The sequence below is a fragment of the Lutra lutra genome, chromosome 3, assembly GCF_902655055.1.
Source record: "Lutra lutra chromosome 3, mLutLut1.2, whole genome shotgun sequence".
Taxonomy (NCBI): Eukaryota; Metazoa; Chordata; class Mammalia; order Carnivora; family Mustelidae; genus Lutra; species Lutra lutra.
In genome coordinates this window covers 19,800,681-19,944,859 of record NC_062280.1, presented here as the reverse complement: position 1 = coordinate 19,944,859, position 144,179 = coordinate 19,800,681, and the positions used below count along the sequence as shown (strand labels likewise).

Here is a 144,179-nt window from a genome sequence, read left to right as displayed (position 1 = left end):
AAGTAAAAACATAGTGCTAAGTTTGGTATTTTAGCAAATTGTTTTCTAAATGGAAAGATCAGGTATTATCCAGATAGAATATTTTCAGACATGAAGATTTCACATAGAAAGTTTGAAAACTGACCTACGTATTGTAATATAGAATACCTTGCAAGATTATTCAGGCCAATGGCTAGCTTATTACAGGGCTGAATTTGAAAATGTTCAATGGCTCCCAGCCCTGTGCAGCTTCCACTTAAATGAGGTTAATTCCCTCATTTTCTTGAATAAGGAATTAGCAATTATAGAAAATCAATTATCATTGTGAACATTATATATTAATAACCTATGGATAATGAACTTTGAATCTTGCCTAGTCACACTGTGGACACCAACTTCATTATGTAAAGGAGGGTTGTAGTGAGGATTAACACACATAAAGCACGGAGCAGCTAGCACAAAGTTGTTTCTCAAGAAGTGGTGTTATTTATTGCTTACAAAAGAATTATTTTATTCAGATATATATAGGATCCAACTGTCATCATACGAACAGAGATGGAAAAGAAGGCAGTATTTTCTACATACATACAGGGGAATTTTCTGTCTCTGCAACAACCCCTTGAAATCTTGGGTTTTTATGTCCAGCATAGAGCTCTAAACCCAGGGACAATCCAGTGATTCAAACAAGACGATAAAAATATTGTTGTTGTTGTTTTTTCCATGTAGACAAGCTGTCTGATTTAGGGACCTTCTTCACTTGACACTCATTTGTTATACCTCTTGTATCTAAATATATTTCACGTTTTGTTCCCCCATTCATGTTCAAGCCCTTATTTCCCATGAGATTTCATCATTTTCTTAGATGAAAGGACACCATGAAAAGAAGAAGGAAGAGACCAGTTCTCATTGTATTCTCATCATTCTGAAATGATTTAACTCCCTTTACTTTTACTCAGGGATGATGATTCCAAATTTTTATAGATTCTTAATATCACTGCATATGAATGTGTACAAGTATTCAAGTATTCTGCTTTAATATTTTTAGATTTTAACATTATCTTTCAACAAGTCATTAATTAGCATTATGACATTATCTGATAAGGACACAACATTTTCCAATATAGTGTCATTGCAACATGCTCCTTCTGCTTCAAATTTCTAAATCTATGAAGAAATTTTAAAACTAATCATGGTTACTGTGAAAATATTTTTACTAAATGTGACAGCTTTTAAAAAAATTAAATATATTTCTGTGTTAATTGTTATCTTTGTTTTTTAATTTTTAATTTTTAATAAAATCATTACATATTTTCCATGTTTATCTAATGACACTGCAGGAGTAGTGGGGGACCCTATGTTTGCCTCTTCCCTCCAAAACAGCCAGATAGGGGCACCTGGGTGGCTCAGTGGGTTAAAGCCTCTGCCTTCGGCTCGGGTCATGATCCCAGGGTCCTGGGATCAAGCCCCACATTGGGTTCTCTGCTGAGCAGGGTGCTTATTTCCTCCTCTCTCTCTCTCTCTCTCTCTTCCTGCCTCTCTGCCTACTTGTGATCTGTGTCAAATAAATAAATATTTTTTTAAAAAGCCAGATAAATATTAAATCATTCTGAACCCCCAAGAAATTGATCTGAAGACTGATAAAACAAACTGCACAACTAGAGGGAGAAAACAGCCACTTTGTGGAAGGTAGGAGCTGTAGCGAGTTGATTTGGGGGAGAAAAGAATTGTCCATTCTGGCGGGGGGGGGGGGGAGCCTGATCATGGAGAGAGGAACAAAAGAGAAAGAGTGGGAGAGAAAGAGTGAAAGCTGCATGCAGAGGCTTGTACAAGAAAAACTCTTTCCCAAAACCACTGACTGGGAAAAGGAGAGGGTCTGACCACAAGTTTTTATAACCAGTGGGGCTCAAATTCTGAAGTTTTAGAAGTTATAACTAGCTATCAGGAAGATTCAAATCAAAACCACATTGAGATACCACCATCTTATACCAGATAGAATGGCCAAAATTAACAAGACAGTAAACAACAAGTGTTGGAGAAAATGTGGAGAAAGGGGACCCTCTTACACTGTTGGTGGGAATGCAAGTTGGTGCAGCCACTTTGGAAAACAGCATGGAGATTCCTTAAGAAATTAAAAATAGAGCTACCCTATGACCCTGCAATTGCACTTCTGGGGATTTACCCCATAGATACAGATGTAGTGAAAAGAAGGGCCATATGTACCCCTATGTTCATAGCAGCAATGGCCACAGTCACCAAACTGTGGAAAGAGCCAAGATGCCCTTCAACAGATGAATATGATAAAGAAGATGTGGTCCATGTATACTATGGAGTATTATGCCTCCATCAGAAAGGATGAATACCCAACTTTTGTATCAACATGGATGGGACTGGAAGATATTTTGATGAGTGAAATAAGTCAAGCAGAGAAAGTCAACTATCATATGGTTTCATTTATTTGTGGAACATAAGGAATAGCATGGAGGACATTAGGAGAAGGAAGGGAAAAATGAAAGGGGGGAAATTGGAAGGGGAGACAAACCGTGAGAGACTGTGGACTCTGAGGAACTAATGAAGGGTTTTGGAGGGGAGGGGGATGGTAGGTTGGGTGAGTCTAGTGGTGGGTATTGTGGAGGGCACATATTGCATGGAGCACTGGGTGTGGTGCATAAACAATGAATTCTGGAACATTGAAAAGAAATTTTAAAAATAAAAATTTTTTAAAAAAAAGAAGAAGAAGTCTGCACTATCACCAGGGTCATGCCTGGCAGACTTAGCAGTGCTTCTGTGAGGAAGGAGGGCAGAGGCCTGGGAGCAGGCAGTATGGTCAGAATATCCCCTGGGTCAGATAGAGAGAAACAGTTTCCCCCATGGAATACAAACATGGCCTCTACAGGGAAAAAAGACCTGGTGGGCAGCAACATATTCATTAGCATAAGAACAGAGACACCTGCTGAGGGCAGCAAACCTTGGTGCCAGCTTTTTGCTGTACTTCATCATAAACTCCAAACTGCTGTGTAGTTGTGGGAGGACTTTTCTGGGACAAACCAGCACCAGCTACAGTGCAGCAAGACCCTCCTCCAGAGGATTAGTACATGTTCATGCTGTGCTGGGTCCCTAAAATTTAGAGTTTTGAAACCTAGCCATAAGCCTGAGCTAAAACACAAGAGAATTGTGCTGTGTGGTAGGCAGACCACTTGGGCACAGACAGGATGAAGATGAGGATGTGACAGAAGCCAGGGACACAAGAGAGGAAATTGCTCCTCTAAGAGGGCTTTCTGAATAGTGGCAGTCCTGAACTCCCCATTCCCAGGGAAGACAGCAGCGTAAAACCATTTTTCCCCTATTCATCAGTGCTGACCAACTTCGGTGAGCAGCTCAGCACCCACTGTGGAAGCTGCAGCTGCTTACAACAAGCCCTGCCCTCCTACAGCCTGCAGGGGCATCTTTACTGAGGCAAGTCAGCCTGAAAACCAGCACAGCAGGCCACTCCTCTAGAGCACCAACACAAATCCCCCAACACACACCAAGTCTACTGATCATAGAGTGCTGGAAAGCTTCAGTTCTAGGGAAAAGAAGATCTAGCTTTTCTTAACAAACAGACCAAAACAAATCTAGTTAAAACTTGCCACATTATAAACAAGGTCCAAACACTCCCCACTGCAGATAAGAAGAAATTCTGCAGAGGACAGACCTGTTGGAACGAGCTGTGAAAATACAATAGCAGAGTGCATACTCTGAAACACTTCTTGAAGCACCAGGCCCAAGACATATAGGAACTCTCTTAATATAGCCACTACTCTCGGGATCAGGAATATAATAGACTTTCCTAACACACACACACACACACACACACATAATAGTGACCTAGACAAAATGATAAGATGGAGGAATTCATCCCAAAAGAAAGAACAGGAGAAATCATGGCCAGAGATTTAATCAAAACAGATATAAATAAGATGACTGAACCAGAATTTAAAACAACAATCATAAAGATCCTAGCTGGGCTTGAGAAGAGCTTTGAAGACACTAGAAAGTCCCTTTCTGCTGGGATAAAAGAACTAAAAACTACTCAGGCTGAAATAAAAAATGCTATAACTGAGATGCAAAACCAACTCAATGCAATGACACTGAGGATGGATGAAGCAGAGGAATGAATCAGTGATACGTAAGATAAAATTGTGGAGGAAGAAAGGTATTAGATCACAAATGTAAATGTAGAAAACTCAGTGACTCCTTATTGCATAATAACATTCATATCATAGGAGTCCCAGAAGAAGGAAAGGGAAAAAGATGCAGAAGGTTTATATGAGCAAGTGATACCTGAAAACTTCCCTAATCTGGGGAAAGAAACAGATATCAAAATCCAAGAAACACAAGAACTCCCATTAAGTTCAACAAAAGGCAGCAACACCAAGACATATCATAGTGAAATTCAAAGAATACACAGACAAGGAAAGAATTCTGAAATCAGCAAAGGAAAAAAGGTCCTTAATCTATAAAGGAAGACAAATCAGTTTTACAGTAGATCTGTCCACAGAAACTTGGCAGGCCAAAAGAAAGTGGCATGATATATGCAACATGCTAAATAGGAAAGATATGCAGCCAAGAATACTTTATCCAGAAAGACTGTCATTCAGAATAAAAGTAGAGATAAATGTTTCCCAGACAAACAAAAACTAAAGGAGTTCATGACCACTAAACCAGCCCTACAATATATTAAAGGGACTCTTTCAGTGGAAAAGAAAGACCAAAATTAACAAAGACTAGAAAGGAACAGAGAACATCACCAGAAACACCATCTTTACTGCTAACACAATGGCACTAAATTCACATCTATCAATAAGCACCTTGAATGTAAATGGACTAAATGCTCCAATCGAAAGACATAGAGTATCAGAATGGATTTAAAAAAAAAAAAACAGATCCATCTATATGCTGCCTACAAGAGACTCATTTTAGACCCATAGACACCTCCAGATTGGAAGTGAGGGGATGGAGAAACATCTATCATGCTAATGGACATCAAAAGAAAGAGTAGCCAAACTTATATCAGACAAACTAGATATTAAGCCAAAGACTATAACAAGAGATGAAGAACACATTATCATAACTAAGGGGCCTATCCATCAAGAAGATCTAACAATTGTAAGTGACTCTGCCCCCAACTTGGAACCACCCAAAAATATAAATCAATTAATAACAAACATGAAAAAACTCATTGATAATAATACAGTAATGGGAGGGGACTTTAACACTCCACTTAGAGCAATGGACATTATCTAAGCAGAAAACAAACAGGAAAAAATGGTTTTGAATGACATCCTGGAACAGTTGGACTTAACAGATATATTCAGAACATTTTTTTAAAGATTTTATTTATTTATTCGTGAGAGACAGACAGAGAGAGAGAGAAGCAGGCTTCCCACTGAGCAGGGAGCCTGATGTGGGACTCAATCCTAGGACCGTGATCTGAGCTGAAGGCAGATGCCCAACCATCTGAGCTACCCAGGCACCCTAGAACATTTCATCCTAAAGAAGCAGAATACACGTTCTTTTTGAGTGCACATGGAATATTCTCCAGAATAGATCACCTACTGGGTCACAAATTAGCCCTCAGCTAGTATAAAAAATTGCGATTATACCATGCATATTTTCAGACCATAACACTATGAAACTTGAAGTCAATCATAAGGAAAACCACTTGGAAAGACCACAAATACATGGAGGTTAAAGAACATCCTACATAAGAATGAATGGGATAACCAGGAAATTAAAGAAAATTTTATTTAAAAATACATGGAAAGAAATGAAAATAAAAACATAATGGTCTAAAACCATTGGGATGGAGCAAAGGTGGTCTTAACAGGGAAGTATATTGCAATACCAGCTTACCTCAAGAATCAAGAGAAGTCTCAAATATACAACCTAACCTTACACCTAAAGGAGCTAGGAAATAAACAGCAAACAAAGCTTAATGCCAGCAAGAGGGAAACAATGATGATTGGAGCAGAAATAAACGATATACAAACAAACAAACAAACCCAGTAGAACAGAACAACAAAACTGAGTTGGTTCTTTGAAAGAAAATTAATAAAACTGATAACTCCTTAGCCAGACTTTTCCAAAAAGAAAACAGAAAGGACCTAAATAAACAAAATCACAAATGAAAGAGGGGAGATTACAACCAACAATACAAAAATACAATTGTAAGGGAATATTATGAAAAATTATACACCAACAAACTGGGCAATCTGGAGGAAAAGGATAAATTCCTAGAAACATACAAACTACCAAAACTGAAACACGAAGAAATAGAAAATTTGAACAGATCCATAACCAGCAAAGAAATTAAATCAGTAATCAAAAATCTCCCCCAAAAAACAAAAGTACAGGGCCAGATCGTTTCCTAAGCAAATTCTACCAAACATTTAAAGAAAAGTAAATACCTATTCTTAAACTGTGTGGAAAGTCTTTAGGGAACAAAAGCCACATGGAGCAAACCAGAGTAGATTACTTAGCCTGCCCCCTGGCAAGGGCAGAGTAATCCTGCCCAGGGCAAAGACACTTGAGAATCAAAGCAACACACCCCTTCCCCCAGAAGATCAGAAAGAACATTCAGCCAAGACCAGCTTTACCAATCAATGAGAACTGCAAAACTCCAGCCCTAGGTAATACAGCACATAGAATTCATGGCTCCCCACCACCCCCCCCCCCCCGCCGTGATTCTTCAGTCTTTCAATTTTAATTTTTTAAAATTTTTTCTCTTTCCTTTTTCAACCAGTTTATTTTATCAACTCTTTTAAATCTTTTTTATTTTCATTTTCACATTTATATTCTATCTCCTCATTGTATTTAATTTTATTTACACACACACATATATACATGTGTGTGTGTGTGTGTGTGTGTGTGTAAATAAACAAAAACTTACATATATATATATGTAAGTTTTTCTCTCTTTACAATTTTGGGATGTATTTTCTCCTAACAGACCAATGTATACCCAAAATCTACTGTATGGCATTGAATACCTGTCTAATCATATTCTCTTTTTCCTCTTTCTTCTCCCTTTTTCTGTTTTGTTTTTGTTGTTGTTGTTTCTTTGTTTTGTTAAAGTCTTTTTAATTTTCATCTTTACAGTTACATGCTTTCCTTTCAATGTATTTAATTTTATATTTGTATATATAAGTTTTTCTTTCTTTACAATTTTGAGGTGTAGTTTCTTCTCATCAACCAAAATACACACAAGATATAGTGTATTACTCTGTTCTGGTCACCTGTCTGTGTATACCCCTTCCTTTTTTATTGATTTCTCTTTTGGTTTTTTCTTATCTTTTAATTTTTACTTTTGCAGTTACATTCTATCCTTTCATTGTATTTAATTTTATTTTATTTTATTTTTGTACATATGTATGTTTTCTTTCTTTACAATATTGGGATCCAGTTTTCTAACAAACAGACCAAAGTACACACAGGATCTGGTGTACTGCTCTTTTCTGTTCACTTGTCTGATTACAGTCTCTTTCTTCTTTTCTTTTCTTTTCTTTCCTTTTCCTTTCTCTTCTTTTCTTTTCTTTAACTGCTTTTTCTTTTTCCTTTCCTCCCCATGCCCATATCAGGTCTCTTCTGATTTGTTTAGTGTATATTTCTCTGGGGTCATTTTTGCCATTTTAATATTTTGTACTCTCATTCATCTATTCTTCTTGGGATAGAATGACAAGATGGAAAAATTCAGCTCAAAAAAGAGAACAAGAAACATTACTGATTTCAGAGACCTAATCAGTATGGACATAGGTAAGATGGAACTAGAGTTCAGAATAAAGGTCATAAAGATACCAGCTAAGCTTGAAAAAAACATAGAAGACCCTAGAGAATCCCATTATGGAGAAATAAAGGGACCAAAATCTATCCAAGTCAAAATTTAAAAATCCTATTAATGAGATGCAATAAAAAATGGAGACCCTAACTGATAGGATAAGTGAGGCAGAAGAGAGAATTCGTGATAAAGAAGACAAAATGATGGAGAATAAAGAAGCTGAGAAAAAGAGAGTTAAACAACTACTGGATCACGAGGGAGAATGCAAGTGAAAAGTGATACCATAAAGCAAAACAATATTAGAATAATTGGGATCCCAGAAGGAGAAGAAAGAGAAAAGGGGGTAGAAGGTATACTGAAGCAAATTATAGTGGAGAACTTCCCTAACCTGGGGAGAAAACAGGCATCCAAGTCCAGGAGGCACAGAGAACCCACCTCAAAATCAATAAAAATAGGACAACACCCTGACATATAATAATGAAACTTGTAAATCTCAGAAACAAAGGGAAAATCCTGAAAGCAGCTGAGGACAAGAGGTCTATAACCTACAAGGGTAGAAACATTACATTGGCAGAAGACCTATCCACAGAGATCTGGCAGGCCAGAAATGACTGCCATGATATATTCAGGGTGCTAAATGAGAAAAATATGCAGCCAACAATGCTTTATCCAGCTAGGATGTCATTCAAAATAGAAGGAGAGATAAAAAGCTTCCAGGACAAACAGAAACTTAAAGAAATTGTGACCATCAAACCAGCCCTACAAGAAATATTAAAAGGGATCCTTTCAGCAAAGAGAAACCCCAAAAGTAAAATAGACCAGAAAGGAACAAAGACAGACAATATACAGAAACAGTCACTTTACAGGCAATACAATGGCACTAAATTTATATCTTTCAATAGTTACTCTGAATGTAGATGGGTGAACTGCCCCAATCAAAAGACACAGGGTATCAGATTAGATTTTTTAAAAAGGCAAGACCCACCAATATGCAGTCTGCAAGAGACTCATTTTAGACCCAAAGCCACCTCCAGTTTGAAAGTGAAGGGGTGGGAAAAAATTTATAATGCTAATGAACATCAAAAGAATCTGGGATGGCAATCCTTATATCAGACAAATTAGATTTCAAACCAAAGACTGCAATAAGATATAAGGAAGGACACTGTATCATGATTAAAAGGTCTATACAACAAGATGATCTAACAATTGTAAATATTTATGCCCTTAACATAGGAGCAGCCAATTATATAAGCCAACTAATAACAAAATTAAAGAAATCATTGATAATAATGGAATAATAGTAGGGGATTTTAACACCCCATTCACTGCAATAGACAGATCATCAAAGCAGAAGATCAGCAAGGAAAAAAGGGCTTTGAATGATGCACTGGACCAGATGGACTTCACAGGTGTATTCAGAACATTCCATCCTAAGGCAACAGAATATGCATTCTTCCTGAATGCACATGAAAGATTCTCCAGAATAGATCACATACTGGATCACAAGTCAGATCTCAACAAGTACCAAAAGACTGGGGTCATTCAATGCATTTTTTTAGACCATGATGCTTTGAAATTGGAACTCTGTCACAAGAGGAAATCTGTAAAGAATTCAAATACATGGAGGCTAAAGAGCATCTTACTAAAGAATGAATGGGTCAACCAGGAAATTAAAGAAGAATTTGAAAAATTCATGGAAACAAATGAAATGAAAACACAACTGTTCAAAACCTTTGTGATGCAGCAAAGTTGGTCCTAAGAGAAAGGATATAGGAATACAAGACTTTCTCAAGAAACAAAGTTTTATTTTTAAGATTTTATTTATTTTTTTGACAGATAGAGATCATAAGTAGGCAAAAAGGCAGGGAGAGAGAAAAAGGAGGGAAACAGGCTCCCCACTGAACAGAAGGCCTGATGTGGGGTTCAATCTAGGACCCCAAGATCATGATTTGATCTGAAGGCAGAGTCTTAACCCACTGAGCTACCCAGGTGTCCCCAAGAAAAAATGTCTTAAATACACAACCTAAACTTACACATAAAGGAGATAAAGAAAGAAAACAAAGTTCTTTCTTTAGCAAATAAAGCCTAAACCAAGCAAGAGAAGAGAAAGAATAATGATTAAAGCATATATCAATAAAATGGAAACCAAAAGAATAGTAGAAGAGATCAACAAAACTAGGAGCTTTGTTGTTTGAAAGAATTAATAAGATTGATAAACTTCTGACCAGACTTATCAAAAGAAAAGAGAGAGGACACAAATTAATAAAATCATGAATGAAAGAGGAGAGATCACAACTAACAATGAAGAAATACAATTACAAAAGCATATTATAAGCAACTATGTACCAACAAATTAAGCAATCTGGAAGAAACAGATGCTTTCCTAGAGACATATAAACTACCAAAACTGAAACAGGAAGAAATAGAAAACCCAAACAAGGAAGGAAATTGAAACAGTAATTTAAAAAACTCCCAAAAAACAAGAGTCCAGGGCCAGATGGGGAATCCCAGGGGAATTCTACCACACTTTAAGGAATGAATGCCTAGTCCTCTGAAGCTGTGTCAAAAAAATAGAAATGGAAGAAAAACTCCCAAACTCCTTCTATGAGGCCAGCATTACCTTGATCCTAAAACCAGACAAAGACCTTACCAAAAAGGAGAATTATAGACCAATATCCCTGATGAACATAGATGCTAAAATTCTCACCAAAATACTAGCCAATGGGATCCAATAATACATTAAAGGGTTATTCACCACAACCAAGTGGGCTTTCTTCCTGGGCTATGATGGGATTCAACATCAGAAAGCCAATCAATGTGATATACTATGTTACTAAGAGAAAGGATAATAACCATATGATCCTCTCAATAGATGCAGAAAAACCATTTGACAAAGTAGAGCATCCTTTCTTGATTAAAACTCTTCACAGTGTCAGGATAGAGGAAACATACCTCAATATCATCAAAGCCATCTATGAAAAACCCACAGCGAATATCATTCTCAATGGTGAAAAACTGAGTGCAATTCCCCTAAAGTTGGGAACATGGCAAGGATGTCCACTATCACCACTGCTATTTGACATAGTACTAGAAGCCCTAACCTCAGCAATCCTACAACGAAAAGAAATAAATGGCATCCAAATTGGTGAAGAAGTCAAACTCTGACTCTTTGCAGATGACTCTGTGTGGAAAATCCAAAATCCAAAAGACTCCGACCCACAATTGCTAGAATTCATACAGAAATTCAGCAAAGTAGCAGGATATAAAATCAATGCACAGAAATTAGTTGTATTTCTACATACCAACAATGAGAGAGAGGAAAGAGAAATTATGGAGCCCATCCTATTTACAATTACACCCAAAACCATAAGATCCTTAGGAATCAACATAACCAAAGAGTAAAAGGATCTGTGCTCAGAAAATGAATGACACACATATAACTCTCATGAAAGAAATTGAGGAAGACACAAATGGAAAAACATTCCATGCTTACAGATCAGAAGAACAAATACTGTTAAAATGTCTCTGCTACCTAGAGCAATCTACACATTCAATGAAGTCCCTATCAAAATACCATCAACACTTTCCACAGAGATGGAACAAATAATCCTAAAATTTGTATGGAACCAGAAAATACCCCAAATAGCCAAAGGAATGTTGAAAAAGAAAACCAAAACTGGCAGCATCACAATTCCAGACTTCAAGCTCTATTACAAAACTATAGTCATTAAGACAGTATGGTACTGACATAAAAACAGACATACACATCAACGGAACAGAACTGAAAACTTATAAATGGTCCCACAACTATATGGTCAACTAGTCTTCAATGAAGTGGAAAAAGAAAAGATAGTCTCTTCTCAAACAGTGTTGGAAGAACTGGGTAGCAGCATGCAGAAGAATGAAGCTGGACCACTTTAAAAACACTATACACAAAAATAAGATAAAAATAGTAGAAAGGACCCAAATGTAGGACCCAAATTTAAGACAAGAAACCATCAAAATCCTAGAGAAGAACACAGATATTAAATTCTTTCACCTCAGCCAAAGAAACTACTTACTAGACATGCTCCCTGATGCAAGGGAAACAAAAGCAAAAATAAACTATTAAGACTTCAAAAAAAATTTTTTAAACTTCTGTATAACAAAGGAAACAATCAACAAATCTAAAGGCAACCCACAGAGTGGGAGAAGATATTTGCAAATGGCATATCTGATAAAGGGTCAGTATCCAAAAATCTATAAACTTATCAAACTCAACACCCAAAAAACAAATAACCCAGTTAAGAAATGGGCAGAAGACATGAACAGACATTTCTCCAAAGAGAGAAGTCTCCTGCAGATGTCCAACAGACACATGAAAAGATGCTCAACAACACTGATCATCAGAAAATGCAAATCAAAACTATGATGAGGTATCCCCTCACACCTGTCAGAATGGCTAAAATAAACACACACACACACACACACACACACACACACACACACACGAAACAAGTGTTGGCAAGGATACAGAGAAAGGGGAACCTTCTACTATTGGGAATACAAACTGGTGCAGCCTTTCTGGAAAACAATATGGAGGCTTTCAAAAAATTAAAAATACAGCTACCTTATGACCCAGCAATTGCACTAGCAGGTATTTACCCAAAGGATACAAAAATACAGATTCAAGGAGGTACATGTACCTGGATGTTTACAGCAGCATTAACAACTATAGACAAACTATGTAAGCAGCCCAGATGTTCATTGACTGATGAAAGGATAAAGAAGGTGTAGTGTGTGTGTGTGTGTGTGTGTGTGTGTGTGTGTGTGTGTGTGTGTGTGTGTGTGTATAAAATGGAATATTACTCTGCCATAAAAGAGTAAATGAAATCTTGCCATTTGCAATGGCATGGATAGAACTAGAGTGTATTATGCTAATCAAAGGAAGTCAATCAGAGAAAAACAAATAGCATATGATTTCACTCGTATGTTGAATTTAAGAAACAAAACAGATGAACATACAGGAAATTAAAAGAAAGAGAGAGAGAGGGAAGCAAACCATAAGGGACTCTTAACTATAGGGAACAAACTGAGGGTTTGGGTGGGAGGGAGGTGAGTGAGAGAAGGACTAAGTGGAGAATGGGTATTAGGGAGGTCATTTGTGATAAGCACTGGGTGTTATATGTAGGTGATGAATCCCTAAATTCTATCTGAAACTAATATTAAAACATTAACTAACTAGAATTTAAATAAAAATTTGACATGATAAATAAATAAATAAGAAATAAGTGACACCGAGGGGATAAATTATATAAAATTTCACTATCTGTGCCCATAACTCTCCTACGAATTTCATTCAAAAGCATACAAATACAGACACACGCACATGCACACATGTGCACACACACGTGCATGCATGCACACACACACACACACACACACACAAAACCCAGATTAAAAATAAGAAAGAGGGAAATTGGTTTATGCCTATTTCCTTTCTATCTGAGTTTAGCTCTTCCTTGTTTAGAGTCATAGCTTTTTTCCATTACTGTAATGATTATGTGTGCTTTTTATATTTTTTTAAAGTTTTTTTTTTATTTATTTGACAGACAGATCACAAGTAGGCAGAGAGGCAGGCAGAGAGAGACAGGAGGAGGAGGCAGGCTCCCTGCTGAGCAGAGACCCCCCGATGCGGGACTCGATCCCAGGACCCTGCGATCATGACCTGAGCCGAAGGCAGAGGCTTTAACCACTGAGCCACCCAGGCACCCCTGTGTGCTTTTTATATTACTAATGAATAAGTACATAGACTTTGAATATGAAGCAACACTAGATTTAAAGAATAAAGTAATGTTCCCTGACATTTCCTCAAGCTTCTTAATCATCCAGGTTCCTGATATTGAAATCATCATTCACTTTTAGTACGTGAGGTACCTAGTGTAATACAAATTATACATCCTCTGGAGATGAAAATTTTCAATGTCCATCCTCAAATTTTAAATACACCAGTACAAAATTAAATTCTTCACTTTAATATAGCTCAGGACACCTTCCAACTCAGTATTAATCAATCACTGTGACAGTATATTTGAAGGAAAAAAAAAAAAAACTGTGTCTTATCTTGCCTATTACCCCAAAGTAAAAGTTATAGAGAGATTAGTAGACAAACCATGTTATATTTCCTTGAATTGCAATTCCATGCCTCACTATATCCATTCCTCTCAGACTACTTTTCCTTTAGATGTTTTAAAGAGATATTTTGTTAGTTACATCACTATTTTTGCTACTTTCTTTTCAGGGAAAATTGTGCTTTTAAAAAGGTTACCATGGTTACACAAGGGTCAGGAGCCAGCTTGTTGTTGTTTTTCTTCATTTGCTATAAACCAAAGAGCAATTGGAAGTTACAAAGTGTGGGCGCCTGGGTGGCTCAGTGGGTTAAGCCGCTGCCTTCGGCTCAGGTCATGATCCCAGGGTCCTGGGATCGAGTCCCGCATCGGGCTCTCTGCTCAGCAGGGAGCCTGCTTCCCTTCCTCTCTCTCTCTGCCTGCCTCTCTGCCTACTTGTGATCTCTGTCTGTCAAATAAATAAATAAAATCTTAAAAAAAAAAAAAGAAGTTACAAAGTGCATGGATCCTTACATCTTATAATTTTCAGGCAATGGCTGTTTCTCTACAAAATGCATGTAAGTGCTTGCTGCTTATCTAACTATTCCTGCGTTACTATGCCTACCTTAAGTCCTACTTCTTTCAGAAAGTGTCCTCCCTCTTTGGAATTTTTTTTTGTCCATTATCTCTCAAAATGTGAACCACTGATCAGTATTCATAAGAAGCACTTGGAATGATTGCTAAGGAGGCCAATTCCTAGATTTCTTGCTAGGCCTTATCAATCAAACTCTCTGCTGTGGAGCATAGTAATCTAAATATTGAATAAATCCAGAAAATGTGCACAGCAAGGTTTAAAAATGTTTTTATCATTTTATACTTTATGAGGTAAAATTCTACATATGAAATAAATCTCATAATGTATTGTTTTTTGCTTTACGCAGTCAAATATGTTTTTTAAGAAATCTTATATATACAATTTTAGGTTGGTCCACCATGTTGGTGTCTTTAACCACAGCCCATCAGCACCCTGCCTCCTTAAGCATGTCGACCCACACAGGCTTGCTTCCTGCCCTGTTTTCAGCCCCACACCGCAATTTTAACAAATATATACACCTGTATATACCTTGTCATGAGCTAAAACGTTTCCATGTCTCCAGAAAAATTCCCTCATATTTATTTCCTGTCAATCTCCCCTCCCCAGAGCCCTGCTTTGGTTCTGGATTTTTACAACATATTTTATGTGGTTTATCTTAATGCATATGCCACCTGAGTCTCTTACTGATGCATGACATAAAGGCCACTCTCACAGTTTCTAAGCATATGGTTCTAGCTTTTCCCCGGCTGGAGGAAAAACTGTTTCCACTCAAAATAAAAATTTAATTAAGGACTGAACCATTTTTAGCAGCTGTGATGGATTTGGATACAAATTGAGTAATACCATACTGCTCTTCAAAAATTCAACCACACCTGCTTCCTTAAACATTTCCAGATGAAAATAACATGGATTATTAATTAATACATGGTTGTAACTTACAGTTAAATTATGTCCTGTGAGAGCTCCAACACTCTCATCAAAAGGTGTTAATAATATATGCCTCAAAGACTAATATTACAATATTCTATGCCTAATCATACAGATGTTGATACAACCCCATATTCATTATAATTAACTCTTAGCATAGCAGAATTTACATTGTTTTCGAGTAGATGTAGAATATTAGCAAAAATAAGCTAGATAATGTTTCATAAAATAAGTCAATAAATTCAAAAGGATGGAAGTAATCCCACACATGAAATTAAATTAGAAATACATACAAATACATTTGAAAAGTCTTATAAATATTTGGAAATTAAATAGCAAGCTATTGATCAAACAAGGAACTACAAAAAAAAGGAACTACAAGAGAAATTAGAGAATATTTTTGTCCTTTTTTTTCATCATGAGAATTATATTCTTCAATCCCCATCACCCATTTCAGCCATCCTCCCGCCCACCTCCCCTCTGGTAACCATCATTTTATTCTCTATAGTTAAAAGTCTTTTTCTTGATATCTCTCTCTCTCTCTCTCTCTCTCAATATCTCTGTCTCTTTTTCCTTTGATTCTTTGTTTTGTTTCTTAATTTTCACATATGAGTGAGATCATATGGTATTTGTCTTTCTCTGACTTATTTTGCTTAGTTTTATTCTCTCTAGCTCTATCCATATTGTTGTGAATGACTAGATTTCATTCTCTTTTATGGCTGAGTAATACTCTATTATATATATATATATATATATATATATATATATATATATATACACACACACACACATACATAGATATATATATCTTCTTTATCCTTTCATCAGTCAATGGACATTTGGGCTGCTTACATAGTTTGTCTATGGTTGATAATGCTGCTATAAATATCTGGGTGCATGTGCCTCCTTCAATCTGTATTTTTGTATCCTTTGGGTAAATACCTGCTAGTACAATTTCTGAATCATAGAGTAGCTGCATTTTTAGATTTTTGAAAGCCTCCATACTGTTTTCCAGAGAGGCTGCACCAGTTTGCATTCCCACCAATAGTAGAAGAAGGTTCCCCTTTCTCTGTATCCTTGCCAACACTTGTTTCATGTGTGTGTGTGTGTGTGTGTGTGTGTGTGTGTGTGTGTGTGTGTGTTTATTTTAGCCATTCTGACAGGTGTGAAGAGATACCTCATCATAGTTTTGATTTGCATTTTCTGATGATCAGTGTTGTTGAGTATCTTTTCATGTGTCTGTTGGACATTTGCAGGAGACTTCTCTCTTTGGAGAAATGTCTGTTCATGTCTTCTGCCCTTTTCCTAACTGGGTTATTTGTTTTTTGGGTGTTGAGTTTGATAAGTTCTTTATAGAATTTTGGATACTGACCCTTTATCAGATATGCCATTTGCAAATATCTTCTCCCACTCTGTGGGATGCCTTTAGATTTGTTGATTGCTTCCTTTGTTGTGCAGAAGTTTTTATTTTGATGAAGTCTCAATAGTTTACTTTTGCTCTTGTTTCCCTTGTCTCAGGAGACACACCTAAAAAAATGTTGCTACAACCAATGTCAGAGAAATTACTATCTGTGCTCTCTTCAAGATTTTTATGGTTTCAGGTTTCACATTAAGGTCTTTAATCCATTTGGACCTTATTTTTGTGTAAGGTGTAAGAAGATGGTTTACTTCTGTTCTTTTGCATGTATCTGTCCAGTTTAGAAAATATTTTTAAAAGAGTAAACTCATTCTAAAAGGTCAGCAACACTTCAATAACAAACCAGACAAAGATGTGGGGAAAGAACACTGCAAAGCAATCTCTCTCATGAATGTAGATGCCAAAAACTTCAACAAAAATATTAGCAAATTGATCCAACAATATATACAAAGAATTATATAAGAAAACCAAGTAGAATTAATCTCAGATATTCACAGCTGTCTCAACGTTGGAAAATTGATTAATATAATCTGTCACACCTACGGGCTAAAGACAAGAAAAATCATGATCATATCAATAAATGCAGGTAAGGCATTTACAAAAATCCAACACTCATTTATGATAAAAAAAAAAACCTTCATTAAACTAGGACTAGAAGGGAGCTTCCTCCACCAGTAATAAAAAAACTCACAGCTAACATATTTAGTGGTCAGAAATTAGAAACTTTCCCACTAAGATGAGGAACAAGACAAGGATGCTCACCCTCACCACTCCATGTGAATCTCATATGGAAGGTCCTAGTTAATGCCGTAGAACAACTGATTGGGACAGAGAATATAAAACTGCCTTTGTTCACAGATATCTTGGCTATCTATTTGAAAATCTGAAAGAATTAGCAAAAAAAAAAACACTCCTTGAACTAATAAGCCTTTATAGCAAGGTTGTAGAATATAAAGTTAATATACAAAAGTCACTTTCCCATATCCAGCAACAAACAAGTGAAATTTGAAATTGAAAACACATTGTCATTTGCCTTAGCACCCCCAAAAATGACTTTTTGGCATAACTCTAACAAAATATGTATGCGGTCTATATAAGGAAAAGTATGAAACTATAAAAGAAATCAAACTAAATAAATGGAGAGATGTTCTATGTTCATGGATAGAAAGACTCAATAATGTCAAGATGTCAGTTCTTCCCAACTTTATCTTCAAATTCTTTACAATGCGAATCAAAATTCCAGCAAGTTATTTTTAGATATTGCCAAATTGATTCTAGAGTTTACATGAAGAAGCAAAAGACCCAGAATAGCCAATACAATATTGAAGGAGAAGAAAAAAGTTGGATGACTGATGTTACTACCTGACTTGAAGACTTACAATAAAGTGACAGTAATCATAAGATAGCATGATACTGATGAAAGAATAAATGAATAGACCAAAGGAACAGAATAGAGATCCCACAAATAGACTCACTTACTATAGTCAACTGATCTTTGACAAAGGAGAAAAGGCAATACTGTGGAACAGATAGTCTTTTCAAAAAGTGGTGCTGGAATAACTTGATATTCACATGCAAGAAATGAATCTAAACATAAGTCTTATACCCTATATAAAAATTAACTCAAAAAGAGTCACAGATTTAAATGTAAAATGCAAAACAATAAAACTTCTGAAAGACAACAAAGGCAAAAATTTACATGACCTTGGTTTTGACAATAAGTTTTTAGATACAACAGCAAAGGCAAAATCCATGAAAGAAATAATTGATAAGCTAGACTTGAATAAAATTAAAAATTTCTGTCTATAAAAGATACTGTCAAGAGAACCAGAAGACAAGCCATAGGCAGGGAGTAAATATTTGTAAAAGACATATTTGGCTCAGGTCATGGTCTCAGGGTCCTGGGATTGAGCCCTGCATCAGGCTCTCTGCATAGCAGAGAGCCTGCTTCCCTTCCTCTCTCTCTCTGCCTGCCTCTCTGCCTGCTTGTGATCTCTGTCTGTCAAATAAATAAATAAAATCTTTAAAAAAAAAAAAAGAGAGAGAGAAGAAATGTTATCCAAAACACACAATGAATTCTTAAAACTTAAGAAAGTAATCCAACATCAAAAATGATTCAAAAACTGTCAAGGTTTTTGTCTGTTAAGGACACTTCACCAAAGAAGACATCCAGATAGCATATAAGTATATCAAAAATGCTCCTTATCGTGTGTCATCAGAGACATGAAAATTGAAACAATGAGAAAAAATAAAATAAAACAACAATAAAATAACACTATACATATTTTAGAATGACCAAAATCCAAAACAGGGACAATACCAAATGCTAGTGAGTATCCTAGTAGGAAGGCAAAACAGTACAGCCACTTTGAAAAACAATTTGGTGATTTCTTACAAAACTAAACATCCTCTTGCCATACAATGCAACAATAGGGCTCCTTGGCATTTGCCCAAAGGAGTTGAACACTTAAATCTACACAAAACCTACACAGAGAAGTTTATAGCAGCTTTATCCATAATTGTCAAATATTGGAAGCAACCAAAATGTCCTTCAGTAGGTAAATGGATAAATAAACCACTGTATCCAGACAATGAAATATTATTCAGTGCTAAAAAGTAGTGAGCTAGCAAACCATGAAAAGACATGGAAGGCCTTAAATATATATTAATAAGTAAAAAGAAGTCAATATGAAAAGGCTACATACTATATGATTCCAATGATAGGACATTCTGGAAATGGCAAAATATGGAGAAAAAAGATCAGTGATTGCCAGAATCTGGGCAGTGGAGGATGGTATACATAAGCAGAGGATATTTAGGGTAGTGAAATTACTTTGTATCATACTGTGAGGGTGGAAACATTTCATTATACATACCCAAAGCCATAAAATATATAACACACAAAGAATGAACCCTACTATAAACTATAAATTTTAGGTGATGCTGTTATGTCAGTATAGGTTCATCAGTTGTAACAAATGTACCACTCTGGTGGGGATGTTGATAATGAGGGAAGCTATGCATGTGTAGGGGCAGGGGAGATATAGGATGTCTCTGTATCTTCCTCTCAATTTTACTGTGAACATAAAATTACTCTAGAAGTTAAACTTTTTTTAAAAAAGAATAAAAATAAAACACATTAAAATATATGTGGTGCTATTAAGCAGTGCCTAAAAAGAAACTATGACCTTAATTGCTTATTTAGAAAAGGAGAAAGTTCTAAAATGAGCAAGTTTCTATTTTATGAAGCTATAAAATTAAGAGAAAATTAATCCCAAAATAGAAAGAAGAAAATAAGAGCAGAATTCAATGAAATAAAAATGGTGAAAAATAGAGAAAATCAAGGAAATTAAAAAGTGTTTCTTTGAAAAGCTTGAAATTTTTTACAAACATCTAGCTGAACTAGGAAATAAAGGGAGAAATGCAAACAAGCAGTACAAGGAATGAATAGAGGGGGGCAAACTGCATAACTACAGACATTGAGTATAATTAAGGAAATATTATGAATAAAGTTATGCCAACAAATTTGACATCTTAGATAAAGTAATAAACACCTTAATAGACACAAATGGTCAAATTGAATCAAAGTAGAAAAGCCAGATCAAGGAGCAAAATGGCAGAGGAGTAGGAGACCTAGGTATCATCAGGTTCCAGGAGTTTGGCTAGATAGTTATTAAACCATTCTGAACACCTACAAACTCAGGAGATCAAAAAGAAGAAGAGCAGCAATTCTAGGAACAGAAAAGCGACCACTTTCTGGAAGGTAGGATGTGCAGAGAAGTGAATCTGAAGTGATATATAGGAAGAGAGACCACAGGGGGAGGTGCCAGCTCCTGGGAAGTGGTAAAACAGCAGAGTACAAAATCGGAACTTTAAGAAGTCTACCTCACTGAGGGACATTGCTTCAGAGTCCAAGCAGGGGGTGGAGCCCTTGTGGGAGCAGTGTGGTCTCAGGACCCATGGGGTCACAAAAAAACCAAGGGTGTCTGACTATAGCAAAGCTCACAGGTATCAGAGTGGGGAAGCCGGCTACAGAGACGAAACTGAGCAATGGGCTCTCAGCTCATGGTTATCTTAAACTGTGATCCAAGGCACAGTCAGACCACTGCTGTTTGGGCAGTGAGGGAGACTACCCCCTTCCTCCTCTGGGAGGAGTAGCACAAGAGCACACTTCAGGAATCTGCTGGATTTGAAGACTCCAAATGGGCCATGCACCAGAAATAGAAATGCTCAGTCACAGGCTGGGTGAGCCCAGAGTGTGGCAGGAGACCAGGGAGATGGGAGGGATTGACTGCTTTTCTCTGAGGCCACACTGAGGAGTGGACCCCAAACACTTGGCTCCCCCAGGCATGAGACTAGAAGGCTGCCATTTTCACTCTTGTCCTCCAAAGCTGTATGGAAAACGTTCAGGGAACAAACACTACCGAGAGCAAACCCAAGCAGATTACTAAGCCTGTCCCCTGGCAAGGGCAGAGCAATTCTTCCTAAGGCAAAGACATTTCCGACTCAGTGCAAAAGACCCCTCCCCCAGAAGATCAACAAGAACATCCAGCCAAGACCAAGTTCACTACGCAATGAGAATTGTGGAACTCCAGAGCTAGGGGAAAGCATCACATAGAATTCATGGCTTTTTTCCCATGATGCTTTAATCTTTCAAAGTTAAATTTTTTTATTTTATTTTTTTCTTATTCTATTTTTAAAAATTTTCCTCCTTCCTATTTAACGTTTTTAACTATTTTATCTTATCAATACCTTTTTAAAAACCTTTTACTTTTCACTGTTAGAGTCATATTCTATCCATTCATTCTATTTAACCTTAGTTGTTTTATACATATAGGTTTTTCTTTATTTAAAATTGTGGGATACAGTTTCTTCTAATAGATCAAAATATACCCTCAATCTAGCACATGGCTTAGCTCTAGTCTCCAGCCTGATCACATTCTTTCCTCTTTTTTTTTCTTTTTTTTTTAAATCAACTTCTTATTTTATCAATTCCTTTTTTAGAATCTTTTTAAATTTTCATCTTTGCAGTCATATTCCATCCCTTCATTGTGTTTACCCTTATTTTGTGTATATATTTGAGTTTTTCTTTCTTTAAAGTTTTGGGAGGTAGTATCTTCTAAGATACCAGAATAAACCCAAAATCAAGTGGGTGTCTCTGTTCTATTTACCAGTCTAATATAGTTTATTACTTTTTTATTTTTTTATTTTTCCCCCTTTCTTCTCCCCCCAGTTTCGGGTCTCTTCTGATTTGGATAGTGTATATTTTTCTGGGGTCTTTACCACCTTTTTAGTATTTTGTTCTCTCATTCATCTATTCTTATCTGGATAAAATGACAAGGCAAAAAAACTCACAGAAAAAAAAAAAAAAAAAAAAAACAAGAACAAGAGGCAATACTGACAGCTAGGGACCAAATCACTATGGACATTAGTAATATGTCAGAACTAGAGCTCAGAATAACAATAATCAAGGTGCTAGCTGGGCTCGAAAAAAGCACTGAAGATATTAGGGAATCACTAAAGGTGAAATAAAATCCCTTTCTGGAGAAATAAAAGAACAAAAATCTAACCAAGTTGAAATTTAAAAAAAGCTACTAATGAGGGTCAATAAAAAATAGAGGTTCTTACTGCTAGGATAAATGAGGCAGAAGAGAATTACTGATATAGAAAACTAAATGACAGAGAATAAAGAAGATGAGCAAAAGAGAAACAAACAACTACTGGACCACAAGGGGAGAATTCAAGAGATAAGTGATACCATAAGACAAAACAATATTAGAATAATTGAGACTCAGGAGAAGAAAGAGAGAGGGGGGCAGAAGGTATATTGGAATGAATTATATTAGAGAATTTCCCTAATATGGCAAAGGGAACAAGCATCAAAATCCAGGAGGCACAGAGAAACCCCCTCAAAATAAATAAAAATAGGCCCACACCCCATCATCTAATAGTAAAACTTACAAGTCTCAGTGACAAAGAGAAGATCCTGAAAGCAGCTCAGGACAAGAAGTCTGTAACTTACAATATTAGATTGGCAGCAGACTTATCCACAGAGACCTTGCAGGCCAGAAAAACTGGCATGATACATTCAGAGCACTAAACGAGAAAAATATGCAGCCAAGAATACTATATCCAGCTAGGCTGTCATTGAAAATAAGAGAGATAAAAAGCTTCCAGGACAAACAAAAGCTAAAAGAATTTGAAAACACCAAACCAGCCCTACAGGAAATATTGAAAGGGGTCCTCTAAGTGAAGAGAGAACCTAAAAGTAATAGACCAGAAAGGAACAGAGACGATATACAGTAACAGTCACCTTACAGGCAATACAATGGCACTAAATTTGCATCTTTCAATAGATACCCTGAATGTAAATGGGCTAAATGCCTCAATCAAAAGACACAAAGTATCAGAATGGATTAAAAAAAAAAAAAAACAGGACCATCAATATGCTGTCTATAAGAAACTTATTTTAGAACCAAAGACATCTCCAGATTTAAAGTGAGGGGGTGGAAAACAATTTACCATGCTCATGGACATCAAAAGAAAGCTGGGTGGCAATCCTTATTTCAGAAAATTAGATTTTAAGCCATAGACTATTCTAAGAGATGAGGAAGGACATTATACCATATTCAAAGGGTCTGCCCCACAAGAAGATCTAACAATTTTAAATATCTCTGCCCCTAACATGGGAGCAGCCAGCTATATAAACCAATTAATAACAAAATCAAAGAAACACATCAACAATAATACAATAATAGTAGGGGACTTTAACACTGCCCTCACTGAAATGGGCAGATCATGTAAGCAAAAGATCAACAAGGAAATAAAGGCTTTAAATGACACATTGGGCCAGATGGACATCACAGATATATTCAGAACATTCCATCCCAAAGCAACAAAATACACATTCTTCTCTAGGGCATATGGAACATTCTCCAGAACAGATCACATCCTGAGTCACAAATCAGGTCTCAATCAGTACCAATAGAATGAGATCATTCCCTGCATATTTTCAGACCACAATGCTCTGAAACTAGAACTCAATCACAAGAGGAAAGTTGGAAAAACTTAAATATATGGAGGCTAAAGAGCATCCTACTAAAGAATGAATGGGTCAACCAGGAAATTAAAGAAGAATTGAAAAAATTCATGGAAACAAATGATAATGAAAACACAACTGTTCAAAATCTTTGGGACACACCAAAGGCGGTCCTGAGAGGAAAGTATATAACAATACAAGCCTTTCTCAAGAAACAAGAAAGGTCTCAAGTACACAACCTAACCCTACACCTAAAGGAGCTGGAGAAAGAACAACAAAGAAAGCCTAAACCCAGCAGAAGAAGGGACATAATAAGGATCAGAGCAGAAATCAATGAAATAGAAACTGAAAGAACAGTAGAACAGAACAATGAAGCTAGGAGCTGGTTCTATGAAAGAATTAATAAGATTGATAAACCCCTGGCCAGACTATCAAAAAGAAAAGAGAAAGGACTCAAATTAATAAAAGCATGAATAAAAGAGGAGAGATTATAATCAACAGCAAAGTAATACAAACAATTATAAGAACATATTATGAGCAACTGTATGCAGCAAATTTGACAATCTGGAAGAAATGGATGCATTCCTAGAGACATATAAGCTACCAAAACTGATCCAGGAAGAAATAGAAAACCTGGACAGACCCATAACCAGTAAGGAGATTGAAGCAATCATCAAAAATCTCCCAATAAACAAGAGCCCAGGGCCAGACAGCTTCCCAGGGGAATTCTACCAAACATTTGAAGAAGAATTAATACCTATTCTCCTGAAACTGTTCCAAATAATAAAAATAGAAGGAAAACTTCCAAACTCATTTCATGAGGCCAACATTACCTTAGTCCCAAAACCAAAGACCCCACCACAAAGGAGAATTACAGACCAATATCCTTGATGAACACAGATACAAAATTTCTCACCAAAATACTAGCCAATAGGATCTAACAGTGCATTAAAAGGATTATTCACCACAACCAAGTGGGACTTATTCCTGGGATGCAAGGTTGGTTCAACATCTGCAAATCAATCAATGTGATACAATACATTAATAAAAGAAAGAACAAGAACCATATGATACTCTCAATAGATGCTGAAAAAACATTTGATAAAGTACAGCATCCTGTTTAAAACTGTTCAAAACTCTTCAGAGTGTAGGGACAGAGGGTACATACCTCAATATCATCAAAGCCATCTATGAAAAACCCTCAGTGAGTATCATTCTCAATAGGGAAAAACTGAGAGCTTTTCCCCTAAGGTCAGGAACACAGCAGGGATGTCCACTATCACCATTGCTATTCAACATAGTACTAGAAGTCCTAGCCTCAACAGTCAGGCAACAAAAAGAAATAAAATGCATCTGAATTGGCAAAGAAGAAGTCAAGGTCTCACTCTTTGCAGATGATATGATACTTTAAGTGGAAAACCCAAAAGACTCCACTCTAAAAATACTAGAGCTCATACAGGAATTCAGTAAAGTGTCAGGATATAAAATCAATACTCAGAAAACAGTTATATTTCTATATACCAGCAACAAGACAGAAGAAAGAGAAATTAAGGAATCAATTCCATTTACAATTGCACCCAAAACCATAAGATACCTAGGAATAAATCTAACCAAAGAGGCAAAGAATCTGTACTCAGAAAACTATAAAGTACTCATGAAAGAAATTGAGGAAGACACAAAGAAATGGAAAAACGTTCCATGCCCATGGATTGGAAGAACAAATATTGTGAAAATGTCCATGTTACCTAAAGCAATCTACACATTTAATGCAATCCCTATAAAAATACCATCTTTTTTTTTTTTGAAAGAAAAGGAACAAATAATCCTAAAATGTATATGGAAAAGAAAAGACCCCAAATAGCCAGAGGAATTTTGAAGAAGGAAACCAAGTTGGTGGCATCACAATTCCAGATGTCAAGCTCTATTACAAAGCTGTCATCATCAAGACAGTATGGTAGTGGCACAAAAACAGACACATAGATCAGTGGAACAGAATAGAGAGCCCAGAAATAGGCCCTCAACTCTATGGCCAACTAACCTTTGACAAAGCAGGAAATAATGTCCAGTGGAAAAAAGACAGTCTCTTCAACAAATGGTGTTGGGAAAATTGGACAGCCACTTGCAGAAGAATGAAACTGGACCATTTCCTTACACTGCACACAAAAATAGACTCAAAATGGATGAAAGATCTCAATGTGAAACAGGAATCCATCAAAATCCTTGAGGAGAACACAGGCAGAAACCTCTTTGAGCTCAGTCCCAGCAACTTCTTCCCAAAGGTCAGGGAAGCAAGAGCAAAAATGAACTATTGGGACTTCATCGAGATCAAAAGCTTTTGCACAGCAAAGGAAACAGTCAACAAAACCAAAAGGCAACTGACAGAATGGGAGAAGATATTTGCATATGACCTATCAGATAAAGGGCTAGTATCCAAAATCTATTAAAAATTTATCAAACTCAACACCCAAAGAACAAAAAATCCAATCAAGAAATGGGCAGAAGACATGAAGAGACATTTCTACAAAGAAGACATCAGGATGGCCAAGAGACACATGGAAAAAGTGCTCCATATCACTCAGCATCAGGGAAATACAGATCAAAACCACAGTTAGATACCACCAGTCAGAATGACTAAAATTAACAAGTCAGAAAACAACAGATGTTGGCGAGGATGCAGAGAAAGGGAAAACCTCCTACACTGTTGGTGCGAATGCAAACTGGTCGAGTCACTCTGGAAAACAGCATGGAGTTTCCTCAAAAATTTGAAAATAGAGCTACCCTACAACCCAGTAATCACACTACTGGGTATTTACCCTAAAGATACAAATGTAGTGATCCAAAGGGGCACATGCACCCAAATGTTTTTAACAGCAATGTCCACAATAGCCAAACTATGGAAAGAACCTAGATGTCCATCAACAGATGAGTGGATAAAGAAGATTTGATATATATATGTATGTGTATATATATACATATATATATTTATATATACAATGAATGTATTGTATACAATGAATATATGTATACATATACAATGAAATACTGTGCAACCTTAAAAAAAAAAAAGAAATTTTGCCCTTTGCAAAAACATGGATGAAACTAAAGGGTATTATGCTAAGCAAAATAAGTCAATCAGAGAAAGACAATTATCATATGATCTCTCTGATATGAGGAATTTGAGAGGCAGTTGACGGGTCATGGGGGGCAGGGAGGGAAAAAATGAAACAAGATGGGGTTGGGAGTGAGACAACCCATAAGAGCCTCTTAATCTGGGGAAACAAACTGAAGTTTGCTGGGGGGTTGAAGGGGAGGGATAAGGTGACTAGGTTATGGACGCTGGGGAGGGTATGTGTAATGGTGAGTACTGTGAATTGTGTAAGACTGATGATTCACAGATCTGTACCCCTGAAACAAATAATACATTATATGTTAATAAAAAAATAAAAAGTAAAAAATAAAAATAAGGTAGAAAAGCCAAATTTCCCTATACCAAATTATTATACCAAATAATTGAATTCATAATTTAAAACATTACCAGAAAGAGAAATCCACATGCAGAGACTTTATTAGTAAATTCTACCAGACATTTAAGGAAAAAATAATGCCAAGCCTACACAAATTATTTCGAAAAAATGGAGAAGGAAGAAAGACTTCTTAATTAATTTAGCAAAACCAATATTGACCTGATTCCAAAACTAGGCAAAAATAGTACAATAAAATAAAATAGAACAATGGTCCTCATGAATTTAGTTGCAAATATCCTTAAGAGCAAACTATAAAAATAATAATATATTATGACCAAAAACGTTTTTTCCCAGGAATGAAATACTGGTTTAACATTAGGTAATCTATTAACATAATTGATCACATTGAAAAATAACGTTATACATCTCATTTGAAATATAAGAAAATTTGACAAAATTTAATACTCTTTCATAATAAAAAGTCTCAGCAACCTAGAAGGAAACTTCCTCATCCTGACAAATGACATCTATGAAAAACCTATAGTTTACACCATGCTCAATGGTGAAAGAATGATCACTTTCCTTTTAAGATGAGGAACATTGCAAGGATGCCAACTCTCACCACACTTATTCAACATTGCTCTTGAAGTCCTCACTACTACAATTAAGGGAGTAAAGGAAATAAAAGGCAAACATATTAAAAAGAATGAAGTCCCAAAAGTTCATCTTCGCTTTTGTTTCCTTTGCCTTTGGAGACATATCTTGAAAGAAGTTGCTGTGGCTGATATCGAAGAGGTTACTGCCAATGTTCTCCTCTAGGATTCTGATGGATTCCTGTCTCACGTTGAGATCTTTTATCCATTTTGAGTTTGTCTTTGTGTACGGTGTAAGAGAATGGTCGAGTTTCATTCTTCTGCATATAGCTATCCAGTTTTCCCAGCACCATTTATTGAAGAGACTGTCTTTTTTCCACTGTATATTTTTTCCTGTTTTGTCAAAGATTAATTGACCATAGAGTTGAGGGTCCATATCTGGGCTCCTACACTGTTCCACTGGTCTATGTGTCTGTTTTTATGCCAGTACCATGCTGTCTTGGTTATCACGGCTTTGTAGTAAAGCTTGAAATCAGGTAATGTGATACCCCCAGTTTTATTTTTGTTTTTCAACATTTCCTTAGTGATTCAGGGTCTCTTCTGATTCCATACAAATTTTAGGATTATTTGCTCCAGCTCTTTGAAAAATACTGGTGGAATTTTGATCAGAATGGCATAAAAGTATAGATTGCTCTAGGCAAGATCAAAAGCTTCTGCACAGCAAAGGAAACAGTCAAAAAAACAAAGAGGCAACCCACGGAATGGGAGAAGATATTTGCAAATGACAGTACAGACAAAGGGTTGATATCCAGGATCTATGAGGAAATCCTGAAGCTCAACACACACAAAACAGACAATCATATCAAAAAATGGGCAGAAGATATGAACAGACACTTCTCCAATGAAGACATACAAATGGCTATCAGACACATGAAAAAATATTCATCATCACTAGCCATCAGGGAGATTCAAATTAAAACCACATTGAGATACCACCTTACACCAGTTAGAATGGCCAAAATTAGCAAGACAGTAAACAACAAGTGTTGGAGAGGATGTGGAGAAAGGGGAACCCTCTTACACTGTTGGTGGGAATGCAAGTTGGTGCAGCCACTTTGGAGAACAGTGTGGAGATTCCTCAAGAAATTAAAAATAGAGCTCCCCTATGACCCTGCCATTGCACTACTGGGTATTTACCCCAAAGATACAGATGTAGTGAAATGAAGGGCCATCTGTACCCCAATGTTTATAGCAGCAATGGCCACGGTCGCCACACTGTGGAAAGAACCAAGATGCCCTTCAATGGACGAATGGATAAGGAAGATGTGGTCCATATACACTATGGAGTATTATGCCTCCATCAGAAAGGATGAATGCCCAACTTTTGTAGCAACATGGATGGGACTGGAAGAGAATATGCTGAGTGAAATAAGTCAAGCAGAGAAAGTCGATTATCATATGGTTTCACTTATTTGTGGAGCATAACAAATAGCATGGAGGACAAGGGGAGATGGAGAGGAGGAGGAAGTTGAGGGAAATTGGAAGGGGAGGTGAACCATGAGAGACTATGGACTCTGAAAAACAATCTGAGGGTTTTGAAGGGGTGGGGGGTGGGAGGTTGGGGAATCCAGGTGGTGGGTATTGTAGAGGGCATGAATTGAATGGAGCACTGGGTGTGGCACAAAAATAATGAATACTGTTATGCTGAAAAAATAAAAAATTTTAAAAAAATATTAAAAAGAATGAAGTAAAACTATCACAATTCACAGCTCACATGATTGTGTAGAGACAATCCTTAAGATTCTATAAAACAACTAAACTCTTAAGCATATATAATAAGGTTGCAGGATACTAAGTTAATATTCAAACTGAGAATAAAACCCATTTCTACAAAAAGTCTACCAATAAACATTTGGAAATTTAAATTTTTTAATAGCCATTTACAAGTACATCAAAATTTTGAATGCTTAAGGATTAATTTAACAATGTATATGTAAGAAACATATATACAAAACTATAAAAGATTACTGAGTAAAATCAAAGGTGATATAAATTTTTTAAAAGGTGACGTAAATAAATGTAGGCATATAACACATTGGTGGGTCAGAAGACAACCCTGTTAAGGTGTCAGTGCTACTCCAATTCATGTATACATTTAATCTCAGTCAAAATTTCAGCAGGCTTTTTTACATTAGTTGAAAGCTGATCCTGAAATTTATATAACAGTGTAAAGGAATTAAAATAGCTGAAACAATTTTGGAAAAGAATAAAATTGGAGGATTAATATTCCCTGGTTTTCAGACTTATTATAAAGCTCAGAGTAGAACTTATTATTGGCAAAAGAGTAGACAGATTATAGATTGATTGAACAGAATACAGAGTACAGAAATAGACCCATGCCTGCATGGTCATTGATTTTATTTTATTAGAGTAAGCTCCATAACCAACATGGGGTTCAAACTCATGACTCTGAGATCATGAGTCTCAATGTCTACCGACTGAGCCAGCCAGGCATCCCTAGTCAATTGATTTTAGACAATGGTGACAAGGCAACTTCAATCAGGAATAGGATTTTGTTTTTCAGTAAATGGTGCTGTAGCAGCTGCATGTTTACACGGGGAAGAAAATAAACCCTGGATGTTTCCTCATCTCATACACAAATATGCGCTTAGAGTGGATCATAATTATCATACCCCCAACACTCCTAGAAGAAAGAATAGGGAGAAAATCCCTGTGACCTTGGAGTAGGCAAAAAAATCCTTAAGACCACAAACCCCATGAATCATTAAAAAAATATATTTGACACATTGCATTTCCCATTTCTCAAAATTGAAAATTTCTGCTCTTCAAAAGATATTATTTAGGAAATACAAAGGCAAGCACTGACAGAGAAAATATTCACAAAACCACAATCTTTTATCTAGAAATGAGTTGGATACAGACTATATTAAGTACTCTTACAACTTGACAATTCAAATAGCCTAATAAAAATGAGAAATAATACATGAATAGTTACTTCATAAAAGAAGATGTATGAATGGCCAATAAATATGAGAAAACATGGTCAGCATCACTCATCTTCATGAAAATGTTAATGAAAACTCCGGTGAGATAGCACTCTGTGTCCATTACAATGGCCCAAGTTAAAGTCTTTCATATATGCCTACTGTGAGTATAAAATAATACAACAAAATTTGGAACACAGTTCAACAATTTCTTATAAATTTAAACATATACTTCACATACAACTAGAATTCCATTCCTAGGTACTTACCTAAGAGAAATAATACATGATCACACAAAGACTTATTTACATATGTAAATATCAGTTTCATTGGTAATAGCTAAGAACTGGGATGTCTATCATGTCCATCAACAGATGAACTAATAAAAAAAAATGTATTACACATCCTTGTGATGGAATAGTACTCAGCAAGCTACTTCCACAACATGGATGAATGTCCAAAAACATTGGGCTGAATGAAAGAAATCAGCATGGTTTGTGATTACATTTATGTAAAACACCAGAAAGGCAAATCTAGTCTTTAGTAACTAAAAGATTAGGGTCGTTTGGTCCCATGAGGGACAGGGTATTGAGTGGGAATGGCCACAAATTAAACCAGGTAATGAAAACATTCCTGAGTGTGGTGGTAGCACACAGACATACGCTTTTGTCAAAACTCACTCTGCAGCTTACCTAAAACATACATTTCATTCTTGATTAACACAATAAAGTCCTTTTTAAGAAAATAGAGTCACTGGGAAACAATGTGAGAAATGTGAATTCACATTTTGAAAAAGTCTGCTTTTGTTTACAGTCAGATGCAGACAGATGCTTTTACATCAAATGTTACAGGGCACATGGCTGACTCAGTTGGTGAAACTTATGACTCTTGATCTTGGGATTTTGAGTTTGAGCCCCACATTGGATAGAAAGATTACTTAAAAATAAAATATTTTACAAAAATAAAAATAAAATGTTGTTACCATCACAAGAGTATCATATGGTGAGAGTAACAATTTGGTCAGAAGGGAAAATAGGTTGTAGCAGTTCATTAGTAGTTCAGGAAGGGGTCAAGATCACCACCTTCTTCCCTCACCCTGACAGCACAGTTTCCCCCACCACCAAGTCAAGACACAAGCAGAAACAGATGATCGTAGCCGCTCTGTCCACTTACCTGGATTACTGTTGATAGGTCTTCCTAGGAAATGGCATATCTGTGTTTAATCTTCATGTTTTCTATCTTAGGACACAGTTTTGATGCTTACACAAACTCAACATCTATCAAACTTTAGCTTGTGTTTCACAGTTTACATAGTTGAATTTATAGGCTCTATTTCATGCTCAATTGCCTTTTGGAAAGTTACATATTATTTCTTTTGAACATCACAATTTTTCATTATAATGTTCATGATGTGCCATTCATTTTCTCATGCTTTCTACTAGAATCAAGAATAAAGGAGGTAGCACTTAGATAACAGGCCTGTTCATTAAATATATCATTTACATGAATATAACATTCCCAGTTATATAGCTGTATGCATACTACTGCTTTATGACTTTTTTTTTTAAGAAACCTAAGGAAAGTTACATAATAAATAAGGGCAAGTAAGTTGAAGTTAATTAAATTCACATTCATTTTGTGAATGTGAAACTGACTGAGTGGCTCAGTCAGTTAAGTATCTGCCTTTGGCTCAGGTCATGATCACAAGGTCCTGGAACCAGGCCCCACATCAGTCTCCTTGCTCAGCAGGGAGTCTGCATCTCCCTCTACTTTTCCCTCACCTCCTACTCCCCCTGCTTGTACTCTCTTTCTCTTTCTCTCTCTGTTAAATAAATAAAATTTTTTAAAAATAAATAAATAAATTCCTATTCCTATTTCCACTTGGGCAATGGCTAGATTGGTGTGACAGACTTGTCTCGGCATTCTGAATGATGACATGCAATGAGATGCGGTATGTCAGAGACTTCAGACATTTCTAATGTTTGGAGCTGCCTCATGATTCTTCATCAGTTTGCCTTCAAATGTTATTTTCAAAATTACAAAATTATGCTTATTGAATGGCCCATGTCAATTAATCTTGCTTCAGTGTTTTATGTAAAGTAACAACTGATTAATATTTACCAGTGAAAGTAATCCTGTTTGCCTTTATCATTGCTTTTCTGATATTCTCTCTGATATTAATATATAAAGCATCTTCTAGTGGACTTCTGAAAAGGTAAAGCTACTTTTTCTGAGTCTCTTCAATTATATGGCAGATTTATGTGTGAATGCAAATTTCTCTAGTTATTTTTCATAATCTATCAGTGTGCCTTTAAGTTTCCTAAAAAAATTTCTAGAATATCTTATAAATTAATACCATTAGAATAGTTTTAGATTCTTTATAGAATTCCTGGATTTGTTGTTACAAACTTAAGGCAACCTTTTAAAAAGATATACATGTAAAACATTACATGGATAAGCACACATCACTAAGACCACCAGCAACAAATGATATGCTATATTTGGTGCTCTTTGTACTATCTGATAGCACATAAATCTTTGCATTAGAAAACTGCTTAGAAGCCAGAAAGTGGGGATCTCAACTGCAAGGGAAGAGGTTTAGGTCTGAGAAGGTCACACAGAAGAGGTAATGGGATGTGGAGCAGGTACTATAGCGCTTGGTAGAGCCGGTGATGGATGTGAGGAGACAGACCTCAAGTTTCAAATACTGAGCTGTTACTACAGAACAGCAAAGTGCATGAGATTCTAAGGTTCTGGGTGAAAAGAACTTTCAAACACTGTGAAGTCCTCTGAAAGAGGAATTCTGAGTTACTCATCCCTTTATTTTTTTGTATCTCCCACAGAACTTGATACATAAAAGTCATGAGTATTAGTCAAATGCATGACTTATGAATGAAGTGGAAGTCTATCTGAGTTAAAAGTAAGGGGTACTATTTATTCATGAGAGGGGTACACCAGGCTCATCCCTCCAGTCACATCTCTCTTGCTCATTATCTTCAAATAATACTGTTTTTCATCGTATTTTTAGAACACTCAGAGCTCTTCCTTGCTGAAGAATTTTTCCCTTGCTGTGTGCCATCTCCCTCAAGCATATTTCCATAGCTGGCTTTTTTGTCTCAACTCGGAAGCTACATCCTCAGATAAAGGCCTTCTATGACCTACTGTATCTTAAGCATCTCCCCCAACATTACTCTCTATCACATCACCCTATTACTGTTCTTCTTAACAGCTAACTCAATCTGGAATTATCTTGTCTGTGCAAGACTTCATTTATTTACAGTCTGTGCTAACTTTTCCCGAAGAATACAATTTTCTTGAGAATAAAGACCCTGTCTATCTGTTCACTGCTTTGCTCCCAGGTCTTCGGACACAACCTAGCGCATGATAAATATTTGCTGAATGAATAAAAAAAGCTTCTAAATAAAATGTGACTTTTTATATCAACATAACTCTGAGTTGAAAATGGCAGAAAAACCTCAACTTGAGGCAAAAAATAAGTAAATAAAATAATGAATTGATTGGTTTCATCATTTAAGCGATCACATACAAGGTAGAGGAATTGCTACCTAAAACAATGTCATCGGGTGTACACATCAGCTTTGTTTGCCTCTTCAGGGTTGGCTTTGTTTTTTCGTTGTCAAATTCTGCTTCAGGCACACATCTTAACAATCGGTCCAGGAAAGGAGAGAGCTTCTTTTTCCTGGGAGCCCAGCATATTTCTGCCTGGTTATATCCTCATCACCAACCCAATAACTAGCCAGAGGAAAGAAATAAATTGCTTGATTGCAGCCTAACGGGTCCCACCTGGGACTTATAAGTGGGGTCAATCCCACCCAAATCACAAGACTGAGAATGAAGGAGGGGTGATTTCCCAACGGAAACTTGGCATCTCATTACTAGAAAGAAAGAGAGCAGATGCTGGGCATCAAACACAAGATGCTTTCTACAGTATCATTCTTCTAATCCCTTAGCTGGAATCAGCCACAGCTTGATTCAAACCTATCCCTTTTGTTTGGATGTTATTTAGTTTTATACAGTTCTGCTATTTCTGATCAGAATAAGGAAGACAGAAAGAAGTACAGAGGCTATGTTATTCAGTATTCCTTTGGTTGTTCATGAATATTTCTATAGCTTCTAATAGCTGGTTGCTACTCTGCCTGAATGCCCCATGGCTCTTTTCTTTGAGCTGGAAGCTGATAGATAATACTTGGGGGGAAATAAATTAATTAAAATTTTAAAAAAATTAAAAAATACTTATGGAAGTCTTGGTGGTATAGCCAGCAAATCTCTGGAAAATGCTTGCTCAGCAGGCAGGGAGGTAAACTTTTGCAGTTGGGAGGTGCTGGGGGGAGACAGAGAGTAATGTCTCCGCATTAGAGGAATTTCCTCTGACTTCTCTTCTGCTTCCATCCTCAGGCTACCTTGACTTACAGCGCTCTCAAATTCAGCACAGCCAACTCTGGGATTACCAGCGTCGCTCTTCAGTACCTCCACCTGCCTTCTGCCTCTTAAATACCTTCTCCCACTTCCACTGCCCTTGTCATACTTTCTTTTTTTTTTTTTAAGATTTTATTTATTTATTTGACAGAGAGAAATCACAAGTAGGCAGAGAGGCAGGCAGAGAGAGAGGAGGAAGCAGGCTCCCTGCTGAGCAGAAAGCCCGATGCGGGGCTCAAACCCAGGACCTGGGATCATGACCTGAGCCGAAGGCAGGGGCTTAACCCACTGAGCCACCCAGGTGCCCCCCTTGTCATACTTTCGACTCATGTAGGTCACCTGCACCTTTGTACTCATCTGCTAACCGCTGCCTTTATGCCTATTTAACCTTTTCTAGCTCATCTTCACACAGCTTGAGAGTTCTCTTAGAAATATATACCTGCTCCTTTCCTGCTTATCTCCATCAAAGATTCCTCACTCCTTTTAGATTATAGAAGCTTTTCCCAGTATCCTCCCTGCCTCCCTCTGCAGCCACATCTCTGTCATCTCCTCCTTCCCAGCTCACACTTCATCATGAAACCCTGATAGTTCGCCAAATGCATTACATCCTTCTACACCTTTGTAGCTTTGTAAAGGCACAGCCTAAAACTCTGCAAAGAACTTCTACACATCACTTAACTCCAACTTTAATCAATGAATGTATACATGTATGATAATTATGACAAAAGGAAAACAATGGAATTATTTTGACTACTTCATTTCAAAGGAGAATATGTGATCTAGATTATATCATAGAAACAGATACCTTCATGAAAGGAAAATTGTCAAATAGGAAATACCCTGAAGAATACATGTTGTGTGCTTGATGATGTTACAGCTAATACAATACAGCTCCTTTCCAACTCTCTTCAATGTAACAAAAATTCAACTAGAATAAAGACAGCATTCAAAAGACTAGGGCAGGGGGTTGGGGGTTGGGGTTGGGAGAGAGAGACAGATCTCTGTTAACATGCTCAGGGGAGGTCAAGGTGAGAAGACTTGAGAAATGTCTTTGGTCAGCAAGAATCTGCTCACCTAGAGATGCGAAAAAAAGTTACACAAACTCATAGCTTCATATACTCAATGTGTTTTCCTATTCAGCCATTTAAATCTTGAATCAAAAGAGCCCATAAGCTCCCAAAATGAAATGTGGTGTTGGAAAAGATTAGGGATCTAAGTAGGAGCTGACTCTTATTTTTTTAAGTGCTAACACATTAAACTAACAGTCAGTGAGAGAAAAAGACATTTACCTTTTTACTTGGCTTTGCACCATTTATAGATACTTCCACTGAGCAGTTTTTATAATAGTGAATAAGTGAAAACCCACATAAAAGCTATCTTTAAAGGCCATAAAGATGAGTAATCTAAAGTTAAAGTGTTCGAAGTCATCTTTGCAACAATACGTGGGCAAATTTTCCATGGTCTCATGAGGCAGCTTAAGAAGGATTTAGATCACTATATCTCTAGCTATAGATTCCGTCTAGAATTAAGAGTTGAGAAGAAAATAATTTAAAAGTTTTTTTTCCTTTTTTTTTAGATTTTATTTATTTATTTGACAGAGAGACACAGCAAAAGAGGAAACACAGCAGGGGGAGTGGGAGAGGCAGAAGCAGGTTTCCAGATGAACAGGGAGTCAGTCCAATGCGGGGCTCGATCCTAGGACACTGGAATCATGACCTGAGCCGAAGGCAGATGCTTAACAATGACTGAGCAACCCAGGTGCCCCAATAGGTTATTTCTTTATTCTGGCAGTCATAAAATTCTGGAAATAAAAATGCTTTTACCCAAAACTATAATCATGTTATTACTGGTTTTCACATTCTCATAATTGTTGGTAATTTGTCATCACAGTAGTTAAAATAAATTCTTATTTATTCCCTGGTTAACTTGGCATAATATTAGTTTCCTGACAAAGAGAGTAAAAATGTCCATATGCTTGAGAGAACAATCAAAGGCCTTGGAGTCAAACTGAACTGGGTTCAAATCCAGATTCATTCCCTTCCACCGGAGCAAGTCATCTACCTTCTGATTATCTCTACATTTTTGAAATGGTGATAACTTCACAGTGTGTTATCAAGATTATATGATAAAATAAACAGAAAAGGCTGAATTCAGTTTCTATGTTATTCCTAAACTACTCACAGGGTGGGCCATCTTTTCAGCCTAAAACTTCCCTGGCTGAGCAGGCAAGAGCTTTACTGAGGAGTTGAGTCCCTGCGTGTCTCATGGAGAGGGGCTGAGGGTAGAAAGACATAGGCAGAGCAGACCTAAAAAGAGACACAGATTGAAATCCTACTCATAAATCCAGATACTTAGTAACCCTTTCGAAAAGTTGAGAATGGCCTTTCCTGATAAATATTTATGTTTCTAAAATGAAACAACCACTGGTTAAAAAAAAAAGTGAGTTTGGCAAATAGGCAACTTTCCTCCCTGTAATACATGCATCATATAAAATACGATAAACACTAGGGAAATAATTGATTTCCGTGAGGTAAGCAGGTAAACAACAATTATTCAGCATAATTCTAATGAGCCATTATAATTCTTTCCATATGGACCATCTATAGAAATCTCTGTAATAGGTTTCTTTGGGTGCCATAACATAGTACCACAAAGTTAGTGGCTTAAAACAACACAAATTGAGGGGTGCCAGTGTGGTGCAGTTGGTTAAGAATACTACTTTTGGTTTCAGCTCGGTTCATGATCTCAGGGTCCTGGGATCAAGCACCATGTCTGACTCTGTGCTCAGCGCAGAGTCTGCTAAGGATTCCTCCTGCCCCTCCCACTCGTGCTCTCTCCTGCTGAAATAAATAAACACATCTCTTTTAAAAAACACACAAGTTGATTATTTTACAGTTCTGTAGGTTAGAAGTCCAATAAGGAGTACACTGGGCTAAAATCAAGGTGTCAGTAGGGTGATACTTTACTCTTTCTGCGGGTTCTAGGGGAGAGTTATTTTCTTTGCCTTCTCCAGTTGCCTACATTCCTCAGCTTATAGACCCTTCTGCCATCTTCATAGTCAGCAACAAAAGGCATTCCTTCTTACATTATGTCACTCTGACATCCTCTTCTGTCTCTCTCTTCCACTTTTAAGGATTTGGGGACTATGCAGGACCTACCCAGATAATCCATTGATTTTAAATTCAACTGATTAGCAATACTTAATTCCATGTACAACCTAATTCCTCTTTGCCAAGTGACCCCACATAGTCACAGGTTCTGGGAATTAGTAGGCAAATATCTTTGGGGGGAGAAGGGTGGGCATTATTCTGCCTACCATAATCTCTAAGGAAGAGCACCTGTGAATCACATACTATTACTCTCTGGCTGTAAATAATATGCTGCAACTCACACATACCTTATTCATTCTCTTCCAACAATTCAAAAACAGTGAAGTTCCTTCAGCAACTTTAGTGAAAGTGTTTCTAATTGGTTTAACAAGAGCAGAAAGAGAAAATGTTCTGACAGTACGAGTTATGTGACCAAGATCATTCCTGTTTATACCAGACAGTGGAATTCTATTTTCTCTGATATCGGGGTTCCTTTGGCTACAGGAAAAATAAGGTATCAAAATTAATATCCATGTCAACAAGCCCTATATGGTTATCTTCACACACCCCGTAACCTACCATACAATTCTGTCCTTTTTGCATCTAGAACTTGTGTATCGCCAAAGAGAAAAATATCTGTTGTGTTAGCAATAAGTAAGAGTGATGACTTAGAAAGTGAAGCATAGTGTGGTTGGGATCTGAAAGCACAGAACCTGTGGGATGAATTTTTTTCTTAATAAACTCGTCTGAACAGAATATTTGTGATTTCAAGCCTAAATATCACTACACATAAAAATAGTTGGTTGCAAAAAAAAATAAAAATAAAAATAAAAAATAAATTCTCGGTTGCTTAACTTTATTAGAAAAATTAATTATATAGAATGTCACTCCACAGGGGCCCCTGGGTGGCTCAGTGGGTTAAAGCCTCTGCCTTCAGCTGGGGTCATGGTCCCAGTGTCCTGGGATCGAGCCCCACATGGGCTCTCTGCTCAGCAGGGAACCTGCCTCCTCCTCTCTCTCTCTGCCTGCCTCTCTGCCTACTTGTGATCTCTATCTGCCAAATAAATAAATAAAATCTTTAAAAAAAAAAAAGAATGTCACTCCACGAGAACATTTTATAAAACTATTGTTAAAGTTTTATATAAGTGCATTGTCTAGATCAAGAGATGTAGAATAAAGGGGTCTGAAGCCAAAGCAGGTAACAGAAATAAGTGGATGAGGCCAATGGGCACTGAGTGTACTTGCACCTTTGTCATCCAATCTGAAAAGGTCAGCCACCATTCAGCTCTAACAGCTGATTTTTGGTTCATAAGATTGTCTGACATTCTTAAAATTGAGAAAAAATATTATTTTTATGTGGGAACATTCATATTTTCAAGGCTGGCAACTTAACAATATGCTGCAATCTCTTGATAGAGCAATAAAACCCAGCCATGGACCAAATTTAGCTAATCACCCAGTAGTTTGCATTTCTGAATCTAGATCAGCCAATCCAATAACCACCTGGTATTTTACTTGATAAAATTAAGAGTTGTATAACTTATTATCTAACTGGATGCAACCATCAAAACCTGGAAGAAAAATTGTGTACCCAGATGAGGTAAAGAGCCTTAGCATGCACCTAAGGGGTTCTTTGTTCCTTACTGGGAATCGATTAATGCCTTATGTTTCATTATAGCCCTAGGGCATAGTGTAGTATCTTTCACATGACAGGTTTTAAGTAAATATTTGTTTAATTAATGAATAACTGAACTTTGGGGGCACCTAAGTGGCTCAGTGGGTTAAGCCTCTGCCTTCGGCTCAGGTCATGATCTCAGGGTCCTGGGATCGAGCCCCACATTGGGCTCTCTGCTCAGCAGGGAGCCTACTTCCCTCCTCTCTCTGCCTGTCTCTCTGCCTACTCGTGATCTCTCTCTCTCTTTGTATCAAATAAATAAATAAAATAGTTTTTAAAAAATGAATAACTGAACTTTTAAATTTTGATTACTCTCAGGATTATACTCATACTTGTTAACATAAAGAATTAGTAACCTAACCTTAAAATATGAGGTTGGCTTAGGAAGCAAGAACACTTGGGGTGCCTGGGTGTCTCAGTCAGTTGGTCATTGGACTCTTGATTTCAACTCAGGTCATGATCTTGGGGTCATGAGATTAAGCTCCATGTTGTGTTCTATGATCAGCATGGAGCCTGCTTAGGATTCCCTCTCTCCCTCTCCCTCTGCCTTTTCCCCCACCTTATGTGTGTGCACATACACATGCATGATCTCTCCAAAAAAAAGAAAGAAAAGTAAGAACTCTTAATATTTTCCATATTATCGAAAGATATATATTCTAACAATTGTTATGTTGTACTGACCAATAAGGTCTTTTTTTTTTCAGTGTTCCAAGATTCATTGTTTATGCACCACACCCAGTGCTCCATGCAATACATGTCCTCCTTAATACCCACCATCAGGCTCACCTAACCCCCCACCACCCTCCCCTCCAAAACCCTCAGTTTGTTTCTCAGAGTCCACAGTCTCTCATGGTTTGTCTCCCCCTCCAATTTCCCCCAATTCACTTTTCCTTTCCTTCTCCTAATGTCCTTCCTGTTATTCATTATGCTTCACAGGTGAAATCATATGATAATTGACTCTCTCTGCTTGACTTATTTCACTCAGCATAATCTCTTCCAGTCCTGTCCATGTTGATACAAAAGTTGGATATTCATTCTTTCTGATGGAGGCATAATATTCCATTGTATATATGGACCATATCTTCTTTATCCATTTGTCTGTTGAGGACATCTTGGCTCTTTCCACAGTTTAGCGATTGTGGCCATTGCTGCTATGAACTTTGGGGTACATATGACCCTTCTTTTCACTACATCTGTATCTTTAGGGTAAATCCCCAGAAGAGCAATTGCAGGGTCATAGGGTAGCTCTATTTTTAATTTCTTAAGGAATCTCCACACTGTTTTCCAAAGAAGCTTCACCAACTTGCATACCCACCAACAGTGTAAGAGGGTTCCCCTTTCTCCACATCCTCTCCAACACTTGTTGTTTACTGTCTTGTTAATTTTGGCCATTCTAACTGGTGTAATGTGGTATCTCAATGTGGTTTTGATCTGAATCTCCCTGATGGCTAATGATGATGAACATTTTTTCATGTGTCTGTTATCCATTTATATGTCTTTGGAGAAGTGTCTGTTCATGTCTTCTGCCCATTTTTTTTTTTTTTTGACGTGATTATCTGTTTTTTGAGTGTTGAGTTTGGGGAGTTCTTTATAGATCTTGGATATCAGCACTTTGTCTGTAGTGTAAGGTCTTTTATAACATAATGGAGAAAAGCCAGATTTTAACTCGAAACTGTAATGTAACAACAACCCAAACCAAGTATTTGTATGATAATTTTATGTTACAAAGTGCTTTCAATATGTGACTTCTCTTATCACCAGAACATTTCTCTAAAGTAGACAGATATTATCTTCATTTTAAAGATAGAAAACTTGAGGGGCACCTGGGTGGCTCAGTGGGTTAAGCCTCTGCCTTCGGCTCAGGTCATGATCTCAGGGTCCTGGGATCCAGCCCTGCTTCAGGCTCTCTCCTCAGCAGGGAGCCTCCTTCCCCCTCTCTCTCTGCCTGCCTCTCTGCCTACTTGTGATCTCTGTTTGTCAGATAAATAAATAAAATTTAAAAAAAAATAAAAATAAAAAAATAAAGATAGAAAACTTGAACTACAAAGGAAGCTAAGTGATTTTATAAAGACTTGCAGAAAATTAGCTATAGAACTGAACTTAATCTTTCCACCCATGCTCTTTCTTTCCTGGTAAGGAACAGCCTGCAGTGTGACATTAAAGCATAGAATCAAATTAATTACATTTGTACAATGGCACCTTCCTAAACAGGATGGGAAGGAAATTACTTCTGTGTAGCACAGAAGAGGAAGGCAAGAATGAGCATAGAAGAAAAGTGTAATATTTTTCAAGATGGTGTGTAGACATCAGGGTACCTTATTCATCATGACACCAGTTGCCATGTTGGTTAAATCATTCAGCATAACGAGATTGATCAGCTTGACCTGTGTTGTTTCACTTAGAAACAGATTGCTCTGTAATATATTCATTTCATATATATATATATATATATATACATATATATATATATATATATATATATATATCTACCCCACTAGAGTGGAAACATCATGAAGGTCAAAGATTAAGACATAATAAGAGTTCTTAAGCACTCTCTACCAGAAGAAACTAATTGAATATTTTCATTGGTTAATGAGAAACATATATATTGGTGATAGTGGAACTAATGGTTAAGAACACAGGACTTGAAGTCAGTAGATCTGTGTCAGAAACCATGTTCCATCAAGGTCTAGCTATGCAACTTTGTGCAAGTTACTCCACTTCTAGGAGTCACAACGCCATCTGTAAAGACAGTGACAGTGATAAAACTGAACCATAAGTCTGTAGTGAAAATTAAAGAAGTTAATGTTTGTAAAAAACCAGTAGGATGGTGGGTACCTGATACGCACTCAATAAATGTTTCACTGCTACAACATACTGAAGTTTCAAATTCGGGAAAGTGTTACAGCTACATGCTGATCCCTGTAGTTTTGAAGAAGGAACATTCGGTTGATTCTCAAAAACAAAGTTAGATGCTGAGAGAAAACCTTTAAAGTGACCCAAAATGTATTTTTAGAACAAACTTTTAATGTTAACATAATGGAGCAAAGCCAGATTCCACATGCCATTTGGAATATAATAATAGAACAAAGAAGAAAAAGGCACAGATGCAGTGTGCCTATCACTACAAATGATTACAAACAGAATCAGTTTGCAGACACAAGCTCACTGACAGAGAAAACCGGGTGGCATGTCAAGGTTTTCAGGAGCGAAGACCTGAGATTTGGCTGGTCACAGAGGAGACATTCAAAAGAAGGAATAGGTGCAATACTATCTTGATAATTTTCCTTGTTTCTAGAAATAAACATATTTCACAAATTTATTATCTTATCAAAGCCCAGCCTCCTTTTTTTTTCCAGTGTGTGCTTGTGCTTAGCTCTTTCATCGTTCAAGGTATGTTTTCAGATGCTAATTGCTCCTATGCACAGGCAAAAGGAATGAAATTGTAGAAGTGCATTAAAATGAGGAAAAGAGAATGTTGATTTCTTAAAAGGGAAATGACACATATGGAATGATCTCTATCATACTTAGAGTGATATTTTTATGAGAAAACTAGAGCCACGTAATTGAAATGGCTTTCTACCCAAAAGTAGCAGGAAAAAATGAACAATCACAGAGCACGTACCACACCAACAATTTAGAAGAGAAATTAATGCCAAAATAAGGTAATAAACTACTCCACTGACACCTCTCCTTCTGGGTCCTTACTATTTATAGAATCCAATCATGCAACCTGAAAACTTCTGGGAAGTAACACTTTGAACCCTCGATTTTCAGTTCCGCGGCTCACACAGAGGAATGCCAACCAAACTCTAACACAACCAGAAGAATCCGCTCTTGGAAGTCGCAGGTGTTGACTCAGAGAACGTCCTCTGTTTCTCCTCTGCTTCCTTCCGGGTCTGGGTTAAATTCCAGTGGCCGGGGGGACTCCACCATTGGAATCTCCTCTCGCAGCCTCACGTTCCCTTCCTGGGTCTCCTCATGGATCAAGTGTGGCTGGCAGTCCTGCTCCGAGCTACTCCAGACGTAGCCGGGTAAAGTCACGTGGCTGTCGGGCTGGCGGCCGGCTGTCCTGGGGGTTTTGGCGGAGATGAGCACCAGGCGGGTGCTGGCCGCCCCCTGCGACTGGCTGCTGGTGCTGTGGGTCAACGTGGTGAGCACGGAGCCGTACCTGTGGCCGCCGCAGGGGGGCGTCCTTTTCCAGTCGATGGAGAGGTTCCACCGACTCCACAACTTCTTCACCTCAGACTGAACCTAAGTCGCAGGAAACATGGTCGTCAGAAACCATCAGGGAGCCCCGGAGCCCTGTGACTTGGACGTTTGCCCGTCAGCGATGGTTATCACTGAGTTTCCACCATGGGTGCCAGCGACTTGACGTACATAGTCTCTCTCAACTTTGAAAAACCTCGGAGATAAGTACACTACCAGAGATGAGTAAGCGGAGGCTTTGAGAAAGGTGAAGGGACTTACCCCAGATCAGTATTTTAATAGAATTTCAAGTGCAGCCTATAGAAACATCTGACTTGGGGACCCTGGGGGGCTCGGGCAGTTAAGCGTCAGACTCTTGATTTCATTTCAGGTCATGATCTCAGGGTCCTGGGATAGAGCCCCTTGGCCTGGGTGCTCAGCCGTGGGGTCTGTTCAGGGATTCTCTCCTTCTCCCTCTGCCCCTACCCCCACCCTACTTGATATTGATCTCTCTCTCTCAAATATATAAATCTTTTTTTAAAAAAAGAAAGAGAAAGAAAAGCAAAGAAACAAAGAAAGAAACATCTGACTTGTGGGAGAGGGAAAAGAGGCTTATGCCTTGGAAGAGAAGGAAAGATAAATAGTGCCAGCTGTGGCTGAAGAATGGCATGGAATTTACTCAACCTGAAATGTAATACTATCACTTTTGCATAAGCATACTGAAGGAGGAAAATATGGGGAAGAAACTTATACCATGAAAAGCAAGCATGCGAATGCATTATTAACGGGGTGGGGCTCTTGCTTCCAACCTGTGATTGAAGATTCTATTCTACTGCTGTTGCCATTTACCAAAAAGGAGCTTATCTGGGAGTTCTGTGGAAAACACTAGAAATCTGGTTAGCTGGTGTCTGCTGAAAGAACAGCAGGGCTACTTCTCCCCAGCCAACCCCTAAATGAACTGAAAGCATCCCGTCACCATTGTATAGTTTTAAATATATCAAAATATTCTTTCTTGTCTCAAGAAAACTTTTTTTGTTGTTTCTTATAGAACTTGAAATTAAATATCTGTTTAAGTATTGACTGGAATACAAAATTCACTGTCCTTCCAAGTATCAGTTTACACTCTAACAAGTTGGTATTTTGCTATCAGAGTTTCCAACTGAATTGACATTGAAAAGTGCTAGAAGGGAAAGACTCTAGCTTATTTACATTAATTCTTGCTTTCCTCAAAATCACTTATGATTGAAATATCTCCTTTCTCCCTACTCATTTTTTCCTGTAGTTCCTGGGAATCCTAAAGAGATTAGGTCACACCGTGATGGCCATTTACAAGCTTACTTGGAGCTAGAGCTGTGGGATATGGGACGGGGGTGGGGGGGGTCCTTCAAACTTACCTCTCCATTGCAGTAGCAGTAGATGATAGACACAAAGAATCCCTGGGGAACAGAAGAGAAGGTTACCATACTGACAACTCATGAAGTTCACAGCACTCAGGCACCTTGGATCATAATACATACATTGAAAAACTGGGTTGTGTTTTGCTTCCTTCAGAAAATTTTATGAACTATTCTCTCCTAGTGTTTCCAAATCTTTAAGTTTACATTATATTTGTCTGAGATCCTTCCTTGGTGTCACTGAACCAAACAAAGTAACGGGATAAAACACCCTAAGACACACAAATAACTGATTTCTTGTTGGAGGCCACGGCACGGTTGGAGTCGAGGACCAAACCAGGCCCTGACTTGTGTCTCCTTTAAAGTCCAGACGCCTTGACAAGGTTAAGGACGGGAAAGTTGAGTAACACTGAGAAAGGGTCTGTGCTATGTATCGTGCGCTCGCGTACGTGACTTCCCACATGCTCTCCCTACAGAAGGGAACAATGTGGTCAGGGTAATGAATTCTTAGTTGGTCCTTGTTGTTCCTGTACTTCCCATAACCCACTCCCTGGTTGATTGTCTTGCATCAATAGTAGCTAATGGCATTAGCCGTGACTACCTGGCATCACGAGGTTTGCTTGTAGTTAATGTAAACTTGTTATAGGAACTTGCGGTCATCTGACTAGATACTGATGTATTACTCCTTCTATTGTGGTCTGCCTTATAAATGCTTGTAAGATGTGGAATAAAATCGGCACTGTTGGACATCCTCCTCAGTGCTCCTCCTGCCCCCATCTCTTTGTTTCTTAATTTCTTTTCACCATCCTCTTACCCTCACGTTCCTGGTCGATTTGCCGCACTGGCTGTGACAATTTCTATTATCTATTATCATTTATGCTGTCACTCCAGGATTACAGAATATCCCCTGGTTGGTAAGAGATATTTATACACTGCGAATGCTGGAACTACGGACATAGGCTATTATATGGTAAAAAGACAAAGAAACTTTTTGTTTTCTCATTCAAAAATATTTATTGAGCTTCTACAGGGCAAACTGCTCAGCATGCCAGGAATAAACAAGTCAATCAAGACAGAGAAGGTCCCTGTTCCCTTAGAGCTACATTGTAAAAGGAAATATGGATGATGGATAAAATATAAATGACTAGCCGCACTAGAAAAATGTAAAATAATAAGAGCTATGCAGGCCAAACAAGTGGCGTGAAAGACAATGGAAAAGATACAATGAATGGGGAACTCAGTGAAGACCGAGTTGAAGAGATGGCATTTAAGCTAGTTTGAGTGACAAGAAAAAGGCTTGTGAATATTAGCAGGGAGCACCTTCCAGAGAGAGCGAACAGTAACTCTGAGACAGGAATGAGCTCAAGGAACAGAAAGTGTGGAAGTGCTAGTGGGGCTCAAACTTAGCAGGTGACTGGGAACATGACGGCATGCAACGTCAGAGTTGGACAGGGTCCCTGTCACAGAGGGTGTGCACGGCAACAAATGGCATTTGGATCTTATTCTGAGTGCAGTGAGAAATCTCTGGGTACTTCTGGTAGATAACGGACATGATCAAATTTACTTTTAAGATCCTTCAGACCCTTGTATGGAGACTAGATTAAAGGCAGCCGTGGGAGGCAGCAAGCCAGGAGGAGAAGAACGGTGTCCACAGAAAGCCATGTGAGAGATGATGGTAATCATATTTTCAAATGAGATAAAAGAGAAAGAAGCTACTTTTTCCTTTTCTCCCCCTCTTCCTGTCTGCTTTTCTTTGGCTTTCATTTATTTTCCATACAAGCACGCTACTCTGTACACATTACATATTCTACAACAATACGCTTTCTTGTCTCACTGCCCAGGGGTGTTTGTGAGAAGCAGCTCCTGCTCTGGTCAGAGGTTAAAAGCACAGACTCCAGAGAATAATGCCTTTTCATGGCCCTGTGGGGACAAGTCCCTGAAAGCCTAACAGAGGGGCAGAGAACAAAGTTGCAAGCGGGGAATAAAATCAAAATGCAAGAACCACATTACTAGCTGGCATTGTCTACCTGAAAGGAGTTGAAGAAGAGCTCACAGTGCATCCGGACCTCCCAGCCCAGCCCCGTGAAGGAGTGGGGCAGGCACAGGAACACGACGTAGTGCACTCCAAAGACCAGCACAAGGACCAGGGTTGATTTGGCGAGTTTCCTGAAAGAGAATACCAAGCCCTTATATTCATCAACTTCCAGTGCCCGTCAGTAGAGACAGCTTGCTGGGAAAAAAGCAAAGCTTACCAGAGCTAAGAGGGGCTGCATTTTTTCCATCTCTTTTGACCCCATGGCTTCTGCTAGCCTTTATTCCCCTCCCTCCTCTTCCTGCCCTTTTATACTAAATCAAGTCACTCATTCTCATTTCCCAAGATTATTATCCCTTAAATCTTTCTAATCCCATTTCCACTCCTCTGGCATAGGATGCTATTTTCATAAAGCCATGAAAAGCCCCTTTTCTCTGCCCTAAATTTATTTTAACATCTATGTTTGAGACTTAAAACAAGTATTACCTCCATCCTTGTCTTTACTTTCATAGAGTACATTTCTTCATTTTAAAATTAACTACACCCTAAGTTCTTCTTACATTTGGATCTGCATTAATCATTTCGTATTTTCTTATAAGCTGCATGTGGTCAGTAGTTCCTACTTTTCTAAATATCCTGTGTCAAATATCCTACAAAATATCTACAGTTCTAGGTTTTGTACTCTTTTTTTTTTTTTGCAAACTAAGCAATTTGACTTTATTTACCATAACTACCTCTTCATATACATTTTCTTGTGTAACTGGAGGAACCCCAGGTTTCCAAGATGTTGGTTGATTCTAAAATGGCCCCCAATGATCCCTACCTGGTATTTACATTATTTTTAGTCCTCTCCCCTTGAGTGTGGGCAAAGACCAGGAACTTGCTTCTAACTGATCAATTACAGCCAAAATGATGAGCTGTCACTTCAGTGATTACATTTCATAAGTGTATAACTTTCATTTTGCTAGTAAAAATGAAAGTTTATTTTGCTAGTAAAAAAAGAGAGTTTACTAGCAAACTCTCTCCTTTGTTTGGTTCAAGGACACAAGTAACCATGTTGTGAGTTACTCTACTGAATGGGAGAGATGGCAAGGAGAGGTGGCATCAGCCAACAGCCCGCAAGAAACTGAATCCTGTCAACAATATACTTGGTAATGGATTCTTGGAAGTGGATTCTTCCCCAGTCTTGGGATAAGACTGCAGTCCTGACAGCCATCCTGACTGCCATATCAGCTGAGTCTTGTAAGAGATTCTGAAACAGGAGACCCAGCCAAACCATGTCCAGACTCCTGACCTAAAGAAACAGTCAAATAGCAAGTGTGTTGGTAAGCCACAGATATTTGCAGCAATCCATTTGCACAGCAGATAGCTGATACACCCAAGCACATCATGTGTTTCTGTTGTACTTTTTATCCAAGAAATAGCCAAATCTGGTTGATTCTTTATTTCTCAAATATTCCCTTCTTTACAAATCATTTATACCTCAGTAATCTCAAACAACTGCAACCTTCTCCCTCTCTCACTAGTCTTACCTCCAGCTACTTTTCCTCCTTCTTTTCTACCTCTCTTCCCTCCTTCCTTCCTTATGTACCTACTTATAAGCTTACTTAGTTCTCTTCTTGGAAATAACCTGTATGAGTGAAGCTAAACAGAACTGGATTCAGGTTCCAGATTTGCCATTAACTTCTTGAGTGACTGTAATTCAGCCTTCTTTTCTCTAAAATGAGGGAACAGGGCCCAGAAGTTTATAAGAGCTCTCACAGTCTAACGCTTTTGTAGGGAGGATCATCTTCTAGACACATCCATTTTCCTACTATAACCATCTTTCTGGCTCCTGCAGGAGCTGGGTATCCCACAGAATCGTACTAAAATGCCTAAATTGGTCATTTGGAGTTGCACACCTGCCCCATCTCATTCTCCTCTGCCTCTTGTATCTCTCACTAGTGGCCAGGCCTTCTGCTCTTCTTGGCTCAGAGCCATCTGCTCCGCCTCACACCCAGTTTCCCTGGTCGTCTAGAGGCTTTCTCCTATGCTGCTCTAGTCCCACACTTCCTACTTTGACTCACCTATAGTCTACTTAATTTGAAAATTCTACCTAAAGTCTGTTTCATTCAAGGCAGCATCCCTGATAAGACAATGGATTTCTCTGACCTAACTCATTCTCTCAACTTTCGGAGGCTCCTCCTAAACCCGTCTAGTGACTATCCTCTTCACATCACTGCATATATGAGCAAGACACTGTGAGTACCTTCATGATGTTATAATTCACTCTAATCAGATAAAGGGGAACATACTTGCAGAATTTTAGAAGTCTTGGTTAACATCAATCTGAAAAAAACAAAAATAAACAAACAAAAAAAACCACCCTGCACTTCCTCCTTTAAGATGAATGGATAAATCCCCCTGGAGACTATTCTCAAAATCAAGCTAACTTTAATTGCTACTATTGTGTGTGTCTAGGAACCAAAAACTAGGTTAAAACAAAAAGAAAAACAAACAAACCAACCAAAAAAAAAAAAAAAAAGCAAAGAAGAAAAGAAAAAAAAAGAAAGAAAAGAAGGGAGGGGACAGAGGGAGGGAGTGAAGAAGGAAGGAAGGGAGGAAGGAAGGAAGGAAGGGGGAGGGAGGGAGAAAGAAGTAAAACACATTGTGAAATGATCACAAAAGTAAAAGTTTACAGAGAGTTTGGTTCAATGCAGAGTAAGAAAAAGCTGTCAGACTAAAATTTATTGGGAATCCTGCTAGCTCAGCCATCTGGGTTTTCTCTCTCCCTTTATCTGTGACTAGGCTCTTTTATAAAAACTCTGTAGAGATAAAAGTGAACTTGTAGAAAAACAGATAGTAATTGAATTCATTTTCTATTGCTATGAAACAAATCATCACAAATTTAGTGGCTTAAACCAATATCTATTTAGTCTCTCTCAGTTTCTAAGAGGTCCCTCAGATCTTAACCACAGACCTTCACAACACATCAGATTACTTCTTGAAAGCCTACAAGACAATCTCTTCCCAGGCTGCCAGTCACAGAAGTGACTACCCCATCACCTTTCCAATATAATGTAACCTAATCAAGGCAGAGATTATCCCATCATAGGTCTTGCTCAAGAAGGTGTGTGAAGGATGAGGATTATATAGGGCATGTACACCAGATGTAGTAATCTTGGGGGGGTTCATCTTAGAAATCTTCCCTCCACAACAGTGCAAATAAGTTCTGTCCATAGAAATGTAATTTGTGTTCAATGCAATGCCACTAATTACAGCTCTGTGGATGTTAATAATTTGTTAATTGGCATCCATTTGTAAATTCATTTTAACTTTCATAATTCTCTGTTAAACATGTGCAATGCCTTACCATTTCCTTCATTAATGAATGAAATAAAATCTTTGAGGCGTGTTCATTTATGATTACATCCTTTTTTAAAATTTATCCTTCAATGACAGTGAACAAGTTGAAGCAGTGGCATGTGCCTGGCCAATGTATACATGGTCATCTATCTGTCTCTTCACTTATAAAGATGGATTTTTCCACCGAAATCAAATCATGCAGCCATCCTGGGCACTGATTTGCTTGGTGTCCATCTGGCCACTCATGCACATTATACATCTTTGCAGCCTGGCTCTCTGAAAAGGCACAGCTGTCTAATGAGATGATCAGGGGTGCACCAGCTGAAGTGGCCTTCTGGCTTGCTGGAGACATGGTTGTGGCTCTGCATCCAAGATCAAAGCCATGGGAGGAATATAAAGGAATCAAATGGTGTGTAGGACTCAGCGTCCTACTTAGAAAACAGATACCCAATTCTTGCAATCTCTCTCTCCAGGTGAAAAGTGCTGGAAATTTTCTACTTTTCTTTTAAGAGTCAACTTAGCTTTTTAAAAAAGTAGTATTTGCCCTAAGCCTTTTTCAATCTCTCTTGAGCTTGAATTAATCTTTCCTTTTTTTCTATACACATAACACTTTGGAAGTGCATTTCTACTAACACTGTCCTCATTTTAATTAAATCAATCTCTCTTTTTCTCTCTCTCTCTCTCTCAAATTTTTTTCACAGGCAGAAACCATGTCTTCTTAACTTTGAATCTCTTGCATAGCACAAGAAGGGTATTCAGTCAATGAAGCTGTTGGCTATCATGCTCCTGTCACTTCCTGTACTGGTTGCCTTCTTTTATTCTGCCAACCATGTGAGAGAGCCATTATTTTCCCATGTCCAGATAAGGATAGAGGCTCAGAAAAGGAAAGTATTCACCCAAAGTTAGACAATGAGTAGAGGATTCAACCTTAAAATCTGTCCTCTTTACTATCATATTGCATAACAAACACTGATTGCATTTATTCCAAAAATAATAAATACGATTTTTGTCTAATATTGAATCGAAAGTCAAATTTGCCAAAATATTCAAGTGTTCTTTTCCACTGAATTTTGCATTTTTCATATTTCATATTCTTCCAGTCCTGGCAATCTTCTCTTAAGGAGATTGAGGTGTAATATAAAAAAGAACAAAATGCATTAGACTTATTGTTAAATCTGATAGATTATTTAATTTTCTACACAATTTGAAAAATCCTTCTTGTTTTAAAATAACTAATGTGAACTACAGATACGTAGAATGTCACTTTGAGAGAAACTGGGTAAAGGATATATGTTTTATATATTACATACATATATGTATATTATTTTTACAACTCTGTATTACTTGTATGTTTTATTTTACCTCTGTATTACTTTTATAACTGCATATAATTCTAAAGTTATCTCAAAATAAGCAGTTTCTTAAAAGCTGACTGTATTATTTCATTTCAGTTTTTTTTGTTAAGATTTTATTTATTTATTGGAGAGAAAGAGAGCAAGAGACAGAAGGAACAGTGGGGAAGAGCAGACAGAGAGGGAGTAACAGACTCCCTGCTGAGCTGGGAACCCAACAATAGGGCTCAATCCCAGGACACTGAGCTCATGACCTGAGTCAAAAGCGATTCATTTCAATTTTAAGCCACTATATCAATGAGGCAATACCTTGTCCTTTTCCAAAGTCTGTCTTTGTGTGTGTGCACATGCCCACCTATCTCAGCTTTGAAAGATGTTTTTAGTCTTTCCGAGAGGAATAAGCATGGAAATGTGTTTTAAAAATGTTTTAGATACCACCATTTGGAAATTTAAATATAATATACTGTGTTTTTTCATTGTTAGCAAGAATATTTGATATTTGAGCATTTGTTTGACAAATGTAATGACCAAATGAAATAGAAGTTTAAAGGTACAAAAATAAGTGGGTGTAAATTTAAATACTCAGTTAAACTTCAAAGATAGAATTTCACTGGGATAGAGACACAAATTACATTTTTCTAGGTTTCTTTATTTACAAAGTGAGAAGATATTTAAATCAGGTGATCTAAGACCTCAGAAATGAAATACTGAATTCTCAAATCACTGCCAAGTAAGTAACCACATGTTTCTCTCCAAAAAGAAAGACAAAGTATTCCTCACCATCTTATCTGTAACTTTGAACATTATTAAGAATTTAAATATGTTTCAGCTACTTTAAAAAAATGTATTTGGCTGGAAAATACTTTCCCTGACTACTATTAGCCTAGACCCTGTTCAAATTAATGGCTCCAAAATTTAAAAATTTCCAGGCCCCCAATTATTTAAAATTTATCCTGAATTCTAAATAGTAGATTATTTTAATCTTTGATAAATGTTTCTCTTCCCTTATTTTGAGAAATAATCTCCTATGAATGAACTCAAAGTATTGTCTATTCTATTTTTTACAATAATTCACCCTTTGTCCTCTCCAGAGTTTCTCAAATCTCTTGGGAAACTTTTAACTGAAAGTACAAGTTCACATCATTCAGAACTAGAGAAATAGGAGCTTTTATTCAGGGCTAGAAAAATAAACAACTTTCAGAAACCTTTGTACTGTTCCACTTTACGGAAAAGAATGGAAAGCTATTTACGTTTTCCATTGTTCTATCATCCTTTGGCCTTTGTCTTCATCAATGGGATGTGACATGAGACATGTTATGAGGATAGCAAAGGGCAATCACTGGAAACTCTCAGGCACAATTTATAATGCTACCGCTAACAGCACATTACAAATGGCTGGAGCCTACAGCTGCTGGTTTGTTCATACTCTGCAGCCTATTCCAGACTCCAGTCCACACCCAGCATCTTTTCTTCCTTGACATCTTTTTCTTTCTTGCCTAAACAGTAGAGGGAAATGACTCAACAAAGGGCTTCGAGAACATTTGTGACACAGGACCAAAATGCTGACTATGGTTTCTTCCTTTCTGTGTCTCAGATAGCATTTCCTAACAAACCAAGACAAAAAGAAATAGATATTTATGAAGATCAATTCCACCAGAAGATCAAATCCACCAGACTACTGGATGTGTATATCCAGTTGGGTAGAGGCTGCTGTTATTCAGAACTCCCAAAATGATCATTGGAAAAAGTTGACACAACCCTTAAGATAGTTCAATAATGATTATAGACACTCAATTTTCCCCTTTCTTCTTGAAAGACTGAAAAACAGACCTCACTCAATCAGTACATTTGAAAGTTCTTAAAGATTTACATTCATTAGAGGCCAGTCTGATGGACCGATTGGAAACAATACAGCAAACCCAATTTCTTGATATTTTCACTTATGATATATTATTTTAAGAACACAGATAAAATTGTCTGCCAAGATCATCAACAAGAGATTTTCTAGGAAGTCACACAGTTTATGGGAAAATTCCAATATGCTAAGAACAGATTAAAATTTTATATTAACTGGGGCGCCTGGGTGGCTCAGTGGGTTAAAGCCTCTGCCTTCGGCTCAGGTCATGATCCCAGGGTCCTGGAATCGAGCCCCGCATCGGGTGCTCTGCTCAGCGGGGAGCCTGCTTCCTGCTCTCTCTCTGCCTGCTTCTCTGCCTGCTTGTGATTTCTCTCTCTGTCAAATAAATAAATAAAATCTTTTAAAAAAAAATTTTATATTAATTAATACTTAAAATTTAAACACATTAGGAAGGTTTTGGGTTATTTAAATTTTCCTAAAATACATATACTCTCCTGATAAATTGCACAATTAAACCAAATGAAAATTAATATGCATAAATTTATCTCTCAGAGACATTTCAGATCAATCAATATCTGTTCTTTCCTCTAAATAGTAACACAAATATTTCCTTGGTGCGTACCTATCCTGCAATTACCTGTATTGTTTTCTTGTGTCATGCCCAACTGCATTGGTCTCCCAGATTTTGGCAGCCAGAACTCTAACAGTATTCAGAAACAGAATAAAATTGAGCTGAAAGAGAAGGTAATATTGAAAAGCATTATTAAGGGAGTCTCCAAGATTTTTATAAAAATTTGTATAAATTAAACTTTTTTGTATTCAAAACTGAAAATTACCTATTCCACAAATGTGAATGAGGGACCCTGAGATAAGATATCAGATGGTTAGTGATTCATGAGTTGCCCTCATGAAAACATAGAGATAAAAAGTCTCAATAGCACTGAATAGAAATACCAGAGGACGATCTGCCAGAATGAATGGGGAATTTCCAAACGAAAGTTCAGATAAAGTCTGTGGCAGACTGGCAAGTTAAAGGATAATAGTTACTATGTAAATTTAACTAACTGTTCTTTTTGAAATTAATTTCCCAGCTTCTGTGTCTATTTTAGGGAGAGGAATAGCAGAGTTGTTTGGGGGATGGTGTCCCTCTTATAACAAATGAGAAGTATAGGGTGTTGCCTTAAAAGATCAGTTAATAAAATATACCCATGTACACACACACTGATAGCTCCTACACCAGTTGGGTAAAATTCCAAATAATTACTCTGAATAATTTAGGGAAGTAGAGAATAAAGGTGAATTAGGAACTAAGTTATCAACTACTTATTTACTATTCTAAGTGTATGAGGTGAATTGACTCTTAGTCGTCACAACAGTTCCATGAGATAGGCACTTCATTGTCCCCATTTTGTGGGTAAAGAACCTGAGTAACAGCTTCCACAAATTATCCCTGGTCACACAGCCAGCAAGCAGCAGCGCCCTGAAGCCGGTGTGATCTGGATAATGGAGAGTGGGGACTCCATCATAACACCATGCTGCCCATAAAACAGAGTTGAGTTATAGCAGATTGAGATGAAGACATAAATTTCTTAAAGAGCAGGATGGATTAAGAAAAGATTGTAAAGAATCTAAAATAAATCAAGTTTTAAAATCAATATCAGAAACAGCAAACAGTAGATCTAACAAAGCAGAAGAACACATTGAGCAATGTAGAAGACCACTGAAGACTCTTCCCAAATGTGGGGATAAAGAACAAAGACCCGTATGACGAGGGGAGAGATGTTTACACGTATGATATGGAATTGAGAGTCATCGTGCAGATTTATTTCTCTGTCTGTAGAAAAGATTATGATAAATTGAAGGAATCAATAAAAATATGAGAGGAAAATTCCTTTGCTAAAGGAAGATCTGAGTCTATAAATGACCTTACACACTGGGCAAATGGAATGAAAAAAACAAGACCAAGTGGAAACTTCTGGTGAGATTGTTAAATTTCATTTTAAAAGGTGTAGAAATAATTCTAGAGAAAATTATTTAGAGAGTCCTTGTATCTCTCATGGGCACTTCCTCTAAAATTTTGCTTAAAGGTCTACTTCAGGCAAAGTACAGATAAAACAAAGAAATAGGAAACTGAGAAGGTGAATAAAATGACCACTCCCTAAGCATTAAAACTAGTCACATGTTGAATAAATTTTATGCAAATATGGCTTTTAAATAATGCAAACATAAACATTAGATTCTTTCTCGATTAAAAATTTAAAGATGCATTCAAAGTGAACCACAAATGAATCAAAACAAAGAACTCAAAATTTAAGTTTTGAAATCTCTGGCCCTTCAGGCTATCTCAGAGACTTTGTTCCCGAAGTCCTCTTTGCCTGGATCATTCTTCCACTCCCTCTGCTCTCCTTTCCTTACTAGGTTAGCTCGTTCCTAGGTTTCAGGCTGAATGTCAGCTTTTCTCAGAAGCTGTTCCAGCCCTACCACAGCACTTGTCATATTTAAATGTTCACCTCACCCACTCTGCTTAACCTTCATGAGAATTGGTATCTTTTTTTTTTTTTCAGATTTTACTCCCAGATACACAAATGCCAATTAATAGAATTACTGCTATTCTAATATCCAAAGCCAGAATTCAGTGAGGGATCCAACTTCTATTTTAAAGTTTTAGTGGAATGCTTAGGAAGCTCAGTTGGGTAAGTGTCCAGCTCTTGGTTTTGGTTCAGGTCATGATCTCAGGGTCATGAGAAAGAGCCCTGTATTGGGCTCCATGCTCAGCAGAGAATCTGCTTGAGATTTTCTCTGTTGGTCTCCCTCTGCCCTTCCCTCCTACACTCATGCTTGTTTGTGTGCTCTCTCTCTCTCAAATAAATAAATCTTCAAAAAATTAAAATTAAATAAATAAAAGTACTGACAAATAATTTTTGATAGCATATATGGAGCATATTTATTTATATAAAACCATGCTACATATAATGCAAGTGTGAAAAGCAAATATTTTATCCAGAGTTGATATATAAAATACTATAAACATTACCTTAAAAATGGAAAAAAACCTTTTTCCCATAATTCAAGAAAAAATCTTGACATGTTTTGGAGCACAAGTGAAAGCAACATGGTCAAAAAATGTAGTTATAATCTTATTTTGTCATACTAGCTATGTGACCTTTATCTGCATAGGCTTTAGTTTCCTTCTCTAGAAATGAAAAGCTTGCATGAAATGGACTCAAAGGTTCTGTAATCATACCTAACTTTGCTTTGAGCTCTTACTTAACCTCTTTCCTCTTACCAGTTCTCCAGGGCATCTACTTTGTATGCCAACTTTATTTCTCCAACAAGTATTTATTGAGTGATCACTATGGGTCAGGAAGCTTGCTAGGTACTAGAAATACAGACATTTAGGAAAATATAGTCCTTACGGCTTAGTGTACAAGATGGACTTTCAACTATCAGAAGTTTTATACATTGTGATGATCTAGAGGAAAACCTCACCTTGCTCTTTGGGTTATAATAGGTGACCTAATTTAGACTGGAGGCAGCAAGAAGGCCACAATGAACAGTTGCATTTAAAGGGAGGGAAAGAAGGAAGCACATTCCAGGCTTCTAAGAATGCAGCACAGAACATGGAGGAGACAGAGGTGGATAGGTTCAAGGAACTGAAAGGAAAAAATGTGGATGAGGCATGACACGTAAAGGGTGCAAACACAATTGACAGGGTCTTCCCTAGACTACTGGGGATGTTGGATTTTACTGTAAGTGCAGGGAGCTTATTGGGTAGGGACACTGACCCTGAAGTTAGAATCCCACTCTACTGTTCACTAACTGTGTGATGGGGAAGTTTCTCCACTTAAAAGATCAGATAAATCTATGTAAATAAAGCACTAAGAACAGTGGTCACTGCATGGTACTATGCAGTGTCTGTGGTTATTATTTGCATCATCCTTTCTAGCTTCAGGACACTGAACAGCTGAGAGGAAGGGACACCTCACTCAAAACACTAGGATGGAGTTCAGGGCACATCTCTTCCCTTACAGACTGGTTCTACAATAAAATGAGGGAATCTTAAAGGGAACGGTGATAACTGAATTATAATACTAAAACAAAAAGGTAATTCAGTGAACAGAAAGGTGCTCTTGAATCTTTTATTTTTTTAAAAGATTTTAGTTATTTCTTTATTTCAGAAAGAAAGGGAGCATACATCGGGGGAGAGGGAGAGAGAGAGAGGGAGAGTATCTCAAGCAGGGCTCAATCTCACAACCCTGAGATCGTTACTATGATTTTTGAGATTAAATGGATATTGTGATACTGGAAAAATACTAAAGAATTTTTGCTTTGAAGGTGCCATCATTTAATCAAGAAGATGAAAATGGATTTCATCTAAGTTTTCTTTAAAATGCATATGCAGGGCGCCTGGGTGGTTGGGCGACTGCCTTCAGCTCAGGTCATGATCCTGGAGTCCCAGGATCGAGTCCCGCATCGGGCTCCCTGCTTGGTGGGAAGACTGCTTCTCCGTCTGACCTGCCCTCTTCTCATGCTCTCTCTCGCTCTCATCCTCTCTCTCAAATAAATAAATAAATAAAATCTTAATTAAAAAAAAAATAAAATGCAGATGCATTGAGCATACCATCATTTCTAGATCCCTTTCCCCAATGGGGAATTTTCTAGAACCTCTATAATCACCTAATTTTACTGTTTTTCTTTGCAATGTAGAAATCTCAGCAAATAAACTTCTCATGCATGTTGACAATGTGAGTAAGTAACTAAGATCTGCAAACAAAAAACAAAGCTTTGGTTAAAAATCAACTGTTTCAATGGAGGATGTCTCATGATGTACTTTTGTCCACTGTTCTTTGCTTCAACTCTTAATTTGGTAAGGATTTCTTGGAGCTTTAATATGTCTTTTCTTTTTGTCAAATGAAAACTTGTACTTAATGTTCTTAGATTTGCCGTTTTCATATAATATTTAATTATCTCATTTCACAATTCCAGTACAAGGCACTGAGGACACAAAAAAGTAATAAGACCTAAGTTATCCCCTTAAAAAAAGGATGGTAAGCAATGGACGAACAAACACAGTGGAGGAGGAACTAGGAAGAAAGAAGATGAAAGGCTAGCAAGCACAGATGAGGACAGAATATCAGTAGATGAAAGGGAAATAAGAGTAGTAAAGGCTAGATACTACTTTATAAAGTTAATTTATATCTTTCAGTTCACTAATGTTCCCTAGGGATGCAGTTTATCACTAGATGATTTGATGGGATAGTTCATCACTAGACTAAGATAGCAGTACTTCATTAAAATTAAAATGATAACAGTTTATAAATTTAAGTCATTCATTCTTTTATCCACAGTCTGTTCCCAGCTTCTCCTAGGACATTGAAATGGGATCTAATTTGCTAAAGGGCTGTTTTAGCAAGGATACAAACTGCCTTCTCTAAAAGTCTTCTATATTTTCTTTCTCCCTATAAACATTTACTCAATGGCTTTTTGAAATGATGAGTCCTTTTCAAGCTTCTCTCTTTCTGTTTCTGCATTTTTCCTATGAGATAAATAAGCTTTTCTCTGATTCTGGATCGATCCTACAAAACCTCAGTCCCATTAATAGTTGTCCCTCTGCCATGAAACATGGCAATATAATGATAAACCTGGTGATGCATTATGTTACAGAAAACAAAATGAGAAATGTGAGAAATTGGAGATCAAAGACCAAAAAAAAAAATTTAGTTAAAAATTAGGCTGCTGCATTACTTTCAAGTGATTTAACAGTTAATATGGGAACATAAGTCCTCTTTTTAAGATGTTTATAATCTTGAATTAATACAAGTATAATTTCTTCATCAGACCATGGAGAAGCTAATGAGATAAAATCTTCAAGGGAAATTAAGAATAAACATTTTGGGGACTTGTATTAGACACAAAGAAGAGTAAATTTGTTTTCTTTTACAACACACATGTAATAATATGTAGGTGAAATACAACAGACAGAAAAGGTCCATGCAATATGCATTGTTTACTCCAGTCTTTTTCCCATGACCTATCCGACAAGGTTTATGGGTTATGTTTCCATACAGAATCATCTTAACTGCTTGGGGACGGTGTGCCAAGGGAGAGCTTTAGTCAATGCTTTATAATGAATCATACTATCATTTTTCTCTCTCTCAGTAATTCCTCCATTCTTTGGCTATCTGCCAACTTCTCCTGACCTACTACCAAGTGATCAGAACGTTAAAGTGAAGCCCTAATATAATGTATGCAAAGGGGGAAAAGTTTTAGGACCTTCCAGCTCCTTGAACATGTAAATGTTCACAGATATTTTGAAGCCCCAGAATTGAACCCATGTGCTAGCTGATTAAAGGGAGGGTGTGTGCTTTATGTATGGATCTCAGTGTCACCCATGAATATGAGTATGATCCCCAGTCCAGGCTCTCCCAACAGCTATTGCTATAATGCAAGTCTCCTAAGCCTTTGTAGAACAACGTGAGAGAGGACACTTCACCCTGGTTTTAGCAGCAGTTTAATTATGCACCCTTTTTTCTTTCTTTCCACCACATAAGCTTTTAACACTTACCCCAATAGCTGCTAAGATTGGGGCTTGGTAAATCCACTTGATGTTTCCAGAACTAAGTTCCCAGCATCTGAGACATGAAAAAGAACTTTCATGAATAAAGTGGCAAAGCAAATAGGCAGTGAGAATTAAGTAGCATTTAAGTTTTACTGAACATTCCAGTCCCAAGCTTTTGATTAAAAAATAAGTAGACAAAAAGAAATCTCATAAAACACCCAAACCAGTAAAAAATGTGTACTAAATGTGTTACTAAAACCAGTAAAAAAAATGTGTAATAGGACCTAGTTTCTATACAATTAGCTATGGAAGATTATAAATATTATTTTCAGAGCCACAGAAAATTATTGTGTTTTAAATATGGTGCACAGGAGTACCTGAAAGATGGCAGAGGATCAGGGGACCCTATTTCAACTGGTCCCCTGAATTGATCTGGATATCTATCAGACCATTCTGAACACCCACTAAATCAGTCTGTGATGTAAGAAGATATATCTGAATCTCTACAAACAATATCTCAGGGAATTGGTCTCAAGGTATGAAGCAGGGAGCTGTGATTCAGTGGGCAGTTATTGGAAGATAAATGGAAGGGGGAGGAACATCTGGAATCCTGTACCTCTGGAACACAAAAGCCTCCCTCTCTGGGGACCAGGCACAGACTCGCAGACTGGTAGTAGCAGGGAAAGGACTTTAGGGCAGCCCCCCAGGCTGAAACCTGGAGGTGCCGGGGCGGGTGGTGCTGGGGAGGGGCACGTGGGAACTGGAGGCAACTGGAGGTTTTAGAAGCACAAAGGGCAGAGATGTGCCTGGACCTGGAAGCAAGGGCTGGGAGTGCTGCTGTGGGGTGTACAACCCAGGATGCGGGTTTTGGCAGCACAGACAGAAGTGGCGAAGGTGTGGCCTGGAGTGCTCACCAAACAGACAGATTTCTCTGTTGAGACAGAGGTTTGGATACAGTCACTTCTGCTCTGACTCTTGGCGGGGATGCAGAAAGCCGCCAGAGAAAGTTGCCAGAGAACAAAATCCCCCCAAAAGCAGTTTTCACTGAGCCCATTCCCCCCTAAAGAGGGCAGGGCAACTCCACCCAAATAGGGTTGCCTGAGTAGCAGCATGGCAGTCCCCTCTCCCAGAAGACAGGCTCAAAGAACAAGAGGCTGACAACCCTACAGTCCCTATGAAACAGGTGCATCCTGCTTGGGTTGTGGTCAATAATTTGGACTCTGTACATTCCCTCAATGACCCCTCAACAGAATGACTAAGAGGAGGAACTCCCAACATAGGAAAAACTCAGAGACTGTGATCTCTGCCACAGAACTAATGGATATGGATTTAAGCAAGATGTCAGAAATAGACTTCAGGGTAACAGTTATGCAGATAATAGCTAGGATGGAGAAAACAATTAATGACAACATAGATTCTCTATGGGCAGAAATGAGAGCTGATCTGGCAGGACTCAAAAATGTTATCAATGAGACCCAATATAATCTAGACATTCTAACAGCTAGGGCAAGCTAGGCAGAAGAACAACTTAGTGATCTAGAAGACAAACTGATAGAAAAGAAGGAACAGGAGGAGGCCTGGACCAAATAGCTTAAAATCCATGAAAACAGAATTAGAGAAATAAATGATGCCATGAAATATTCTAATGTCAGAATTATTGGGATCCCTGAAAGGCTGTCAAAAGAGGACTAGAAGTTATATTTGAGCAAATTGTAGCCAAGAACATCCCTAATCTGGGGAATGAAACAAGAATTTGTGTCCTAGAGGCAGAGAGGACTTCTCCCAAGATCAAGGAGAAGAGACCAATGCCCCAGTATGTAACAGTAAAACGTGCAAATCTTAGAAACAAGGAAACCACCTCAAGGGCAGTTAGAAGGAAGATATTCATTACATACAGAGGGAGGAACATGAGAATAATGTCAGACCTGTCCACAGAGACCTGGCAAGTTAAAAAGGGCTGGCAAGACATAGGGTAGTAAATGAGAAGGACATGCAGCCAAGAATTCTTTATCCATCAAGGCTTTCATTAAGAATGGATAGAGAGATAAGGAGCTTCCAGGACTGACAGAAACTGAATGAATATGTGACCACTAAGCTGGCCCTGCAAGAAATATTAAGGGGGGGGTCTATAAGAGGAGAAATACCCCAAAAATGATATAGAACTGAAATATACAGAGACAATCAAGGACTTCACGGGCAACATGATGACAATAAAATCATATCTGTCAGTAATCACTCTCAATGTGAACAGCCTAAGTGCTCCCATAAAATGGCACAGGATTGCAGATTGGATAAAAAGACAGGACCCATCCTTATGCTGTCTACAAGAGACTCATTTTGAACCTAAAGATACATCCAGACTGAAAGTGAAGGGATGGAGAGCCATGTCTCATGCCAATGGACCTCAAAAGAAAGCTGGGGTAGCAATTCTCATATCAGACAAATTAGAATTTAAACCAAAGACTGTAGTTAGAGATACAGAAGGACACTATATCATTAAAGGGTCTATCCAACAAGAAAATCTAACAATTGTAAATATCTGTGCCCCCAACGTGGGAGCAGCCAACTACATAAGCCAACTGTTAACCAAAAAAAAGAGACATATTGATAATAATACATTAATAGTAGGAGACCTGAACACTCCAATTTCAGCAATAGACAGATGATCTAAGCAGAAAATCAACAAAGAAACGTGAGCTTTGAAGGACATGCTGGACCAGATGGACCTCAGAGATATATACAGAATATTCCACCCTAAAACAACAGAATACACATTCTTCTCAAGCGTACATGTAACTTTCTCCAGGACAGACCACATACTAGATCACAAATCAGGTCTCAACTGATACCAAAAGATTGAGACTGAGACTATTCCCTGCATATTCTCAGCCCATAATGCCTTGAAACTGGAATTCAATCTCAAGAAAAAGTTTGGAAGAAATTCAAACACTTGGAAGCTACAGACCATCCTGCTCAAGAATGTTTGGGTCAACCAGGAAGTCAAAGAAGAACTTAAACAATTCCTGGAAACCAGTGAGAATGAAAACACATCAGTCCAAGACCTATAGGATATGGCAAAGGCGGTCCTAAGGGGGAAATACATAGCCATCCAAGCCTCCCTCAAAAAAAATAGAAAAAAATAGCAAAATCCTGAATACACAAACTATCAACAACAAATTAAGCTTAACCCATGCATAAGAAAGAAAATAATTAAGATTAGAGCAGAGATCAATGAATTAGAAATCAGAAATATAGTAGAACAGATCAATGAAACTAGAAGCTGATCCTTTGGAAGAATTAATAAGATTGATAAACCACTGGCCAGACTTAAAAAAGAAAGGACCCAAATTAGTAAAATTATGAATGAAAGGGGAGAGATCATGACTAATACCAAGGAAATAGAAACAATCATTAAAAATTATTACCAATAGCTACACGGCAATAAATTAAGCAACCTGGAGGAAATGAATGCATTCCTGGAAAGCTATAAACTACCAAGACTGAAATAGGAAAAAAACTGACAACTGAATAGACCAATAACCAGTAATGAGATTGAAGCAATGATCAAAACCTCCCAAAATACAAGATTCTACAACCTGATGGAGTCCCTGGGGAATTCTACCAAGTAATCAAAGAAGAAATAATTCCTATTATCCTGAAGTTGTTTCAAAAAATAGAAACAGACAGAAAACTTCCAGACTTATTCCATGAGGTCAGCATTACCTTGATCCCCAAACCAGGCAAAGACCCCCTCAAAAAGAAGAATTTCAGACCAATATCCCTGATGAATATGGATGCCAAAATTCTCAACAAAATCCTAGCTAATAGGAACCAATAGTACATTAAAAGGTTTATCCACCACAACCAGGTAGTTTTTATCCTTGAGATGCAAGGGTGGTTCATCATTCACAAATCAATCAATGTGATGGAACATATTAATAACAGAAGAGAGAAGAACCACATGGTTCTCTTAGCTAATGCAGAAAAAGCATTTGACAAAATACAACATCCATTCCTGATTAAAACTCTTCGAAGTATAGGGATAGAGGGAACATTCCTCAACCTCATAAAATCTATCAATGAAAAACCCACAGCAAATATCATTCTCAATGGGGAGAAATAGACAGCCTTTCCATTGAGATGAGGAGCACAACAGGGATGCCCACTCTCGCCACTATTGTTCAACATAGTACTAGAAGTCCTAGCAACAGCAATCTGAAAACAAAAAGGAATAAGAGGCATTCAAATTGACAAAGAAGAAGTCAAACTCTCTCTCTTCACAGATGACATGACGCTTAATGTGGAAAACCCAAAAGACTCCACCCCAAAAGTACTAAAACTCATACAGCAATTCAGTAATGTGGCAGGATACAAAACCAATGCACAGAAATCAGATGCTTTTCTATACACTAACAATATAACTGTAGAAAGAGAAATTAAAGAATCAATTCCATTTACAATAGCACCAAAAACCACAAGATACCTTGGAATAAACCTAACAAAAAAAGGTAAAGCATCTATACTCTAGGAACTACAGAACACTCATGAAAGAAATCAAAGAAGACACAAAAAGATGGAAAAACACTCCATGCTCATGCATTGGAAGAATAAATAATGTTAAAATGTCTATCCTGCCCAGAACAATCTACATTTTCAATGCCATCTCAATCAAAATATCAATAGCATTTTTTCAAAGAGCTGGAACAAACAATCCTAAAATTTGTATGGAACTAGAAAAGACCCCAAATGGCCAAGAAAAAGAAAAACAAAGCTGAGGGCATCACATTGTCTGACTTCAAGCTATATTACAAAGCTATGATCACCAAGACAGCATGGTACTGGCACAAAAACAGACACATAGACCAATGGAACAGAATGGAGAGCCCAGATATGGACCCTCAACTCTATGGTCAAATAATCTCCAAAAAAGCAGGAAAAAATATACAATGGAAAAAAGACAGTCTCTTCAGTAAATGGTGCTGGGAAAATTAGACAGCCATATACAGAAGAATGAACCTGGACCATTCTCTTATACCATACACAAAGATAAACTCAAAATGGATGAAAGACCTCAATGTGAGAAAGGAATCCATCAAAATCCTAGAGAAGAACATAGGCAGTAACCTCTTCGACATCAGCCACAGCAACTTCTTTCAAGACATGTCTCCAAAGGCAAGGGAAACAAAAGCAAAAATGTACTTTTGGGACTTCATCAAGACAAAAGTCTTCTGTACAGCAAAGGAAACAGTCAACAAAACAAAGAGGTAACCCACAGAACAGGAGAAGATATTTGCAAATGACACTACAGACAAAGTGCTGGTATCCAAGGTCTGGAAAGAATTCTCATACTCAACACCCAAAAAACTAATAATCAAGTCAAAAAATGGGCAGAAGACATGTAGAGATAGTATTCAAAAGAAGACACATGGAAAAAGTTTCATCATCATTAGCCATCAGGTAAATTCATATCAAAATCACATTGAGATACCACCTTACACCAGTTAGAATAGCAAAAATTGACAAATCAAAAAATGACAAATGTTGGAGAGGTTGTGGAGAAAGGGGAACCCTCTTATACTGTTGGTGGGAATGAAAGTTGGTACATCCACTTTGGAAAACAGTGCAGGGGTTCCTCAAAAAATTAAAAATAGAGCTACCCTATGACCCAGCAATTGCACTACTGGATATTTACCCCAAAGACACAGATGTAGTGAAAAGAAGACCCATATGTACCCCAATGTTCATAGCAATATTCACAATAGCCAAACTGTGGAAAGATCCAAGATCCCCTTCAACAGACAAATGGATAAAGAAGATGTGGTTCATAATGCAATGGAATATTACTCAGCCAACAGAAAGAATGAATATCCAACTTTTACATCAACATAGATGGGACTGGAGGAGATTATTCTAAGTGAAATAAGTCTCAGAGAAAGTCAATTATCATATGGTTTCACTTATTTGTGGAACATAAGGAACAGCATGGAGGACAATAGGAGAAGGAAGGGAAAAATGAAGGCAGGGAAATCGGAGCGGGGAGGCGAACCATGAGAGACTCTAAGAAACAAACTGAAGGGAGGAGAGTGGAGGGATGGGTTAGCTAGTGATGGGTATTAAGGAGGGCACATATTGCATGGAGCACTATGTTATATGCAAACAATTAATCATGGAACACTACATCAAAAATGAATGATGTACTCTATGGTGACTAACATAACATAATAAAAATAATAATAAATAAATAAATAAATAAATAAATAAATGTGGTGCACATGGAGACACCTGAGTGCCTCAGTTGGTTGAAAGTCCAACTCTTGGTTTGGGCTCAGGTCATGAACTTGGGATTGTGGGATAGATCCCCATGTCAGGCTCCATGCCCAGTAAAGAGTCTTTCTTCTTCCCTGCTTCCTCTCCCTCTCCCTCTCCCTCCCCCATTCTTTCTCTCTCTGAAATAATCTTAAATAAATAAGTAAGTAAATAAATGTGGTGCACCTGATACTTCATTTTTTCCTATCACAGGGAAGATAAAGTCCTCTTACTTCCAGAAGCTCCAACAATTTTATGCTATACTTCCACATGCTATAGAATACTGACAATAATGCAAATCATTCTTACCATCGAAATGCAATAGAAAGCTGACAGTAATGCAAATGTTTCTTGCTGGTAGAAATGCAACAGAAAACTAGATGCAAATGATTTTTGTGCTTAGAAATAAAAACTAGTTGTGTTCAATGAAATGTGATTGATCATTGCCTTATGAATTGTTGCATGTATTTATAAATTTATTTCAGGGTTCATTTTGCTAAACACAGGCATGTGATTTTTTAATTTCTTCTCTGAACAAGTTATAACATCTTACTGCTTCCCTTAATAATTAGTTTAAAAAAATCTTTGACAAGTGCTCATTTTATATCTGCATAAAATCCATGATTTTATCTTTAACTTTAAAAGTTCATTTTTAGCATTACTTAATAAAAACACTATGTAATTTATCTATTTGTTACGTTTATCTTCTGCTTCACTCCCACTCCAGCTAGAATTTAGTTTCCACATGAACAAGGATCATTGTTCTTATTTTCTGATGTATTTTATGTGCCTAGAAGAACACAAAGCATATAGGTAATCAAAAATATTTGTTAGATTGAACTGAATTCAAGGTGAGTTTGACTCAATCTCACTCAACCTGGTTTATGATGTAGTTTTCACACTGAAATAAATGCAACAGTATTGAGAAAAATTAGTTCCACATGAAACTGTAATGTAGCTTTAAACAGTTGTACTTTGAAGATACATAAATAAAATCCTCCATTTCTTTCTCCTTAGACAAAACCTAGCATTGATTGTGGGAACAATAAATGAAATTTTATAAAGAAATTTTAGGGATATAATGGTAATTTTTAAATTCCAGATGATAAACTTATCAAGAAGTTACTTTTAAATTAATGAATAAATTCTGGATAATAGAAAGCTATTTCAATTATTCCTTGAAGGTAAAACACTTTCAGTAAATAGATAATGACTACATATTTTTACATTTTAATATTTTCATATAGGCAATACATTCTCATTTCAAAAATCAAACTGTATAAAAAGACAGCCATGGAGACATCTCAGTCCTTCCCATGTTCCTGTCTTCCTCGGCCCCTGTGTCTCTCCGTATAAGTAACATCTTTTATTACTTTATTTTACAAGCTTCTAGTGTTTTCTTATACATATACAGATACAAATATTATCATCTTATTTTCCCCTACCCTACAAAAAAATGCAATGTATACTCCATTCAGCAACTGGCTCTTTCCTTTTAATAGTGTATTTTTTATTTCTTTCCATATCAGTACCAAGACAGCTCAGTAGGACAGATTTCCTTTGGAAGTATGTACCACAGTTGAATCAACTAGACCTCAAAACCAAATGTAATTCCGGTCCCACCACATTGAAATCTGCAAAGTCAATGGACTTGAAGTTTGCATAACATGGAAATATCAAAGACAGGGAAATTTTGCATTTGCATGTTATTAAACATTTCCTAGCATTCTTTGCACACATCTATGCTTCACATTATTCAACTAGACAAGAAGGATAAAAGAGTGTTCCTGAGTTGTGCAGCACGTCTATCACATTACCCTAAAAATATTCTCTACTATATAGAAAGTGGCATATATTATTGTATTAATATAAATTGAATACCGATTCACTAGCTATGACACTCCTGGATTCTGTAAATTTACTTTTTGCTTTGGCATTTGGTATTATCTTCACAATCTTCTTTCTTTCCCTCAATAACATTTCATCATTGTGTCTCCTAAAACATTACAACTCAATTGCACAATTCCAGCTCAGCAAAATACTTATATTTGGAAATAGGTCAAAACCAGCTATCTCTAAAAACAGAAAAATCTTGACTTTGATAGTTTTCAATGTCAAAGCTTCAAATTTGCCCTTTGATATGAAAGGCAACTGAAATTTCAGAATTTTTTTTAAAGGAAAACACTATCAATCCTTGTTTTTCATTAATTCTTTCCTATCTCAGCTCACACTGTGTTTGTTAACATGGCTCAGAAATTACCCTCTATTCAGACTTTGTAAATGAAATTTTAATGCTCTAGAAAATGCAGAAATGAAAGTCAGTAAAAATGCAGTTCTGAAAGGTAAGGATGAGGCACCCAGTTCTGCCTAGAAAGTAGAAACTCTCTACAGCCAGGATTAGGAATAGGAAATGCATGTTCTGCAGGAGGAATCCAGTGAAATGAACACTGCATTATGTCCATAACTCACATTCTGAGAAGAGGAAGTACAGAAGTTCTGAGACCCTTGCAGATTTCCTAGATATGATAGAGGTTATCTTTTCTTGGTCCTTTGCATTACAGGACCCGCCTTTCCTGTCATCATTCCATTTCCTTTGCATGAGCAGGGAAAAGGTAATGAGGTATCATATAGGGTGTTTCACTTTTGCAAGTAAAAGGAGAAACAAAAATACTCACTTTTTAAGCTCATTTGTCCAATCAAAACTATTCAACTTTCTTACCCTACCTAAGTCAAGTAACTTTTGATAGAATTTCAGAACTGTAAGACTTCCTTTAGACTTCAATATCACCTAGAATGTCTTCAAAACTGGATCTGATTTGCTTACCTCTAAACAGCCAGGATGCAGAGAAAATCAGAGTTCTAGCTTTGAAAGTCCAGATCAGAAAAAGAAGAATCTCAAATGTAAGAGATAGGAGTAGAGACCCCACCTGTCCTTTGGAGATGCTCCAAGCTCAAACTTTGTGACAGAGGACTATATGTAGGTCAGATTACTCTCAAGAAAGCCCTCAAAAACTCTCTATCTAGAGAGAAGCTGAATTCCAAGAAAAATCAAATTAGGCAATTTTGAAATCATGCTATGTATGTGATAATACAGTTTTATTTTATATGCAAAATAAATATAAAATGACCTCTTAACCCAATTATCCTGCTCAGATCAGGGCACTATAAAATTCAAGATTTTATTCTGAGTTGGTATGAATAAATGTTTTGCACAGAGGAGTCAACATGATCTAACATCTTTAATTTTTTTACATTAACTCAACTGTTTTAGAGAAATATTCAGTATCAGTTGCATTTTTTAAGTATTATGTAGCTAAAGGAGATTCTTTGCCTCAAAAATAAACTTTTTTCCTTGAAAAATAATTTTTCCTTGAAAATACATGACTATTAATGGTTTATGATTTAGTTCATAATTTTCAAGAAATAATACAAGATGGGACGCCTGGGTGGCTCAGTTGGTTGGACGACTGCCTTCGGCTCAGGTCATGATCCTGGAGTCCTGGGATCGAGTCCCGCATCGGGCTCCGGCTCCGCAGGGAGTCCGCTTCTCTCTCTGACTTTCTCCTCGCTCATGCTCTCTCTCACTGTCTCTCTCTCAAATAAATAAATAAAATCTTTAAAAAAAAAAGAAATAATACAAGATAACTAAGAAAACTAATTATCTAATTCAATATAAAATGCGTTTGTGAGGGGTGCCTGGGTGGCTCAGTGGGTTAAAGCCTCTGCCTTTGGCTCGGGTCATGATCCCAGGGTCCTGGGATCGAGTCCCGCATTGTGCTCTCTGCTCAGCAGGGACCTTGCTTCCTCCTCTCTCTCTCTCTCTGCCTGCCTCTCTGCCTACATGTAATCTCTATCTGTCAAATAAATGAATAAAATCTTTTTTAAAAAATGCGTTTGTGAATATACTTGCTTGCATTCTGTGCTCAAGGCTCAGAATGTCTATTGAACGGATGAATGAGTCAAATTTGCTACAGGCTGTGAAGATGCAACCTGATATCTCTGGGTCTCATTTTATTCATCTGGCAAATGAGGGATTAAACCAAAAAAATGCCTTAGGATTTACATTCTCTAAAACTTCAAGTGTAAGTTTTATGGTTCCACATCTCAGGTGAAAGTATATAGCATTATCTAGTACCTCTTTACTGACTCAACCCACCCCCCCCCAAGAAATCAAATAGCAGACACTCTTAAGTCTTCTTTGACATTTCCAGTATCATTGTACACGTATAGCAATGATGATATTGTTGATAATATTAACCCTCAGCTATTAACCTAATGTTTGTATAGAAGCTGGGGTTTACAAAGTCTTTTCATAAATGGGCTTTCATCGGATTTTCAAATCTACCCCCAGCAGACTCAATCTTACTCACAGCCACGAATATTCCCATTTTACAAATGGGAAGGCTGAGACTGAAAGAAACTGCCACAATTAACGAATGGACGAGAAAACACATTTCCTAGTAACTCACAACTTGCATGAGTCAAACTTTATCTTTGCTCAATAGACACTTAGCAAATGGAGGAAAGTGGCAAAATAGATCCATAAGAACTAATTGGCAAGCTTTGGACAGTTCTCTATCGTAAAACAGAGAATTTCACTCGTGCCCATTTGTAATTCATAATTTTTTTAATCTGACCGCTATAGATGAACATCAAGAGAAATAAGACAGTATGTAAGAAAGAAATTAATTATAGAATCTACATACAAAATGCTAAGGAATTTTATGAAGATTTTACATGGGAAAATAGCACCTTTGAAACACACTGAAGTGGTAGAGTACTTGTAGCTATGGCTTTCCTTTCTGAACACCATGAAAGGTGGATATAATTTTATCATGTGAATGAGAAAAACATGTGCTAGTAGACAATGCTGTATGCTTACATGCAGTACAAATGCACAAGCTTGAACTCATACCTAAATAAAAACTGTGAACTACTGAAAAGTCCAAGACAAGTGATGGACTATTTCTTATCAAGAGAGTAGGAAGAACTACAAGTGGTAGAAGGACAAAGAGTAGATAAAATGAAGGTAAGAAAAACTGTCCAGTGTACAATGGGCATTGTCCACCACACACTCCTCATTATCAGGGTTGTTTAAGCAACTGAAGGGTGAACAGCTGTCAGTGATATTGTAAAAGGAATCCCTCTTCAACACGCCTCCTCCACAGAAAATAAATACCAGTGATCTTAATAGAAACCTCTAGTCTGCCCATTGTATTTATTGAGTGCCTCTGGAACCTAACTGTCTAGAAAATTCCTTCTCTACTATTTGTGGCTGTGCAATGCCAGGTAAAGTTTTTCTGGTCTCAGTCTCATAGGGTTGATAGGAAGTGCAAATAAGTTAATATTTGCAGAACCTTAAAAAGTGTCTGGAATGTGGGTATCATTCAAAAATGTAGCTTCATCTTTGTTATTGCTTTTCTCCAATTTTCCGTCAGTATCCTGGCAATGATCTTTATACAATGCAAATTTGTTGTCATGATCACTGAAAAAAAATGCCAAAAATCCTAGTATGACCTATAAAGGTCTGGAAGATCTGGCCCCCATCTCTTGTCCAGCTTCATTTATAAGCTCTAATTTTAGCAGAATCAAGGCTCCATGGACTTGATAGGATAAATATCATCAGTTAAGATTAATGAAAGGATAAGTCCTGCTTTCTAATGGAATAACAATAAACAAAAAACATTATTTTTATCAGACATTATGTATAGGTATAAATTAATGAAATAATTAAAGGAATAATACTTGTTAATAAGTATTTAGTATTTACTATTCCAAACCCTATAGTATTTTATGTACAATATCTCATTCAATCTTACAACACTCTTGTGGAGTGAATATTCATTTTATCTGTATTTGATCAATGAAAAAACCAAGGCTCAGAGAGGTCAGGTAGGGCATCTGTTGTCAGAGAACCAAGAAGTAGCAGAACAGGCCAGTGAGTTACTTGTACCTGAACCCCTTTCTCATCATGTTCCCATTTAGTGCCTACTAGCTGCCAGGCTCTGTGCTGTGTTTTGTCTATATTAATGTAATTCATACATTATTATCTCTGCTTTAAACTAAGGAATGGGCATATAAAAAGGTCATGTGTGTTTCCCGTGGTTCCAAAACTAATAGCTGGACCAAGATTTGAACTCAGGTCTGCCTTAGTCTAAAAAAGCATCTTTAACTATCATCCAGCATCACTGCCCTATACTTTAAAATTCTGCTTTCGGGGTGCCTGGGTGGCTCAGCTGGAAAAGTGTCTGCCTTGGGCTCAGACTGTGATGCCAGGGTCCTGGGATTGTCATGTTGGGCTCCCTGCTCAGCGGGAAGCCTGCTTCTCCCTTTCCTCCTCGCCTGTGCTCTCTCTCACTGTCTCTGTTTCTCTTTCTCCCAAATAAATAAATAAATAAAATCTTTAAAAATAAAATAAAATAAAATTCCTCTTTAAATGAACCCCAGTCTACTTGAAAATCCTATTGAATCACTAGGATGGATTCCAACTCTAATGTGCATTTGTTTTCTTTTCTGAAAACATTTAATTGTGCTATAGAAGACCAAAAAAAAAAAAAAAATGGGATGGATGAAACCCATAGTTTGCATCAAATTCAACTAAATAGGTAATAAGTGGACCCTATGCATGTTAAACATAAGTATAACTAGACACTAAATATTCATGATACACCTGGGGCACCTGGGTGGCCCAGTCAGTCAAGCCTCTGATTCTTGGTTTCAGCTCAGGTCACAACCTCAGGGCAGTGAGATCAAGCCCTGCATTGGGCTCCATGCTAAGTGCAGAGTCAGCTTGAGATTCTCTCCCCCTCTCTCTCTGCCTCTCCCCCCAACCGCATCTCTTTCTTAAAATAAATAAATAAAATCTTAATAAATAAATAAACACTCATGATACACCAAATATATGAGGCACAAAATATTCCCTGATACACAGGAAGTGCTCAATATTCTTAACATCTTAATTCAGCTACTGATTGGTGAAACCCATCCCACATATCCTTTGCCCAAGAAACACAAATAAAACCCAAAGCTGTTTAGCAGGCTAACTAGCAAGCTACAGCTACAACCAGGCATACTTGCCTCCCAAAATATGAAAAAGCAAATGTGTGGTCATTGGCCCAAGGCACCTTCTGTCTGTGGGTCTCCTTGCTGCAATCTCATATCTGGGCTTCATACCCACACCATGAAGTGGGGAAAACTGATGTGGCACAGATCTGAAAATTGCCCATCCTGGGAATCAGGTGGTGTGATCCTTCCACATGCTTACATCATATCCTGTGGTAACTTAACCATCTCCTTCCCCTTGCTTCTCACAATATATTTTTAAATATTATAAACCAAAGAGGTCAAGCATCCTAATCTGGTCTGTGAGTCTTTCTGTCCCATGACCTCTGGGATTGGATAGCTTACTGGTAATGTATCAAAGGCTACAATCACATCAAGGTATTTCCTACATAACATCCCTGAGAGGACATGGGATCAACAACAGCAGCAAGTGTCAGTTCCAGGCAGGAAAACTGAGTCTTGAGAAAATCGGAGGTGCTCTCTTTACCTCTCCTTTTTCACTCACCTTGCATCAGCCAGAGTTGCTCGTGCCACAGCCCAGGCCACAGCAAATGCTGCTGGGAACCCTGCAATCAAAAAAGGATTCAGAGACCATATTTAAGATTAAGGAAATTTTTTAATCTCATTCTCAACACACATAAGAATATACTATTAAAAGTTGAAAGAGAGGGGCGCCTGGGTGGCTCAATGGGTTAAGCCTCCACATGAGCTCAGGTCATGTTCTCAGGGTCCTGGGTTCCAGCCCCACATCAGGCTTTCTGCTCAGCAGGGAGCCCGCTTCCCCCTCTCTCTCTGTCTGCCTCTCTGCCTACTTGTGATCTCTCTCTCTCTCTGTCAAATAAGTAAATAAAATCTTTAAAAATAATTAATTTAAAATTTAGAAAGTTGAGAGAGAAAAACAGATATGAAAAATGTTGATATATCAACGAGAAATTCCACTTAATTTTCATCTTGTCCATTCAAAAAAATGAGCAGGTACCTTGCTGTCATTTGTTCCTGAAAGTCTAAAGATTGAAGGTTGGGCCCAATTTTCCCTTGAGGGATAGATCCCTCAAGCTATATTGGGAGGGGAGAGAAGTTACTGGGGCCAGAAGAGGCAGTAGTTGGAGCACTGGACTTGACTCGTGCCACCCTGACAGCTACAGGCTTTCAAGGAGGAGTGAAGAAACATGACAGATTTCATGAGAAGCAGCAGGGAGGCTGTCATTTTAAAAAATTAGAACTTAGCCATTCTAAAAGAAGCTATATTGAGAAGTTACAAAACTGAAAAGTTTTGATCAGTTTAGCCTCTTCTTTTTGAGGGGTTCATATTGGCTGAAGACAAACATTTGCATGCATTTAGACCAAGGGGTGCCTGCTATATGAGTCTGGTGAATTGAGTGTGAGATATGTATCCCTCATAAATGTTAAACACCTTGTGAGCTTGTAACATCAGATCTATTACATTGACTTTCCATAAGCCTGAAAAGGCCACCTATGGTAAAGGCTGACTGTTCAGTTCTTGTTATAGTTGATAAGACTCTGACAGCACACACAAAAAAATCACAAATAATAGCTTCTGTGGAACACAGCAAAATAGGACCAAAGGATTTAATGGACAACTTCTCATTCTGTGGAATTTATGAAAGTGGTTAAAAGAAAGGAAAAAGAGAGCATTATGGAAACATTGCAAACGTTAAGAAGCACCTTAAAAGGGAGAGAAAAATTTTAATCTAACTTAGAACATTTTTTACTAAACACAATATTAAATTATTTCCTTTTAAAAACACACTTTCGGGGCGCCTGGGTGGCTCAGTGGGTTAAGCCGCTCCCTTCGGCTCAGGTCGTGATCTCAGAGTCCTGGGATCGAGCCCCGCATCGGGCTCTCTGCTTGGCAGGGAGCCTGCTTCCTCCTCTCTCTCTGCCTGCCTCTCTGCCTACTTGTGATCTCTCTGTCAAATAAATAAATAAAATCTTTAAAAATAAATAAATAAATAAAAATAAATAAAAACACACTTTCAATTTTTCAAATAATCTTTTTTTAGCAAAAAGTGAAAAAGAATAGATTCAGATGTAGGAAAATGCTATTAAAAGTGAAAACAAGATGATATCCTGCAATAGAAAATTTTTGGCCTTCTCAGTGATCATCTAATTGAATTTAACCTCAGCCTGCCAGCGTGGCTATTAGATTTTATGATTCCATGTTCAAATTTTATTTGTTTGCTAGAACATCTGAATTTCAAACATCATTTTGAAAATGCTCAAATTCTATGAGAATTGGAAATTGTTTTTGTCAAAATAGATCTACTTAGGGATGCCGGGGTATGCTCAATTGGTTAAGCATCTGCCTTCAGCTCAGCTCATGGTCCCAGAGTCCTAGAATTGAGTCTTACATCGGGGTTCATTGCTCAGTGGGGAGCCTGTTTCTCCCCTGGCTGCTACTCCCCCTGCTTGTGCTCGTTCTCTCTCTCTTTCTTTATGGCAAGTAAATAAATAAAATATTTTAAAAAACAGATCTACCCAATTCTAGTTATTCCTTAAGTTCAGTTCACATATTTTATCTATCTTTCTATCCATCTCTGTATCTACCCACCTACCTATCCATCCATCCGTCCATCTATCCCATAACCATTTATTAAGTGCCTAGGTATGTGTCAAGGATTACTCTACTTTCAGAAGATAAAACAATAAACCAGCAATATCCCTATTTTTCTGAAGCATATGCTGGAAGGAGATGCAAAACTAATAACATAACTTTGGTTATCAATCAGCACTATGAAGAAAAAACAAGAATGATGTTGTATAATGCAGTAGAGTTCCTTCTGATACAGTGGTTCAAAAAGTCCTGATGCATCTCCCTTTACTCTTCTGCTGCTTTGACTATCTTTAGTCTTGATCAGAATTTTCACATTTTCTCATTTATAGGTCTTTATCTTTTGCTTCCTTTACAATCTCCCAATCAAGCAATTTCCTGTGTGGTGTTCTATACACATTGATCAAGGGTCCTTGGGTTGGAATTCTGTTTTAGATGATAATTATAACAAATACCTTATATCAGATACCATGTCTTAATGAAATTACTTTTCTCATCATCTTGGAAGACTTCCACTCACAAAACTAGCACAGAGGCAACTATGGATGAAAACGAATTGAAACCACTCTGAGATTTAAAGATTTTTTTTAAGATTTTATTTATTCATTTGGCAGAGAGAGACACAGCAAGAGAGGAAACACAAGCAGGGGGAGTGGAAGAGGGAGAAGCAGACTTCCCACTGAGCAGGGAGCTCTATGTGGGGCTCAATCCCAGGATCCTGGGATCATGACCTGAACCAAAGGCAGACACTTATTGACTGAGCCACCCAGGTATCCCTTAAGGATTTTTGATCACCAATATTAGTATCATATTATTACATAATTGAGAACACATAAATATAAGGGGAAATTTTTGGAAATTTAGATGTTATTTTAAATTTAAATATTAATTTGAGTAAATTTAATGTAAATTTGAATGTTAATAAATGCATTTACCTTGAGAACTGAGTTGTCTTCATAGAATGTCAGTATAAATAAGTGACTCTGAGAGGGATGCAATCTTTAGACTAAAAATAAACAGATGTGGGTTCTTTTTTTTTTTTTAATTTATTTGACAGATAGAGATCACAAGTAGGCAGAGAGGCAGGCAGAGGGAGAGGAGGAAGCAGGCTCTGCACTGAGCAGAGAGCCCGATGCGGAGCTCGATCCCAGGACCCTGGGATCATGACCCAAGCCGAAGCAGAGGCTTTTAACCCACTGAGCCACCCAGGCGCCCCCAGATGTGGGTTCTTGTGTGGTTCCATTACTACTGTTCTTTAAAATGAAATTTTGCACTAACTAATAGTAGTTAAAATGTGTTAGCAATTAAACCCTTCCTTCACATAAAACTTAGCAGCAGCCAACTGCATAAAACAGAAATGCTCTGAAGTCAAAGATCATGAATAGGATCTTCTCACCTTGGTTTATGTAGTTTCATCTTGTTTTGGATATTTCAGAAGCTTCATAGAACCATACCTTAGCCTTACCCTCTTCCTGTGGTCCTTACTGTAGTATTGTAAAATCACAAACTGATCATAAAGTATAAAGTTAGACCTAAAAAGTAGACACCCATCATGACATAGGATGCCTAGCTTTGCTAAACACATACAGTATCTTACCAACCAGAAACCTTGATTTCCCTAGGAATCCATCTGTATTGACTGCTCAGACACAAAACTCTAGGTTAGGCTTCCAGTTCCCTCACTACTCATCATAGAATGCTGGAGTCAATACCCATCACCTATGTTTCATCCTTTAAGGAACCCAGAAGTACCTCTATATGATTTTGGCAGTATTGTTCTCAACTCTCTAAGCCAATACTGAAGGAGTACATCTCTCTTTCAGGAAAATTGCAAAGCCTTTGAAAGTCTTTCATTGCTACAAAGATGAGGGTCTATTTATAAAACTTTAGAAGAGCTACCTCCTCCTGAGATGGAATTGCTATAGGAAACAAAAGGAATATTTTAAATATGTATCTAATTTATAATCCCAAAAAAATGCTCTAGAATAGAGTAAGGCATTGTGGGAAAGGACCAGTCTAAAACAGAAGAGCTACAATAAAAAAGAAAATGTTTACTGAATTAAATATGGCCAGTGGGCAGAAACGGTAAAAGATCAAATTGATGGAGATGAAGTGAAATCTTGAAACCAGGTGAACTCAGTGAGATAAATCTACATAACTGCTACAAATATAAATCTAAATGTGACTATAATTTGTTTTATTTTAAAGAGGTAATAATTTATATAATCTTAAATGGTTAGGAATAAAACCCCAAAACACATCTAAAAAGTTTGGGGAAAAATGATAAGCAGAGAGATTCAAATTCTGTATCTTTCATAAAAGTAGGCCTGAAATATTGATCTTTTATTGACTCTAATGGTTATTGACTCTAATTTTATTGACTCTAATTGACTCTAATTGTTTATTGACTCTACCTTCAGTAGAACTAGTAATGGTATTAAAAATCATGAGGGAAGAGAGAAATAGCTTTCCTAGGTTTTTAAATTTTGTTTGAAGCCAATGCAAGATTTTTAATTATGTAAAGGTATTATATTGACTATCCTAAATAATTTTTTGGAGAACAGATCTTATAAATCAAATATTTTGAATGTAATATGTATGATCAGAATAGGCAAACACAAAACAAAATAACCTACTGGGTCAGACTGCATGCTTATTGTGTGCAGAGACTTCAACACATATCTCTGTGTTTCAATTACATTACTGCCAACTGGATAATCAAAAAATATTTGCTGAATTGAGATCACCTGATACAGAAATAATGAAACTGGACATGTAACATCTCCTGATTATTTTCAGAGACTACAGCATATGAAAATATTCTATAGGAAAACTTGGCAACAGAGACATGACTACACAGTATAATCAGGGTAGGTGATCTTATATGATAATATGTACATTCTGGCATTTTATCTGAGAGCTGAAAATTAAGAATGGTTGCTAATATAGAGGCAAATTACCACATTAAGGATAAAGAAATAAGACTGACACCTTTCAAATATAAAATTAAATATATAGGAAAAATAATGCATGCTTGGAAGAAAATGGAACCAAGAATAAACTGCCTTATTTATGAAAAAATTGAGGCAAGAAGAGGGAAAATTAAGAACATGGTTGATTGAAAGAAAAACAGAGTCATCATTGGAATTTGCCTTTACTCCTCTATACATTTGTTTTGTGATGAAGATGTGTAAAAACAGTTATTTTAAACATTTGCCTCCAATTTATTAATGATCAGATATGGCATCTTCTCCTCTTTAGATTGTAATTTCCTTCCCATCCAATTTATTCTTAAGAATCAGCAAAATCAATGTAAATATTATAGCTCCACATCACTATAATGGGAATAATAAAGCTCTATTTATTTAGCTGAAGAGAGTTTAACGTTATCATGATTGGGTCCAATGAGTAACAAAGGAATCCAAGCAAGGTCTCTTCTCTAGTGAAGCCAATAAATCACATCATTGGAAGAAAGTGTGAAATTGGATTCAGTGTAAATTACTCTAGCAAAGAATCATGCAAAGCAGCTATAATGTTTTTGATCATTGTTTTTCTTAATGGAATCTAGAAAAATGATCAGAAATCTTTTGATTTCTAAATCAGATGATATTCTAAATAGAATGTCAGTGCTAAGGGGAAAATAGTCTATTAATCAAATAGACTTAGGTATTGAATTCATTAAATAGTAGCTGCATTTAAGTAATGGAGGTTTTTTTTAAGATTTTATTTATTTATTTGAGAGAGAGAGAGAGAGAGCACATGTGCATGCACTCTTGTGAGTATGGGAAGGGGCAGAGTCAGAGAACCTCAAGCAGACTCCAAAATGAGTATGGAGCCTGTATGGGGCTCAAGGAAAGACTCACCGGGGGCTCAACCTCAGGACCCTGAGATCATGACCTAAGCAGAAACCAAGGGTTGGACTCTTAACAGACTGAGCACCCCAACAGTGGGGAGATATTCTTTAAAGAATATTACTATAGTTATATGCACCCTAGACTAGAACCTTTTTTTAATGGAGTTGCAAACAGAGATTCAGAAGGTAGATCAAATGTGGAACCATAATTCTCTAAAGATTGGTTATCAGTGTTTTAGATTGTGCTTAATTGTGTGTGATACAGCACATGTAAAATGTTTTTCAAAGCAAGCTTCTATAGGAGGCCTACTTGCTTTCATGTTTGTTCCTAAACCATTTGATGAAAAGACCACTTCAAGTAACGATGCTTATCTACTGTAGTCATCATTCCAATGCCAAAGTTCTTGTGAGCAAATCAATAAATTTGTATAGGAAGGGAAGAAATTCATATTCATGTCGAACCCACTGGACTTTTTAAAAATTCTGGGTTTTTTTCATAGAAAGGTCTGAAAAATAACTTCGCAGGTTAAGTGAGACAAACTCCTGACTTTAAAGAGGAACAGACTGAGTAACAGAGGATGTGAAGAACAAAGGCAAAAGGAAATGCAGATAAAATTAAACTTCTTTATAACCTGGAGCTCATTGACAAATACTTGAGGCAGGCAGAATATGACATTCCTCCAGGAACTCCCAACTGTTTTAATGTTAATGTCTTGCTAGAGGGGAAAAAACAACCTTAGCTTGACAATAGCTAGCACCCCCCATCCTATAAGTCTTTTTTTTTTAAGATTTTATTTATTTATCTGACAGACAGAGAGCACAAGTAGGCAGAGAGGCAGGCAGAGAGAGAGGCGGGCGGAAGCAGGCTCCCTACTGAGCAGAGAGTCCTGATGCGAGGCTTGATCCCAGGACCCTAGGATCATGACCTGAGCGGAAGGCAGAGGCTTAACCCTCTGAGCCACCCAGGCACCCCCCACCCCCATCCTAGAAGTCTTATTTAGCATATGAAAATCCTTTTGGAAACTTCGTCTTTACTTCCCCCACCTCCAAAAAGTATAGAATCAATTGCACTTCACGATCCCAAAACAGTTCTTTCTGCCCAGTGGTCCTGTCCCAGAGCTTTCATAAAAACATCCTTTTGCACTTAATAATGTCTCAAGAATTCTTTCTTGACCATTGACTCAGGAACCTCACTTCAAATCACATCAATAGAGACCAAGTAAGAGTTCTGGGGGAGTTGGCTATCAAACCAGTAAGTACATAGAGAAAAAAAAGGAATTTATTATGTATGACCAGTGGTGTAGAAATCTAAAATATAAAATGTAACTCGGACAAATGTCTACATTCATTGTTGAATTTTCTATCAACACCTTTACCAACTTCTAGTAATTATATTGGTACACAGATATAATTTTGATTTAAAGGCAAACTACCAAAAACTATTCAGAAAATTTCCAAAGTACCTAAAAAGTAAAATATCCTTTTCATTTTTTTTTAGCAACTGCTAGTCAAAGGGAAAGCTTTAAAAAAGACAAGCTGCCTTCAGAAATAAAGTTTTATTCACAATAATCATTTCATAATAAATGAAATGTCATAGTAAATGGACCCTTTGTTTTCTTAAAGTAAATAGACCTGCTAGTTATTCATTAACTAGCAGAAAATTCAATGTTCCCTACTTCACATTTTCAAATGTTAAAAACACAATATTAAAGCCAAACAAGCAAGGAAATCTTACTTTGGAGGAGAAAAAAGAAGCCCTTCAAATTTAATCTTGAGCTGCTCAGTTAATTTTTTTTTAATATGCTGAGCACCTTATAACGTGGGTATTAAAATAACAATAGAGATCTGCAATTGTTGATCATGAGGCTTCTTAATTGTAACTACATATGAGTTTCAATTTCTCTTAAATTTGAACAAGCAACATCCTTTTCCCCATGTCCTGTTGAGTTAATGCCTAGTCCAGTGTAGTGCTGAGAAGGCATTTTTGGAATGTGAGATAAATATCCCCTTTTTTTTAAAGTACTTTTGCAGAAAGTAATCTGCATCATTTCCTTTCAAAAGACATGATAAGTCTGCATAATTAGTTGGTAATTTGTATCTTTAAATGCAGTCAAGATGATCTTATAAATTCCTTTATGGAATTCTCATCATATAATCTAAAAATGTAAATCAACATTCATTACTATAGCTTAGAAATTTAAGTATCAAAATATTTAAGGTGAAATTATTGCCAAATCAGGACATTTTGACATAAGATATGAGCATAGCAGTTCTAAATGTGTATGGTGAACAATGTGTTCTTTTATATTTCCACCAAAGAATTCTCTCAAGAATCTGACCTAAGAACACTAACCATAAGTTAAAGATGGAAAGTTTGTTACTACTGGGAGGATTGTAGACTTGATCTTAATAATCTTCCCCAATGAACAGTGGAAGAGAAAGAAGATATAAAGGTAAGATGGAGAGATTTCAGGAAAATGGCTGAAAGTATGTTAAGGATACATGATATAGGAAAATGCTGAGAATTCAGGACAAAGTCAAGAAAGAGTTCTTGAGTTGTGTTTGGTAGAAAAGGTTGTTTTATTAAAGCAAGGGGACAGGACCCGTGGGCAGAAAGAGTGGCTCTTGGGTTGTGATGGACATGTGACTGTATACTTTCAAATTGTGAGGGGGTTAATGCTAGCATAAGTCCCTAAGGAATTTTGGAAACAAGGTTTCCAGGACCCTGTGGAGCTAGCTATTGTTAAGAAAAGGTCGTTTTTTACCATATAGTAAAAGCTCAGTTCTGAGACACTTCAGATGTGTGTCAGTGGGCCATATGCTAGAAGGATGATTGCTAACATGTACCTGATGGGTAGAGATAAAGGAAGTTTCCAAAGGAATTTTTACATGTTAAAGAAGACTTACTGGATCTTGGAGGTCAGCATAATGTTAAGCTAAGATTGCCTTTTGCCCTTAGCAAATTGTCAACATTGAGGCACCTGAGATCCTAGAGGAATGTCACTCTTCTTGTTTCCAGTGCTTGTCAATGGGCTGTACATAGTAAGGACATTTAATTTTTTCTTTTGTTTTTGTCTCTCACATCAGTAGGTTTAAGATAAATCCATAATACAGTTTAAAGAGAAAAGGGATATAAATACCTTACCCCAGCCTATCAAGATGAAGCCCCACAGGTATTTGGTGTCCGAAAAGAATGCCACAAAGATTAGACTATGCAGGTAGAGACCTTCCACCAAGATCCAATAGTAATTTGTAGCCAAGAAGTAAATGAACATAACAACAGCAATCTTGCACCCAATCTGTTACAAATAAACCAGAATTGCACCATATTAGAACTCAATTATACTACATGAAACATCAGACCATGAAAAAGTAGTTCTGTATTTCTTTTTTATGATCTGTTTCCTGTCTATAGGCAAGCCAAGACTGTTGAATGAGACCAGAACAAAGTTATTTTAAGACAGCATCTCTAAAACTATCAACTCGATTCTATTTTTAAAGTAAGTTTTCCTTTAAAAGTCACCAAAAAATCACTTTTCCTTGATTTTCCCTGTTTATGAAAATAATACTTGATCGCCAGAGAAAATTAGGAAAGTACAGAAAAGCATAAAGAAGAAATATTAACCATTATTCTACCATGACTTTATTTTATTCTCATTTTTTTTCTGCCCCAAAAGTCAATGGCTAAAATAATATGCATTTACTACATCTTATGAACCCATGCATTGGCTAGGTGATTCTGTTGATCTAGGCCAGGCTCTGCTAATCTTGAGAGCTCACTCCCAGAGCTCTAGCCCTCACTGCCACACTATCACTCCCACTTCTGTTCTATTGGATAAAACAAGTCACAAAAACCAGCCCAGAATCAGAATCAGCAGGGACTACAAAGTTACAGGGCAAAAGCCAAAGCCAGAGAAAGGGTATTAATTCATACCATCAAGACATATAATCTATTACACTTAATTCCCAGATATAGTGCATCAGTGATTTAATTAACTGAATTATTGAGTGATTCTATTTACTAAGTAACACCAGCATATTTCAGAGCAGAATCAAGTACCCTGGAATCTTATATTGGAACAGGCGTGAATCTACAATAAAGTAAATGTCATGGGCTTTCAAATAACACAATTCTGGTTTGGCAAGTGGGCTTTTTACTTCTGAACATGGCAAGCCATGACAGCTAGTATGAGCCATACATCAAATGCACTCCGGTCATGTGATTTTTGAAGTTTCCATTCCAGAATGTTCTTACAGAAAGAGCTCAAGACTTTTAATAGTCTAGGATGATGAGTAATTAAGTGTAAAGCTTAAGGACAGAATTGAGGTAGTAAATATCATTACAAAAAATGGTCATCTATCTTGGTTAATTCAGAGATTACATAAGCCAAAACAAGTTAATATTTAGTGGACTGTAAAATTTCACTTGTCTATAATGTTACAGGAATTAGTAATGAGAGAAAGTGGTGAAAACACTTACATATTGTGATTTGTCCACAGAAGGCATTTCTATGGAACTTTGTAGGTCATCCTGCAACAACAGGGACTGCAGCTCCTTGACTCCTATATGAGCATGGACCACTTTGTCCTTGACAAAGATGCTTACAGCTCTCAGCATGAAAGACACAAACAAGTGCATGTGGATATAGTTCCTTGTGCAATGTAATCGTCTATGGAAAGAAAATGTTCAGTATTTAGATTTGGATGAAATTAGACATAGGGAAAGAAAATACATAAACAAGTCCATACTCTCCTCCAAAAAAGAAGAAAATACAGTAAGCCTGAACTAAGACAGAAACCCATTACTATCTACTTCCAGTTGAAACAACTGGGATCAAAAACTAAAATGTAACTTTTTGAGAAATAATTTCAAATTTAACCTGATCTACTACTATGTTTATCTTGATTTTGCATAGTTAACTATTATGATATATTATACTAAAGCATTATACTAAAATATATATTACAGTAATAAATGACTAATGGAGAATCATTTTGAAAAGGGATAAACATTATTAAAAACGGAGCTTTCAGGGATGCCTGGGTAACTCAGTTGGTTAAGTGTCTACCTACTGCTCAGGTCATGATCCCAGGGTCCTAGGATGGAGTCCCACGTTGGACTCCCTGCCCAGTGGGGAGTCTGCCCTCTCCCCTTGCTTATGCACTCTCAATCTCTCTCTCTCCCTCACTCTCTCTCAAATTAATAAAATCTTTTCTTTTAAATGGAGCTTTCACATTTTCAACACATACTCTACAAGAAAAACTAAAATATTTTGATAACATTACACAACTTTATGTCCTAGTAATATTAAAGAGTAAACAAACTTACTTTAACACAAAACCTTTAACAAAAAGTTTTGCGTTTATAAAAGAATCTTAGACACAAGTTAAGTCATAACATACACAGAAGAAGATACAGTATTACTAATTTCCTGTACAAAGAGCTAACTCCAAAAGAGATCTTTTCTTTAGTTTAATGGGAAAATACACTAAGAAAGGGTTGTAGAATCTAACCCACCTCTACCATTGCTTGACTGCAAGACAAGACAATACCTTCCTGTACAAAGATCACCCTATTACTACTTCTTTTCCAGAAAGGACAAAGTACACAAGTATAAGAGAGTAAGAAAAAATTTTAATCCAATAATATGTTTTTACATTTCATAATATAGTAGGGATAGACCGACTGAGAATGAGCTAAATTTAGATATTTCAGAAATATCTTGTTTGTATGTTAGGAACACGCATGCAAGTCCATTGTACCCAGACAGTCCTCCTCATTGGTCAATTCCTTTTGGGCAGTGTGTTCACAAGTGAACAGGATTTGACCAGATAGGTTGTCACGTATCTGTGGAAATTATTGACCACAAATAGTGCCATCACAGTATACAAATGGGTACTGATTTTTAGAAGACTCAACACTATTTACTATCCTAATAAAAAAGCATTTTGTTGTGTGAAACAGAAGAGTTTCTGAAATTTTTGTGTAACATTATGCTATATAGTTTAGTAATTATATAAAAGTATCATATAGAAAGAATTTGTTAAATAGTGATAAATTACTATGTAAATTGAAGAATTACTACTTAGTGATTTGTATCCTCCTGAAATTTTATGTAGAAATTTTTTTCTCATAAATATTCATCTATTATTCTGAACAACCAGAGCTACATTTAGTATAATAGAATGAACTCTGGATAGGAATTAGAAGATGAGGTTCTGTTTCCAACTGTACTACCTACGACCTTGTGAACTTGGACACTGAACTTTAGGTCCTTAGGTCTGTAAAATGGGATAATACTGCCAAGCCAATTTCATGAAACTGTTTTGAGGAACCCCACCATAATTCCACAAATCTGTGTTCCCCTTCTGCTTTAAAAACTTCATGAGCTCCCTATTCTCTACCCTTACAAGATAAAATTCAAAGCCTTTGACAAAGACCTGCAAAACACAGTGCCGCAAAATCTAGTTTCTTCCTAGTCATTCCTATATGGCCACTCCACCCTATGCTCCAAATGTTGCATTCTCATGGGATTCTTCAATGTTCCCAGAGTCTACCCTGCTCTTTTCTGCCTCTGAGTTTTGCACATTCTGTTCCCATCATCTAGAATATACTAAATTCCTTCTCATCATTGAAATATCAGTTCACATGTCAATGTGTTCTAGGAAGTCTCCCTCTCTTATCTAGTCAGTTTTAGCCTCTTTGGTCATCTATCCTCATTCTTTTTCCCCATGCATAATTTAACACTGAAGTCTTAAAATGTTATTGCCTTAATTACTATAGCTCAAGACCTTCCATTTCTATCCAATCCTCAATCCACTGCCCCTAGTCAGGCCACCATCTTCCTTTCCTGAGTTACTCTAACAGCCTCTTCCAAATGGGCTTCCTATCATGCTTCCCACCAACTCACACTCCACCTCACAAGTGACCTTTCATGTCATGCTTCTGCTTAAACTCCTTCAGTGGCTCTTCGTCACTCTTAGGGTAAAGTTCAAATTTCTTCATATAACCCACAGTCTCACTACCCATCACTCATCTGCACCAAAACTCTGAATTCTCAAATATTCCATGCTTTGATCTAAACTTGGGTTTGGAATTCTGTCCCCTGGTATTCTCTTTGGGATACATCTTATTTATAGTCATGCATCTTTTGAAATTTCACTTCATACCCTTACTCTGCCTTCCCAATTACCATACACCACCTGAATCATACCATTTCTCACACGTATACTAATTGTTTTCTTAGTTATGTGTATCACAAACCAGGTGCAAGCATCATGAGTATACATTTCCCATATATGTTGTACACTGCTTTATCTCCATATTGGTGCTCAAAATTTTGTACTGATTTATACCAAATTGAATTGAATTGGGCAAAAGTTTCAGTGGATAAAAAATAAAACATAACAGAAGCAACAAATATGACTTCTTTAGATATAATATCAGATCATTTGGGGGATTATTTAAAATGAATTTCTGTCCAATGGCACCAAAATCATTTGGGAAAAATGAAGTCTTTGCAACATGAATGAAAATTTTTGCAGCTCATTCTGCTCTACCCAGCAACACTTTGCAGACAAATACACTGTAGTGCAGATCTATAGGCTTAATGGTTTCATAGTGCTTTGATGTTTTTAAAGATTTTTCTTTTAGCTTTTAAACAACAACACTAAAACCCCTGAATTTCCTCATGAAAAATAAATTTTCGAAGCCAAATAATATTATAACACTAGGCTGAATTCAAAAACTTGTGCTGGGAAAAGTATCTCGGCCAGAAATTGTGAGACCTCACGTCTTCTATGCATAGGACACAGAACCTGTCCCTTCATGGAGAAAGGGATTGGGAATCACTCACCTGAAGTAGCCAATGATGAGAATAGCCACAGCCAAGGAACCGAAGGAGACAGAATATCCAATTGTGTACATGACATAGAGGCGTTCAAAGAATTCTTGCTGAAGGGGAACAGATTTAATTAGAAAAATAACTTTTAACAAGTAGATGCGAATAAACTTAAAAATCATGCTTCTTCCTGTTTAGACAGGCAGTGTGTTAGCACATTTATATAACATAGATTGTTAATCTGGCCTTTCTTTCATTTCTATGTTCAAGTGAGAGATTTTTTTGGTTTTTTTGTTTGTTTGTTTTTCTAATATTTTATTTATTTATTTGAGAGAATGAGAGAGAGAGGGCATGAGCAGGGGGAAGGGCAGGAGAAGTAGCAGGCTCCCCACCGAGCAGGGAGCCCCCCAACACAGGGCTCCATCCCAGGACCCTGAGATCATAACCTTGAGCTGAAGGCAGAGGCTTAACCGAATGAGCCACCTAGGCACCCCTCAAATGAGAGTTAAAGATGTAATAATAATAACATGTGGCATTTCTTGTTTTAGTGAGGTCAAATCAAATGTTGCAATATTTACTCAGTGAATTTTTGTGCTGTCCATTTTAGTTATTTGGAATTATATACCTAATGTGATAGTTGAAGTAAACAAAACATGTGTTACAGGGCTATTCTAAGAGGAAACTAGTAAAAAAAACTTTCATTTTTGGAATATTATTTCTATTTTTCCTTAAGCTTTTTACTGAGCTGTAATTTACATGAAATAAAATGTACAGATGTTAAGTGAGCACTTTGATGGGCTTTGATAAACCACGTTTGCAGCCAAAAAACCACCCACCATTCACTTCCAGGTAACTACTGTTCCAATTTCTGTCAACACAAATTGGCATCAACTGTCCATGTACTCTGTGTACTTTTTGACTATTCTTAGCCTTCTTAGAATTAGATAACATATACTTAGTATATACTCTTTTTGTCAATATACTATGTAATTGTTCTGTATCTCAAATGCAGCGCCAGTTACAAAAGTTTACATATGTGATGAAATGACAGAACTATAACACACAAATGGCACCATGTCAGATTTCTCCCTCCAATATTTTAGTATAATTATGTTAGGATGTAACCATTGGGGAATACCAGGTGAAGGATAAATGGGGCTTTTTTTACTATCTTTTCCAGTTCTTGTGAATTTATAATTATTTTTTAAAATTACAAAGGAATGGACCATTGATTCATGCAACAATATTGATGAATGTCAAAAACAGATGGAGTCTTAAAATTGTACTGCCTTAATTACTATACCTCAAGACGTCCCATTTCTATCCAGTCCTCAAAAGCCATTGCCTTTGGCCAGGCCACCATCTTCCTGTCCTGAGTTACTCTAACAGCCTCTTCCAAATGGGCTTCCTATCATGCTTCCCACCAACTCACACTCCACCTCACCAGTGACCTTCCGTGTCACTCTTCTGCTTAAAATCCTTCAATGGCTCCTCATCACTCTTAGGGTAAAATTCAGATTTCTTTATATAACCCACAGGTCTCAAAACATTCTCCATTCACCATTGTACACTTGAAGGCTTTGAAGACCTGCCTTGTGCTGTCCTTTAAAGTTACCCATAGACCCCTCTTCCCCAGCTTCCCTGACACCTAGCAACCATTAATCTGTTTTCTACCTCTGTAATTTTGTCATTTCATAAATGTTATAGAAATGGAATCCTCCAGTATGTAACCTTTTGATATTGGCTTTTTTCACTTACAGTAATGACCTCAAGATCCATTCAAGCTGTTGTATAGGTCAAGTTTGTTCCTTTATAATGCTGAATATTATTGCATTGTATGTATGTAACCTAGGTATATCAGTATATATAAAATGTTTCCAACTTTGTAGACTGCATACATTTGGGTCATATTTTTTAATAGATTCTTTCAATCTCTGTTTACTGGTATAATTAGATCATTTTTTAAATATAATATTGCTATGTTAAGGCTAAGTCCATCACTTTATTTTTTTATTTTCTGTTATTCTATTTTTCATTTCTGTTTTATTTTTCCTGCCACCCTGTGGGTTACTTGAACGTTTTGCAGAATTCTATTCTGATGTCCCTTTTCAAACACTTTTGGTTGTTGTTCTAGGTATTACATTGTACAGCTTAATGTGGAGACTTTGATTACTGAATGCTTACCTTTCTTCTTTCCTAATTAAGCTATAATTAAGCATATAATTGAGCTATAATATAATTAAACAAATAATAAGCTATAAAACTCTTAAAGTCTGCTTTTGTAGTTTCTCCCACTTTTTTGATATATTCAGCTTTCATAAGTATTCAGTTCAAACTTTTGCCATGGATCACACATATATTTTCCAACAATTTGTGAATTGTCCATGTATTTTATTTTAATTGATTTTCAATTAGTTCTTTTGTAGTCAGAAAATACACTCTGTATGATTTTAATCTTGAGATTTATTGACACTTCTTTACAGCCCAGCATATGCCCAATCTTGAAGAAACTTTGATGTGTAATTTCAAAGAATGTGAATTTTGTTGTGTTTGGTGATTGTATTCTATAAATGGCATTTTCATCAAATTGTGTGAAAGATATCCTATGGGTGTTTTGTCTAATTGTTTTACCAATTACTGAGAGAATGGTATTTTCATAAATTCCAACATGGTGGGACCTGACCATGTCTCCCTTTTGCTTTGACAATTTTTGCTTTATGCAATATGAAGTCCCTAAAAGCATGCATATTTAGGATCCTTACTTCTTGCTGGTAAATAGATTCTTTAACCATTCTGACATGGCCTTCCACCTCAGTAATACTCTGCCTTGAAGTCCATTTAGCAATACCAACCTTTCTTATGCTGAGGGTATGCACTGCATTAACTCATCCACCCTTTTAATTTCGATACATCTATTATCTTCACATTTATCTGTATTTTTATAAAGTACATTTCTTATAGACATTATATACCTAAGTCATACATTTATTACCCATTCTATCTTAAGTGATTGTTAAGTTCATTTACACTGAGCACAATCATTGCTAAGGTTGGGCTTAAAAATAACACATTGGTACTGGCATTCTAGATGTCCTATCTTTGTTCCTCTGTACCTACTTTCTTACCTTCTATTTGGGAGGTGGTGTCATCAAGCATTTCTTAATATTTCGCTTGTGTTATTTTTTAGCAATTATGCATCCTGAATTTATCAGAGCCTCCATTTAAGTAATATTGAACTATTTCACAAACGACTTAAAACGTTTACAAATGTATACTCAGTTTTGCTCCCTAGCCTTTGCCCTTTTAGATTTTGTCTACATAGTGCTTGCTTTGGCAGCACATATAATAAATTTTGCCTATGTAATTTATAAACCTTTGTGAGACTATTATGATTGCTTTAAGCAGTCAGTAGACTTTTAAATGAATTATAGATAAAGATATAAAGAAAGATATAAGTACAGTAATAAATAAGGATAAGAATATAGTTTTGTTTACTGTTTTAGTCTGTCATTTTTATCCATATATACGTATATATACCCATTCTGATCCTCTTCATTCCTTCCTACCAATCTATGTTCTCATCTAGCATATTTCTCTTTGACCTAGAGAACTTTCTTGAGTATTTCCTATACTGAAGGTATGATGAAGATGAATCCTCTCATATATTTTCTGTCTGAAAAGTATCATTATTTTACCTTTATCTTTTTGCATATTATCACCTTAAGGATGTCATCCCATTATATTCCAGCCTCCTTTAGGCATCTTTTTTATTACTGTTCCCAATGTGCCCTTATACTCTGCCTTTAAGTTTTCTTTTTACTGTGATTTATAGCAGTTTAACTATGATGTATCTAAGTATGATTTTATTTTATCCTGCCTTGCATTTGCTAAATTTCTGAAATATATGGGTTGATTTATTTCACCCATTTAGAAAATTCTTGGCCATTGTCTCCTCAAATATTTATTTTGTCCAATTCTCTCTAGTTACCTCTAATTTCACATTGTTAAACAATTATATGTTGTCTCACAAGTCTCAGATGCTTCCAATTTTAATTTATTTTTTTATCCTGATGCTTCGGTTAGAAAATTTCTATTGAATTCTCTTAAAAGGCATTAATCTTTTATCATGCTGTATCCAGTATGCTGTTGAGCAAATCAAATGAATTCTTCATTTTTGGATTGAATATTTCAATTTTAGAATTTCCATTTTGGTTTTGTTTTGTTTTGGGTTTTTTTAAAGTTTTTATTTCTTTGATTTTTTCCCATCTATTTTACATACCTTCTCACCAAATCATCTAACATATTTAAAATAGTTATTATTAAGTATTTATCTGCAAATTCTAACATCTGGATCATCTGGTTTTTTCTGCTCTTATTTTTACTCCAGATTTTGGGGCCCTGCCTTGTAATTTTGTATCACACTCCAGGCCCTGTAAGTAAAAGAATGATAGAGACTGAAGTATTTGATGTCAACTGCCTGAAAAGGCAGGCCTCTTCCTCCATCAGCCTTCTTGGTTAGGGAAGTTGGATTACTCTGTTGTTAACTAAGTTGAGCTTTGTTGTAGTTTTTGTTTTATGTTTTTTGTGATCCTTTCTTTTATCCTGGTTTAGGTTTTGAGCCCAGAATCAAGACTCCTTCAGCAGACCTCGAGATCTTAGCGTTAGCAGCCTCTAGTGGCCATTTTATGGATTTTAGTTCACCTGACATTTTCCAAGCCATAGAACTTTTGGTGCTCTTTGAATCACCGTCAGATTTTTGAGTTGCTAGGGAATTTACCTTGCTCTCCTGCCCTTCCCTGGCATGCAGTCTGTAGCAATCATGCTCCATATGTGTCTTCTGTCCCATGCCTTTGACTAACTGCTGCATTTCACTCTGAGTACTTCGCAACTCTCCCAGAATTTCTCTTACCCTACCTGTGCTGTCCCCAGCCTTTGGCACATGGCCTCCACTCCCATGGGTAAAAACTGGCTGCTTGGTGATAGTGCACTGTGAATGGGCTCATTTCCTGAGATTCTAAGCCTGTATGCCAACGCTTGTCTATTAAAAGTTGATTTAAGGGGCACTTAGGTGGCAATTGGTTAAGTGGCAGATTGTTGGTTTCAGCTGAAGTCATGATCCCAGGGTCTTGGGGTCCAGGCCCATGTCCCGGTCCAAGTCCTTCACCGAGTCTGGCTCAGCAGTCTGTTTCAGGATTCCTTCTCTCCTTTTGTACCCACCCCAAGCTCACTTGTTTTCTCTCTCTCTCCCTCTAAGATAAATAAATCTTTAAAAAAAAAAAACTGTTGGTTTAAGAGCCTGGCTCTTTTCTTTCCATCTCTTTCTATGACCTGGTTATTCCTCTTCTACTATAGACCCAGGGATAGATAGCAGTCCTGGGTCTCTTCCCTTATAGGAAGGGCTTGCCCACTTCTAGAAATGGGATCATTTAGACTTCTTGGCATCCTCAGCTCACTGATGAAATATTATAAATTACTGATTTTGCATCTTACTTAATCTGTTCCTACTGTTACAACCTCCAGCATCCTAATTGAAAGCAAAAGATTTTGCCTTTTGTTCCTTTTTTAAAAAAAAATGTTTACTACATATTATTAGCAGTCAATAAAATACTAAAACATTTTATAGAAAATATTTGGGAATGCCTGGGTAGCTCAATCAGTTAAGCGTCAGTCTATTGGTTTCAGCTCAGGTCTTGATCTCAGGGTCATGAGTTCAAGCCCCACTTTGGGCTCTATGCTGGGTGTGGAGGACTACTTAGGAAGGAAGGAAGGAAAGAAGGAAGGAAGGAAAAAAAGAATATATTTGGATAATGTGTGAAACAGAAAAGAGGGGGAAACCTCCCAAATTCCTACCAGCCAAAAAGAAACACTTCATGTATTTCTTTTTATTCTATCCCTATGCAGCATTTTCCATTGTTTTAAGCATCTACATTCCCAATTTATATATAACTTTATGACCTGATTTTTTTTTCTGTTAACTGTATAACAAAGGAAATTTCTAAGGCCACAAACTCTTTACAAAAAACCTTTATGTGAGATTATTTAAACTTCTCTGGAAGGTTCTTCACTGGAAACTTAAATTCTTTAGAATATTCACTACAAAAATTAATAGTTCAATGAACATTCTGTCCACTCAATTCCCCACACTCCAAATCCTTATACTTGACTCTTAGAAGTAACTTCATAAGATCAAAAGATATGACCGCTGTGAAGTTGTTTTAATACACATTGCTAAATTGTTTTCCAGAAGTTCATTTAACCTTTAAACATGAGATGGATTATATGGTAATTTCTGCAGTAAGCTGTTGTTTTAAATATAATTCTCTAATGAATTTAATAAACCTATGGCTTATCAGAAGAGTTCTTTCCCATCTTTTTACTAAAAGTAACTGTCTCTTATAAAGAACTTACCCAACTCAACACCTAAAGAACAAATAATCCAATCAAGAAATAGACAGAAGACATGAATGGACATTTCTCCAAAGACCTCCAAGTGGCCAACAGACACATGAAAAAGTCCTCAAATCACTTGACATCAGGGAAATACAAATCAAAAACACAATGAGATACCACACCAGTCAAAATGACTAAAAATAACAAGTCAGGAAATGACAGATGTTGACGAGAGTGTAGAAAAGGTAAGCCCTCCTACACTGTTGGGGGAATGCAAGCTGGTGCAGGCATTCTGGAAAACAGTATGGAGGCTCCTCAAAAAGTTGAAAATAGAGCTAACCAATGACCTAGCAATTGCACTACTAGGTATTTACCCAAAAGATACAAATGTAGTGATCTGAAGGGGCACTTGTACCCCAATGTTTATAGCAGCAATGTCTACAATAACCAAACTATGGAAGAGCCCAGATGTCCACTGACAGATGAATGGATAAAGGAGAAGTGGTACACACACACACACACACACACACACACACACAGAAATATTACTCAGCCATCAAAAAGAATGAAACCTTGACATTTGCAGTGGCATAGATGGTATTAGAAGGTATTATGCTAAGCAAAATAAGTCTGTCAGAGAAAGAAATTTTTATGATCTCACTGATTTGTGGAATTTAAGAAACAAAGCAGAGGATCATATAGGAAGAGAGGAAAAGATGAAACAAGATGAAACCAGAGAGGGAGACAAACCATAAGAGACTCTTAATCCTAGGAAACAAACTGAGGGTTGCTGGAGGGAGAGGGGTAGGGGGATGGTATAACTGGTTGATGAACACTGGGAAGGGTATGTGTTATAACGAGCACTGTGTATTATATAAGACTGATGAATCACAGACCTGTAACCCCTCAAACAAATAATACATTCTAAGTTATTTTAAAAAATAATAAAATATGAAAGCTAAAAAATAAATAAATAAATAAAAGTAAGTGCCTCATTTTGTCAAGCCAACAATAAGGACATTATTTTAGGAAGAAGACAATAGATGTTTAAAAAATCTTAGTCGTATTTCCCTCCAATAAAGATGTTTATTCTCAATGCACACCTTTTTGTTTTTTAATTTATTGTTCCTCCTATAAAACTCTCATTACTGGATACCTGAGTGGTTCAGTCACTGAAGCATCCACCTTTGGCTCAGGTCATTTTGCTCAATTCCTGGAGTCCTGGGATTGAGGCCCACACTTGGGTGGGGGTCCCCTGCTCAGCAGGGAATCTGCTCTTCCCTCTGCCCCTCCCTCTACTCCTGCTCTCTCTCTCTCTCTTTCTCAAATAAATAAATTTTAAAAATCTTTTTTAAAAAAAGAAGTCCTGACTATTAGTGCAAAATCAAAGAAATCTTCAACTCACTGCTTCCCCTACTATTCTCCCTATTCCCAACCCCCAGCAAAAAAAAAAAAAAAAAAAATCAAGCATAAAGAAAAATGTCTAATGCTGGTACAGTTTATGTACGATAGACTGTTCTCAGGATCCCCATAAAAGCCATTTATACATCCATGTATCATATTAATTCCTAACATCATATGCATATATCATCATGCATTTTACTCACAAGGTCTGAGTGATAGGAATTTAAGCATGACTTAAAGCACCACGTATCAGCTAAAATTGACTATCTAGGGTTTCCAACGTTTTCATATGATTGTTACATTGCAAATAGCACTGATCAGGTATTTGGAGATCAGGATTCAGCTGTAGATCCTGTCATCAGTGAGCTGAGTCACTCTAACACCTAATCTCTTGTTCTGAGTTTACTCATGTGTAAAATTAAGGTGTCATCTGGAAGACCTATGGGATGCCACTTGCTTCTCCTTAATTCTACAACTCTAATCTTTCAGATACTAATAATATCACCTACTGGCCAATCTTACAAAATGACAAATACATCTTTAAAATACAAATCTCCTTTAGGAATACAGAGTGAAATGAGATGTAGCCATTCATAGGTAACAAAAAAGAAATCATAAATCATGTTGCTGACTACCTATTTTGATTTTGAAGTAAAATATAATGCAATATAGCATAATGTAATATAATATAAATATAATGTACTATAACATAATACACACAAACACATATTTATAAGTATATATGCATGTATCTTAGCCAGATAACTCTAACCTAAAGAAAATACCAGAATGTTTCAGGTCCTACACCATTCCTTAACCAGATAGCTAAAAAGATTCCAATCTTGTTTTTTATCTTTTAGAACATTTGTGTTCTAGAATAAAGGGGTTTTTATATATAATAGTTGGCAATCAAGAAATGCATAAAAATATTCCATTTTCCCAGGGGGGTTCACAAATACAAAAATTATCATTACCTTTCCTATGCTGATATCTGGCTGCATAAAGCGAAGGCAGTCTGAATAATTAGACCATGTTTTATTTAAACTGTACATAAAATCCCACGTTCCATTGGGGTTACAGTGTCGAAAAGCAACTCCTGTAAAGACATGAAGGAAAACATTGAGATTGCTCAATGCTCTTGGCTTTCACTAGGAAAAAAAAAGTATCTTTCTATTCCAAATTAATCATTTCAGAAAAATTCAATACCTTTATGATTGAAGTCATAAATATAAGGAGGGCATGGGACAGCCAGTATTTTCCCCACTGTTCCTCTGGGCCAACAAATGAGTCCATCCCATTCTGGGAAACAATTTCCCTCTAATAAAAAAAATTAAAAAACAAATAAACAAAAATGCAATTGGAACCAGACAGTAAGTACACTCAAAATACAAAATCTCAGGTCTCTACCTGCAGCAAAATATAAAACAAATTGGTAGTTATGGAAACTAGAATGGGGTAGATATGACGCAAATGTCCTAATCTCTATCCACCTTGCCTCGTTAAAGGTCCATTAATAGAAACATTTGATTTGCAGAAATTAAAAATATTTTAGTGATTCCACTCTATGTGAATTATAGCAATTAATATATAAGAAACATTGGAATTCATTGTGAACAACCATAGTAAAATTCTATCACAGTTCTAGCTACATTTTTTACCCTAGATTTTTAAAAATTGCTGTTAAAAAATATATGTGAAACAGATTGAGCTTCCCAGTAAGCTCCAAGATTTGAGTTTGCCTTTTTACCAATAATTCTTTTTTTTTCTTTTCACCAGTAACTCTAGTAATTTATTTGAGCCTAACCCTCATCTCAAACAAAATTCTCACAAGCTCTACTCTCCTTAAGAATCAAGTATAAAGATTTGGAGTGGGAGGTACTGAACGGACAAAATGCATCCAGAACCCGAGTAGTTCTCATAACCTCCATTGCCACATCCCCAGTCAAAACTCGTCAAACCATGATATTCACACAGAAAAATCTAGAATTTGGAAACTTCAACTTTGTCTCTTTTCAGTTCTATAACTGAACTGATATTACAATGTAACCGTAACACAGAGAAACCAAACATTTGTGAAGTTGAACTAGGATGAATAATATTTTGAGTTTTGCTTTTAACTACTTGAATCATTTTATAACTAGGTATTTGCATTTACATTCTGTTTTCTTTCATAGACATGAGGAAAATTTTTATTACAAAAATTTTTTCAGGGGAGCCTGCGTGGCTCAGTCATTAAGCATCTGCCTTCAGCTCAGGTCTTGATCCCAGAGGCCTGGGATCGAGCCCTGCATTGGGCTCCCTGCTAGGCAGGAAGCCTGCTTCTCCCTCTCCCACTCCCCCCGCTTGTGTTCCTGCTCTCACTGTGTCTCTGTGTCAAAAATTTTTTCATAAATAAAGCAAAATATTGTGTACACACACATGCACACATGCACACCTCTACCTAGAATTGACACTTGCCTATATTTTTATCATATTTATTTCATCTATTTGCTGTGGTATTTTAAAGTAAATTGCAGACAGCATAACGGATCACACTTAAATATTCTGATACCTATCTCTCAACTTTAAGGGAATTTCAAAGTGGAAATTTCTTAAATTAGCTAATGAATTCAAAATGCTGTTCTAGTTTTTTACACATAAATTGAAGAAATTTCTCATTGAAAGGTAAATCTGGTCTTCCTGGTTCCATTCTTGCTCTCCTTTCATTCATTCACACAATAAGCCAAAATCTTCCAAAGGCTTCCCATCTCACTCCCAGCAAAAGCCAAGTCTACAAAATCTGAAAGCCCTTCAAGATCCTCTTTCCCCCATACTTCTCTCCCTGACCTGGTTCTGCTAAGGTCCTCCTAGCTCTCCCTTCACTTCAGTCCATTCACCGGATGGCCTTAAAGTTTATTCCCATTCACCCTACAGACTTTTATTCACAGGTCACTTCTAAGTAAACTTTCCCCATTTATAGTTACCTTCAAAACTTGCCTTATCCCCTTTCCTTCTATACTTTTTACCTGAGCTCTCATCACCTTCCAATTGGAACTGTTATTTTATTATGGTTTCTTAAACCACAGGAACCCTGAAGGTGGGGAATTTTGTCTATTTTGTACCCAGCCCTAGGCAGGCGCTTAACAAATATTCAGTCAGAGTCAACACTGTGTGTTCTTCAGGACTGCTCTCCATTAGTTGCGTATTGAACTTCCAAGAAGAGAGCATATCCTCCATTTAAAAATGAGATTACTTTTAATGCGTGTTGTATTCATGTTTCTATTGTTACCATAACAAATTACCACAAACATAATGGCTTCAAATAACCCAAACTTATTATCTCACTATTTCTTTAAGTCATAAATCCAGTGAGTTCAGCTAGGACTGAGTTCCCCATTTCCTTGAGGGTGATCAACTTCTAGAAACCACTTATATTCCTTGGTTAATGACTCCTTTCCTCCATCTTCAAAGTCAGCAAGGCAAGCTGACACTTCTCATCATGTCTCTCTTCCACTCTCCTTTTCCCCTCCTGATTCATCCACCACACACACCACATTGGACCCTTCCAGATAATCCAGGATAATCTCCCTACTTTAAGGCCCATAACTATAATCCCAGCTGCAATGTCCTTGCACCATTTAACATAGCACATACACAGGCATAACACCAGGTATTGGAGTATGGACATTTTGGGGGACCCTTATCCTGCTACCATTATAGCTCCCTCAATTTTTTAGTTACCAATTACACTACGGTAGCTGAGTAATTTTCTTCTAGCTGATGTTCATGATGTTGAGTTGTTTGTTCAGTTTTGAATAGTCATGCAAACCCTGATCTGTACAGAAAAGAATTCAGCATAAACCTGAAATTAATTTCTTACTGTCTTCCATATCACATGGAAACAAATAACCTGATTTGCTTTGGGGATTGCTGAAGCAATAAGAAAAAGGAAACGTCTTCCCTCACTCACACTGTTCTTATAGAAGAGAGCATTTTCTTGGAAACAGCCTCACTTTGTCCACACAATAAAAGCCTGTGCTTCACATATCACAAGCAACCCAGGAACCCATTATACTGGCTCTTGCTTCTGGAGCATGGCTTCTCCAGCTTCTTTCCGCCATTATCTGTGTTTTGTTTTTCTTTCTTGTTCAAACAGAGTGCAATGAATCAACCCCTTCCACCAACCTTACCCTAGACATTCTTCTGTATCTTGCTACCATTCCATATGGCTTCCATATGACATTCACTTTGTCTTTAACAAGACATGCATCCTCCTTGACCTGTACTTGTTCAATCTTTTACCAGAGACCTATTGTACAATCTACCAAAACTGGACCTGGACACACATTCTTGAGTTCCAAAAACTAGCTGTCCCTCTAAAATGTATGCTGCAGGGGTGCCTGGCTGACTCAGTCAGTTGGCACCCAACTCTTGATCTTGGCTCAGGTCATGACCTCAGGGTTGTGAAATCAAGCCCAGCGTAGGGCTCTGCACTGAGCACAGAGCCATCTTGGGAATCTCTATCTCCCTCTTCCTCTGTCCCTCCCCACTACTTGCATTCTCTTTCTCTCTCTCTCTCTCTCTCTCTCTCTAAAACAGATACATAGACACATAAAATGCATGCGGCAATATCCTGATACTTTCTGGCAAGAGTTAGTTAACATGATGGAATAAGGTCTTCATACAAGTTTATAACCCAATGACCATTTATTTTATAATTATGTAGTTTTAAACTACTATGGAGATAAATCTGCTGATATTTTCCTCATGCTCTAAAGGGGATAATTTTCTAGTTCCCTACAAGATACCCCACACACATACACACACACTCCCCAAAATTCAGAAAACCAACATTCCTCAAAAATAATGTTTCTGTAGATTATGTTCATCTCTCTGGTGGCTCTTTGACAAACAGTATAATAAATACCCACAAACGTTGAAAGGATTGAGGAAGCCATGGCCTCACACAGCTAATACAGAGATCTTAATTAACATCTACTCTTTGATCATCATTTCAAAACATCCTATGTGAGTAAATACTTTCACCAGTTACCAAGAAACTAATTAATTGCCTGATGATTCACCAATCTCTCTTTATAAATTAACACCATTAATTATATTCCCTGTCATCTTTTGTGTATGCCAGGACAAACTACTTATTAGTGATGCTTGTCAAACCATGATCTTTACACAGAACAGTCTAAAATTTGGAAACTCCAACTTTGTCTCTTTTCAATTCTATAGTTACCCATAATACAGTGTAACCATACATTTGTGAAGTCACACTGGGATCAACAATATTTGGGGTTTTGTTTTTAACTACTTGAATCATTTGATAGCTAGGTATTTGCATTTATACTTCCTCCACTTTCATAGACATGAGGAAAAATGGTATTCCTTTTTATTACAATTTTTTTCATAAATAAGTCAAAGAATATTATATATATATTGCACCTGGAATTGACACTTGATAATATTTTGCCATATTTATTTCATCTAATTTATTTTATGAAGACACAAAGGGTCTGAGAAGGTCCTATATTTATCTAATTAGTGTTCCAGATGGAAAGACTAGGAAAATGGGAGAGAACACGTTTCAAAGACAAAATAGCAAACCATTCCCATGAATGACTGAAAGACATAGATCCTCAGACTTCAGAAATTAAATGAATCCATACCTAGATACAGACGAAAGCTGCAGAACATCAAATACGAAGAAAAGCTCTTAAAAGGAGCCAGAGAGAAAAAAAACTAATCATCAACAAAGACTGAAAACTGATTTGTCACCAATAACAACAGAAGCTACAGTAAAATGAAATAATATTCAGGCACTAAAAATAAATAATTCTCAACCAAGAATCATATGTCCAGAAAAAGTATCTTTGACAATTGAGACTGAAATAAACACCTTTTCAGACAAACACTGAGAACGTTCACTGCAAGCAAGTTCACAAAAAGATATATTTCATCTTGAAGAAAAATTATAATATATAAGATAAAGCTATATGACTTTATTAATATAAAATTATATGACATAGCATATAATTTGGAAGTAATTAAAGTATTTCAAATTGCTTATATTATTCAAGAGGAAGAAGTTATAAACTTTAAATGTTCTTAAATTAAGTATTTGGAGATTAGAATGAAGTAGATCAAACCAGATATTTCATTATAGGGCATAGCTTTTTTTTTTTTTTTTTTAGAGAGGTGGGGGCAGTGGGTAAGTGAGAGAGAAAATTTTAAACAGGCTCCACATCCAGTGCAGAGCTCAATCTCACAACCCTGAGATCATGAACTAAGCTGAAATCAAAAGTCTGAGGCTTAACTAACGGAGCTACCCAAACATCCCCAGGGCATAGCTTTTATTTTTATTTTTTATTTAAATTCAATTTAGCTAACATATACTGCATTATTAGTTTCAGGGGTAGAATTTAGTGATTCATCAGTTGCATATAACACCCAGTGCTTATTACATCAAGTACCCTTTTTAATGTCCATCATCCAATTACCTCATCCTCACACTGACCTCCCCTCCAGCAACCTTCAGTTTATTTCCTATAGTTAAGCGTCCCTTATGGTTTGCCTCTCCCACAGATTTCATCTCATTTTATTTTTCCTTCCCTTCCCCTATGTTCATCTGTTTTGTTTCTTAAATTCCACATATGAGCGAAATCATATGGTATTTGTCTTTCTATGACTTATTTCTCTTAGTATAATACTTTCTGGTTCCATCCATGTCACAGCAAATGGCAAGATTTCATTCTTTTTGATGGCTGCATAATATTTCATTATATAAATATATACATACATCTTCTTTATCCATTCATCTGTCGATGAAAATTTGGGCTCTTCCCATAGCTTGACCATTGTGGACACTGTTGCCATAAACACCGGGGTGCAGGTGCCCCTTCGGATCACTATGTTTGTATCCTTTAGATAAATACCTAGTAGCTCAATTGCTGGGTCATAGGGTATCTCTATTTTTAACATCTCCATACTGTTTTCCAGAGTGGTTGTATCAGATTTCATTCCCACCAACAGTGAAGGGGGTTCCCCTTTCTCCACATTCTCACCAACATCTGTTGTTTCCTGACTTGTGAATTTTAGTACGGCATAGCTTTAGAGACATCTGCTGCATTCAGATTGTTGAGAATTTAGGGAAGCTCAGTAAATAGCACCTCCCTTTAAAAAAAAAATTCCTAAATTATACTCAACTATCAAGGCAAGGCATTTTCCCACATAAAACATTATAATTTACCTATTACTCCAAAGATTCCAATAAATAATTTTTCTCAATGGTCCCAATAAGAACTATGAGTCATCACCAGGCCCTGAGGAGAATAAGCCACAGGTTCCTGTGCAGTTATAACAGCAGAGTAACCCCAAGAGTACAAAAGCCACCACAAGCTTACCTGTAGTATTGTTTTGCTTTTCTAGTTCCCCACTTGAATGTGGAACTAGTTGAGAAATAACACAGAAAGTCGGGCATATGGAAATTAAATAATCATTTTACTAAAAAGAAAAAATGTTTTGAGAACAGGGCCTAGGTACATATAAAAGGGCCTGCTTATTTGTTCTTCTAATATTTATATATACTACCAAACTGCAAGCAAGACACACAAGAACAGAGCCTGTCCCTCCAAGCTTACTACCTGGTTGAGGGCAAACCAGGATGCATGCTGTCTGCAAGCAAAGAGATCCAAAAAGAGGCCTGAGAAAGACTGATATGCACGTGCCCAGCTGCTATTCTGAAACTCTAAAGTCAGGCAAGTCATTCTGTCCACAGGGAGGGAAGAGCTTGTGGTTAAAGAAATGAAAAGAGGGTGCCTGGGTGGCTCAGTGGGTTAAAAGCTCTGCCTTTGGCTCAGGTCATGAACCCAGGGTCCTGGGATTGAGCCCCGCATCGGGCTCTCTGCTCAGCTGGGAGCCTGCTTCCTCCTCTCTCTCTGCCTGCCTCTCTGCCTACTTGTGGTCTCTGTCTGTCAAATAAATAAATAAAATCTTTAAAAAGATAAAAAATTAAATTAAATTATAATTAATTAATTAATTTAATAAAAATTTTTAAAAAGAAATGAAAAGAGCATGGTTCTGCTACATGATCCTTCACATGGAAACATGGAATGAGTGATGAGGAATACCCAACCACTACTTAAAAGGAGAATTTGAGTCTTTTTGAGGACTGGGGTCGGGACACAAGACGACATGATTTTTAGCACCTTTACCTCCTTCCTGAAGCTGAGCTGTGATGTTGAGCTCACACTGTACTTTAGCTTTCAGCACAAGGACAATCTGTTCCTCTATCGTAATAGTGCCATCAGAATCCAGCTGGGGAAATAAAAAAAATACAAACAGAAAAACATTCCCATTACCTCTTTCTTAAACCATGATATAATATCTCATTATCTACCTTCTAATACTGTTGAAAATTAAAGTTTTGATATCCTGCTTCTGGAATAGTCTTTTATCTGAGTCAAACTTTCTATGAGGTACCTTTCATTCCCACCCTGGAACATGCACCTAACATACAAGTGAATAATGAATTCTAATTGAATGAGTTCACCTAGGTTTGGCTTTAATACCACCAGCAATGGAGAAGAAATTCTACTTTGGAAAAACCTTCATTTCAATGAAATACATTTTATCTTAACTATGACAAAACATTCATAAATGTTTGTTCAAAGTATGGTGCTTGGACGGCCTGAATCTGAGGCACATATAAAGTGTAGATCCTTAAGCTAATTAAGGATCAGATTAAGATCAGATTTAGTGAATTAGAATTTATTTCTAGAGGTGGCAACTGGTAATCCCCATGTTTCACAGGAACGCTTTATGGTTCTGGCACCAACTTTAACAAGTTTGAAAACCAGCATATGTGAAGGTACAGGATAATGGTAAAGATCATTGTATTAGTCAAGCTTCAATCAGAGAAGCAGAACTATTAAGAGATTAAGATAAATTACAAAGAAATACAGGTAGAGATAGAGATAGAAAAAGTATTTGTTACAGGGATTTGACAGTTTGACTAAAGTATTGTGGAAGTTAGTTAAACACCTCCAGAGGCTTTTTTTTTTTTATCTGATGCAGGAGCTAGAAATCTGCAGGTCAGGAAATCAAAAAGAGAGGATAAATGTAAAAGGGAGGAAGAATAAGAACAAACTGGAACCATGAGCACGAGCTAGAAACCATAAGGACACACTAAAATACATGTGAATTCTTGTCGCCGCCAACCTTCATGTTGCTGGTGTTCTGAAGAAGCTGGCATTCTTTATCATGGACCTAAACACACACTTATCCCAAGAATCAGAGAAGTTAAAGGAGGACCCAGGAAAAGATGAAACAGCTGCAGGCCTGGCTACTGTCCCTCCCCAGTGAGATGAGCCCAAATATAAGCAACAATGTGTGTGAGATATGAAAGTACCTGCTTGACCATCTGAGTGTAAAAAAACAAAATGGCTGCTGCTTCACTTCTGCCTACCAGTGTTCATGAAAAAATGTCTTGTGTGTCACCCTAACCAGAAACATAAAGGTAATGGGAATTCTGGGGTATACATTTTAACATAACCAAACTGACATATTACAAAGTCATCAAAATCCACCTCTGCCAACTTGGCACCCATACACATCTCTTCAAGCCACAATGAACTTCCAGAAAACTCAACAACAAAGTCATGCTTCATGGTACAATCCACTTGGTACAAAGCGTGATTCCAAAAGAAAAGAATTTTAAGTAGAAAAAGTCTGTATTCATCATCTCTAGCTATGTAACAAATTTACCCAAAACTCTTTGGCTTCAAACAACAAACATTAATTATCTCACAATTGAGAGAGGCTTAGCTGGGTGATTCTGGGCTCAGTCTCTTAAGAGATTTCAGTTAAAACTTCAGCTATAGATGTTGTCACACAGACCTGACTGGGACTAGAGAATCCACTTCCAAGATGATGCCCTCACACAGCTATTGGCAGAGGACTTCAGTTCCTCAGTGGCTGATGAGAAAAAATGTTAGTTCCTCACCACACAGTTCTCTTCATATGGGTGCCTGAGTGTCTTTACAACATGACAATTGGCTTCCCACAGATGAGTGATTCCAGAGAGAAAGCAAGGGGAAACCCACTATGTCTTTTATGATCTCATCTCAGATGACACTCATGGTCATTCCCATCATATTCCATTAGCTAAAAGCAAGCCACCAAGTCTCACTTAAGAGGAGGGGAATTAATCTCTCTCTTTTAAAGAGAGATATCAAAAAATTTATAAATATATCTTTAAACAACCACAAATTTCTACAGGTGGTCCATAGAAAGAGGATACTGAGCATTATGGGTTTTGTAGATTTATTAATAATCATAGGGTCCAGGGGAGCCTGGGGGGCTCAGTTGGTTAAATGTCTGCCTTCAGCCCAGGTCATGACCCCAGGGTCCTGAGATCCAGCCCCATGTTGGGCTCCCTGCTCAGCGGGGAGTCTGCTTCTCCTTCTCCCTCTTCCTCTGCCCCTCCCCTGCTCATGCTCACTGTCTCTCTCTCTCAAATAAATAAATAAAATCTTTAAAACAATAATTATTAATAATGATGATAGAATCCAGAGCTTTGCATTTCTGTCTCTCTGTAGGTGACTTAGAAATTCTTAAATCAAACGAGAAGATAAAACTCATCAATTTACCTAAGTAACCAACTCCCAATAATACAACCCTTTGCGTACCCCAAATCTTTAATTTCAGGCTGCAAATACTTATTTTCTAGAACCATTCATTAAGGAACATGGGAAAACAATCCTTTTTATGTTTTGCAGTAAGACATTATGGATTAAACAATAGAAATAGAAAGATGTTTATATTATTAGCCATAAAAACCCAGAGATTATGACAATTATGATTTTAAATAACATAAAATGACAACCTGGCAGGTTAACTTCAAATGGAGAATATGGAAAAAATAATCTATCATAAGAACTAGTTTCAGAATAAAAAAAGTCTTATTCCTGAAAATTATGAGTTTATTTCCCAACATATTTATAATACAAAGAGCAGTTCAGTGAATAGTCTGGTACATAGTTTTAGAGACTTTTGAATAATATTCATAGTTCAGTGCTCACATTTAATGCTATTTATGAAAGGAGACAATAAACAAAAACTAATTTTTTGGATTGGAATAAACATCATAATTTAGTCATCAGGCAAACACAATGCAGATCCTGACATAAATGTAATTACACTAAAAATGAGCTATAAAAAGTTCACTTATCCAGAAGGGAGAATGAAATGTGGGCCTGATGAACCATCTGGGTAAGCATGGTAGTGAAACTGACTTCTCATTCATTATCCAGAAACAGCCAAGCACCATTCATTTTTTTTTTGTTGTTCTGTTTTCTGGCTGGTTTTTTCCTTGTTTGTTTTTTCAGTTCAATAACTATTTTATTTTACTTCAATCCTAGAAAAACACTGAGTAAGCTGTGACCAAGTTTCAGAACTCTAAATTTGATTCAGAGAACTGTGACTTCAGTTATCAAACGTGAACACTGCAAATCATCCCTTGCTCATTTTTACTTGAATAAATATATTTTTTGTTTTCTTTTGTGCAGATTTAGCCTTTTTATCAGGATAACATTTTCAGGAACATAAGCATCATATATACTATAGCTTCTACAGATACTTTGCTCTATACAATGTGGCCAGTTTAACCGGGAGCAAATTTGATTAGAATGTGCTAATCCATGACTTTTAAATTGCTCTTCAGTCATCAAGTGAGAATATGGAAAATGTTTAACATCTTTGATATTGCTTTCTCTTCCTCCTTAGTTACAAGTGTTCTTCACCATAGAGGGGCAGTAAAATCATAGTGTACTTAAAACAGAAAAGGAGTTTTCATGGTCAATGGCTGTTACTCCAAAGGCAACAACTGCATCCAAAATAAAATGGTACATTTAGTTAAAAAAACAAAACAAAACAAAACAAAACATTTTTTTCTGGGTAAGTGATCATTTACAATACAATTTGAAATAAAATATTGTATTTTACTGAAAGTACTTAAGTTGTTGTTATAGGTACTGATTAATTGAAGTCAGAACATGCAAATTCTTATAATTTCAATATTCACATTTATTCCATTTTTAAGTTAACATGAACCCATAAATTAGATGTTCTTAAAAAGAACCATTCTGGAGGCGCCTGGGTGGCTCAGTGGGTTAAGCCACTGCCTTCGGCTCAGGTCATGATCTCAGGGTCCTGGGATCGAGTCCCACGTCGGGCTCTCTGCTCAGCAAGAAGCCTGCTTCCTCCTCTCTCTCTCTCTCTGCCTGCCTCTCCGTCTACTTGTGATCTCTCTCTGTCAAATAAATAAATAAAATCTTTAAAAAAAAAAAAAAAGAACCATTCTGGAACTTCCACTACTGCACGATAGAGTAAGTGTATTTTTCGCTACTTCTCCCAGTGAGTACAACTAAAAACTCTGGACATTATATATAAAATGAACATGAGATGATTCTGAAAGGCAAAGAGCAGAAAGCAGACCAGCTAGGGACCTCAGATCCTAAAGAACAACACAGTGGTAAATTCTCTCAGTTTTCTTTTTGCCTTATGTATTTGGGACTTGGAGTTGAGAAGGTAGCAACAACAGACACTGATTCCAAAAAAAAAAAAAAAAAAAAAAAAACCTCAAGAAAACCACACTCTCTGCAGCAAGGAAGGAGAGGAACCACCTGACTAGACAGAAAACTTTTACATAATAACAGCTCGACCTAAGCCAAACATCACACAAAAAACACTGCAGTTCTAACCCAACTGACACCAGCAAAGGACAAGTGGAGATCCACCCTTAGTAGGATGAAAGGAGGTAACACTACACTCTCTCCAGAGCAGTTTCAGAATGAAGTAGAGAGCCAGGATGTTCGCCACGCTGGTCTGTAACATGCCCCATCATGCCTCAGGTGTCAGTGGAGACCACATGGAGAGCCTGGACTTCCCTCTCCTGCTGGCAGTTAAAAGGTAGCCTTCCTTGGGGTGTTGTCAGAAAAGACCAAGTAGGGAGTCAGCCTAGCAATGAGGCCACCCCTCTGTGGTGTCAGTGGAGACCACGTGGCGGGGGCGGGGGGGGGTGTTGAACTCATATCCCCACCCATCAGCAACAAGGAGCTCCCCACATTGGGTGTCAACAGCAGCTGGCTTGGGAACCTAAACTTCTAGAGACACCCTTACTTCCCCAATTATGTTAATATCAGATAAAGTAGACTTCAGAGCAAACAAAACCATCAGAAACCAAGAGGGACATTATATAAGGATAAAAGTATCATTGCACCAAAAAAACATAGCTATCTTAAAAGTATATGCAACAAAAAACAATAGGGGTGCCTGCACCTGGGAGGCTCAGTCGGTGAAGAAACTGACTCTTGGTATTGGCTCAGGTCAGATCTTAGGGTCATGAGATGGAAGCCCTCTGCACTCAGTGGGGAGTCTGCTTGGGATTCTCTCTCTTCTCCCTCTGGCCCCACTCTCTCAGTCTCTCTCTAAAATAAATAAATAAATCTTAAAAAAATATATATGAGGCAAACATTGATAGAATTTAAAGAGGAAATAGGCAAGTCCACAACTAAAGTTGGAAACTTCAGTACTCCTTGCTCAATTGATAAAACAAAGAGACAGAAAAGCAACAAAGATATAGAAGAACTCAGCAATGCCATCAACCAAGAGGACCTAATGGGCATTTACAGAACACTCTACTCAACAAGGCTGAGTACAAATTCTTTCCAAATGCTCACAGAATATATATCAAGGCAGACCATATCCTGAGCCATAAAACAGATCTCAACAAGTTTGGAACTGAAATCATACAGACTAGATTCCCAGATACAATGGGCTCAAACTAGAAATCAAAAACAGAAAGACAACAGGAAAATCTTCACACACTTGGAAACTAAACAACATACTTCTAAATAACCCACAGGGCAAAAAGAAAGTCTCAGGGAAAATCAAAACAATACACTGCACTGAATGAAAATGAAAATACAAAATATCAAAATGTGTAAGGTACAACTAAAGCGACGCTGAGAGAAATTTATAGCACTAAAACCTACATTGGAAAAGAAGAAAAGTCTCATGTCAATAACATAATGTCTCACCTCAAAAACCTGGAAAAAAGAGATAACTAAATCCAAAGCAAATAGAAAGAAGGACATAATAAAGATAAAAAAGGAAATCAATAATTTTTTTTAAAAATAGAGAATATCAATGAAACAAAGAGTTAGGTCTTTGAAAAGACAATAAAATTGAAAAATTTCTAGCAAGTGAACAAAGGGGAAAAAAAGAGTGAAAACACACAGTAAATTATGGAAATGGAGAACAGATTAATCATTGCCCTGGGGTTGAGGTGGAGATGTGCGTGCATCCATAGAATGGCAACAGAAAGGGGAATATTTTGGAAATAGTAAAGTTCTGTATCTTGACTACATCAATGTCAATAAACTGGTCATGATATTGTACTACACTTTTTGTAAAACATTACCACTGGGAGAAGCTGGGTAGAGGATATAGGGCTCTCTCTGTATTATTTCTTACAATTACATATGAATCTACAATTATCTTAGTTGTTTTTTTCAAAAGAATCAATCTGTCCTGACTTGAAAAAACACAATATATATAAAAATATTACCTCATTTTAGTACATGATGATTTGCCACAAGGTGCTTGTAAAAAACAAATGTTTTGTGATGATTTGCCACAAGGTGCTTGTAAAAACCAAATGTTTTAAATAAGAAATATCGGGGCACCTGGGTGGCTCAGTGGGTTAAAGCCTATGCCTTTGGCTCAGGTCATGATCCCAGGGTCCTGGGATCAAGTTCCGCATCGGGCTCTCTGCTCGGTGGAGAGCCTATTTCCCCCCTCTCTGTCTCTGCCTGCCTCTCTGCCCACTTGTGATCTCTGTCTACAAAATAAGTAAATAAAATCCTTAAAAAAATTTTTTAAATAAGAAATGTTAAAATATGACTATTTTGTAATTTTGCAAAAATATCTCCTTTATAAAGCAAAATTTCTTTAATGCATATAATGCTTTCTTATTCATATAATATTCATATACCAAATTTGACTCTAATTTGGAAAGGATTGAAAGACTATGTTTAAAGAGAATGAATTTCTTTGGACATTCTACTTTCCATAGTTCAAGAGAAAGGTGAGCTGGTCTATAATAAGGAATTTGTTTGGAATTCAGGATTGGTCATGCAGTCTAGTATTAATGAGCTAATCAGTTTTATTAACTTTCTACTTCATGTTTTCACACAGGCCTCAAAAGAGTTCATACAAACATATTAATATTTTTTTACTTAACTTAAATACTAATTTCATTCCCAAGAATATGATTCCCTTGAGAGTAGCCAAAGATTTTATATTGTGGAGAATGAAACATGTTTCTGTTTTGTTTTTTTTTTAATAATCTTTCAGAAAGCCCTTCCCTTTTTTTTTTTAAGATTTTATTTATTTATTTGACAGACAGAGATCACAAGTAGGCAAAGAGGCAGGCAAAGAGAGGAGGAAACAGGCTGCCAGCAGAGCAGAGAGCCCGATGCAGGGCTCGATCCCAGGACCCCAGGATCATGACCCAAGCCAAAGGCAGAGGCTTTAACCCACTGAGCCACCCAGGCACCCCAAAACATGTTTTTAATTATTTAGAATTTATTGTTTATACTACTGGGTTGGAATAGAGAAAAGGATTCTGTTATAATAAACTGATAGCTTTGGGAAAAATATTGAACCATCCACTTTTATTTATTTTTTTTTTTTTTAAAGATTTTATTTATTTATTTATTTGTCAGAGAGAGAGGGAGAGAGAGCAAGCACAGGCAGACAGAATGGCAGGCAGAGGCAGAGGGAGAAGCAGGCTCCCCGCCGAGCAAGGAGCCTGATGTGGGACTCGATCCCAGGACGCTGGGATCATGACCTGAGCCGAAGGCAGCTGCTTAACCAACTGAGCCACCCAGGCGTCCCAACCATCCACTTTTAATTAAAACTCCAACTATGAAATTGTTTCCCCATTTGTCCTTTTTTAATTCAAAGTAAAACAAGTTATATGGATAAAACACACAGCATAAATGCACACATGCGCGCACGCACACACAGACACACACACACACACACACACACACACAACCCAAATGCAGGTGTCCATACTTCTCAAGTTTTTTAATCCTTTCACAAATTGACCTCTAACTCAAAACTAAATCTAAAGACCAGTCCATTTTGCACATTAGGCAATAAACCATGAAACTTCCATGACCCTGTTCATGCAGAAAGCAAATGGAATTTAAGAATACAATGGACCTATTCGTGGCCTCATTCAAAATCAGTTAGGATTTCAGCATTAGGAGAGTGATCACAAAGAACTGTCATCCTTCACACCTGTCATCCACCCTTTCTCTTTCATCTTAACCACACGAATTTATTAGATATTTGTAGAGCTGCAATTACTATTTAGAAAACAAGCATAGTTAATTATTCAAGTAATCTAATGATTATAGAGATGGAGAACAGATGAGTGGTTGCCAGGTACTAGAGAGAGCAAGGGACAAGGTAGAAGGAAAAGGCTGCAGCTATGGAAAGGTAGCAGGAGGGATTCCTGTGTTGAAACTGTTCTGCATTTTGACTATGGTGGTGGTCAAGGGAATTTATGCATGTGATAAAACTGCATAAAACTGAATGCACACACATACCAATGAATGCATATAAGACCAGTGAGAGCTGAATTAAGTAGGTGGATTATATCAAAATGAATTTCCTGCTTGGGCTATTGTATTATAGTTATGAAAGATATCACCAAGGGAGCACTTGGGTAAAAGGTATACAGAATTCCTATATTATCTCTTACAGTACATGTGAACCTACAATTTTCTCAAAATACTTTCTTTATTCATTTTGTTCATTTCTTTATTCATTTATTCATTCTTTATTCATTTATTCATTCTTTATTCATTTATTTTAGTGAATTGTATTTCGTTTAATGATGATAACCATGACAGAGAAAGACCAACTAAATTTTAAATTAAATACAATATAATTTATTAATTTGAGCTAAATTAAGTGCAAATATATTAAGACTATTTGGCAAAGAATTTTAGTGCAAAAGAAATCATGCAATACATAGCCCCCATAATTTACAGGCTTCTATAAATATGAAAATTCTCTATCTTCTCAAACAAAACCTACCCATTACCAAATCTCCCAAGCAAGAGATTAAGTGTCAACTATTAATCACCAACTAATTTAAAATAAATCCCTTGGAAATTCAGTGAAGTAACTATATCTTCCTCAAAAGTAATTTACTTATTTTATGGAAGTTGCCATCAAAACACAAATTCTGAATTAGCCAAGTAAAGAACTAGGCCCACAGGATCAAGCAGATGTGTGCAACATTCAATCCTCAACTCAAAAGCTCCATTTTCAAATCTCAGCAAAATTGGCCCAAGAACTTTAGTTACTTAAAAACCTAACTAGCTAGTACATCTAAAATGACTTCTGAAGTCATTCCACACAAAGAATTTGGGAATGTGCTATGAACATAGAAAAGCTGAAAATTTGTTTTGAATGGGGTCGCTGTAATTATAGGGAAATACAGGACTTCAAAAAACCAGCATACCTCATTTAATTGCACTTTGGCTTTATTGCCCTTCACTGATGCTGTCTTTTGTTTTGTTTTGTTTTTATTCAAATTGAAAAGTTATGGCAACCCTGCATGGAATGAGGCTATCCACGCCATTTTCCAACAGCGTTTACTTATTTCATGTCTCTGTGTCACATTTTGGTAATTCTTGCAATATTTCAAACTTTTTCATGTATCATCATATTTCTTATGGTGATCTGTGATCAGTGATCATGATATATTGAAATCTCGAATGATGGGTAGCATCTGTTTAGCAACAAAGTATTTTTAATTAAGATATGTACATTTTTTTCAGACATAATGCTATGACACACTTAACAGAATACAATATAGTATAAATAAAATTTTTATATTCACTGGGAAACCCAGTAATTTATTTGACTCATTTTCTTGCAATATTAATTTATTATTAAACCAAACCTGTAGTATCTCCATGGTAAGCCCGTGGATCATAAGTGTTCTCACCATACACACACACACACACACACACACACACAGTGAGGTGATGGATGTGTTGATTAACTTGATAATGATAATCATTTCACAGCATGTATATATATGTGTTAAGTTATTGTGTTGTACACCTTTAAAAGAATCACATTATACAACCAAAAAAAAAAAAAAAGAAATGCAATACAAAATAAAAAATCTACCCCCACCATAACAAACAGTGTTGGCCTGTTTGGGGATATGAAAAATCATCAAGAAGATGATTATTTCCTTCAGGCAGTTGGCAACCAGAATTTGAAATACAGAAAATCAGGCTGCTGGCCAAATTGCAGTGAAAACATTTCATCCATTTGTATCCATAGTGTCACCACCCCAGGCAACACATCTGTCACACAGCATTGCTGTGGGATCCTGAGAAAGAGTAATGGCAGGGAAAAATAACATGGTTGATATCCAATGAGAATGAGAAGGCTAATTTTGAGCAAAAGCAATGAGGTTAAAATTACTATTGATAATAAGGTCCAGAGAGAGACAAGATGGAGGCGGACTAGCAGACTGATAGGACATTAGGTCCCAGGAGTTCAGCTGGGTAGTTATCAAACCATTCTGAACACTTACAAACTCAACAGGAGATAGAAGAGAAGAACAGCAGCAATTCTAGGAACAGAAAATCAACCAGTTTCTGAAAGGTAGGACATGCAGAGAAGTGAATCCCAAGTGACAGGAAGATAGACCACAGGAGGAGGTGCCTGCTCCCAGCAAGCAGTGGAGCAGCAGAGCACAAAATCAGAACTTTTAGAAGTCTGCTTCACTGAGGGACGTCACTCCAGAGGCTAAGCGAAGGTGGAACCCTTGTGTGGACAGAGTGGTCTCAGGTCCCGCAGGGTCACAGAAAGATCGGGGCTGTCTGAGTGTAGCAGAACTCCCAGGTATCAGAGCAGGAAAGCTGACTACAGAGTCAGAGCCAAGGAGTGAGCTCTCACTCCTTGTTGAAGTAATGAGGTTGCCTTCAACTGTGATCCAAGACACAGTCAGGCCACTGCTCTTCAAGAAGGGACCCCACAAGTGGCAGATCTGGAGAGACTCACCTTCCTCCTCCAGGAGTAGCAGCGCAGCAGGAATCTGCTGGGTTTGGAGACTCCAAACAGGGCTGTGCACCAGAGACAGAAATGCTTGGTCACAGGCAGGGTGAGCTCAGAGCACAGCCAGAGACCAGGGAGATGGGAGTGATTGACTGCTTTTTTCTGAGGGCAAACTGAGGAGTGGGGCCCCAAGCTCTCAACTCCCCTGGGCCAGAGATTGGGAGGCTGCCATTTTCATTCCCATCCTCCAGAGTTCTACAGAAAGCATTCAGGGAACAAAAACTCCCGAGAGCAAACCCAAGGAGATTACTTAGCTTGGCCCCTGGCAAGGGTGGTGCAATTCCATCTCAGACAAAGACATTTGAGACTCACTGTAATATGCCCCTCACCCAGATCAGCAAGAACATCCAGCCAAGACCAAGCTCACCAATGAAGAATAGCAGAACTCCAGAGCTAGGGGACAGCAATGCATAGAATTCATGGCTTCTTCCCCATGATCCTTAAGTCTTGCAAAGTTTAATTTTTTTTAATTTTATGTTTTTCTTATTCTACTTTTTTTAACTTTTCCTCTTTCCTCTTTTAACATTTTTTAACTACTTTATCTTAACAATACCATTCTTTAAAAAAATCTTTTTAAACCTTCATTGTTATAGTCATATTTTATCCCTTCGTTGTATATAATGTTATTTTTTGTATACATATAGGTTTTATTTTCTAAAAAATTTTGGGATAAGATTTCTTCTAATAGATCAAAATATACCCCAAATCTAGCATATGGCTTTGCTCTAATCTCCAGCCTGAGCACATTCTCTTCTCTTTTTTTTTATCTTTTTCCAACCAACTTATTAATTTCTTTTTTTAGAATTTTTTTTTAATTTTCATCTTTATAGTTATACTCCATCCGTTCATCATCTTTACCTTTATTTTTGTATATATATAACTTTTTCTTTCTTTAAAATTTTGGGAAGTAGTTTCTTCTAAGAGACCAAAATACACCCAGAATCAAGTGAGGGACTCTGTTCTTTTCACCAGTCTAATATTAATTTATTAATTTATTAATTTAGTCATTTATTAATTTACTTATTTTAACTTTTTTTTCCCCATTCCTTCTCCCCCAGGTTTTGGGTCTCCTCTGATTTGGTTGGCCTACATTTTTTATGTTTTTACCACCTTTAAGACCTTATTTCCTTGTTCATATATTCTTATCTGGATAAAATAACAAGGTGGAAAATCTCACCAAAAAAAAAAAAAAAAAGCAAGAGGAAGTTCCAATGGCTACAGACCTAATCAGTACACACACTGGTAATATGTCAGAACTAAAGTTCAAAATGACGATTCCCAAGGTGCTAGCTAGGCCAATAAAAGACATGAGAGATATTAGAGGAACCCTTTCTGGAGAAATAAAATCCCATTCTGCAGAAATAAAGGAACTAAAATCAAAGAAGTTGAAATCAAAAAAGCTATTAATGAGGTGCAATAAAAAATGGAGACTCTTACTGCTAGGATAAATGAGGCAGAAGAGAGAATTAGTGATATAGACGACCAAATGATGGAGAATAAAGAAGTTGAGCAAAAGAGAGACAAACAACTACTGGACCACAAGGGGAGAATTTGAGAGATAAGTGATACCATAAGATGAAACAATATTAGAATAATGGGGATTCCAGAAGAAGAAGAAAGAGAGAGGGGGGCAGAATGTGTATTGGAGAGAATTGTAGTAGAGAATTTCCCTAATATGGCAAAGACAACAGGATCAAAATCCAGGAGGCACAAAGATCCCCCCACAAAATCAATAAAAATAGGTCCACACCCCGTCATTTAAAAGTAAAACTTACAAGTCTCAGTGACAAAGAGAAAATCCTGAAAGCAGCTTGAAGTCAGTAAATAAGTAAGTAAGAAGTCAGTAACATACAATGGTAGAAATATTAGATTAGCAGTAGACTTATCCACAGGGACCTGGCAGGCCAGAAAGAACTGGCATGATATTTTCAGAGCACTAAATGAGAAAAATATGCAACCAAGAATACTATATCCAGCTAGGCTGTCATTGAAAATAGAAGGAGAGATAAAAAAACTTCCAGGACAAACAAAAACTAAAAGAATTTTCAAACACTAACCCAGCCCTCTAGGAAATATTGCAAGGGGTCCTCTAAGCAAAGAGAGAGCCTAAAAGTAGTAGACCAGAAAGGAACACAGACAATATACAGTAACATCACCTTACAGCCAATACAATGGCACTAAATTCATATTTTTCAATAGTGACCCTAAATATAAATGGGCTAAATGCCCCAATCAAAAGACACAGGGTATCAGAATGGATTAAAAAAAAACAAAAACAAAAACACCCATCAATATGCTGTCTACAAGAAACTCATTTTAGATCCAAAGACACCTCCAGGTTTAAAGTGAGGGGGTAGAAAGCAATTTATCACGCTAATGGACATCAAAAGAAAGCTGGGGTGACAATCCTTATATCAGATAAATTAGATTTTAAGCCAAAGACTATACTAAGAGATGAGGAAGGACATTGTATCATATTCAAAGGGTCTGTCCCACAGAAGATCTAACAATTTTAAATATCTCTGCTCCCAACATGGGAGCAGCCAGCTATATAAACCAATTAATAGCAAAATCAAAGAAACACATCAACAATAATACAATAATAATAGGGGACTTTAACAACCCCCCTCACTGAAATGGACAGATCATCCAAGCAAAAGATCAACAAGGAAATAAAGGCCTTAAATGACACACTGGACCAGATGGAAATCACAGATATATTCAGAACATTCCATCCCAAAGCAACAGAATACACATTCTTCTCTAGGGCACATGGAACATCCTCTAGACTAAATCACATCCTAGGTCACAAATCAGGTCAAAACTGGTATCAAAAGATTGGGATCATTCCCTGCATATTTTCAGACCACAATGCTCTGAAGCTAGAACTCAATCACAAGAGGAAAGTTGGAAAAAATTCAAATACATGGAGGCTAAAGAGCATCCCACTAAAAAATGAATGGATCAACCAGGAAATTAAAGAAGAATTGAAAAAAATTCAGGAAAACAAATGAAAATGAAAATACAACTGTTCAAAATCCTTGGAACACAGCAAAGTCTGTCCTGAGAGGAAAGTATATAGCAATATAAGCCTTTCTCAAGAAACAAGAAAGGTCTCAAGTACAGAACCTAACCCTACACCTAAAGGAGCTGGAGAAAGAACAGCAAAGAAAGCCTAAACCCAGCAGGAGAAGAGACATAATAAAGATCAGGGCAGAAATCAATGAAATAGAAAACAAAGAACAGTAGAACAGATCAACAAAACTAGGAGCTGGTTCTTTGAAAGAATTAATAAGATTGACAAACCCCTGGCCAAACTTATCAAAAAGAAAAGAAAAAGGACCCAGATAAATAAAATCACGAATGAAAGAGGAGAGATCACAACAAACATAAAGAAATACAAACAATTATAAGAACATATTATCAGCAACTATATGCCAGCAAATTTGACAATCTGGAAGAAATGGATGCATTCCTAGAGACATATAAACTACCAAAACTGAACCAGGAAGAAATAGAAAACCTGAACAGACCCAAAACCAGTAAGGAGATTGAAGCAGTCATCAAAAATCTCCCAACAAACAAGAGCCCAGGGCCAGAGAGCTTCCCAGGGGAATTCTACCAAACATTTAAAGAAGAATTAATACCTATTCTCTTGAAACTGTTCCAAAAAAAAAAAAAAATAGAAGGAAAAATTCCAAACTCATTTCATGAGGCCAGCATTACCTTGATCCCAAAACCAGAGAAAGACCCCACCAAAAAGGAGAATTACAAACCGATATCCTTGATGAACACAGATGTGAAAATTCTCACCAAATACTAGCCAATAGGATCCAACAGTACGTTAAAAGGATTATTCACCATGACCAAGTGGGATTTATTCCTGGGCTGCAAGGTTGGTTCAATATCCACAAATCAATCAATGTGATACAATACATTTATAAAAGAAAGAACAAGAACCATATGATACTCTCAATAGATGCTGAAAAAGCATTTGATGAAGTACAGCATCCTTTCTTGATCAAAACTCTTCACAGTGTAGGGACAGAGGGTACATACCTCAATATCATCAAAGCCATCTATGAAAAACCCACAGCGAGTATCATTCTCAATGGGGAAAAACTGAGAGCTTTTCCCCTAAGATCAGGAACACAGCAGGGATGTCTGCTACCACTGCTATTCAACATAGTACTAGAAGTCCTAGCCTCAGCAATCAGACAACAAAAAGAAATTAAAGGCATCTGACTTGGCAAAGAAGAAGTCAAACTCTCACTATTTGCAGATGATATGATACTTTATGTGGAAAACCCAAAAGACTCCACTCCAAAATTACTAGAACTTGTACAGGAATTCAGTAAAGTGTCAGGATATAATATCAATGCACAGAAATCAGTTGCATTTCTATACACCAACAATAAGACAGAAGAAAGAGAAATTAAGGAGTCCATCCCCTTTACCATTACACCCAAAGCCATAAGATACCTAGGAAGAAACCTCACCAAAGAGGCAAAGATTCTGTACTCAGAAAACTATAAAGTACTCATGTAAGAAATTGAGAAAGACACAAAGAAATGGAAAAACATTCTATGCTCATGGATTGGAAGAACAAATATTGTGAAAATGTCCATGTTACCTAAAGCAATCTACACATTTAATGCAATCCCTATCAAAATACCATCCATTTTTTTCAAAGGAATGGATCAAATAATCCTAAAATTTATATGGAACAAGAAAGAAACCCGAATAGCCAGAGGAATGTTGAAGAAGAAAGCCAAAGTTGGTGGCATCACAATTCCAGACTTCAAGCTCTTTTACAAAGCTGTGATCATCAAGACAGTATAGTTCTGGCACAAAAACAGACACATAGATCAATGGAACAGAATAGAGAGCCCAGAAATAAACTCTCAACTGTATGTCAACTAATCTCCAAGAAAGCAGGAAAGAATATCCAGTGGAAAAAAGTCTCTTCAACAAATGACATTGGGAAAATTGGACAGCCACATGCAGAAAAATGAAACTGGACCATTTCCTTACACCACACACAAAAATAGACTCAAAATGGATGAAAGACCTCAATGTGAGACAGGAATCCATCAAAATCCTTGAGGAGAACACAGGCAGCATCCTCTTTGTCCTCAGCCACAGTTACTTCTTGGTAGACACATCGCCAAAGGCAAGAGAACCTAGGGCAAAAACAAACTACTGGGACTTACCAAGATCAAAAGCTTTTGCACAGCAAAGGAAACAGTCAACAAAACCAAAAGACAACTGACAGAATGGAAGAAGATATTCACAAATGACTTATCAGATAAAGGGCTACCATCCAAAATCTATAATGAACTTATCAAACTCAACACCCAAAGAACAAATAATCCAATCAAGAAATGGGTGGAGGATATGAACACACATTTCTGTAAAGAAGACATCCATGTGGCCATCAGACACATGAAAAAGTGCTCCACATCACTCTGCATCAGGGAAATACAAATCAAAACCACAATAAGATACCACTTCATACCAGTCAGAATGGCTAAAATTAACAAGTCAGGTAACAACAGATGTGGGAGAGCATGCGGAGAAAGCAGAACCCTCCTATGCTGTTGGTGGGAATGCAAGCTGGTGCAGCCACTCTGGAAAGTAGCATGGAGGTTCCTCAGAAAGTTGGAAACAGAGCTATACTAAAACCCAGCAATCACACTACTGGGTATTTAACCTAAAGATACAAATGTAGTGCTCCAAAGAGGCATTTGCACCCAAATGTTTATAGCAGCAATGTTCACAAGAGCAAAACTATGGAAAGAACCTAGATATCCATCAACAGAAGAATGGATAAAGAAGATGTAATACACACACACACACACACACACACACACACACACACTGGAATACTATTCAGCCATCAAAAGAAATGAAATCTTGTCATTTGCAACGACGTGACTGGAACTAGAGGGTATTATGCCTAGCCAAATCAGTCAATCAGAGAAAGACAATTATCATATGATCTCCCTGATATGAGGAATTTGAGAGGCAGTGTGGGGGGTTTAAGGGGTTAGAAAGGAAAAAATGAAACAAGATGGGATCAGGAAGGAGACATACCATAAGAGAGTCTTATTCTCAGAAAACAAAATGAGGGTTGCTGGGAGGAGCAGGGTATCGAAAGGGTGGTTGCATTATGGACATTGGGGAGGGTATGTGATGTGAGTGCTGTGAAGAATGTAAGGCTTATGATTCACAAACCTGTACCCCTAGGGTAAATAATACATTATATGTTAATAAAAATAATTTTTAAAAATAATAAAGTAATAATAATAAAGTAAGTTTCACATGGTAGAAACTGTGCACTCATTAGCTATAACAATTATGCATGTATATTAAGAGAATAAAGGAAAATTACTATGAGAACTTGTAAATTAAACCATTTCCTATGACCTCTCAAAAAAGGGATGGATGTTGAAATGAAATTTTGGTTTCCCTAATTTCTGACATAAGGATGTGATTGCCTATCACACAACTGCTAGCTTTATGGATGAAAGAGAGGAGGCTGAGGTGTGACTATTTGTAGATAGTTGAATGAATAAATGGTGTCTGGGGAGTAGGAAAAGGTAACATGTAATAAGGAATTTAGTCAATAGATTTGGGATTAATAAAGGGTTCTAAATCAGTAAGAAGTGGGAGTCCACATGGTCTTACCAGAGGTAAAATAAAACAACCCAGAGAGCCAAGGGTGTGGGGAACAGTAAAGGGCTATATTTGACAAGACTGTGTGAGATCAGTGTAGTCTGAGGCACAAACTTTTAGACAGATGTGGGGAGAGACACAAGAGCCAGCCACCCAACAATAATGTGTCTTATCCTGTTGACTTCCTTCCCAAAGAAATCATCATCACTCAAAGTTTGTATTAAACATTAATTCAAATGTCGAAACCTTTCTGAGAATACTGAACATGATCTGTTTGAAAAGGTGGGCATGTGTTTGACTGTGTTTCTATTTCCAGTGATTATCACAGTGTCCAGCACATGTGAGACCCTCAAAGAACTTGCTGAACTGAATTGTCATGAATAGAAGGTTATGGGTTTTTTATTTTTAAATAAAATAAAATTTTATTTTATTTATAATTGATGTGTAACATGTTGTATTGTTTCCAGCTATACTGATTTGATATTCATATATATCGTGAAATGATAACCATGATAAGGCCATTTAACATCTGTTAGCATACATTTACAAAATTTTTTTCTCATGATGAGAAGTGTTAAAATCTACTCTCTTAGCAACTTCGAAATAACGCAATACAGCACGATAACTATGGTCAACATGCTGTACATTATACCCTTAAAACTTACTTATTTTAAAACTGGAAGTTTGTACCAGTGACCACCTTGCCCATTTGGCCCTGTTTGGAGATGTTTGTTTGTTTGTTTGTTTGTTTGTTTGTTTGTTAGATAAGGTGTTCTCTTTTTTTAACAGCTTTATTAAAATACAAAGAACTAGTGGTTCCTGGGTGGCTCAGTCAGTTAAAACATCCAACTCTTGTTTCTGCTCAGGTTATGATCTCAGGGTCATGAGATCAAGCCCCACATCAGGCTCCATCCTCAGTCTAGAGTCTGCTTGTCCCTCTCCCTCTGCTCCACCCGCCAGGTGGCAAGTGCATGCATGCACACACATGATCTCTCTCTCTCTCTCTTTCTCAAATAAATAAGTAAAATCAAAAAAAAAAAAAAAAAAGAAAAGAAATACAAAGAACTATATACATTTAATGGGTATAGTTTGGTGGATTCAGACACATGCAAACACTTAAGATACCATCACCAAAATCAAGGTAATAGATGTAGTCAACAACTTTCTCAGGTAGGTCAGGAATGACAGTATGGCTCTTGGGCACTTACTACACAATTAGCATGAGTGGTAAAAAATGTGACAAACTCACAGACAAAGTGCCATTCCTAATATATTACCAATCTGGTGGGAAATAGAAGCATACTGTGTCTTTTGGATTGATGTTAAGAGGCATTTTCAAGACAACAGGAAAGCCCCCACGTGTCTACTTATGGTTTCTTCTAGTTTTTTAGATATCTCTAAGTTCAATTATTCAATATGAAAATTTTGCTTAAGTTTTGCTTACATGACAACCCAAAAGCTTCTGGATGTTGTGTCTTACGGACTTTATGCATCTAGGAAGTAAGATAGGTTGAGAGGAGAAGTTCCACTTTGGTGCTCATTATATGCATGAACGCCTTTCTGAAGGCAGAGTCTCCCGTAGTGTAGGCAGAAGAATATGCAAGCTTAGACATATCTCATGCCCACAGAATTGGTATAAGTGTATTGTTAAACATAATCTTTGCTCTCATAAAGTGTATTCAAAAAAATTACTGAAAATTTTTTTCTCATAGAAAACAGAACTAGCCTGATTATGTAAGTAAGGAAAGTGACAAGAAGTATAAATTATTCTCATTTAAGAAATTATAGCCAGTTTGCAATTTGATGTAAATGGTTTCATAAAGAAAAGGAAGAAGTTTACCTTAATTACACACAGAAGTCTGCTCCAATCTAGTCACATAAATATTTAGCCAAATAGGATTAAGCAACACTTTTGTTTGTTTGCTAGGTTTTTAAGTATGTTAATAATATGTATCTTGTTATTAACAAGAGTATTTGACTTATTTGCTAATTCAAGCAGCAATATATAATAGGTCTTCTACCTATGATCATACAAACACTTACCAATATTTAATGAGCATCTACTAGGTACCCTGTACTGTAGAAAAGTTATGAAGAATCAGTTCTTGCCCTCAAGTAGTCCACTGCCTGTGGCAGAACATCAAAACAATTAATATGACATATTTTTAAAGAAAGAACATATCAGGGGTGCTTGGATGGTGTAGTCAGTTAAGTGTCCAACTCTTGGTTTCAGCTCAGGCCATGATCACAGGGTCCTGGGATCGAGCCCCATGTCAGGCTCCACATTCAGTGGAGAATCTCCTTGAGATTCTCTCTCTCCCTCTCCCCCTGCCCCTCCCTCTCATGCTGTCTCTCTCACTCTAAAATAAATAAATAAAATCTTTAAAAAAAAAGAAATGGCATATCATTTATGACTTTAAAATAAAAATTACACATGATATAATTCAGAACTTTCTACACTTTCCTTCCATTTAACAGCTTAATAAAATTAACATGAACATGAGCAAATACCATACTTGATAAATCTTTAGAAGCAGTGCCATTGAATTAATAAACAAGATAGTATCCCTGTAGTAATTATTACCATCCAACATTACATTAGGAGCCCTAGTTAATGCAGTAAGATAAGACAAAAGATAAAAGGAAATAACAGTATAGTTATTGGAGAAAATTGTTACTGTTTCAGAATAAAGTTGGTAGGTATGAATCAGTAAATAAAAATAATCAATTCTCAGGGCACCTGGGTGGCTCAGTCACTAAGTATCTGCCTTTGGCTCAGGTCATGATCCCAGGGTCCTGGGATTGAGCCGTGCATCAGGCTCTCTGCTCAGCAGGAAGCCTTCTTCTCCCTCTCCCACTCCCCCTGCTTGTGTTCCCTCTCTCACTGTGTCTCTCCCTGTCAAATAAATAAATAAATTCTTAAAAAAAAATAATCAGCTCTCTATACCAGCAATAGCTAGTTAGAAAATATAATAGAAATGATGATGATGACAGCAACAATGATAGCAACAACAGTGATGGCTAAGACTTAGAGTAAGCAAGCTCTCTGACAGGTGCTACATTCAGTGTGTCTCCTGAGATTTTCATGCTGTGTAATTCACACACCAAGTTATTGAATTTGGCATTAGGTCATCCCCATTTTTCAAATGAAGAAACTGAGCTTTTGAGATGCTAGTAAGAGAGGGTAGGAAATGTAGATTCCAAATTGAGTTCTGATATCAAAGTCCATAAGCTTAATCATTTTGTATACTTCCTTCCCCCTCCAGAAAGCTGTGATTTACTTTCTTTGAGATCTGTAAAATCCCACCAGCCAATGGAATAACTGTTAAGCTCAACACTGAGCCTGCTTTATCAGTTATTAGGACAAGAGAGCTCTGGAAACACCAAACTCTCTTAGAGACCAATAGCACTTTTCTCTCCATCTCCATGACCAGAGGTGGGTTCCATGATTTCTGCCCTTAGAATAGAATGACCTTTTTAATATTAAAACCAGAGTAAATGATTAGAGACTTCAGCTCCAAGTGGGAGCAAAGAGGATGAATTTTCTTGAAATGAAAAAATACAAATGAGCTTATTCAAACATTTATGCAGAACCTACTACCTAAAGATGCCATGCTGCTTGTCACAGGGTGTTCCAAATTGTTTATTAGTCCCTTTTCCCCTGTGATTTTATAATTTAGGAGTAATCTTAAAGAAAACCTATCTGTATACCCTCTTTTAAGCAAGTTAGCCAGTCCTTTCACTTCCATTATACCTTCATGAGAAAATATCATTCACACATGTGGCTCCAGGTACTTCCTACAAAATGCTGATGCTAAATCCAGAGTTTTCTTAAGCTTTATAATCCAATATCCAACCAGATCCTAAATATCTCAGGCATCTCATGCTCAGCTTATCTAAAAATTTCACTCATCATATCTGCCCCAATGCACTCTTCCTTCAGCTGAATGTACCTTCTGTCTCTTGAATCCATCTGCCTTCTTACATCTCCAATTCTACAAGGACATACTGGTCAGAACAGCCACCATTGCCTTCTGAGTAGTTGCTCTGTCTTCAGAATGACTTCTTCAGAAGGGGAGACAGATATTTAGCAAGTAGTCAGATCAATAAATGTAAAATGATAACAGCTATCAGTACTATGAATAAAATATCCAATTGCTGTCAGAATGCAACTGGGTCCTGAAGGAGAAACTGTAAGGAATAGAAGAAACAGTGTTGGAGGCAGAGAGAATAAACTTGCAAAATACACACACACACACACACACACACACACACACACCTATTTAAGGTGGCTCCCAATTGTGTTTAGAAGTAATGTCAATCCAATAATCATTCCATGAAAAAGCTCTTCACTAATCTACTAATAGAAAAGAGCTGGCGGGCGCCTGCGTGGCTCAATTTGTTAAGCGACTGCCTTCAGCTCAGGTCACGATTCTGGCTCCCTGCCAAGCAGGGAGTCTGCTTCTCGCACTGACCTCTCTCCTCTCATCCTCTTTTTCTCTCTCAAATAAGTAAATAAAATCTTTTAAAAAAGAAAGAGAGAGAGAGAGAGAAAGAAAGAAAGAAAGAAAGAAAGAAAGAAAGAGCAAGAAAGAAAGGAAGGAAGGAAGGAAGGAAGGAAGGAAGGAAGGAAGGAAGGAAGAAAAAGAAAAGAGCTGGCATTTTCATTATCCAACACCTTAAGGCTTTTGAGAGTTTGCATTCTTTTCAACTCAATATTCCCACATCCCATAAGATAGTCATGGTGTCTTCATCACTGTCACTTTAGATTGGAGGAAATGGAGGCTTAGAAGGTACACTGGGCTGCCTAAATTCACATTGCCATTAAAAGATTTAAAGAATAACTCAGGGAGAAGGCAGAGGGGAAAGAACGAACATGGATTCTAACGGATGACAAATCCAAAAGAAGCTCAAGACAGGAAAATAAGTGGAATGTGTGACTGTTAGTTGAAAATGTTCTATTTTTGTTCACGAAGAACTGAGGAAGTTCCAAGGAAATGAAACCTCTCTGTGCGTGGCCAGGAAGAGGCCACACCTAGCTCCCTTCTATCTTGCAGCTTCTGGGCTGCCGACGCTGAGGGTTCTACCTGCAATTAGCGCAGCCACAGAAGACAAGGCTTCCCCATGCCTGGAAGACAAATGAAAACCGTCCTGGCTGTCAACAGGAAAGAAGGAGAACAAACCAACCATTCCTCTTTAACTGCAGTAGTGTTTATGGAAAGAGGCATGGTGCAGACGTAATCAGCAAGCAAGTTTCAGTTTGATTTCGCTAAGAGTAGTCTTTCGGCTGACCATCTTGGAGAAGCTGATGAAGACACCATGGCTATCTCATGGGACGAATATCTTAATTATGTCCTCATTCTTAAATCTACCGATGATGGCTTGTTGCTAGTTCCATCTGCTATCACCATGATCTCAAACTGACACAGAGATTGAGATACGGCTGTAGGCCGTATTCTTTATTATTTCTTTTATATTATATTCTATATATATTATATTCTTCCTTATTTCTTTAAATTAATCTATCATCTATCTCCCCTTTTCTCTCTATAACCTACTCCTACTTCTCGACCTCTCCATATGCAACCACTTATGTGAAATTTATATACATACACCTCTTATCTAGATGTTCATACAATATTTATTGCTGCTTTATGTGCATGTATTTAAGTGTATGTAAATGGGATTGTGTCATATATCTCATTGTTTATATGCTATAGCTTATCCTGTTTGAAAGATCTCATACACGCTATTTTGTGTACATTGAATCTACTGATTTTGCTGCTGCCTAGTGTACCCCGTGATGAGCACCCAGGTTGACCCCAACACACAGAATTATTGCAATGACCATTATGAACTTGTCTAAGAACTTGACCATTATGAACTTGTCTAAGAACACAGAGGTGGATATTGTTGGGACAGAAGGCTGAATAGACATAATTAAGCTAAGCAATGCCTAACTGATCTCCACAATAAGGACACCAATCCGAGGGGTGGGTCCCAGGGTAGAAGCCAGGGTGCAGATCATGACTAATCTACTTGCTAGTTGTGTGACCTGAGAAAATTACGTAACATCTCTTAGCCCTATTTTCTCCCTTATGAAATGAATAATTACAGTGCCTATCTCATAAAGTTACTATGAGAATTAAATGAGATAACAATAAAGTGCTTAGCACAGTATTTGGTACTTGGTAGGTAAATAAATATTATCACTGATTATCACCCCCTCCCCACAAGTATGAGACTTCTGATTCTCCAATAGACTCTGAATCTTCATACTGGAAGGTCAGTAGAACTAATCTTTCTCACTGAACAGAATAAGAGCAGAGGTATCAAGTTTCATGCCCAAGGAGGCTGCATGTTTTTGGAGGAGGAAATTGAATGTGGCTTTGGGGTTCCCAAGCTACTGCTCCTTTCCCCACATCAGAATGTGCATGACAGTGTTGATATTCCACTCAGGCAAAAAATGAATGATTACTGAAAAACAAAATCTGCCCATGAGTATCCGCTCATACCTAGTACTGTATGGAAGTTACACACTTCCACTGAATATGTCATGATCTTCTGAGAATTTTCTCCAGTCATTATAATGCATTTGTGCTTACTTCTGGGCACATACACTGTCAGAGCCACACTGATCTGCAGCCATGGAGCCTGCAGAAGGGGACTGAATCACATGGGGTCAGCCTATTCTTTTTTTTTTTTTTTTAAAGATTTTATTTATTTATTTGACAAAGAGAGATCACAAGCAGGCAGAGAGGCAGGCAGAGAGAGAGGAAGGGAAGCAAAGCAGGCTCCCCACAGAGCAGAGAGCCCGACGCGGGACTCAATCCCAGGACCCCGAGACCATGACCCGAGCCGAAGGCAGCGGCCCAACCCACTGAGCCACCCAGGCGCCCGGGTCAGCCTATTCTTGAGCCCAGCAAAACCTGTGTTGTCCCTTGGTAATTTTGTAAGGAAGGCAGACACAGAGGTGCACCACTAACATAGTCCTTCAAGAAACAACCAACTATTTGTCTGTAAGGACTGTGGTTGCCTGACAGCCTCCAGCTGTGGTTACTTTCAAACATCTGTCTCAGCTTTGGAGCCAAGTGCACAATTACACCAACAATCCTGAGCTAATGAGTAAACCACAGTCAGAGTACTAGGACCTGGCAATTTTATCACCACATGGGACTCCTCTGATGGGCACCTTTTACTCCTGAGCTTTCCACGAGGTTGGCCAAGACTTTGCTGGATTTCCATCCTGGTTTGAAGCTCTCTCTGTCAAATTCTACTTTCTCACTCTTTTCTCTTTCACAGGCATTCCTCCCCAGTAAACCTACTGTACCACTAATTCCATCTCAGAGTCTGTGTCCAGAAGGACCCAATGACACAGCAAACAAAACACTACACATATTTGTACAATGCTTCCAATTTCCGTAAGATAATCTGACATCAAGAAATGTATTACTGGGGAGGGTGCGCCTGGGTGGCTCAGTGGGTTAAAGCCTCTGCCTTCGGCTCAGGTCATGGTCTTAGGGTCCTGGGATCGAGCCCCACATCAGGCTCTCTGCTCAGTGGGGAGCCTGTTTCCCCTCTCTCTCTGCCTGCCTCTCTGCCTACTTGTGATCTGTCTGTCAAATAAATAAATAATCCTTTTTAAAAAATGAAATGTATTACTGGGCACTGTAATGACATTTGATACGCAAATACATGAGTTTTGAACTGTGCATCTTCACCAACCAAAACGACAGGGATCTTTAAAAACAATTGATAGGTACTAGTCTGTATTATCTATTTTGTGATGTGATCCAATGCTTATTAAATAATAAACATTTGTTCTACACAAGCTTTCTGCTTTGATGTTCTATCAATATATTTTCTAAATTTAATATACATATTAGCTGGGAATGAAGATGAGCAGACTGACGATCAGAGAAGTTGTGAACGGGTCAGTGCAAATCACTTTAAACTTCAGATTTTGTTTAAAGGACCAAAAACTATCATTTCATACATTCTTAATTTATAAATATAAATGGAAGTCAATTTAAAGCAATGTATCTCGACTGGGGCTGATTTTGCCTCCCAAGAGACATTTGGCAACATCTAGAGACATATTTTCGTTGCAACATCTTGGGGGGTGGAGGTGGGGGGGTTGGGGGGAGGTGACGCTACCAGCATTGAGTGGACAGGATAGGAATGTTGCTAAATATCCTCCAATGTACAAGACAGTCCCCACAACAAAGAACTAAATGGCCCAAAATGTCAATAATGTCAAGGTTGAGAAACCTTGGTTTAAAATTACAGAAAAAGTGTCCAATGTCCTGAGTGTTTTATTGAAAGCTAAAAGTAAAAGAAATGTTCTACCCACAATCTCATAGTGATATTTTGTTGTTGTGCTAATCAGTATCTCCCCATTCTCTTAAAAAAAAAAGTAATCTCAAACATGAATAAAATAAATGATTACAATCATTTGCCCCTTATACAAGGAAGCAATGTTTTTAAGCAAATTCTTCAAATATCTTAATGAGACAGAAATGCAAGACATACATTAGAGATCACCAGAGTTCCATAACTGTCACCAAATCCTTAGGGTTTCTTTTTTTTTTCCATTTGCTCATATTCTTTCTGTTACCTTGGAATTTTTCAGGTTTGAGCATACCCTACTTTCACGCACCCATTGTTAATATTATTGGTTAACATATAATACACATATTATTTGATTTTTTAACATAGCAAGTATACATTAAATACCCTGGTCATGCTAGACAAAGCCCAGTATGTAGCAGAGAAGGGTATTTTTTTTCCTTTAACGCATGTGGCTATGTGGTTAATAATAATAATAATAATAATAGTAATAAATTTCTTTAAATGGCACTTTTAGGATAATTGACATTTAAACTGATCATCTGAAAGCCAAGAACGTAGTATTAAGTTTAGATAGTATTAGTACTAAATCAATGCTTTAATTTTTCTCATGGTTAAAGAATTAAAAACAAAACAAAACAAAAAAACTTGGGGCTCCATTTGACGGTCAAGGTGCGCCCTCTGCTGAACAGAAGACAGAAATAATCTTGATACGGTTTAAATTCACAGAATGCTTGCACCGCTTTGCACCATCACTACACGTATCTCCATACAGCTCATCTGAAAAGTTGAGTGTAAACCCCACATTTTATTTGACTCAAGAAAATGTTAGGTTGAATTGTGACTTGCATATTAGACAGGTCTTATGCTAAAAGATCGCCCAGAAAAAAAATCTCTAAACAGTATTAGCAGCATGAAATGACAACTAACACGCAACACAACATTAACAATCTGAGCTTTACTTAACACGGTATTTTTGTTCTGTCAAGCCTCTTCGCTTTAATGGTATGTGACTATCAGTGAGAGCCAGTTATCCTTTCAGTCAGTCGTTACTATCAATCCTCGAAGTTTAAGTTCTCAAAAGTGACAGTAAATTACCAGGAGACAAAAATAATTTGGATTAATTAAACGGGAACCAAGGAGTCTAAGGGCAAGAAAAGTTCGTGCACGTCCGTCTCGCCCTCCTGATCCAGAACCGGTTGTAAATTAAATATCCCCTTACTTTGCAGATGCCAAAACGCCCACCCAGGACACTCACCTAAGATCTATCTTTGTGGCTCCACTAACTGCCTGTCAAACCCTGAGGGATGCGTGTGTGTGTGTGTGTATGTGTGTGTGTGTGTGTGTGTGTGTGTGTGTGTGTGTGTGTGTGTGTGTGTGCCTGGATGTGTTAGCATGAGCCCGCGCACGCCTCGGTCTCCGTCTCCCTAAAGCCCCGGGTCCCGAGCCTCCGGCAAGCAGGTGTCCCGGGGCACCTGCTCTTACCTGGGCTCCGGCGAGAAGGCAGCCGCCGAGCATCAGCCACCCCCAGACGTGGGGCGATGCTCCCGGCCCAGCCATGCCCGGACCTGCCCGATCGAGAAGCACAGACGTTCTCCCGGAGCCCGGAGAGGCTCCCCCCTCGCAACTTGGCCCGTGCGGGGCAAACTTGTGGCCCGGAGCGCGGCGCCGCTGGGGCGGCTCGGAGCGCGCGTCGGATCTCGGTCCTGCGCGGTGAGGCCCGCGCCTTGGTCGGGTCTGCGGGGGAGAGCGGCCCCTCAAGGCCCGCGAGGGGGCAGGCGGACCCTGTGGATACCTGGTTGCAGGAGGGGCGGGAAGAGCTCCCGCCCCTGCTCAGAATCACTGAGTCCCGCAGCCCAGGGGACCCGAGGGCACCGATCTCGAGCTCTGCGGCCGCCGCCCCCAGCTCGCGCCGTCTCTACTTCCGTCCACTCTGTACCGGGTTCCAACCTCCTCTCTCGAGGGGTGGCCTGAGTCCTCAGGGAGTGCTCTAAAGCTCCCTGCTGTCCGGTGCGCGCTGACCACCAGTCGCGGGAGGCACCGGCTAGTGCGGCTGAAGGCTTCGGAGGCCAGGCGGTGCTGCACCTGCGGCTGTGAGGACCCGTCTCCACGACCCTCTCAAATTCTCTTCCCCTTCCTCTAACCACTATGAATAGTGTGTGCGCACCTGTGTGTGTGAGAGAGAGACTGAGAGCGAAGGAGGGAGGGAGATTCTACTTCAGCTGAAATCTCTGGGTTGAAATTTCTTTGTATCATTTTCTAAGTATTGGATGCAAGCTTCGTAGAAAGACACCTAATATTCATTTATGGGGTGTGTGTGTGTGCGTGTGTGTGTGTGCGTGCACGCACGCGCGGGTGTAAATATCTTTATTTGGGACAAAGCCCGTTCCTTTCTTTTTCTTATAGGCATAATCATCAAGATGCCAGAAACCTTCCTTCAGAGACATTGAGTCCGGGAATACTTAGTCTCCCAGATTCTGATCCAAGAGGGAAAGAATGATTCCCATAGGCAAAACACAAGCGTTCTCTCTCCTCTTGACAATGAGAATCTGAGATTTGTCACCATCAGCTTTCATATGAGTGCCAAAGTGAAAACTGGGTTTGCTTTTAAAACTTCTAGTTATTAATGGCTGGCCACCCTAACACTTTACTAGAAGGAGATCATTTGTATTTCTACATGTCTGAAATGTTCACTCTTATTTCTATTTTAATAGCATTGTTTATAGTACATATATGTATTGTGAACAACCTCGTGTTTTTTGGAAGTAGCAAAATCTAAATTATACAACATACGCACAGGTACATACCAGTAAAATTACTAAGTAAAGTTTACTTTCTACTTATTCTATCAAAGATTTCTAGCACTCTCTGCGGTGATTATTATCTAAAGCCTTCAGTTTGATTAAATTATTTAGAACTAGTACCTGTTACATTATCCTACTCAAGCAAGAAAATAGTGGTAATAGTATAAGACCGATATATTAGATATCTCTCTATCAGTATAAAGCATTAAGTGCTTTATTACAGTTCAGTTAGTCTTCTAAGTACTTTACATAAAATTAGCTAATCTTTCCATTAACCCTGTGAGATAGGCAATTATTATCCATATTGATAGATGAGGAAACAGATAGTAAGTTACTTTCCCAAAGTCAAGGTATTCTATCATTGTGGTGTTACTAATCATGTATTCTCCTATTTGTAAAAAAATATTATTACAGATTTTTTTCCATATTCCTTGGGCCTCACAAAAGCAGAAACACTTTTCCAGCCAGTTTTTATTTTCATTTTTTTGTTGTTCCTCCTCCCTTAGCCAGAGAATTATTTACTGTGCATTACTGTAGTCGTTCCAAGCCTGGGACAGTTTTATCCCCCAAGGGACATCTGGCAATGTCTAGAGACATTTTTGGTTGTGTCATATTTTTGGTGCATCACAGTACACATTACGAGCATGTAGGGGATAGAGGTCAGTGATGCTGCTAAACACCCTACAATTTGCAGAACAGTTTCTCGTGACAGAAATATCTGTCCCAAAATGTCAGTACTGACATGGCTGAGAATCTCTTCATTACAGCAAAAAGGGTGCCCAAATTGTTAAATAAGATAGGCCTATACATTGGAACTTACAAGCAATTTGTGTGAAACTTACGCTATTCAAAAGGTTCATTCATTAAAAAGGTAAAAATCAACAGGCTCTAGACTAGAATATTCGAAGTTTTGAAGATATTAAATTATGCTAAATGAAAAAGTTATGTAAAATAAAAAATAATTACACCAACAGCTGTGATATCATCAGGATATTTGTGACTCTTGCCATAAAATATATAATTGCTGATATTATGGGTAAACTTGGAATAATAAGATTATTTGTAAACTGATAACTTAAAAAAAGAAAAGAAAACCTTTAGGGGCACCTGGGTGGCTCAGTCGGTTAAGCATCTGACTCTTGAATTCGACTCAGGTCATGACCTCAGGGTCATGAGATCAATCCTTGCATAGGTCTCCCTCCGTGCTTAGTGGGGAGTCTGCTTGAGATTCTCTCCCTCTCTCTCTGCCCCTCCCCCTGCTTGTTCTCGCCCTCTCAAACAAATAAATCTTTTTAAAAAAGTAAAACAATAGCTTTGCGCAGTGGCAGTATCGTAGCCAATGAGGTTTATCCGAGGCGTGATTATTGCTAATTAAAAAAAGTAAAACATTTATGCAAGTTGATGGAGTAATTTACCCAACAAACCTCTTTGCAGATGACATCTTGTCAATCCTTAAAATCATGAAAGTCAGTGACAGTTCTGATTATCCCCATTTGCAAATGAAAAACAGGATCTTGATCTTTAAGGGACTCAACCCAAAGAAAATCCTAGCCCCAAGGAAATTATGTGATTTCTAGCAGTTTCATTTTGTTTTGTTTTTTTCTATCATTTATTTATTTGTTCATTGCTGTCTTTTGTCATTCCACTATGTCACATACCGACCTGTTATCAGGATTAGCTGGCATGCTTGTTAAAAATGCACATTCTTGAGCTTTACCTGAGACCTGCTGAACCACAATCTCCAGGTCTGAGGTTTGGAAATCTACATTTTTTACAAGCTCCTGGGTGATTTTCATACAAGCTAAAGTTTCAGCATCACTGTCTAGACTGATTGGTACATGCAGCTGGTATAGACTTCACAGGCCTGGTGAGATCTAATAGCCCAATACTTCTCTTCTGTGAAAAGTATACTCAATGTCCTCTGCAGTGAAGGGGCAGGGGTCATAGGTCAACAGCATATTTTGTAAGGTGGAGATTTGGGGACAGTAGACTGTTAACCCAACTTCCCCACCACTGCACAGGAACAGCCTTCTTGTGAGGAGGCCTGCTTTTGTTTTTGTTCTCGTTTTTCCTTTTCTGAAGAGAGGTATCTTTCCGTGTTTTCATGCTGTGCTTCTGTCTTTGTATTTGGTGAGGAGGACCAAAGGCTCTGAAGCCCTGGGTTGCTTTCTCAGGCTCCAGTACTCTTTGCTGAGCTTCTCCTGACCAGACCCTCACTCACTGTCTCTAGGGACTAATTTGAAAATCTTTATTCTGGGAGCAAATATCCCTGCTACCAGCAGCTCTGTATTTGGGTAGAGGGAAACTAAAATGCTAATTTAATTAATTAAATTGAGATTAATTAATCAATGTAATTTAATTGCCTTAATGGCCTCTCTAAGTTCTTTCAAGCTTTCCGATCCCAAGTGTGTGTGTGCGGTTTTGGCTGCTGTTGCTGTATGCGTCTGTGATTGTGTCTCTGAGTGTATCTGTGAATGTATCTGTGTGTGTATATCTCTGAGTACATACATGTCTGTGAATGTGAGTGTGTGTGAGTCTGTGACTGTGTGTGTTTGCAATTGTTTCTGCTTTTAACATTCCGGCGATTTCTCAAAAATTTTAGTGTACAGGGGCACTTGTGTGTCTCAGTCATGAAGCGTCTGCCTTAGGCCCAGGTCATGATCCCAGGGTCAGGGGATCGAGCCCCGGAATGGGGCTCCCTGCTCAGCTGGTAGGCTTGTTCTCCCTCTTCCACTCCCCCTGCTTGTGTTCCCTCTCTCTCTGTGTCTCTTTCTCTGCCAAATAAATAAAATCTTGAAAACAAAACAAAACAAATTTTAGTGTACCAATCTCATTCTTTGATGTTTTCCAGTATGGTGAAGTTTGAGTCTTTAAAAATACAGAGTTGACCTCTAAACAATGCAGGGGTTAAGGCCACTGACCCCTATTCAGTTAAAAATCTGTGTATAACTTTTGACTCGCCCCAAACTTAACTACCAATAGCTTCCTGTTGGCCAGAATCTTACCAATAACATAGTCAATCAACACAAATTTTATATGTCATATGTATTAAATATAGTATTCTTATAATAAAGTAAAATAGAGAAAAGAAAATGCTACTAAGAAAATCATAAAGAAGAGAAAATGCATTTCCAGTGCTGTATTTATCAAAAAAATCCACATATAAATGGACCCTTCAACTCAAACCGTGATGTTCAAAGGCCAACTATATGTACATTTTCTCTCATTCCAATGAATCTTTCAACAGAGAGTAGAGTATATTCTCAGCCCACCACCTTTTTCTGGAAACCCAAGGTAAAATACGTTTTTAAAAATTCTTAGTCAGGGATGCCTGGGTGGCTCGATTGGTTGGACGACTGCCTTCGGCTCAGGTCATGATCCTGGGGTCCCGGGATGGAGTCCCACATCGGGCTCCCAGCTCCATGGGGAGTCTGCTTCTCCCTCTGACCTTCTCCTCGCTCATGCTCTCTCTCACTGTCTCTCTCTCAAATAAATAAATAAAATCTTTAAAAAAAAAATTAAAAAAAATAAAAAAATAAAAAATTCTTAGTCACATTTTTTTTAATAATACGTGCTCCAAAAGCAAATTTTGAGAATACAGAAAAATTACAAAGAGAAAATCAACCAACTTTCCTTTATCTAATCTTTTGTCTACTCATAATTATTTTAAAGCAAAATTGGCCTTGGAGCATACATAACATTTTTTATAGGAGGAAAAACAAACAGATTCAATAAGAATGTTTGGCTGGATGGGTTTGATTATTTAGTTTTCTATACTTTCTAAATGTTTATTGTAAGATAACATTCTGGAAACAAAAATGTCATAAAAATATTCTAGAAGCAAAAATATCACTGATAACTTTCCTTGAACATGTTTTTTTGGTGAATCATTGAATATTATCTTAAATTTTTTAAATCAAAACTTTTGTCAAAGACAAGCTCAAATTTAAAGGTTATTATGGATATTTACGAAGTGAAACTATTTATAGTCTCAGCAAAGCATTTTCCAACAAACTTGCTTTCATTGGCATTATGTTCAGAATCCTGTCCATTTAACCAAGATGACACATAATTATTGTTTTAAGTTGAATTTTTAGTTTGTTAATAAGGTTCACTATTATGTAGATTTATTGGACAATTGTATGACTTCTTCCATTCTTGACTATTACTCAGCCATCAGAAAAGATGAATATTTACCATTTATATCAACGTGGATGAAACTGGAGGGTATTATGTTGAACAAAATAAGTCAATCAAAGAAAGACAATTATCATACTCATATGTGGAATATAAGAAACAGTGCAGAGGATCAGAGGGAAATGGAAGGAAAAGTGAATGGGAAGTCATCAGAGGAGAAACATAAGACCCTTAACTCTAGGAGACAAACTGAGGGTTGCTAGAGGGGAGGTGGGGGGGGTTGGAGTAACTGGGTGATGGGCATTAGGGAGGGCATGTGATGCGATGAGCAATGGATATCATACGCACTGATAAATTATTGAAGTCTACGTATGAAACTAATGATGTATAATATGTTGGCTAGTTAAATCCATATATTTAATTAATTAATTAATTAGGTTAAATTAAATAGATTAATTAAAAATTAAGTAAGTAATTAACATCTTCCATTCTTTCCTCTTGATGGAAGAAATGAAGTGACACAGAGTCTAATGTGGATAGCCTAGGTTTCAAACCCCAGCTGTGTACCCGGGGCAAAAGTTTTTTGGAAAAGTTAAATGCATTAACAAAATATAAAGAGCAATGTCTGGCCCAGGGAAAATACTCAATAAGTGTTATTTATTGTGATACTAAATGTTAGTTATTGTGAATGGTGTTATATTCATATAATTATTGCCATTACTGTTATCAATGATTTTAGTCTTGTGACCACAGTCTCTAAATGGGCAAAGGACTATGGTGAGTTTGAATGTTTTCTACTTGTCTAGAAAAGCACTGTCTACATTTAGTATATTAAATCTTTCTCTGGTATCAATACCAAAATGTTGCTCCAACACTATTTTCAGACTAATTTGTATAATTAAACAGTTGTCATGCTTAATCAATGCAGAAATTCTTCAAAAACTTTTATGTATATGAATCTATCAATGTTTTATTGGACAGTTTCTTCTTTACTTTCTATGCCAAGAAGGAAAATGCACCCTAAAAATAAAAGTAGCTTTTCATCAGATTTTTTTCTAGTTCTTTCTACTTTTTCATAATTTTACATTTAACATTTTAAAGCATCAAATGTGTTCAATGGTGATTTAACAGTTTTCCCAAGTACCTAACCAGTTAACACCACATGATGTATAAAAGAATCCATCTTCTTAATAGGAAAGACACTTTGAAGGGAGGTAGGGGATGTAAGTATGCTGATGGCTCTAAAATCACCATCTCAGCTTGACATGTGACTGCTCTCCTGGAAGGGGCTGAGAATAAAGCAGAGTTCACAGAGGGCTTCCTAGATCCTCTCTCCATTTTACCCAGGATAGAATCCCATTCCTCAAACCCAGATGTCAGAGGCCCCTGTCAAGCTGTTGGCAAGGTTCCCTCTGAGTGTATAAGTGTTAAGATTTCAAAAGTTGGAAGAAATGAAGCCTCTGAGGTTTGGATCTGAAGGCTTTCTGGCTGGAACTCAGGAAGTAGGCACATAGCAGCAGGGAAAATCATGACCTTTTTTTTTTTAAGATCTCATTTATTTATTTGAGAGAGAGAGGGAGAGCAGTGATGAGTGGGGTAGTAGGGAGCAGAGGGAGAAGCAGACTATCCAGTGAGCAGGGAGCCTGATGTGGGGCTCAATCCCAGGATCCTGGGATCATGACCTGACCTGAAGTCTGACGCTTAACAACTGAGCCACCCAGGCACCCCAAGCCTGGCCATTTATGAACAGGTGTAGGTCAGTTACTCAGAAAGGAAAATGTGTTCTACATGGAGAGGGCTTCTGTCCAGACTCCAAACTGATGTGCAGTGGCTCGTATGCAGCGGTTTTCTGTTTACTCTGAGATGGTTGTTATGATTAATAACTCCCTTCTAGTGTTTGTGTGAGGAGTAAGTGAGGTAATGACTTCAAAGAAAGTTATCAGCTGTACAAAATTACAAAGGACAGTGAACCACTATTTATAGGATACTTTCTTACGACTATCACATTTCAGTTATAACTGTTAATATGCAAAGTCTTATAAGATACTCAGTAATTTGTAGCTTAATGGAAGGGGGCAAGAAAGTGGAGGACTAGGGGACTCCATTTCAATCAGTGCCATGAATGTAGCTGGATATCTACCATACCATTCTAAACACTGAGGAAATCAGCCTGAGATATAAGAATATATAACTGGATCCCTATGAGCAAAAAAAAACGCCACCTGTCCCAAGGTAGGAAGGGAGGAGTCGCAAATCTTTGGGCAGATATTGAAATGAGCAGAAAGGGAAGGGAGCTAGACCACCGCAGTTTTGGGAAGCACTTACAGAAATGGAGACTGTGTGTTCTGGAGGGTTCAGAGAAGAGCAGTCTGTAATTTCTCTGCTCTGGGACAGAGGTCTGGGTATAGTTTTTAGGGGTTTTTTTGTTGTTGTTGTTTTGTTGTTTTTTGTTGTTGTTGTTGTTGTTGTTTTCTTTTTGCTCTGACCCTACAAGGTGCAGAAAGCCACCATAGAACAAAAACTAAAGGAAACAGTTTCCAGAGAACCCAACTCCTAACAGGGGGCAGAGCAACTCTGCCCAAACAGGGTCGCCTGAGAGCATGGCAGGTCCCTCCTCCAGAAGACAAACTGGAAGAACAAGAGGACAACAACCTTAGGGTCCCCATAAAACTATAAAACCCCAACACCAGGGGAAAATAGTGTATTGAGCTCTAGGCATCGCCTCAGGGTTTGTGTATTTTTCAGATACAACTCTTTTTATTCTTTCTCTTATGTTTCTTCTCTGTTTTTTATTTTTACCTTTTTCTCATTTCAACTAGATGTTTAATATTTTTCATAGTAGCTTTTTAACTATACTTTTCCACACCTATGTTTTTTTATACAGATATATGCTTCAATGTATCCTTTTTTCTTTATGTAATATTACCTTTATATATATACCAGTTTTATCTTTCCTGTAACTCTGGGAAGTTGTGTCCTTCAACAAACAGAACAAAATACACCAAGGAAGAACTGAAACGTCCACCTTGCCTACACTGAGAGATTATAATCCCCCTTACCTCACCCCCCCTTTTTTTCCTTTTTATTTTTTTACTTTTTTTTTAATTTTTTAGTTTTATAAATTTTATTTGTGGGTTTCATTTTGGCTTTATTTTTTCAGTGGTGGCTTCTAACCACAGATTTTCCTATGGTGCATCTTGCCTGGGTTGTGGTTGATATTTTGGACCCTGTACATTCCCTCAACCACCCCTCAACAGAATGAATAGGAGGAAGAACTCCCAACAAAGAAAAGAACCAAAGACAAGGTCCTCTCCCATAGACCTAATGGATATGAATATAAGCAAGATATCAGAGATAGACTTAAGGGTAGCAATTATGAAGTCAATAGCCAGGCTTGAGAAAAACCATTAGTGGCAATATAGGATCTCTAAGGGCAGAAATGAGAGCAAATGAGGCTGAATTTTAAATGCTATGAATGAAATGCAGTCTAAACTGGATACCCTAACAGCTAGGGTAAATGAGGCAGAAGATGAACTGGTGATCTAGAATATAAGCAGATAGAAAGGAAGCTGAGGAGGCTGGAATAAACAGCTAAAAGCCCATGAGAACAGACTTGGAGAGATTAACGACACCATGAAATGTTCCAATGTCAGAATTACTGGGATCCCTGAGGGGGTAGAAAGAGGGAGAGGACTGGAAGTTAGAGTTGAGCAAATCATAGCTAAGAACTTCCCTAATCTAGGAAAGGAAACAAGCATTCATGTCCAAGAGGCAGAAAGGACCCCTCCAAGATCAAGGAGTACAGACCAATGCCCTGGCATGTATTAGTAAAACTTTTGTAAATCTTAGAACCAAGAAAACCTTGTTAAGGGCAGATAGAGGGAAGAGATTCCTTATGTACAGAGGGAAGAACATCAGAATAACATCATGCCTGTCCAAAGACACCTGGCAAGTCAGAAAGGCCTGGCAAGACATAGTCAGGGTACTTAATGAGAAAAACATGCAGCCAGGAAAACTTTACCCAGTAAGGCTATCATTCAGAACAGATGGAGAGATAAAGAGCTTCTAGGACTGGCAGAAACTGAAAGAATATGTGACCACCAACCCAGCCCTGCAAGAAATACTAAGTGGGATTCTATAAAAGAAGAAGGACCCCAAGAGTAATATAGACCAGAAATTTACAGTGACAATCCATAGAAACAGGGACTATATAGACAATAGAATTGCAATAAATACATATCTTTCAGTAATTACGCTCAATGTGAACAGCCTAAATGCTCCCATGAAATAGCACAGGGTTGCAGATTGGATACAAAGACAGAATCCATCCATATACCATCTACAAGAGACTCATTATGAACCTAAAGATACATCCAGACTGAAAGTGAAGGGATGGAGAATGATTTTTCATGCCAACAGACCTCAAAAGAAAGCTGGGGTAGCAATTCTCATATCAGACAAATTAGAATTTAAACCAAAGACTGTATTAAGAGATGCACAGGGACAGTATGTCATAATTAAAGGGTCTATCCAACAAGAAAATCTAACAATTGTAAATATCTATTCCCCTAACATGGGAGCAGCCAACCACATAAGCCAGCTGTTAATCAAAATAAAGAATCATATCAAGAATAACACATTAATAGTAGGAGATCTTAACACTTCATTCTCAGCATTTAACAGATCATTTAAGCAAAAGATCGACAATGAAACAAAAGGTTTGAATGACACATTGGGCCAGGTAGACTTTGTAGATATGCATAGAACATTCCACCCTAAAACAACAGAATACTCATTCTTCTTGAATACACATGGAAAACTGACCTTACTGGGTCACAAATCAGGTCTCAGCCAATACCAAAAGACTGAGATTATTCCCTGAATGTTATCAGACCACAATGCCTTGAAACTGAAACACAATCACAAGAAAAAAACTGGAAGGAATTCAAACAGTTGGAAGTTAAAGAGCATCCTGCTAAAGAACTGTTGGGCCAACCAGGAGATTAAAGAAGAACTTAATTCATGGAAACTAATGAGAATGAAAACACTTTGGTCCAAAACCTATGGGATACTGCAAAGGAGTCCTAAGAGGGAAATACATAACCATCCAAGACTCTCTCAGAAGATTAGAAAAATCCCAAATGCACAAGCTAACCTTATGCCTAAAGGGCTGGAGGAATAACAAGCAAATAAAACCTAAACTAACGAGGAGGAGGGAAATAATAAAGATTAGAGCAGAGATCGGTGAAATATAAACCAGAAAAACAATAGAACAGATCGATGAAACTAGAAGTTGGTTCTTTGAAAGAATTAATAAGATCAATAAACCACTGGCCAGACTTATCTAAAAGAAAAGAGAAAGGACCGAAATTAATAAAATCATGAATGAAAGGGGAAAGATCATAACAAGCACCAAGGAAATAGAAACAATTATTAGAAATACCAGCAACTATATGCCAATAAATTAAGTAACTAGAAGAAATGGATGCCTTCCTGGAAGTATCCTTCCTGGAAACTTATAAACTACTAAGACAGAAACAGGAAGAAATAGACAATCTGAATAGACCAATAACCAGTAACGAAATTGAAGCAGCAACCAAATACATCCCAAAAACAAAAGTCCAGGGCCAGATGGCTTCCCTGAGGAATTCTACCAAACACTTATTCTTCTGAAGCTGTTTCAAAAAAATAGAAACAGAAGGAAAACTTCCAAACTCCTTCTCTGAGGCCAACATTACCCTGATCCCAAAACCAAGCAAAGCCCCCATCAAAAAGGAAAATTACAGACAAATATCCCTGAGGAACATGGATGCCAAAATACCCAACAAGATCCTAGCCAATAAGATCCAACAGCACATTAAAAGAATTATTCACGGGGCACCTGGGTGCCTCAGTGGGTTAAAGCCTCTGCCTTTGGCTCAGGTCGTGATCCCAGAGTCCTGGGATCGAGCCCCGCATCGGGCTCTCTGCTCAGTGGGGAGCCTGCATCCTCCTCTCTGCCTGCCTCTCTGCCTACTTGTGATCTGTCTGTCAAATAAATAAATAAAATCTTTAAAAAAAAAAAAAGAATTATTCACTGCAACCAAGTGGAATTTATTCCTAGGATGCAAGGGTGGTTCACCATCTGCAAATCAATGTGGTTCACCACCTACAAATCAATGCGATACACTACATAAATAAAAGAAAGGACAAGTACCATATCATCCTCTCAATAGATGCAGGAAAAGCATTTGATAAGGTACAGCTTCCTTTCTTGATTAAAACTCTTCACAGTGTACAGACAGGGGAAACATTCCTCAATTTCATAAAAGCCATCCATGTAAAGCCTACAGTGGGTATCATTATCAGTGCGGAAAAGTTGAGATCTTTTTCCCTTAAGGTCAGGAACATGACAGGGATGTCCACTCTCACCACTCTCACCACTGTTGTTCAATATAGTACTAGAAGTCCTAGCATCAGAAATCAGACAACAAAAAGAAATTAAAGGTATCCAAATTGGCAAAGAAGAAGTCAAACTCTCTCTCTTTGCAGGTGACATGATACTTTATATGGAAAACTCAAAAGACTCCATCCCCAAATTACTAGAACTCATTGAGCAATTCAGTAACGTGGCAGGATACAAAATCAATGCACAGAAATCAGTTGCTTTTCTATACACCAACAATTTAACTGTAGCAAGAGAAATGAAGGAATCAATTCTGCCCCCTCCTGATGACGCACGGGAGAA

At 37.4% G+C, this 144,179-nt stretch overlaps 1 protein-coding gene and 1 non-coding gene across 2 annotated transcripts; one reads left to right on the top strand and one right to left on the bottom strand.

The window, feature by feature from the left end:
• Nucleotides 1–43,197: 43,197 nt before the first annotated feature.
• PTH2R (parathyroid hormone 2 receptor) lies at nt 43,198–132,367 on the bottom strand. The gene is made up of 13 exons (XM_047721434.1): nt 131,997–132,367; nt 104,477–104,579; nt 97,482–97,592; nt 97,250–97,371; nt 88,497–88,594; nt 85,121–85,310; nt 83,786–83,939; nt 74,721–74,781; nt 60,854–60,920; nt 54,926–55,020; nt 47,729–47,867; nt 45,702–45,743; nt 43,198–44,373 (listed from the first exon to the last, which is right to left on the bottom strand). The coding sequence occupies exons 1-13, from the start codon at nt 132,069–132,071 to the stop codon at nt 43,978–43,980; spliced, it is 1,653 nt and encodes a 550-aa protein (XP_047577390.1). The 5' UTR covers nt 132,072–132,367; the 3' UTR covers nt 43,198–43,977.
• A 2,258-nt stretch (nt 132,368–134,625) lies between these two features.
• LOC125096519 (U4 spliceosomal RNA) lies at nt 134,626–134,763 on the top strand. Its single transcript, XR_007126217.1, has one exon. It is a non-coding gene; the product is annotated as a U4 spliceosomal RNA (small nuclear RNA).
• The last annotated feature ends 9,416 nt before the right edge of the window (nt 134,764–144,179 follow it).

Bases quoted from the DNA above. Each gene is read 5' to 3' on its own strand.
- PTH2R (XM_047721434.1), bottom strand. From the start codon at position 132,071: ATGGCTGGGCCGGGAGCATCGCCCCACGTCTGGGGGTGGCTGATGCTC. The intron at 97,593-104,476 runs GTAAAGGTGCTA...TTTTTTTATTAG, and splicing joins AGCTCAGCTTCAGGAAGGAG to AGGGAAATTGTTTCCCAGAA. The intron at 60,921-74,720 runs GTGAGTGAAAAA...TTCATGTCTCAG, and splicing joins GCAACTCTGGCTGATGCAAG to ATGCTGGGAACTTAGTTCTG.